Source organism: Durio zibethinus, chromosome 12 (assembly GCF_047325235.1).
Source record: "Durio zibethinus cultivar Kanyao isolate XHJ-2024 chromosome 12, ASM4732523v1, whole genome shotgun sequence".
NCBI lineage: Eukaryota > Viridiplantae > Streptophyta > Magnoliopsida > Malvales > Malvaceae > Durio > Durio zibethinus.
The window spans coordinates 25,564,049-25,679,622 of record NC_143173.1 but is presented as its reverse complement, the minus strand read 5'-3'; the positions used below and the strand labels follow the sequence as shown (position 1 = coordinate 25,679,622).

The following is a 115,574-nucleotide window of genomic DNA, read 5'->3' as shown; positions in this document are numbered from 1 at the left end:
AAATAAAATATGTGACAATATTTTTTTATAGTATACACCAATAAGGTTATGGATAGTTCTTAAAAAAATTTAAAAAAACCATAGATAAAAATATTCATATCATCAGCTAATTAATGCCATATCATAACGATTAATTTTACATTAATAGGTTAATATTTAAGTCAAAAAATATTAATAATGGAAAATAAAATTGGGTAACAATTAAATTGAAATTTGAAATCCCAACAAGTACTCAATTTTTTCAAATTATTATATAAGGATTAAATCAGAATTTTCACATAAGTAGAGGGACTAACAGAATAATTTAACCATCATTTTATTACAAATTTCGTCTCCTCCACGCGCTTAACATCATCCATAGTCAACTCCCATAAATTCCTAAAATAAATCAATTTGCAATTATTATAAAATGCTTCCTTTGGCTTCTTCAAACAAAGCTCTCTCTCAAAAGTCAACTCCTTCTTCCCTTCTTTTATTACAGTTCCATTCTTCTCCTTCTTACAACCTTAAAAGAACACAAAAACAAACCCAAAGAATTTAAATTATGGGAAACAGTGTCAGAAAGCTAAGCCATTGCTGTTCTTGCAATGGAGGAAGCCATGAAATGGTGATTCACATTATGCCCCACCCGTCCCAAGACTTCGTTGGACATTCTTTTTGTTACGTTCGACCCGACCCGGCTCGTCTCTCCTCCTCCAAAGTCCACTCCTTGAACGACTCTTCTTCCTCCACCAAAACGACAACCTTTCGTTCCATCTCCGGAGCTTCCGTTAGCGCCAACATAACAGCGGTTCCATTGGCGTCATCCCCTTTACCAGATCGTTCCTCCACGTTTGAAAGCTCTGAGTTATTTGCTTCCCTTTCTCTGCAACCTGTGTCACTTGGTAACTCCTATTGTTGGTCGGGTACAATGGAAGGCGGATTCTTATCAGGTCCGATTGATAAGTTCCAGAGAAGCTTGTCTCATGGTAGTTTTAACTCAAAGAAGAAAAGTTTGTCGTTGATGAAGAGTTTCAAGAGAGCAATATCAAATAAAATGCTTAAAGTATTTGTTTCGGATAAAGAATTATCACCAGATACAGAAAGAAGTAATGGGAATTTTCTTGCTAAAACTAATCCTAGCAGTAGAGGGAGTTTGAGTGTTGACGACCATGGTGATCAAAATGATGATGATGATGAGGATGATGATGATGGTGATCAGTTCTCAATGAAAAGTCAGAATCTGCAATGGGCACAAGGAAAAGCTGGTGAGGATCGAACTCATCTCGTTGTTTCAGAAGAAGATGGGTGGATTTTTGTTGGGATTTATGATGGTTTTAGTGGACCTGATGCACCTGATCACTTGCTTACTAATCTCTTCAATGCTGTATTTGAAGAGCTTAAAGGGCTGCTATGGGATAAAGATAAGACCGAATCAGGTGAAGCTGAGAGATTGGATTCTTTCGAAGGTAAAGAAAATTGTGGGAAAAGTTTGAAGAAGTGGAAGTGTGAATGGGACAGTGAAAAATTGGAGCTTTCGACGAATTCATCAATGGAAAGTTTTGAACATTCTGATGTTCTGAAGGCACTTTCAGAGGCTTTGAGTAAAACTGAGGAGACTTATTTAAAGGTGGCTGATTTAAAACCTGAGTTACATGTAATGGGTTCTTGTGTTTTGGTAATGTTGATGAATGGAGAAGATGTTTATTTGATGAATTTGGGGGATAGCAGAGCCATTCTGGCACAAAAAGCAGGGTCTAAAACTAAGCGTGAGATCCAACCGCCTTTTCATTTGATTCCTCTTCAGCTCACAATGGATCATAATGCAGATGTCGAAGAGGTTTTTTTCCCTCTTTTGATGTTATAGTATTTTTCTGCTTATTTCTTTACTTTCAGGATCAACTGACGTTGGTTTTTCAATACCAGGAAGTTCAGAGAATCAAGAAAGAACATCCAGATGATGATGAGGTAGTTGTTAATGAGAGAGTGAAAGGGTATTTGAAGGTCACTCGGGCTTTTGGTGCTGGCTTTCTCAAACAGGTAAAAGCAGTGAGAAAGTAAAGCTTATTTTTAGCAGAGGTCAAAAGATGGATATATCCCTTTAAATGGTTTTGAATTCTTACTTTTCATAGGCAGTTCAAGCCCGAGGGTTTGCTTTCATATGGAGCTAATATGGATGTTTGCTCTGTTGCTTTTTTGGCAGCCTAAATGGAATGATGCGCTCTATGAAATATTCAGAATCAATTATGTCGGGACATCCCCATACATCACCTCTTCTCCTTCACTCAGTCACTATAAACTAAGCACTGAGGACCGATTTTTGATACTGTCCTCTGATGGACTCTATCAATATTTCACTAATCAACAAGTTGTCTCTGAAGTGGAATGGTTCACTGCTTCATTTCCCGAAGGAGATCCCGCACAACACCTTGTTGAAGAAGTGCTAATTCGAGCAGCTAAGAAAGCTGGTAAATTTTCTATCTTAACTAGATCTTAATATCTAGGAAAATACACTAGCTTTATTTAATCTTTGTTTTTCCTTTTTCTCTGGCAGGTCTTGAGTTCCATGAGTTGGTTGAGATCCCACCGGGGCAACGCCGAATGTACCATGATGATGTTTCTGTGATCATTATTTCTTTAGAAGGAAGGATATGGCGTTCATCAGTAAATAGAAATATCAGGTAGTAATAAATTCACATTAGAAAATGTAGCCGGATCTCAATTCAGTTGATTTATGCAGTAACCTCTAAGAGCTGGCATTCAACGAGTTTGAAGTTCAAATCTCAGCACTCCATCCTAAGATTGGCTTCCTTTGTACCAAAAAAAAGTTAAGATTATAATTATTTCAACCAATTTTCTTCTATAGTTAAAGCTAGGCATTTGGGATATGCATGGTTTCTTGATTCTTCTTCCTGCAATCCACAATCCTCTTTGAATATGGCCCATTTTGAATGAAAAAATGTCCAAGGAATCAAAATTTTCTGTTCACAGATCATAACTTGGAATCTATACTGTTCTTTAAATTCAAATGGTTGATTCCATATTCAAAATTTTCTGTTGAAGCTAATGGCTTAACAATGGTTCATGTAAAAAAAAAAAAAAGGAATGAAGTCATCTTGCATCTACTTCCTACCAAATCCAACTTCTTTGAACACAAGTTCTTCAACTGCTTTCCTGTCATTTTTTGTCCTCTCCTTCACTGTGATCTTCTCATCTGAGAGAGAACCTAATTGTGATTACAATTTGCTGATGTAGTTTGTGTTCCTTAAAGTTGGGTTCCCACTAAGCAAATCTGACCGGTGTTAACTGCATCATTGCATACTTAAGCATAAAAAATTGAAAATCAGACACTCTCAATGGCTGAATAGTTAAAATTTCTTCTAGAAATAAATATAAAAGTTATTATCATCGTCTTACACAATATAAAATTCAGGTTTATAGTGTGTAGTTGGACATGATTGCAATAGTCAATCACCCCTCTCATTTGTCGTTAATCTCCAACAGGATGTAGATATTTGGAAACAAATATGTCAGACATCCTGGAAAATTGTAAAAGTCAGATAGCATGACTTAGGCCTGAGTTTCAAACTCCAAAACTATCTGTTAAAATAGTTTGTAGGAACAATAATTGAGTAATTTTTGACCAAACTAGAAGACAAAGCTGGCGCTGTCCAAGCTTCCAGTTAGATCTTTGGGTATGATAAAGAACAGTTGGTAGGTTCATTGTAATAAATGGAACATTGTTTGGACCATGATTCAGATTCATGCACAGAAAGTTAAGATACATGGACGTTGGTGGTTTTTTTTTTGTACAGTTGCTGGTTGGTTAAGGCGTTTAACATCTCGTGAAATGTCAATTAATGTTCAAAGGTGACTTTAGGATTGGAGTTTTAAGCTGTCACTGTCGAATACCTTCTGTTGGAAAACCTAAAAAAAAAAGCCTACTGTAATCTGGATGGATGGGTGAAATTTTGATTGACTCTTGAATCCAAATTCTAACAAGTTCAATCTGAAATGCAGTAGCTTGCTTCAGGTAAAATGGAGGGACCAATCCAATCCAGTTTTTAAAACATTTTAAAGTCAACTTTGTGTTTCCAGTTTCAAATCTACAAACATGGGTCAATCTCACGTTCCTTGACCCATGGCGACTCATTGCTATGTGTTGGCCAATTAGCATTAGCCAGATGGTAGTCACACTGGTTGATTCCAAATCATCCACTGAACTTGATTACCAAACGTTGACAAAAGATATGAAAGTTAATGCAATTTTATTAACATAAGCAAAGTTCTAAGACGGGTATAAAACGAACAAAAGCAATAAACTCGTCTAAAAAATAATTATTGAATCAAATGTTCGAATTTGCATTACATTAATCATTGAACTAAATGGTCCACCGCATTTGAGCTATCTTGTTCCATCTGATGCAGCACTTTACATGTCATTACTAAAATGTTAATGAAAATCGTGACTCCAAAGATGTTAAGATTTTGATTTTTCTTGCTTTTCACAAGCTACCTTCCCTTTCACACTCAAGAAGAGGGTTAGGGTCAGTCGTTTGTCATCAAATCTCATTTTCAATTTAATTGAATGTAAAAGCTACGTGACACAATATAGGGCAAATGTGATGGTTGTACATTTACAATTTACTGATATCGTTTCATACCATAAAGAACTAATCATTCATTCATCAAATTCGTGGTAGCTAACAAATAATGTAGCGATTAAAAGAAACAAATAATATGAATTAACATACTAGCAACAAGATTGTTTGGCAATTGTCCCTCACTAAAAAAGAAAATGATAACCGAAAATATTCCAACAATCTTTCATCCTTTCAAGGTTATTGTCCAAACAAGGGTGATGGGACAGGAAAAACAGATGATGAAACCAGAACATGAAAATGCAAGAAGCCTATACTTATGCTCAAAAACATTTCCTGTGCACAATTGAAGGGCCAGACTCATCATACTCAGCTTTGGCAATCCACATCTGCACTCAAGGGAAAAGTAGGGACATTAAAAATTTTCATATAGTGCTTTGATAAGAACACTTGATGATAAATGCATAACAAAATTACCTGTTGAAAAGTGCTGAGGGATGCTAATATGGAACCCCCAATCCACACACTATACTTCCTCTCAGGTGGAGCAACCACCTTAATCTTCATGCTACTAGGAGCCAAAGCTGTGATCTCTTTGCTCATTCTATCGGCAATACCGGGGAACATGGTGGTACCACCGCTAAGCACAATGTTGCCATACAAATCCTTTCTAATATCAACATCACACTTCATTATGGAGTTGTAAGTTGTTTCATGGATACCAGCAGCTTCCATCCCAATCATAGATGGCTGGAAAAGGACTTCGGGGCATCGGAATCGCTCAGCCCCGATGGTGATCACCTGACCATCTGGCAACTCATAGCTCTTTTCAACAGAAGAACTGGTCTTGGATGTTTCTAGTTCTTGTTCATAGTCAAGGGCAATGTAAGCCAACTTTTCTTTCATGTCCCTAACAATTTCCCGTTCAGCTGTGGTGGTGAATGAGTAACCACGCTCAGTTAAAATCTTCATCAGGGCATCGGTCAGGTCACGACCAGCAAGATTAAGACGCAAAATTGCATGTGGAAGAGCATATCCTTCATAAATAGGGACTGTGTGGCTGACACCATCTCCAGAATCAAGCACAATACCTGCAAGAAACACACAGAAAGAAGATCTCACAACTCTGCATTACCCTAGTAAGAACTACCTTCCTGCCTAGCATAACCATATAATTTGATTTGCAATAGGATATAAAGGAAAAATCCCCTTGTGTACGCTAAAAACAACCATTTCTTATAACCCATATCTATTCTTGAAATTTTATGTCTCTCAAATTGAATCTTTCTGTTCACTCAATGATCAACAAGTAGGTTAGGAAATTAAAACATGCAAAGAAACATTAAACCCAGAAAGAAAGCTTTCTAGTCAAAGACCTTTGAACACTGAAATCATTATTAGTTGGCTAAGTCGGGTGATCTTCCCTCCTTTAGATCCCAAAACAAGGTATTGACACAAAACATTTGGAAACAAATTGAAATAGATCACACTTTTGACTAAATGAATGGCTTACCAGTTGTTCGACCACTAGCATAAAGAGAAAGAACAGCCTGAATGGCAACATACATAGCAGGTGCATTGAAGGTTTCAAACATAATTTGGGTCATCTTCTCACGGTTGGCCTTTGGGTTGAGAGGGGCTTCAGTAAGGAGAACTGGATGCTCCTCTGGAGCAACACGAAGTTCATTGTAAAAGGTATGATGCCAAATCTTCTCCATGTCATCCCAATTGCTGACAATGCCATGTTCAATTGGGTACTTTAGAGTTAAAATACCACGCTTAGATTGAGCCTCATCCCCAACATATGCATCTTTCTGTCCCATGCCAACCATCACTCCCGTATGACGTGGGCGACCAACAATGCTAGGAAACACTGCCCTTGGAGCATCATCCCCAGCAAATCCAGCCTAAGAATCAATTTTTAAACTAGTTGTAAAAATATTATACACAAAAAGAGGGAGTTACAAAAACTTATTGGAATAGCATTTAAATGATATAGAATCCAGTCTACCACCTTAACCATTCCCGTTCCATTATCGCAGACAAGGGGCTGAATGTCCTCACCATCAGCCATCTTCTACAACCTGGAAGAGAAACAACAGCATTAACAACAGTAGTAGATACAGATTATTTCAAAATAGAAATCACATCTAACAACATCATAGATGGATCTGAAAGAAACTTCTTAAAAATTCAATCACTAATACCCCCACATCTTGCAATTCAACCAACATTTCAATTCAGAAACGAAAAATGGAGTAACATTTTAAAGCATCATCAATAGCTCATTATAGCAAATTAACATTGCATTTTGAATCTATATAATGTCCAAACCAACAGCCAAAAAATAGTAAGAAAACATGACAAGTAGCAGTAATTACATAATAAGAACATGATTTAACAGAAGAAAATGACAGATCAAGAAAACATTGTTAGAGATCGAAATGACAAGCTCCAAAAGGGGAAAAAAACAATAATCTAGAATGACAAAATCAACATCGAAAAAGAAGAACCTAGAATCGATCGACGATTATGAAAAAAAGGTTTCCGAGATTTCGCGTTCTTTGAGGTTGTCTTCTCAGCCACTACCCGCCTTTAGAGCCTCAAGTTGTTTCAAAAATGGAAAGAATAAACAAAAATAAAACAAGAAAAAAAAAAAGGGACAGTTTGTTCGTTTTTCGAAAAAAAAAAATTATTATTAAATGTGCAGTTTACTCGGTATCTCACGAATTTCAAACCATTTGTTTTATTTTCATTTCTTTTTCGGGATAATATCGCTATTGACTCTGAAGTCTGAACAATTATAATTTTTTTTTAATATGATATTTAAATAAAAATATTTTTTAATTAAATATCTAAATTTTATTTTTGAATATTAAGTTGTTTTAATTTTTAAATCTAATAATATTAATATAATATTTAAATATTGACATAAATAATATATAATTATTATGTGATATGAAATGTAATTATAATGAGTTATTTTTAAAAAATAAAAAAATTAATCAAAATCAAATTAAATATTATTATTTTTAATTAACTTTAAATTTTTAAATAAAATTTTCTCACCTAAAGTGTCAATAGTATTGATCCATCCTCTCACCCAACGATTTAATAACCATAAATCAGGCAGATCAGCCAGTCAGCTTTGAAGGAGGGTGGTTGCCTGTCAAGCTCTGTTTAAATATTTTTCACTTTGTTTTCCCAATTTCTACTATGCTTTTTACTTGGATATGTATAAATTTGGCAAATATTGGAAAATCAAAATGTTAAAGAATGATACTAAGCATTTGTTAAGATGATATTTATATAAAAAAATAAATTAATTATTTTTTTTTAATTTGATAAAAGTAATGCGTCAAATGAATTTTGGTACAAAAAGAAACCAAGGCCTTTGAAAAATTGGAAAATAAAGAAATTTCAATTGCTGAAGATAGAATTTTAACTGTGTGAGAATTCAATTTTTAAGAAAAATAGATAAATCCCCAAATTATCAACGGATCTTGTTACCAGGTTTTTACCCAAGATAGAGTTAGATTATGTAAGAGAATTAAAACTCTTTTAGAATCCAATGTTGAATTTATTTCCTGTCTTTGATTCGAAAAAGTCTGTTATTCCTGTTTCCCACGGCATGGCCGGTTTCAGCTCTATGATTCACCATGATCAAGTTATGAGTCAACCCAAAAGCTGCTTTTCAATGGTGACCCACATGGAAACTGAAATTTGGGGAATGCCCCCACCATTATCGGTTTCTGACTTTTAGATGAGGATGTGATTGATACACCCAAAAGAAATAATTTTTTTCAAAGAAAAAAAAAAGGGATCAAAATCTTCTTAGAAGTGTAATTCATGATGATAAAAGGTTGCCTAACAGGTTACATGGGTGCGTTGGAAATCCTGACATGCCGATGCCAATATCACTAACAAGAGAGACGAGACAGAACATAGTGGACAGCATCAAAGAAAAGGGTCCGAAACAAAAAAACCCAACTGGCAATTTGGCTAAGGCATCTTCCAAAAGTAAGGGAATCTATGCACCTGACAGCAGAGTATCTGGACCCAAATACGTACATACTAATCTCTACTTCATTTATACATACTTCTATGGTTTACACAGTGGAACAGTCGATCAAATTCAAAAGGGTTTGTTGTGATGTAAGCTGTGATATATACAAACTTGCTTGAAACCAAGCCAGAAGCTGCAAATCTTGTTTCTGTCAAAAAGTTGTTGTTTGGTTTGAAGTACTCTGGTAAAACTATACATAGTCTGTACGAAATTCTTTAACTTCAAAGTTCAAAACTTAACTTGTCCTTTCTGTGTAGATGGAGGAGGTGACAGCTTTCATACAATTTTCATCCAAAAACTTACTGTTTACAGCTAAGGTGTCACCCAATTCCAAGGACATATTTACTCTTCTGCAGTCATCACCCTGCAGAAGCCGAAAGAACTTTCTTTCAGCTCAGTAATTGAAATGTTACCAGGGTAATTGTTTGGTTAATTAACTCCCCTAAGCCATTCTTCCCATGTTCCTTGTCCAGGACCTATCATTTCCTGTATTGATTAAGCATTGTCATATGTGAGTAAAAGTGACCAGCGCTAGAAGTTTCATGTGAATGTACCATCCCACACATGATACACTGATGAAATTTGCTAGCAGTAATGGTTTTAGGTGTAGTGCCAGTAATAGCTAGCCCTTTCTTTCTTTTTCTTTTGACAGTACTTTTCAATTCAAATGCAAAGAATCTCAGCTGAATAAACTGAACAACCCAAGGTTTGGAATTCGAAATTTGGTTAATGATTCGACTGGTAGCAAAATTTGGTTTAAGGAACTCTCTTGGGGGCAATGAATGAATCCCTCTCTAGGTGTACTTGACAGCACTTTTCTTTGATCTAATCTCTCCACCACAAACGCCAACCTTCTGTCCAACCTTTTCCCCCGAAAACACACGCATAAAGAATCAATAAAATAAAGTAGTCACATGCAAAACCCCCAAAATTTTTAATGTTCTGATTTGCTAGGGGTGGTCCTAAAATACAGATAGTTGGGTCTTGGGTGTCAAATGACAGCCTTAATAGGAGAGGGGATGTTAAGAAAGTAAAACCAAACTTGAAATGGAGATTTGTGGGGTTGGATTGTTAAAGAAAAAGCAAGAGGGAGTTGAAATTGGAAGAGATGATTGTGGGCATTGGACATGCATGATGGTTGGCAATGGGGGCAAAATCATGATCCATGTGTTTTGACATGCAATTATTCCACACCAGGGAGTGCGTGTTTCAACAGTTTCTTCCCTTATTTTCCTGCTAAACAGGCATTATTATACTAGTTTTCAACATCTACCTAAATCCCTAAACCCCAAAAATGTTCCATCCTCCGCGAAATTCACCTCCCTTGTTAATAAACATTTTCACATCCTCCAATCACATAAGAAGCAATACTCATTTGCTGCAATGCTGGCAGAATTTGATTGGATAAGTATTATTACATCAACAAAGGAAGGGTGGGGTGGCAACAGGAAACAATCTGATGATGAAAACCATGCACCTCAAGGCTTGCACTCAAAGCATGAGATAAGCTTCAACTTTCTTCTCTTCAATTTATCATCTCAAGATAGTGCAAATTACAGGTTTCATAGAAAACTTACATTAAATTTACAAATTATTTAGCAACGAAACTCGAACAAAAACTTTACAAACGAAATATTTGAATTTTACCAACTCAATTAACCTCGTTTCCAGTGCAGGACTGTGTTGAGTATATAACAATGTATTAGCTCTTGCTTTTTTCTGGTCTGAATTAAACAACAAATCGATAATGAACAGATATGGAGCTGGTGATAGTCGTCAGTTGAGTATGGAAGGGTTACCAAATCTCAACTCCTTCCATTTTCAGGGGGGAAGGAATCCAAAGTTACTAATCGCCAAAGACTGCGTATCAGTTACTCCACCGCAATAAAATTATGGAAACCGACTCATTGCCAAAGCTGAGAGTATCCAATACAAACCACAAATCTATTTCTCTATGTGTCACTGCCAATGCCAAAAAGCAAGACAACCTCATTGGCAGTCATAAACAGCTGTTTTTCAAACTTTCTGTTTTTCAATTTTTATGAAGAAATCAACTGTGGGTATTGAAAGGAAGTGGTCCTATTTGTTAAAACTATGAACAAGTTTTAACATAATTGGGTAGCATTGATGGCTCTAATATTAAATGAATAGGCAAAATTTTCTTGACCTTTTAAGAAAAACAAGTGATAACTGCATACAGTCAATTAGCTGAATCAGTTGTTTACAAGATATACCATTTCTGTTACTGATTTTATTTGCTTTTAAAACCCTGAATCTGATCAGATGCTTGATTCAGAACAAAGTTCAAGTGGTCAGCATACAGTTATCTTTGCACAAAAAAGGGGAAAAAACCATGTTTGATCCAACTAATTTATACTTGTAAAATCATGTTTGATCGATATTATCAATCAAATTATGTGTATGTTACAAGAGAATGGTTAAGTTGTCTAACTAAAAACAAGTATTAAAATCAAATTTGCATAGAAATCCCTTGGGAGGGAGTTGGTAAAGAAAATCCCATGTATTACGTTATTGGTTTGACTGAAACCAACGTAGGATTTTATTCAACATATTTTCATACCACACGAGTGGCGTAGGGAGATATAAAGACAATTGATCAAACCTATATTTTTCATGATTGAAAAATTGAAATCCAAATCTAAAAAAATATAAAAATTTGACAATGATTTCATACAGGAAAATTGCATACATATAAAAAAATAAAACAAAGTCAAAGTTAGTTGGTCTCTTGCTTGCAGGATAAACAAAGCATCTAAGGTAAGTTTCCTATAATATCATACAATGAGATGATGAGGTTCGATGAATATCATCATATCAAAGACCCGTTGGTCCCCATTGTATAGCAAACCACGTGGATAGATACATCAAAATTCGTAGAAACCGTAGGACAAAAACAAAATTAAGAAGAAAACTCGAAAAGTATGTGCCAAAACAGAGATATTATTATTAATTTATAGTCCTGAAATTCTTATATTTGAGAGAGGGCAGTTGGTGAATGTGGAGCTTTCAAAGCCAACCTCTAGGAGGCGAAGGATCCGATGCACAAAAATCTAAGAACTCTTTCTCTTTATAACCTATTGCCTGCTGAAGACTGTTTCTTCCTCATTTTTCCCTGGCTCTCACCAAAAGTGTAGAAAAAAACAATGAAAGAAAATCTAAAATAATAGAGTTCATGGAAAAAAAGCTGTGATTTGACGATTATATTCCATTCTTTCTCTACCTCAATATTTCCTTCTCGTTTTCTTGTTGTTTGATCTTCATGTACGCAGAATTCAGCCAGATTTCCCTTCTCAGCATGTCGAATTCAGAGTTGTTCCTCGTTAAAGGTGATGAAGAAGGGATGGAATTTGATATTCTGAAACGACCCGCTTTGGAGTTTCAGGAGGAGTGTCAAGCTACAGCTACTTCTTCTTCACATGATAGGCCTGGTGATCATCAAGAACGAGATGCACTTGGAGATCATGAAGAGAAAAAAGGAGGAGAAAGAAACGTTACAGCTTCAAATGAGAGAGAAAAGAAGAAGAATATTTCTTTAGGAGAATTCAAGGCAACCGATGATGATGATTATGGGTTCAAAACTCCAACAACTTTGGATCAGAAAATCCCAGTGATGAAACAATGCCCACCTGCACCAAAAAAACCAAAGCCACTCCCATCGAATAAGAGAAAAGCGTCGACCCCAAGTAGTGGTGGTGCAGCGAATCTGCAACTCGATCTTTCGCAACAGGTCGAGTCCTTGTTTCCCAGGCCTCTTATAGCTGATTTACACCGCAAGGTCAAGAAAGCTCGAACAAAAGAGAAGCTATGATGGTTTCACCAACTTATATTAAATTGCTAGTAGTACTAATTAATCTAGCGTTGGTAACAAAAATTTTTTTGTATTCATATAAAAAACCACATATATCTGCTTCTTTATTTGTTTTTATTCTTCTTTCGATTGTTCCATTTTCTTATTCTATTGGTTAATTCCATTATTCCATCATGGTGGAATTGGTCTAAGGAAACTTATGATATAATGTTGCTGTAAAGTTAAAGTATGGAAAGATGACAATAAGAAAAGTACAGACCAAGAAAAAGAGATATTGGTTATGCATATATAGAAGAGTTCCAATATTTTATTTGCAGGAACCCCATCTTCTTTTGTATTCAATGATCAAGATGTTATGCTCCTTTAAAGAAGAGCTAGAATTTGTTCCTAGACTTGGAATAGAACAGAAGTTGCCATCTTTGGTTTCAAGTTTCTAATTTTAGTTTAATCTTCTTTCTCTTTTTCATTAATAGTTTATTCTAGATTTAGATTTCCTCTTGCATCCGAGAGAAAAGTAGAGAAAGTAAAGCAGCTGGGGGATCTGAAAGCCCAAAATATCAAATTACAAATCACACACCTTTCCAAACTCAAACCCAACTGAGAACATAACTAAAGGCTAAAGCCATCCATTTGGTTTCTTCAAGACAAGGCCCAATCGCACTGTGCTCCTTCGCAATTCAAAGCCATTACAAATCGCACTGTGCATTCCAACAGCTTTGGGGTCAATCAATAAAGCATTCAATTTTATTGGTTTGGTTTAGTTTTTCTATTTATAATGAACTATTTTGAAGAGTTGGAGTTGAGTGTTGAGTAGACCAAATTAAAGCTGAAATTGCCTTGTGCCAAACAATTATTATTATTCTCCAATTAGGAAACAAGTTAATGGGAATGTGCCCAGCATAATGGCCCCCCAACTTACTGACGTGAGGAGATATATATGAGATCAGGTTGTCAAACAAAATGACCGTATTTGACCGTTTCTCTTCCTTTCCCATACTCCTAAACGGTAACCTCCCCTTCTTTTCCTCTCTTCCATCATTCCTCTTTCTCTTTCCTTCCCCATCCTTCCCAAAGAACAAAGTGTGTTGGAATCAAACCTAAGTTTCAACGTCAAAGGGTTTTTTTTGTTTTGTTTTTGGTTTATCAAATGTGCCAAAATGGAGGCTTACAGAAAGGAGCGAAGAAAAACTATGACCATGAATTGGGATGGGCTACGCGACGATGACGACGAGTTCTTTGAATCCAACGATAGAATATCCTCCGTCGTGCCACTCGATTGTGTTTCGTCAGGTTCTGATGATGACGATGAAGATTTCGATGACAGCCGCATTTCTTTCGCTTCCGCGGTATCATCGGTTCACACACCACAGTTCCAAGCTTTTGCCACGACGGCAACCCCAATGACTCCTGACTACGATATCTGGATGGCGTCTCCAGGGTCCATTAAGGAGCGGAGACAGCGGCTTTTCCAAGGCATGGGCTTATCTCCCAACAGAGAACTTCTTAGTTTCAAACCTGGCGTCTCAAACAATGTCCCCAACGGTCAGGTTCAGACGACAGCCGAAGTTCCTGCGGCCGATACAAGTGTTTCCAAAGCGCAGCCTCAACAAAACAACAAAGATTCTCCGAAACAGGAATTGTCTCACTCTCCGCTTCCCTTCCTGTTCGTACGGTCCAGGTCTGATGGTGACATCGAGTCACTTTCAATTCAAAAGAAAAGAAAAGAGGAATTTCTTGGTTCCATATCTAAGCAAATTCTCACAAGAACATCTTCTTTAATATCAACCCAACATGAAAAATCATATCCGTACCAGGAAAACATTAGAGCTTCCCCTAAAGATTCAGGGAATAGTCCTACGATTAAGCAAAGCGGTGGTTTAACCTCAGTTGGTTCGAAAAATAGGTTCGGAGCTTTTTTCTTGATTAAGAATTTGGATACAGGAAAAGAGTTTATAGTTAATGAGTATGATCAAGATGGGATGTGGAACAAACTGAGTGATCTTCAAACAGGGAAGCAGTTGACAATGGAGGAATTTGAGAAATGTTTGGGGTATTCACCAATGGTAAAGGAGTTAATGCGTCGAGAAAATGTTAACAGGATGATGAATTATCCTGCCAATCAACGGAAGTTCAATTCATATCTTTCCAAGAGTTTAAGGATGAGCAAGAGAAGAGGTGCAGCCATGTTGAGAAGTATAAAAGAGGTGGCCAATTCTATGACATTGAGGGGGGAGAAAGATAGGGAGAACGTGTTAGCTATGGATCAAAGGAATGTCAAGAATCAGTGGGTGAAAGTTAGACAAACGGGGAAATCTTATAAGGAGTTGAGTGCTTTACATTTATGTCAAGAAATTCAAGCGCATGAGGGATCGATTTGGACCATCAGGTTTAGTACAGATACGAGGTTTTTAGCGAGTGCTGGTGAGGATAAGATAATTCATGTTTGGGAAGTTCAGGAATGTGAGATTATGTCCATGAATGAAGGGAGTTTAACACCAGGGTGTTTAACCCCACTTCATCCATCCCTGGCTAGTTCACCACTTCATCCTTCGCTCTCCTTGTCCCAGGATCAATCAGGACTTTTGGAAGCTGCAGGTAATCTGCATGAGAAAAAGAAGAAGGGAAAGGGCTCATCTAGTAAAAAAGGCAACCACATTCCTGAATACGTACATGTGCCAGAAACCGTGTTTTCGCTATCAGACAGACCATTTTGTTCTTTCAAGGGCCATTTGGATGATGTTTTGGACTTGTCCTGGTCTAGATCTCAGGTCTGATTCTCAGAATTCTTGCCAATGTAGTAGATCAAGAAAAAATCATGGAGTCATTTTTATTTTTCTAATCAAACAATTGGTCCACATGTCATTAATGTTTGTCACATATTATCCACAGATTTAATCTATATATAACCTGTAGGTTGACTTGATGGATTTGCAGCGACTGCTTTCATCTTCAATGGACAAAACTGTAAGGTTATGGGACCTGGAAACCAAAAGCTGTTTAAAGTTATTTGCCCACAATGACTATGGTAAGATACCATTCCATTTCACCTTCAACTAAAGTTCATGTTCAATCTGTTAAACTAAAATCCTACTAAATTATAGCTTTTTTTTTTTGGCAGTAACTTGCATACATTTCAATCCTATGGACGACGATTATTTCATTAGTGGGTCACTTGATGCAAAAGTTAGAATTTGGAACATACCAGATCGGCAAGTTGTTGATTGGACTGATCTTCATGAAATGGTTACAGCTGCCTGCTACACCCCTGATGGCCAGGTCTTGCTAAGTAACTTTAGCTGTTTAATGATTGCTTGAAACTGTTCATCCTGGTACAACATTCATAGTATAATTCTTTAATTAGAGGTGTTTTTGGTGCTTAATAATATTTGAAATATTAACCAAACGTATGTCATAGTCTTGTACATATTCTGTAACTCTCATTTCCTTGAAGTTAAGTGGAGTCACAGTGAAATTGCATCAATTGAGCAGAGTTCGTATCTGTAACATGATCAGTAACTGTGTTTGTTTTTACCTGATTAAATATTTTTTATGAAATGGATTTTTTTTTTCAAATACATCAAAGATAATCTGGTCCCCTTTCTAAATTGTGCATATGTTTTCATCATTGAAGGGTGCCTTAATTGGTTCACATAAGGGCAGTTGTCGAATGTACAGCACTGACGGTATAGTTTGCTCTTCTTGGTTCAAATGTGTATACGGTTATTCTCGTTTAAATTTACTATCTCAGCATGAAATCATTATAATTATTCTCGTTTTAATTGATGATCTAGGTTGCAAATTAACTCAGTTAGAACAGATTACCATTCGAAACAAGAAGAAGGCTCATATTAAAAAGATTACAGGTTTCCAGGTAACCTTCACAATTGCAGTCAAGTTCATAAATATACTCTGGCAATCCACATTGTTAAATTTTCATATTTACTTGTGAATAGTTTTGTCCAATTAATCCATCTGAAGTACTCGTTACTTCAGCTGATTCTCGAATACGAATTTTGGATGGTTCAGAAGTCATTCGTAAATTTAGAGGTACTCCCCTCAACAAACAACAATCAAGACTAATCTTCTGATCTCTTTTCATTCTTGTTTTAAACATGCTACTTTTTAATTCCAGTCAATGAAATGCATATATATGTTCTTGGCTATCAGGCTTTCGAAATACCAGCAGTCAAATTGCAGCTTCATTTACTTTAGATGGAAAATATGTCATAAGTGCAAGCGAAGATTCTCAGGTATTTGTTTGGAGGTGTGAGGAACCTCGAAATACAGGCACAGGAAAAAGAACTATGATCACTGCTCGAAGTCACGAACACTTCCTATGTAAAGATGTTTCGGTAGCAATCCCATGGCCTGGTACTATAAAAGGTGAACCTCCATCAATGGCAACAGCACATTCAAAAAGACACTCGAAACGATGCCCACCACAACAAAGTAACACCAAGTGTGAATCGCCAAGGAAAGAAGACAGCCCTGGATCAAACAACAACAAAAAATCCTTGCCACCACTTCCGAATAAGAAGAACAACAACAACAACAATATAGAAAGACCTATAACCCCTCCCGAAGAAGAGCTTGCTCAGGTTTCTCGTACAGATACTGGGATTGTCGAGTCATCATCCATCTTGAGGTCTTCCTCAACAAGGGAAGGTGATTCACCTTCCATTTCCCCTGCTACAAACCTAAACTCTTGTTCCTCAATAAGAGCAGGGGATTCACCTTCTATCTCTTTTGCTTCCAACCCAAGTTCGGCCTCAATAAGATACGATCATTCACCTTCAATCTCCTCTGCCACACCATCATCATCTTGGTCTGCGTCTCGGTCTTGGTTAGATGTCGTTGGCCATGGACACCATCCAACACAAGCAACGGCTTGGGGCCTAGTAATCGTTACAGCCACATTGGGTGGTGAAATCAGGATTTACCAAAATTTCGGATTACCACGAAGAATTGGCCGCCTATAAGATGATGCACCATCTTAAAGAAATTGTTATAGAAGTTTTGCATGACACGTCCCATGCAGTCAAATTAAACTGTAGGAGTTTTTTTTTTTTTTAAATTTTGTAAAGGTTAAGCTCTTTTTTAATGACTTTCTTATAGATTAATTACTAAGGCTAAAAGAATTTCACAATATTTACTTGATGGTTCATTTCAAGGATAATCTTGCACAAGAAGTTAAACTAATTGATCCTTAATTAAAAGACAAAACCAGGCTTGAGGCATGGGTTTGTATGGGCTGTTAATCTTTGGCCACAATTTTTTTGTAGTGAAAGTCTTGGGCCAATGGAAAATGACTTTTCATTTCATTTGGGCCGAGAAATAAAGAGTGACGGAGGGTGCCAAACACAAAGTTTAGGTGGCTATATCAAAGGTGCTGGAAAGTGGGTATCAACTATCAAGAACATTAGGTCGAAATGCAAAAGAAAATTGCAATACTTTTGTAATTCATTTGGCTTCCACAATCTTCAATTGATAACCAAATGAGAAATGGGTTGGAACTCTCATATTCACCCTAAAACGAAGTTGTTAATATCATATAAAATAATATTTTAATTTTTTACTAATTGAAAACTAATTTATAGTATTGAATAATTTTTATATTAGTCGAAACTGATGAAAATAATTAGTATTATTTAGTATTAGGTTTAGTATGAAAAATTATACTTAAACGTATCGTACTTTGGTATAATTAAAACATATTGATCAGTATGACTAATATTGAAACAAAATTAATAACTTTGATTCTATCACAAATTTAAAGATTCAATGGCAATCAAAGTTCTAAATCAATAGTCCAACTTCAAGGAATACTTAATTAAGCTATCTCTCTTAAGAAGAATTTTAAACATCCATGATGATCCTTGCATGTTATAATCATGAATTCTTGATCTGGTTCATTGGATAGAAAAAAATAATGATGATGCTTCCTTTAGAACAGAAATTTTCTGTTCAAATTTGAATCTTGATTTCTAAAACTAAATTTTTAATATTTTACTAATAAATTATACGACTTTCAACAAATTAGCAAATTTATCCATCTGTTATCGTCTTTTGAATGTTTCCTTAAAAATGGAGAGTAGGCATCAACTTTCCACCTTTTGGGATATTCAAAGGTAAATGCAAACAAATATCTGAAAACCCATTAGCCAACTTCGAGGCTTCTCTCATATTAGTGGCTAAAATAAAGAAAGATGCATCCCATGCTCCCATCAAACAACAGTCAGAGATAACTGAACAAAAAGCAATAAAAAAATAAAAAGTTGATGCAATTATATTTCCGTGTAGACTGTAGTGCTAATCAACATCAAATTGAAAGAGATATGTATATTTTGCCACTATAAACAGTCTGGAGAATCTGCAGCTGAAATAATACAGGAAAATTCCAACATGGTAATATGGTAAAAAATCAAATTGTTACAACTTTTTCTTTGCTTATATTCCTTAATGCTTACCAACTTTTGGAGGTTTAATTTACTTCACAGCAAAGGCAACCCTTCGGAAGAAAATTTCGAATTTGTCACCTTTTGCTGGGCCTGACTTGTTGGGTTTCACGTAGCCTTGCCCAGTTTTCTCCAGGCGGCCGCACAGCTTGGCCTTTGCCGGTACAGTCAGAAAGATGAATATTTTATGTTGAAAAAGGGGAAGAAAAGAAGAAATATCGTGATAATTTCTGTTGACGTGTTTTTGAATGTCTTACCTAGAAGGAAAGGAATACGGTGGAAGGAAAACACAATTATGATTTGCAGTTAAAAAATTACGGTCAAGGGTATTGAAATTATTATTTTGTGCGTGTTTTAACGCTCAAATCAGTATACTTGAGATAATATTAAAAAATAAAGAGGTAAAGTATGTGTGAAAAGCTTCAATAGAGAGAAAGTTAAAAGAGTTGGGTCTGATTTTGTGTTACTTTGCATATCTGATTTTTCACCTACCTTTTACTTGAGATTAGGTGTGACAACTTAATTGAGATAATTAACAATTGATGGGATATTTGTGTGAAATTCGAGAAAGATCATTGGATGATAATTTCATTTAATGATCCGAGTAGACATGAATTACATTGATGATCTTAGATAAACTAGATCTTGATAGGTCATTTCTGATATAGTTGCCTTGACAAGTAATTATTGGGACCTTGGGCGAGTCTTTCTTTAGTAGATGACAAGCCATCCCCTTAGAGCAGGTGACATGATTATTTAAGCATGTTTTCATTGTTTTACCCAGGTATCCAATTGTGTTAATCAAAATTTGACCATTGATCAGTTGATTTAGGCATAATAATTTCCTTTGTATATATATATATAAAGTGGTGATTATACACAAGATCAATGGAAATTGACCTTGTAACTTGTCTTGAGTTTTGACAATTTACCTTTGTGTCTTGTAGACAGGTAACAAAAAAGAATTTAAGGTTGTTGAATGGGCAGCTTCAAACTGAGCTGTAAGAGATTTCATGTGTTTGTCTAGCGTCTAATGCTAAAAGGACTAAAAGAGATATATATTGGTCTTCCATTTCAATAATCAGAGTTGACACATTCACCAAATGTATGCACTGTATGAAACGCTGAACATTATAACCCAAAAATAGGTCATTCTTAAAAATAAAAAATAAAAAAAAATTAAAAATATGCGCGCACATATATACATATATATAATTTTTTTCCGGATCCTTAATTTCTTAAACTTGTTAAAGTTGTCCAAGGAACCCAATAACGTTATTAATCACAAGATAAAAGGAAAAATGTAATTTAAGTGAAGAAAATTAAGAAACTAAGAGTAAGAAAGAGAAGCAATGTCATATAGATCTTAATTTCATGTTACTGTGACAGTGTGAAACTTGTGGTAGTTGGGGCAGCTGATAGCGTAATTTGCGCTGAACCTTCAAACAATTAATCAGATTTGGAGCTTATGGTCTAATTGCTTGACCATTAATTCTTCTTAATCTATCAATTATGGTTTAATTAAATCAATTAATTTTTTCCATTGACTCCTGATAATGATGGGTCAAACAAAACAAAAATCTGTGTTTCCCCCACCAATCTGGTATGTGGGCTCTATTTGTATAAGTAAAAAAAAAAAATCAGTGGGACATAAACAAACTGAACAATCATAATCAAATTGAGTGCTTCCTCACGCAAGCTTCCATTTTCATTTCCATGCAAATATTTAGAGCTAATTAGAAAAAAAAAAAAAAAAAAAAGGCAAAACTACAGTGTAAAGGCAAAACGAGAGAGAATTAATGTTTTAAGATATGTTTCATGAAACATTAAAATACAGTAATGCGATCAAGAAAAATCTGTTTTGCATTAAGAAAAAGACAAACCCACTTTGACATAAAAGATTAAAATCATATTGCTGTTGAAATTAATCAAAAATAATTTTTTTTTCTCAAATTCAAATAGAGAATGGTAATGGATAGTAAATAAACAGATATCTGTCATTATCGGATCCCTTTATATCGGATTCAAATAATTATAAATGGATAATTAACGGATTCGAATGAAAGATTTATTATACATGACAAATTTGGAATAAATATAAATAGTATCTCTTAGATATTTAATATTTGAATCCATTTAAGTTTTAGTAAATAATTATAAATATCCGAATCTATTTCCCGTTTACATATACAAAATATATAAAATTTTATACTTGTAAAAGGTTTTGAATCTTAAAAAATAATTTTTATTTATTATTAATTAAGATCGAACTTGAATTTTAAATTAAATCCATTTTTATTTTATATATTAACAAAAAATTTAAATAAACAAATATTTTAATGAATTTGTTTATTTAAACAAATAGTTTTTATTTAAACGGATTCAAATTTGAATAATGATATTAAACTTAAATGAATTCAAATATTATAAATATTGAACAAATTCGGATACGGATATCTAAAAAATGACTGATATTCGCTCCATTACTATTCCTATACTATATAGAATAATAAATAGTTTATATAGAATAATAAATAGTTTATATGAAACGTTGTTTCATGGAATGTGTTAAATTGATTGATTGATTATTTTAAAAACATAAGCTGATAGGAAATGACTCAAATATTATATTTAAGTTCTAATACATCTCCTCACATGCAAGCCAAATAAATGATTAATAGACTTACAGCAAATTCAAGTGTAGAATAAAAGTGCAAGCTGAAGAAAGGCTAAAGATTGCATAGCCTAATGGGCAAAAATACACTGTATGAAGAAATACTAAAAGAGTTGTGCTTTTCAGAATTCGAACTTGAAAGTTCTAATAAATTGTTAAATTAGGTGGTCGATTATCTTAAAATTTTAAGCTGATAAGAAATTGTCTAACTATTATATTTAAGTTCTAATAGAATGCTGCCTAAATATAGTGGCATGATTCAGAGATTTGAAAATCGAATATTAAGCTTGATTTTTGACATATGATTTAATGGTATTGTCTAATCATAGGAATCATGTAGCTAAGTTGGAATAAGACATTCCACATTTTTTTTTTAATTTTTAATCTACTTTTTAATCTTCCAATTCTTATATAACTTAAGGAAAACATTTTGTGATTAAATTCTCTTCAATTCACAATCTTTAAAAATTTACAACCTCTAAAAGTCAGTCCAATAGTATATAATTTGAATTAATGCTTAATTGGGCTACATTCCACATTCACTAATAAGTTTATAATCAATTTAAATAACCCGACAAGATAAATTTAATATTCATGCACGTGTATTCGTGAGTCATAAATTAGCAGACAAGAAAAAAAAAATCCATGATCATGTCATGTAGATGATGATGCCTTCATAACTAAACCTTAATAATTCATCTTAAAAAGAAATATTATCGTTGTCGACGACCTATAGTCCAATATAAAATTATATTCATGCACGGAATGCCACGTAGATTTGGCATCCATCAAAGGCTAAAAACAACTTAAGCTAATGATGCATGTCTGGTGATCAAATTTTTAGTGCCAACTCTTGGGGTATGAATTGGTCAAATCCATATTTTTCTTTGGACAGCTAAAAAGTGACATCTTAGGATGCTACTCACCTAAATTGAGGAAGATACCCAACCCAAGGTCCTTGTAGGCAAAGGCAAACCCCCATTTCCATGATGGAGACAGCAACAACTGGTTTCCTTAACGACATTGTTTTGAAATTGATGCTGTTGTTCTTTTGCCTTGTTAAATAAATATGGCTCATGCAAAAAGGAAATGACACAACCATATGATAACTACTCACTTTTTCTAGAGCAGGCAAAGTTTTGAAGGGTAAGAAGAGAGAGAGAGGGAAGTGATTGAGTAATAGGGCTGGCCGGGAATCTAAAATTCATGGACATGTGCATGTGGGAGAACGTGAAGGACTCAGGTTCAAAAGAGAAGAAGAATCTGGTTAGATCAGGCTCGGGGCATCTTGTTTGGAGATGATATATCGTTGTAGTAACAAAACAAAGACATTACAAAAGTGGAAGCTGCAGCTATTGCTCTATTGCACACAATTCCATGTGCACTCATCAAACATGGAACTCATTGAAATCAGAGTTTAGATTTGATTTGCCATGGATTTCCGAGCCTTTTGATTTCTTTACGTTAATTTCAATATCGACAATTTCGGCCGGGATCATTGTAAATTCTATATTCCTTTGATTACTAAGATAACGAGGATGACGACTGAACGACCGACCAAACTATAGCATTGTTATCCGTCTTTGAGTGAGAGAAAGCTTTTCCCTTTGACGGTCTTGAATGTGCTTTATTCGTCCTTGGTAAGCAGCCTTGGTTCTTGGAAAAGCAAACCCAAACACTCTCTCGGATTCCTTGCTTTCAAACATCACCCAATTCCAGTTGGAACATACAGTAATTATAGCCTGATTAAGTACTATTGGCATTGATATTTGTGGTTAGATGATCAAGGGAAGTTTCCGATTAAGAAACTGAGATGATTGTTAGAATTTTTTAAAAATAAATTGGACCAAATCGACCATTCCCATGATTTCTAATCATGAATTTGGTTTTTAAATTAATTTATTGTTGAATATTTTTTCCACCTTAAACATCAAGCCAAATTTATCGGGCAATTAGGAAATATTTGGAAAGCTAACAAACAGTGCAATATTAATGTCAATTGCAAATATTAATGCAATATATACACTTAATTATTAATGAATAAAAGATTAAACAAAAATTAACAAAAGGAGAATGAAAGAATTTCTTACTAGTAGCTAGTTTTGTTTTTTATATGCTGAGGGCTAATTCAAAGTCTACTCTCTCTCTCTCTCTCTCTCTCTCTCTCTCTCTCTCTCTATATATATATATATATATATATATATACTATTTAGTTTATTAGGTTAGGAATATCATCTTAAAAGACTTTCTATATAAAAATAATATTCCCACGAAGAAAATTTTGTATGAAATAGTTACGTTATATTAACATGTATCATTTTCATTCAAATTATATTACGTAATCATTTATTCAAAAAAAGTCAATCATTTATTATATATGACATGCGATAATTAAATGATAAATATTTATTTTAATAAATTAATCAATTATTTTATAATAAATAAATAATTTTTTAATAATATGATTATATGACATGATTTGAATAAAATAGATATATGCTAATTTAATGCAACTGTTTTATTCAATCTTTTCTCTATTCCCACATATATTCATCATAGTTGAAAACTTAATTTGTCAACAACTATATGAGTAAAGTTAAATCCATCTTAAAAATGCTCTAAACTTAGAGCATACTTTACGGGAGAATTTAATAGTTAGAATAAATTATAATAGTCATTCTTTTTATAAAAAAAATCATAATTTAATATAAAACTAAAGATTATAAATGTTGAAATTTAAATATTAGATCAGTTGAATATTAATTCTTAATAATGATTGTATAAAATATTTGAATTAAATTTAGTAATTGAATTTTATACCCAATAAAAGATTGTTATATGTCATTGATACTATGTCAAATAACTATTAAACTTGAAATTTTTCCAATTTTTAAGGATTTAAAAACATGAGTTAATTTTTTATATACGGTGATAAAATATATTAAGACCATTAGGAGGCTTAAATAGATTTTAATAAAGTTTGTCAAACAACCCAACAACCCTTTAAAGGAGTGTACCATGGGAAGTGAAATCCTCCTCGAGCGAGTGAGAGTGTTTGTTGTGTCAGTAACGTAAGCAAATGAAAAGAGTGAATATGAGGTTTTTTTTTTTTATAGAGGTTTGGTAATTTGTGTATTTGTTTGATATACAACAGTAATAATTTATGTATTTATATTATATTTTATATAAAAATTATGTATTATAATTTGTATAAATAAAAAATAAAAATATAATTTTTATTTTATTAAATATATTTATATTTTTTATTAAAATTTTAAATTATATTATTTTTATATATTTTATTCATATTAATTTTATATTATATTATTATATCATATTTTAAATTATTATATCTATTTATAGAGTAATAGAATATATAAAAAAAAAAAGTGCAGCCTTGAAGCGCGTGCGTGTAAGATGCAATCACGGAGACCAAGAATCAGCAGTCAGGTCCACACGCTGACAAACCAGTCTTTGCCTTTTAGTGACTGGTGCCAAAGACACGCGCGTCAAACTTAGAAAATGGGTCAGACATTCCATTCTCCTGTCCGAAAGCCAGTAGCCTTACCTTGGTAAATCTCTGTCTTTGACCCAATTGTCGTGGCTGTCTTTTGACGTTTCTCGTCCTTTTCCCCTTCTCCTCGCTGTCTTCACACTTAATTTATTCATATTTAAGAATACTATGATGATTTTTTTGTAATAGATTTGAGTGAAATGTTGATTTTTTAGTTCAAAAATTAATCACATATTTTTAAAAATAATATTCAATAATTTAAAATTTAAATTCTAATCTTAATAACTATTTTTTATTTTCAATTTACAGATTTTTTTTTATAAAAAATGTTGGTTTTCTTATGACTATGATCATTGCATTTCACACTCTCTTTCACATATCTCAATACAAACAAGTACGTTTTTAAATTATGACAAAATCATTCCCATGTTACAAATGGCTGCAGTGTCTCATGTCTCACCTAATTATCAGAAGAGAGCTTTTTGTTTCACATATTATCATTACCAAAGTAGATTTTTACGCAATTTTCTCTTTCTTTGTCTCACCATGCGATTGTGGCAGCAATCAGATATTTATGAACATGCATCGTGGATAATTCCTTGCTCAGACATACACCAAAGGCTCTTCTTGCATATTTGCTCAAACATGATAAGCTGTAAAACACTTTCTTCTGCTCTTTTGTTCCCTCTTCCCTCGCCCTTTTTCTCTTGGTTTTTGTGGGGGCAGCAAGCAAAATTTTCCGTTAAAGGTTTCAAGTGGAGTAAGCTATGGCTGCACAAAATAGACGAATGCACTCCTTTTGGAAATATATTTTGATGGCATCATGAACCACCAACTGTCTAACTCTATTTTTTTTTTTTTACAAATAATCCAAAGATAAATAAATTATTTAATAACTTAGATCAAAACAAAATGTATTTTTTTTTATAGAATAGTAACTGCAAGTTATACATTTAAGATTATTCTAATAAGAGATTACCAACTGATCTCGAACTCAATATCACTTACATTGAAAGTAACAATCCCACCAATTGAGTCAATCTATTGTTGGTACAATCCAATTAATTGTTTGATCAATATGACAAGCCTCAACATTTTCTCCAACTTGCGAATCTTTACGTACTTAAGCGAGACGGAAAGAGTGGAAAAAAAATTTGAAAAACTGATAACAATGATGCCGACCGTTTATACACTGAATCAATTATAGATTAATGTGTAGCTTGATCACAAGTAGAAACTAACATCAAACACAGTGTAATTAAACAAAGGCAAATTAGTGCTAAAGAGTGACATGGGAGTATTAAAATATTCTAATAAAGTAACTGAGAAAGAGGAAGCTTATTAATGTTTTTTCAACCTGATATATAGTAAAGTATGAATTGTGAAATTCTATCCAAATCAACTAAAAGAGCTTTGAATTCGAAATTCTGTTATTTTTCAAGAATTCAGTGTGAAGAGGACGAAATGACACTTTGCATATTGGTAGACTTATGGTTAACTAAAGTTATACTTTAATAAGCTTTTGCCTTGAAACTTGACTAAAATATGAAAGTTTTAAAAGGTATAAAAATCTTTATAAAAAGAAGAAGAAGAAGAAGAAAGAAGGCCAATAGACATGTAAAAGAAGTCATTAACTCCAAACAAATGAATCTTAGCATGATTCTAAGCCGTCCAGGTTTTGATTAAATTGTTGAATTCAAATGATTAATAATTCAATTATATAAACTAGTAATGTAACATAATTTGCAAATCCCTTGTAAGAAGATTATCAAGAGGCATTAATTGTCAAATTATAGGATTTAAACAGATATATTTTGCGCAATGCATATCATCAGTAGGTATATGCCTATTACAAGCTCTATAAACTGATACATGCACTTACTATGGAAAACATACTCATGAATTGAAATCTACCAATTCTACTAAAACAAAGGCTACCAATACTAGGGTTTTACTCGATTTTTATGGAACCAAGTACTCGAGGATCCTTCTTGGATAAGGTGTCTGGAGGTTTGATCATTGATGCCATATGGAGTTGGAAAGTAACTTTGTCTTCATAGTTAATTTTTCTTTAATTGAAGCTACTGTACTGACAAAAAAACCGAAGCTTCAGCACTTGAAACAAGAGAGACAGAGAGAGAGAGAGAGAACCAAATCTATAATGGATTGCTAGTGGATGAAGAGCTGAAACTGGAAATATCTGTCCATGCAGTTCCACCCCAGTACTGATCATTTCCTGGAACCCCCAAAAATTGCCTCGACAAATTCAGTTCCTGCTGATTATTATTATCTTCCATTTTCACTGAAGCCATCTGGGTTGCTATTAAGCTTGATATCTTAGGCCGAACCTGATGACCAGCTCCATAACCCGATGGCTCAACACCTACACTGCCAAATTGGTACAAGCCAGAAGAAGATTCCAAGCCTCCTAGGAAGGAAAACTGCTGCGCTTGATGTAGCCGCCATTGATCCAAACCGTTCATAGTCAAAAGAGAAGTACCAGGAGCAGCAGCACCACCCCCAACCCCGCCAGCTCCACTAGCTAAAGCACTTCCTATTTGAAAACCTAGGTCATTAGTTCCTCCAAGTGGAGCTGAAATTGTCCCATAATTCAACCCAATATCACTAGCACCAGATTCAGTAAGATGATGAAAAGGAGCCATGAACCTCAGTGGAGGAATCTGAGGTCCAAGGCCTAAAATATCAGTTCTTCCAGTACTGTTTGAAGAAATTGCACTTGAGGAACCAGAAGCTGTTTGTCGGTCACCGCTGACCGGAGATTTCGAGCTACTTCCTTTGCTTCGTTTGTTCCTACGGCAGCCACCTCCAACTGGAACATTTCTTAGGGCACCTCCTCTAGTCCAGTACCTTCTACAAGTTTTGCAAAAGTGACGAGGTTGTGTGAGACTGTAGTTGTTGAAGTAGCAAAACTTTGTGTTTGTTGATTCGCATCTAGGGCATTTTAATGCTGCTTCTGACATCGGTATGTTGGCCAAACGAGCTCGATCAGCCATTGAACCGGGCCGGATCGAGCCAGCTGCACCTCCTCCATGTGGTAGTTGAGGTGGTTGTGGTGGAGGAGGAAGCTGATGGTGGCTTGCACTGCTACTAGGACCAGCTTGATGATTTGGATGCTGGAAAAATCCAAGAAAGCAAGGAAAAAAAAAAGGAAATCAAACACCTGGTATATTCAACAAGATATTAACAAAAGTAATAAGAATATTTATCTTTTGGATTTTGCCTTTTTATCAATGAAACCATCAAAATAAACCCAATGAAAAAAATAAAAATAAAAACACTTACTTGTTGCCAGTTGGCTGGATCAAGATAAGCTGGGATGGAGGTAAAAGCCATGATTTCTTGATCTTTCTTTTCCTTTTGTAAAAGTTTGTTGCGTTTTTTGGGGGATAATTGTAGTGGAGAATCACATCAAACAAAGAGAGAGTGTTAGAGAAAGAAAGAAAAGGAAAAGAGAAAGAAAGAAAGAAAGAAGGGAGAGATATGGAATGAAGAGAGAAGGAAAAAAATTTTAAAGGAGGGTGCTTTATATATACTATATTTATTTATACTATATGGTAATATATAATTAATTACTTCTTGGTTGTTTTATTGCTTTTTAGGGTTTAGAGAAGGCCATGTTTCTTAGCCTATAAGCTTTTGTTTTTTTCTCACTTTTATTATACTTAGAAAAATGAGATTAGTGGCTCTCTTGCATGCAAAAGAGTTGGTCTCTAGAGTGCAAACCAGCTTACATTAATTAATTAATTAACAAGGTTTAATTATGATTAATGGTGAGATTTAATTGAGTTTAATTAATAATAATTTATAATATATAGAGTTCCTTCTTGGGGGGGTGCTTTGGTGGCGTAGTAATCCAAGGGTCCCGACCGAAGGAACCTTTTTTTCCCCGGTCCGGCATGTTTCTCATCCCCACTCGTTTCCTTTATTGGTGCATGGGAATATATATTTATTTCAGTGCTATTCCCACACTCCTTTCGAGGTGCTTGTGCTTGGATGGTCTAATTTTTCCATTCAAAGTTAATCTATTTTAATTAGGGATGATAATGATTATCAGATTTTGTTTGATTTTTTTAATAATATATAAAATTATAAATTTTTAAAATTTAATTTAAATTCAAATTAAATTTTTTTACAATTTAAATTAAATTGAACTAAATTCTACTTGTTCGATCTAATTCAATGATTTTTTAAATTTAAATTTTTATATATTATTTTAATATAATTTTTAATATATTTAAATAGATTTATGTATAAAATAATTATTTTTATTTTATAAAAATTTAAAAAATATATAAATTAATAAAAATATATAATTCAATTCATTCAAATTTTTTTTTATTTTTTATTTCTCAAAATCTATTTAAATTTATTTTATATATCTAATATCCAAATTAAATAAAAAAAATTGATCCAAACTAAACTAAACACTACGATTTAGAATAAATTTTTTACTTTTTAATTTTTTTATTTTTTCTCACCCCTAATCTTAATTTGCTTTTGGATGGTCCAATTTTGTTAAGTTTTCCTGCCCTTCTCATTCGCTTATGTTTCATCTCGAGACAAAAAAAAAAAAAAAAAAAAACCAGAACCACTTTTATTATGTTGAAAACCAGATGGTCATACAACATAAGATCTGCTTTTCCTGATAGGTTGGCTTTACCTTTTTGGGTTCAATAAAAGATGCCAAACCATAATTTTTGTAGGATAAATCAAACAAAATTGCCAAATTTGGCTGTAATATTTGCAAATATACACAGAGGGCGAAAAGAAAAAGAAATTTAAAAGCTAGCTATGGTCCAGAAACAGAAACCCCATGTTGACACTAGGCCAGCCATTGGGGTCCAAAATCTAATATTCTTAAATGGGCGAAACTTTTGGTCCAAATGGGCCGGGAAATGGAATCAGCTACTACCATAAATAATGGGGTGGCTATTGAGAGTTATCGTATCATATTTTGTGTCAAATATAATTTTTAACATGATATAAATAGTTTAAATATAAATATAATATATTTATTATATAAGTTACACGTGACATGACATGATTAATATATTTAAAATTAATTTATATCCATATAACATGATATGATTTAACACAATTAATACGATTATATACGAATAACACGATTAGATACGATAAATTATTCAAATAATACGATGCAATACGATACAATTAATATTATTATATACGAATAATACAATTTAACATGAATAATCTATTTATTTAAACAAAAAATTTAATTTAAATTAGTATTTAAATAAAAAATTATTTAAAACTTAAATATTTATATTCTATTTAAATACTAAAATAATATGATAAATACGATTACTAATTTAATTTTTAAAATAAATTAAAATAAATTTTAAATTTTTTTATGTTACAAATAATATCGCGTCTTGAACGTGTCATTACTGTTTAACACCAACATAACATAAATAATGTATTATCTTAATCGCATCGATACAATTAAAACACAAAACATTATTACACTAAATTCATACATAATTTTTTCATGTCATGTTTAAAATTGTCGTGTTTAGCTAACATTATTGTTGACAAAATTTGGGGGGGTGGAGGAGGGGCAGTATATACTTAGCATTACAAAAAACTATTTACACTGTTTTGATCTAAATCTTTCAGATTCAAGAAGTTGTACCAATAGTTTCTCTAGCCTCTTTGAACTTACAGTAGGTTTAACAGCATTTGGGTTCCCATAAATTACACAAGGATCTGTACCAGGAAAGGAACCTCCAACACACCAACCTCCTGGGGTAAACTGACCATTGGATCTCCTTAAGAGTTCCTTGTCAATTTTTTTCAGTACTGGATCATCCCTGGTAAACTTGCGAGCAAAAGGGGCTCCACTTTGAACCATGTCGTCAAAATGTTCCAATGTTAGAGTCATTGGGTGCTGCTTTGGAGGATTATCCCATCTTATATAATGCAAGTCATGGTTTACAGTTGTATTCTGGTAGTCTTTGTGATTGCAGATTACAGTGTGGAAGTAGCCTTCTGGAGATGACAGGAAATTTGTATAGTACATAAGGAGAGTTCTGGGGAGATTATCCCACCCCCAGACGCAGAATTCAAGAAATGACTTTGTCAGAACAACCCATGCAGACCCTGGAATTGTGCATCAAAATTTCAGGATATAAAGTACAATGAATCTATTGCATGTACCATACGATTTTGTAAAATTTATAAATAATCAAATATTCAGAACATATGTTAAAAGTTCACACAACCTACTCTGGATATGTTATTTGCAGATACTTTCAAGGAACAGCAATCTAGAAAGACTAGAATACAGGCAAATTTTCAACCAGACTTTAACAAATATCTAAGACATAACTTAAAACAGAGATTTACTTCCATCAGAAGCTTATCAATATGCAAGGTTGCACAAGGATCTCTAAACATTTCACAACAAAGACTACAAGTTACCTTGCAATAAACATTTTAGAGATCATGTCTAACTAGCAGTTCTAAAACTCTTCAACACTTTTTCCCATGTTATATTAAAACAGTATACTGAAAACCAGATACCAATCTTCAACAGCAAAACTATTTTTAGAATACGTAACACAGCATCCATTTACTTAAATCAAATGAAAACTATAAGCTGCCACCCACAGGCTGCTATCGACTTTAACTGATAAGTGACGACTTATTCAAGAATGTTGTAACACAAGTTTTACCAGACAAATAATTTGGAGTGGAGAGATCAATGACAAACAAAAAACAAAAATATAAAAGCATTACCCATGAATAACTTGAATGAAGCAGGCAATGATCTTCTCTCCTTTGCCCAAAAGACACCAGATTTCTTTGAATGATATAAGCCTGGATCTATAATGATGGGCCTTGCTCTTTGGTGTCTGCAAGCACACAATAAATTACATTCAAAGAACGCCATGTAAATGAGTACACTGCATAAAAAGCGGAATAACATGTATTGGATCCTCACTCTTTCCAACCAATGCTACTCGTGTGCTCCAGGAAGTTGAGATCCCTAGGCAAGTAAGAAAAGATGTGCACCATATCTGAAACCAAAACCAATACGCAATCAGCAAGATTACTGAAACATGCCTAGGCCTAGCCAGATTTTACATTTGTTAATTTTTCAAGAGAGTGCAATATGGAGAGCTGCTGCAAATGCAATTGCAGATGGAAATGAATATTGCTAATTCACAAAGGGGAAAACCAACAGGAATTATACAGGTAATTGCAGCCAGCGGATCAGCCAAGTTAAAGCAGACCAAATAATGGAGAAACCCCTGAAGAAACAAGCTTGCACTTAGTCACCCACGTACCATAAGCAGTTGCTTTTTGCCTTTCTGACGACCATTTCATGCAAAAATTATCACCAAACATATGCCACAAAAATTTTGGTACATCCCAACTGTTAAGTTACCACTATAATTATAAAAATAAATACATAAAACAGTACTCAGTCAGTGCATCTTAAATTCATGCTCTACCACCTTCAACCATTATTAAAATTCCAATAACAATATCTAAATCCTACTCATTATTATAGATTTTAAAAATGCTACTATCCTTGACTCCCATTTCATATCATCCAATCCCTCTCAGTGCCAACCCATTTGCACTCGCACAAGAAATATCCAAATTATCCATAATCCAATCATAAAAAATTAATCATAGACCATTCCATCCAATTCGTGGCCAAATCTCAACAACCCAACATTTTAAATTCAGATTATAATAAAAATTAAAAATGTTTATTACCATCTTGAGACATGAGGGGATAATCTGATGCACTAAGGTTCACAAACCAATCCCAATCTTTGGCTTCCTTCAACAATATCGCCACCGCATGAAGCGTGCTAGCAATCATAGTGGGCCCCTTAGAAGTCACCAAATCAGCCTTCCCGATCACCATCACGTTCCCAAACTCCCTAACCACGCCCTCCGATTTCATGTACTTAGCCAACTCCAGCCGTTCCGAATCCGGAGCTTCTAGATCAAGGTGGAGTATGTAGTAATTCCTCGGATGATAAACCGCCTGCAACAACCGCTTGACACTTGGCCCATCCCCTTTCGTCCCCGATATCAAATAAGCAAACCTCGGTAACTTCGGCAACCGGCCGTAAACCCCTTCAGAAAAAGTAAATTTCCGTTGGTGAAAAGAGAAGTCGGTGTTGGAAGACAACGATTTGCCGTGGGTAAAAGTTAATGCTAGAAGAAACGTGAGTGAAATGATTGAGATTACAAGTAATGGCAAAAGCCATGATCGATCTGGAGAATAAGGCAACTGAGCTCTTTTCATTAATTTACAATTTTGGGAAGATTTTCGGACGGGAGAGCTAAAATCTAAGAGGGGTTTGAGAGATTCGATTTGAATTTTGAGAAGGTTAAATGATAGTGTCGGACTCGGTGTTGGCGTAAGTGGTTTCTGTTGAAGTGGTGGCTTTGATTTGAAAAGAAAAGGGTAATTTGTAGTTTGTACTGTTGTCCGTGCTTGGAGAGGGAAATAATATCGGTCGGAATTTAATTTGAATTGTCGGTTACACTGTAGTGTTACGGGTTGTTTTTTTTTTTTTTTTAATGTTGTTGTTAATTTACCTGTAACCGTTGATTTGTTTGATCTAACGCTTAATTTTTATTGTTTTAGTAATTAAATTGTCAAATTATCATAATTGACAATCAAAATTTTAAAAAATGTAAGTTTTTAAATTTAGTAAATTACCGTTAACATGATTTTGTATTAGAAAATTATAACATGTCAACTCTTTAAATACTTTAAATTTTATTTTTTTATATAAAAAAAAACAATACAGTGAAATATAGAGAAAAAATTTATGTTAAAATTGTAACTTCATATTAATTGATTTTTTTTTAAATAACTGATTGAATTAATTTAATTAAGGTCAATGATAAGTATATTAGATTATCTAATTAATAAAAATTTACAAAAATAATTAACATTTAAAATTTTTTATTTTTATTATGTCATTTTCCCATTCTATCCAAATAAAAATCATGAAATTTTAGAGTTACATGAAATTCTCAAATTGCTTAAAAATGATTACATTGAAAAAGAGTGTTAATGTTTATCTAAATTAATATCATAAATAATCTTTAAATTATAATAAATATTAAATCTAATATTTAAATGATAAAAATTTTTAATGTGATATTTAAATTATGAATTTATTAATTAATATATTACTTAAGCTTTTATTTATCTAACATGTATCATTATTTAAAATTAACAATATTAAAATTAAATATCATATTAATTAATAAATTTATAATATAAATACTATACTAAAAAATTTTATTGTTTAAATATTATATTAAATATTTTACTATAATTTAAACATCGATCATGAGATTGACTCGTATTTGTATAATTGATAAGATTCATAATTGTGTTTGACATTTCATTACTCAAAACCAAATTTAATGTTTGCAAACAGATTAAAGTGAAAGTCAAGTAATATGTGTGCATTTGATTTTGAAGCACACGCCATTTATAATCCATTTTCTAAGGAACCCATAGTCACCAACCTACAAATAACAAAATTGTCCTCATCACTAGATATTAATATGCTAGCAAAATTTGGTGTAAATTATTTTTTCACATTTATGACAAATGGTACAATTGCTTTAAAAAAATGTAAGCGAAATTCATAATTTGGGAATGCAATATTTTTAGAAAGTGACATTCAATAATTATATAATTCAAACTTCAACACATACAATTTTTTTTATCAAACTTAACACCTAAAATTTTCATACTGTGATTTACTTTATATCTAAAAAAAAAAGAAGCAAGATGTTTGGTTCATGGGTCTATACTTTGCATGGGCTTAAGAGGCCATGGAAAAGAAGCTCTCATGGACTTGAGAATATATCAGCATTCACCATTTTTTGGGCCAGAACTGATGTGATCAAACCACCCCTTCATCAAAATGCATAGCAGCGTAAAGCAGGCAAATGAAAACCTGCCTTCCTTTTTTTTTTTTTTTTTTGGCCTTTCCACAAAATGTACTTTCAATTGACAAGATTATAGCTTAGGTGGCCAAAAAAAAAACCGAAGAGAGCTTTTGTAATTTACAATGGGTACAACCAAAATAAAAGTGACAGATAAGCTGTCAAGGCATTGAGATTGAGTTATATCCCCCACCTAGTAAAGCAGGAAAATTATTGACATTGTAACATCATTAACAAAGCAAAACATCAAGATTCAACATGCATTATGCAAAAAACACATTTTGTAATAATCATGAGTTTGAAACATATATATCTAAATATCCCCCACTTTCTTTTACTGCAATAACAGCAGCAACCAGCTTCCACTGAATAGAAATCTAGATCCTTTTTCTCTGTTAGATATACCTTTCCATCAAAGAGTAGCCGCCCCTTTGGCCCACCAAATGGGCCCTGGAAGCCGTGTAACCAGATCATGTATTCAATCATGAACAACTAGCAAAGGCACATATTCCAGTGTAATTCATTTTCTTATAATTTGTAAGGGAATTGATGGCAGAGCATTTTTATATATGTACACACCCTGTATTGCTCTCTTGAATCCCTTTGATTAAGAATTATCCTTTCGTAAAATATAACTTCTTTATCAATGTACATGGTGTCAAGGTGAAACGTAAAACGTGGATCATGCGTGTTGGATCCGACTGTTTCTGCTTTTGTAGATAAGGAAAAGAATTACAAGACTGATGAAGTAGATGATACAAACAATTGCTGAAGCTATTTACAATCATGAACAAAAAGCTGACCTAAAACGGAAAAAAGGACTGAAGAGAAAAAGTGGGGATCAGTTACTTCCATTTATGATCTCTCTTCAGTTCTTCTCAAAGCATAATCACAGAAAACAGAAGTAAATGTAACTCAATTTTGAACCTGTGAATCCGGATCCGAATCACTTCAGAGCGGATACCAATACGTACCCTGTTAAATCACCAATTCGATCTCTATCTAAAGCGTTCAAGCTATGACAAGAAGCATCCATGAGATAAAACTTTTGATCAAACTCTGGCTCTTAATTGCCTTGAATTCATTCCATTTCCTCACAGCAAAGTAACCCAAAAGAAAAAAAAAAAAAATGCAGGCTAATCTCTATGCTATCAGGATTCTAGAGTACTAACAATTCTTGGTGGAGTATTGAATACCAGATCTTCCATTTGCCATTCTCAATTTTATTATAGCCTCGGAATGCCAAAAGGGAAAAACAAAAATTCAGCAAGAAAAGGAACAAAAAATCAAGAAATTAAACTAGACATGTCAAACCAAACTGGCTGCATCTGGCAAACCTTGATGGAGATCACTATCTCTAGATGAAGCCGACGAGGCCGTACCATTATTATTTGGCCTGTTTACGGTAACAGAAGCCCGGCAAATTGGACAATTGTTTTGGTTGTTAAGCCACGAATCAATGCAAGTAGCATGAAACGAGTGCTTGCATCCACTCAACTGCCTTATTTCTTCCCCATCAGCTAAAACTAACAAACAAATAGAGCACTCACTTCCAATATCTTTAGAATGAGTCTCATTTTGGTACTTAACACCTGAAACAGGTTCCTTCCTCCTCTCAGTTAATTCAACAGTACTTCCACTGTTGTCCCTGGGAAGCTCCGTAGGGCTGTCCTGATGTTCCCTGGAAGACCAAGGAGGGCACTTGACAGCAAAAAATAAAGCGTAGACTATAGCGGGGATGGTTATAACTGCCATAAGGGCAAGAATGAATTCAAGTGGGGATAAATCGATGCTTCTTGGTGAAGCGGGGAAAGGTGGCGGTGGATTGATGGTCACTATAACAGCATTTCCGTTCTGATCTATAGGATATATTTGGGGTGATGAAGACAAAGGTAATGGCGGAGGTGACCTGATGATAACAGTACCGTTAGTGGTGTTATCAGGCTGGGAAAATGGAGGTGATGATGCAAGCAAGGGTGGCGGTGGTTGTGGTGGTGGTGGCCTGATAACGGTTGGTGAGTTCTCCATGATAAGGAGGAAAAAAAGAAGAAAATACAATGGTAAAAGACTAAACTTTGAGGCTTTTTTTTTTTATTCGAGCAGGTAAGGGGAGAAATGGTGCGGGAGCGGTGATGGTGATGAAAGCAATAATTGAAGGGAAAATGTGGGGCTGTTTGTGTAGACAAAATTCACGTAACCATCATGAAAGCAGCGCATGTTACCGATTCATGAATTTTGTTTCAATCAACAAGCATTACAGCAGTAATAGTTGATTTTTTTGACCCATTTAGTGTTTGTTTCTACTATCAAAAGGAGGCCCAAATTATTGTAATCAGACCACAAAAACTCTTGACCAGTGACCTTAATAACATGGGCTAAAGAGGCCCAATTTTAAGAGCTTCCGAAAATTTGAAACTTACTTAGGCCTATACTCATAGGATATATAGTTAGGGACGACAACGATTTGGAATTTGTTTAATTATTTTAATCCATATTCAAATTTTAATATTGGACTTTTGGGCAACAAAAACTGTTCGTAAGCTTCATCAATGAAAGGTTTGGCATTTGAAACATGATCATCCTAGAGAAGTGTAGAGAAAATAAAGGGTGGATTGAGGGTGATGACAGGGACCAAAAGTCATTAAAAAACGGTGCTATTTACGGCCTTTTGACGTTGACAAACATTATGCATCTAATTTTTCTATAATTCACTAGGCATTTTCTCGCTTTGAGTCACTTCCAAGCTAATAAACAATCATTAATGGAGAGTAGCTAAGCTACCTGGGTTCACAGTAAAGCCATCCGTTGATTCCCTTCCATCGTTTTGAAAATTACACCCCAAAATCTGGCAATCTATGAAGTTCCAGAGGTGGGTGTTCTGGTAGCATCCGGCAAAGACACGGCCACCTGCTCTGGAGGTGAAGAAGTATCAGCACGACACAGCGGGCAATTAGAGTGCAAATTTAGCCATGTATCAATGCATGCCACATGGAAAAAGTGCGAACAGTCTGGCAATAACCGAATTGGCTCACCTTCCTTGAAATCACTCAAGCAAACGGCACACATTTCTTCTTTGCAATCTTTGCCGTATCTAAATATTGGAATTAATCTCGGTGTTGAAGTGCTTCTGCTTCTGTCACTAGGCCTTTCCTGCTGATTGTGTTGAAGGTTTTGGCTAGTAATGGCGATGCCTAGCATCTGCCTGCGGTAGCAATTGCAAACAGAACAAACTAAATGATAAGTAGCGACCATGAAGGATCCGGCAATGACTCCAAGAAGGCCTATGAGAAACGGGTGAAATCGGAACCCATGGCGACCTTCTTCATCCATGGTACGATCGAGGAGTTGGGCACGGTTGCAGTCGGATTGGTAGGAAAGGTTGGTTTGGCGTTGATTGCTAGGTGAGACTTGAGGTTATGTCTTTTAAATTTGTATATATAAAAATGTATTCCAACAAATTACAGGCTTCACTTTCACTATCATCCATAACCATAGATGTGAGTGGCACGGACATCATTGGGAGGAAAACGACCAATTTTATGTTCAGATATTGGTAGAAACGCCGTGTGATCTTAGCCTTTGCAGGTCAAATCAATGAACTTCAAATGTCTTTGCCAAAAGATTCAACTATTTACTTATAATTTGAGTTGTATTTGCAAAATAAAGTCAGAACTAGTAAGAAAAAAGAAGAAACACGTCAGCCTGGTGGAAGGATTCCTACTGCATTATAACTGTGTTTTGGAATCAATCATAAAACGACAATATGATACGATGAAAATCTCTCCAGCATCATACTATCAAAAGGGAAGGCTTAATGATTGCTTCAGCTAGACATTCCAAATTAGTTCACATACGAGGAAAAAACAAAACCTTGAAAATGACAAAAACCAAATTTAGTTGAAGCAAGAGAAACAGCGGCAGCAGCCACTTGTTTTGAGAAACTTGTTCAAATAACTTGACTCCATTAAAGAGCACAAATTCAGTAATCATATTCAGAAGAGAATAGAAAAATGGGCACTTGGTAAATACAAAGGACAACTGATAATGGAGAGTCGGTGACTTGCTGATGTTGATAAGAAGAAATTGACAATAATAGCTCGGTTGCATTATTGCACATGCATGGACTAGAATATTATAAGCCATGGGCCATATCATTTCTTATTGGCAATTCCTTACGAATAACCCAAGTTAGCTTCTAACTTCTAGCAAAGTACATTGATTTTGATTACTTAAATGCCAACAAAAGCACATTGATATAATTGTCACAATATATTCAAATAAATTAATAAACATATTAGGCAATAGGCTAAAAAGAAACCAAGATGAAGAGAGATAGAAGACATATTATGGTCAAAAAGTCAAAAATAAAAATGTTCCACTACTCATTTTTAAATACCCAAAATTCTAATCTATTGCTGGCTGCCTAGATTATACATCAAATTGTAACATGGCAGATCACAATCTGCCCAAATAATCTTTTTCTTAAGGGCAAAAAGTAAAAAAAAAAAAGTAAAATTTCATCTGGGCGTGCTTTGAAGATTTGATTCCCATGAACATATTTGGCATGGACTATGATGTTGGCATGTTGATATTCTTATGTTAAAAAGAGTTAAAAAAAGTAAACACTTTTTTGCTTAGTGAGATGAGTAGGATCCCCAAATGCCACCAATCTCCTTCAAGAACCCTACATTAAGTTGTTTCAATTATTGAGTTTTAAATACCAAAAATTGTTCCTATCCCCCATCCTGTTTCTTTTAGATTCTTAATATTATCTCCCATATAAAATTTTCTTTCGCATTTTGCAGCATGGTTTCTTTCCTTATTTATTATGAATCTAAGTGACAATAGGGTATCCCCAGTTAGCCCTGTTTAACTCTCATAATTAATACTCAAGTACCCAGGCACTTAGGTTTTGCTTGATGCCCAAATATTGCTCATCTTTGCAGTAAAAGCAATGCATAACGCAAGCAACCGAACATTCGATTCAAAGTTAGGCATTGCATGCATTTTTTTTATTCAAAAAGCAGCTCAAATCCCCCTTTTTTCAAAAAAAAAAAAGAAGCAAAATTCTATGTATGTGTACATCTATACACCTTATATTGAGTTTTCTTCATCAAGCTAAAAGGATTTTAATTTGATTGGGACCCAAGATTTAATATAATGATAGATTATAAAAATTCCTTACAAAATCAATTAAGTTGGTTAAATGTGTGAGTATATATATATATATATACTCATTTATATTCTTAAAATAATGGAATGAACTGAGTCATCATCATAATATTATGCGATTTGATCAAGTCTTTTAATGCGCCCTTTCCCATTTTTATAATTTTTGGATTACGATTGAATTCGTTCAGCTTTTTCAAGCCACGAAGAAAGGCAAATAGGCAAAAGCTATGCCATATGGTATCCATATGCATTTTGAACCATTTTCAAATAGAAACCAGATCCCATCTATTTCAAAGGTTCATCATCATGTCCATATCCAAGGGAGGTTGTTGCATTCATATAAATAAACTAACCTCTTGTAGTTATTAAACTTTTGTTGTCTTTGAATAATAGACCACTATACATGTTCTAAAAAGAAGCTTAAAAAATGTAATAATTTTCAATCTTATATATAAGCAGTAGGTACATGAGAATATAAAACATATTACATAAATAATTTTGCCTATAATAATTATTTATTCAACCTATAGTTCTTAGCAAGCATGCCAGGTGAAAACAGCACTACCTTCTTCTTCTTCTTGTTGGATATATATATATATATATATATATATATATATATATATATATATATATAAACAGTATCAGACGGCCTTGGACTTTCCCTTCCCCATATATTGATGTTGCAGAAGTCAAATCATCAAACACCTTTCGGATAATATTTTTTATTTGTTTTTTTGGTTGAACGATAAAAAATTAAACGAATTAATGATGAATTACTTTCTTGTAACTTTTTAAGGTATTTGAACTAAAGATAACTAAGAGAGAAACATCACATGAACCATCCGTTTGGTTCAGATGATATTTTAGCGCATCACTTTAGCAGTGTTCAAATTTTCGTTTTAATTAATTAATTGATCGAATTAATTTAATTTTATTAATCGATTAATAATTAAATTAATTTTAATCGATTATTAAAAATAATTTTAAAAAATTTTTATTTTTGATTAATTTAATTTAAAAATCAAATTAATCACATTAATCGAAATTTTAATCGAAATATAATAAAATTTATATATATAATTATCTATTTCATTTAAAGTTATTAAAATTTTTAACTTAATATTTTTGTATTTGAATATTTTTGTTAGATAATTTTATTTAATTTATTTTACATATAAGAAATTAAGAATTTAAAGTATAATTTAACTTAATATATTTTATTATTTAATTAATTGAAAAAAGTAACTATATTAACAAAATTAATTTTGATTGATTAATTTTTAAAATTAAAATTTTTAATTTAATTAATAAAAATAATACAATATAATTCCATTCAAAATTAATTGAATTGATTGTCATAACATCTAGATCCGAGGACCTATCGTTAGCATTAATTTGAGGAGTCGCTACTAATCTTTTTTATTTAGGTGCGATTGGTTACCTAAGGAATTTATCATTTCAAGGAACACCTAAGCTTGACTAAGAGTCCCTAAAAGAATAAGTTCAGGTTTATTAATCAGAACAGGGTTCGAAAGTTTGGTTACAAGTGAGAAAGGTTATAGCACCCTCACAACGCACATCGAAAGATGATACCAACTTAATTTCATGCTATCCGATCAGCCTTAAAAGTTATTTTTAATTAACTCAAATACTTTTGACATAAAATTAAAAAAAAATTTCTCACCTCAAGAGTATATAAGAAAACCACTATTTCTCTTACAAAAACTCTATCGTCGGATTATTTAACATTAAATAAGATTTCTAATAAAAGAAAAAGGCAAAAAGAAAAAAAGGTGATGATTCGACTTTTGATATAGATCTCTCTTATGTTTTATAAAAAAAAAAAAACTCATACTTTTATACAAGAAAAATTGATACTTTTAATTTTTTTAAAAAAATATTTTTTGAAAATCTTTATTTTCAAGGGAAATTGATACTTTTAATTTTTTCTCAAAAATATTTTTTTCACATTTTTATTTTGAATAGATCATTAAAAATTAAAGGATGTTTAATTAAATAAATAACTTATTTTAATTTAGTCAATAAATAAATAAAGAAAAAAATAATAATCAATAATTAATGAATTAACTAAATAAAAAAAAAAAACCTTTGGCGCAACTCGGCTTAACAACTGAAATAGCTCAGCTTGAGACATATAAGGAGGCTGAAAAGCGCGGCTCGGGATGCATGGCTCGGCTCAGCAACAGCGTCTGGGAAGTGGGTTGAAACTCAAGTTAGCGTTAGGGTCGGGTCGTCCAAATAAAAACGTGCGGATCCTAAGAAATCACTTTAACTCTAAAACGACGTTGTTTTAGAGCCCTATAAAAGGCCAAATTCATTTTTTTTTGTTTCAGATCTCTTATTTCTCCTCTCTCTATCCCTTTCTTTTCTCTCATTCTTTCTCTAAACCCCAAGAACACCGGTTGAATTTCACTGGATTCTTGAAAATCTAACCGAAATCTAAGTTTTTCATCGAAAGTTCACTGAAAAGTTTAACGATTTCTAGAAATGTGATGTCGAAAACTGGGTAACTGACCAAAAAATTCAACAGGCATCGAAAAAGTCACCGAAAAATTCAACCGATGTCAAAAAATTTAACCAAAATCTGAAATTTCCAAAAAAATTCTTTTTTTTTAACACAAAAAAACTCTCAAATTTTTTTACTTTCTACTTTTCTTTCTTTGTTTTTTTATTTCTGTCCATTTCCCTGTGTGTTCTTTGGCCTTATTTATAGGGCTTTAATCTAAGAGCCCTAAATCAGATGGGATTTTCATCCTTTCTGACTTCTAACTCTAAACCCTAATTTAGTTTAAACTTTTCAACTCAGTCCTTCCCAAATTCAATCACTTTTCGCGTTTTTTCAGCTTTTTTATTTTTTAATTAATTTTTATATTTTTTTAACAAAAATCAAATGTAGACCCTCGGACAGATTGGGGTGTCTACAACTGCTCCTCTTTGTGCATTTTTTTGTGAAACATGAATTGTATAAAGACGTAAACAACCCAATCAACTTGACATTTTTTTTTCTATTTTTTTTACAAATAAATTAAGCTCCTCTAAACAGAGGCTTAATGATTTTGAAAAGTAAATTGCTCATCTAAATAGAGGTAACCACAACTTTAAAAAATAAAATCCTCTTTTAAATGAAGGTAACCACAACTTTGAAAAATAAAATGCTCCTTTAAATAGAGGCAATTGTGGAAAATAAAATGCTCCTCTAAATAGAGGTAACTATAACTTTGAAAAATAAAATGCTCATTTAAATAGAGGCAACCATAACTTTAGAAAAAATAAAATGCTCTTCTAAATAGAGGCAACCACAACTTTGAAAAATAAAATGCTCCTCTAAATAGAGGCAAACACAACTTTAAAAAAATAAAATGCTCCTCTAAATAGAGGCAACCATAACTTAAAAATAAAATAAAATGCTCATATAAATAGAGGCAACCACAACTTTGAAAAATAAATACTCTTTCAAATAAATGCAACCACAACTTTGAAAAATAAAATGCTCTTTGACAATAATATCCAAAAGAGTTATAGATCGTGTCTGATGGAAACTCAAATATTCACAATTTGAGTTTGTAATTCAAAGGTTTAGATTCTCAAGAACCTTTCAGCTTTGCCAGAATTAATTAAAATTTGATTCTCAAAATTTTAATTTTGTCAGATCTCAAAATTCGTATTTGCATGACTATTATTCAAATTTTGAAGATTCGTATCCAAAAATTCAAAACTTTTCATTCAAGTTTAAAGACTCACATCCAAAGATTCTCATTTGAAACTTAAAACTCAAAGATTTTTTTTTGAAATTCAAATATTCTTATTTGAAATTCAAAGACTCTCATAAAAAAAGGTTCATAATTTTTTTTCAGGTGACTCCAAATTTTGTATGAATGAATGTCATGATCAATAATGCAATACCTTTTTAATGATGCAAATGCAACAACCAAGATTCTCATAATGCCACATTCTAAGTCATAATTCAAATGCTTACTAGCTGATGCAAATACATATCCAAACCGAGGTTTTAAATAATCTCCAAACAATAATATAAACGTAATACATGTAATGTGGATGTTAGTGTCATGAAATTCTAATCAAAATGTGGTAATATGGTCTTCAAGACCCCATCATCTCACATTGTCTCCTTGTTTAGCTTTTCAACACTTTGGAATCAGCTTCATCAACTGATCATCATTATTTTTATCACTTGATCACCATTCGTAGGCTTCTCAGTACCAACAATGTCAAAACAAGTTTTGTTTATTACCTCACATGACAGGCTTATCAGCACTAACCATTCCAAAATAAATTTTATCCACTGATTCTCATCATTTGATCACCTCTCATAAATTATGTTAACCAATCCATTACCATATTCATCATTTGGTCATACCATGAACCTTTTCAAATCATCTTTTTTTTAGATTTTTACCATTTTTTTTCTATTATTATCTTAGATTTTTATTCAAAGAAATGCAAGAATCTTCATATTCATTCATCCGTCATCATTTCAAATCATAACAAATACAATGTAATAATACATTTTTTTTATTTATTTTAGGGATACAATTGTAAGAGAGCACAAGGTGAATTGAGAGAAAGATAATCAATGAGGAACGAGTTTGGCACAAAAATAAATGGGGAAAAAAATAAGTTGGAAGCATGTCATTGGGATGCCTAGTATATCCAAACAATGAATATTCAAAAAACTCTAAACATTAATCTAGGATTCTTTTTTAAAAACTCATTTCATTAACTATCGAAGTCATTTTGAGCTTGTTGAACTTTGCCCCAACTTTGAATGATCTTCAGACATTTTTTATCTTTCATCCATGTGAACCGTTTATCTAGCTCTCAGTTCAAAGATTTTTCTACTCAAATTACCTTTTCGAATTTTAATTTGAGTATTTATTTTCTCTCATTTCTATTTTTTTTTCTTTTTTTTTTCTTTTTTTTTCATTCATTTACCCATCTTTCACATCAATCTTTAGAGTAACCAAGCATGATTCTGTCATTTCATCATGAGCATTCCTTAGCCCAACATATGACCATTCAATTCGAGCATTCATATTTGATTCAAATAGACTTTTAAAGGTTATAATATAGGCCATGGTGAAGGGTTATGAAAGAAATAGATAAAATAAACTCAAAACATGTGTTTAAATGTTCAAAACTAAAAGATCATCACTTGATGCAGCTTGGCATTTTGCCCCACTCTACATCATTTCACTACTTTTTCCTTTGTCATCTCATTCTTTACAAAAGACTCACATTACTTTACCCTAAATCATGTGTGACATTATTTTTCTCTCTCTTTTTTTTTTTACTTTTTTTTAGACCTTTTATGATGTTTTACCTTTTTTTTCTTTAAAAATTACCTCTCAGTTTGAAAGGTGATCTTTGGTCAGGGTTCTTTAAAAAAAGAAATCATAGTTGGCCCAAAAGGGTAGTAATGAATGATTTTTTAAATAGTAAAGAAAGATGGCCATTTTTCATCCTAAATATGAATGTTTTCTTTGAAAATTATCTATTGAACAAAAATAAGCTCATGGATCTTTATAAAAGATTGCATGTCTTCAAAATATATCTATTCAACATCTGTTAGTAACTAGCTTCTTTTACCTAAATAGTCTCCTCAAATCAATGTGAATGAGTTCTCAAAATTAAATCTCAGAATTATTGTTATCATTATCTAAACATTCATCATCTGAAATTTGAGAATAGGAATGAAAAGTTATGAAATGTGATAAAGTATGGAACAATGGTTGAATGAAAGAAAAAATGTAATGAAATGAATTAATTTACCTTTTATTAAAATGATAACAAATGAAATCCTATTGCCTAAAAGAAATTCTAGCATTTCTCTAAAAAAAAATATTAAAATGACAAGAAACTTCCAACCAGCCTTATCATCATTCTCCAAAATTATGTCCATATGCAATCAGGTGAAAGATCTTTGTTGATATATTTCTCCGTAATTCATTCTAACTCTCCAGGCCTTTTTGGATTAATGTATTTTTTATTCTCACTCAGGGTATTGATATTGTGGTTAGGTAATAGATTGTCACTAACATTAAGTGTTATTGCTCCTCTTTGATCAAAACTTACCATTTTATCCTTGATTAATCATTGCACCTTATGCTTTAGAGTAGTGTAATTTTTAGTAGAATGGCCAGTAATTTTATAGTGGTAGTCACAGTGAGCTGTAGAATCATACCACTTAAGATAGGGTGGCTTGAACGACTCTACATAGCTGAGGGTAATCAAGTGGTTGTTATAAAACTCTCGGTATAACTTCGTATAAGTCATGAGGATTGGATCAAATACAAATTTTTTTCGAGTAATTTATTGCTCTCGTGAACCACTTGCCAGGCTAACAAGATGAATTTGAGATCTTGCAAAAGGTTGAATGTTAAAGCTATATGTGGGAGCTTAAAGGCTAAAAACAGGCTGGTATGTAGATGAGTAAGATGGTTGTGGTATGGGCTAGTATGATGTATTATTCACAGTAGGATGATACGAAGAGTAACCTTATGGTGGATAAGTTGATATCCCCTAAACTATTTATCAAAATTCACTGCTTAAGCTTCAGTCTCTTTTTTTTTTTATCTTTCATAATTTTTTTTCCTTTTAACTTGTCATTTTTAATTACATTCTCAATGATTTCACCTGAGATCATCATGTCAGTAAAATTTTTTATTACATTCCCTATCATCTTTTCATAATAGAAAGATTTTAAAATACTAATAAATAGTATTATGGTTTCTTTCTTAGCCAAAAGAGGTTGTACCTGAGTAGTCATATCCTTTCATCTCTGAGCGTATTCTTTGAATGATTCAGTCATCTTTTTTTTCATATTCTACAAAAAAAGATGATCAGGAGCTAAGTCTATGATATGTCAGTATTGACTGATGAAGTCATGAGCCATATCACTCTAAGAACAAATACGAGTCCTATCTAACTAGACATATCACCTAGCAACAGAGTCACTAAGGTTATCTTGAAACACATGCATCAATAGTTTCTCATTATTAGCATATGCTACCATTTTTTGACAGTACATAGTAATGTGGGTCCTTGGACACTTCGTGTCATCATACTTTTCAAACTCTAAAACCTTGAATTTTAAGAGAATAACCACATCCAGGACTAAATAGAGCCCCGCTGCATCCACTGAACTATTAAAACCAACTCTTTCTACTATTCATAACATTTTCTCTAGCATACTAATATTTAAGTCTTATTGAGATTCAACCACTTTCGTCTTCTCTTTTTTTTCTTTTAAATAATCCAAATCTGGAACTTGGATTAGTTTTACTACCTTCTCGATAAAGATAAGATTTACAAAACTCTGATACTGCTCTGAGTTTGAAGTTGATGATATTCTATGGTATATGTATCCTACAAGATTGGTGAATTGCTATGACGGTGGACCCTATGCTGGTTAGGCTTAATGTGACCCAAAACCATAAGGGTACAGTAAGTCATCATCTTCTTATGATTGATGGTCTTGTTAATTAGTACTTTTTTTTATACCCTTTCTCTTGTTTAACGTATTCAAAACCTTCAAAATCCTATTCAACTGGCTTTCTAGCTTCTCTTGGGCTTTTTCTATCCTCTCAAGACGATTAAAATTTTTTTATTTCATTTGTCTAACCTGAGCTATTGTGTTGTATTGGTGAGTCAGATTCTTACTTGATGGAGCTATTCTTGAACCTTTAATACCATAATTGTGATAAAAAATGTTATGCTTTATGCATAGTATGTTGGTACATGAATGAAATGTGCCTTTTCATGGATGTAGGTAAATGATGCAAATGCTAATGTTAAATTATGAGCATAAAAATGATGCATAAAATGAAATGATAATGATGCAGGTGCTCAAAAATCAAAGAAATAAAATGGTTAGATCACAAACTGTTTCTTCTTGTGTCCTAACATTAGGTTACATCTATCATTAGATAGGAAGGGCTCTATTTTAGGGCTGGCATTTTAAGAGTAAACTATATGCAGGGTTAAGTGATTTTAACCATTAAAGGTTCTCAAATTATTTCTTACATCATAGTCCATCACAAACTAATAAGGCAGTCTAATTCTCACCCATTACATGCTACAAGCAAAAAAGATTCAATTTGAATAGGAGTATTTCGTTAGTCATTGCGGAAGCACTAAAACCTAACAAAAATATAGGTACTTTACTCTCTCTTAGAGGGATGGAGCTCGGGTATAGATATCATATTATGTATATGTATATCAATCACATATTTAGCAACATAGATAAATAAAATGAAAGGATAAAAAAAATCCTTACAAAGAATTCAATTTTATTAGGCTTTTTGTATAACACGAATTTATTTGCTGACTTGACTCTCAATCTTTTAATAGTGGAGTCACCAAACTGTCATAACGTCTAGATCCGAGGACCTATCGCTAGATATTGACTTGAGGAGTCGTCACCAATATTTTTTATTTAGGTGCGATTGACTACCTAAGGAATCTATCCTTTCAAATAACACCTAAGCTTGACTAAGGGTCCCTAAAAGAATAGGTTTAGGTCATTAACTAAAACAAGATTCGAGAGTTTAGTTACAAGTGAGAAAGGTTATAGCACCCTCACAATACTCATAGAAAGATGGTACCAGCTCAATTTTATGCTATTTAATAAGCCTTAAAAATTTAACTAAGTAATTAATTATTAAAAATTATTCTTAATTAACTCCAATACTTTTGGTAAAAAATTTTAAAAAAAATTTTCACCTCAAGAGTATACAAAAAAATTATTGTTTCTCTTGTAGAGACTCCATCATCAGATTATTTAACATTAAACAAGATTTTCAAGAAAAGAAAAAGGCAAAAGAAAAAAGGGATGATGATTCGATTTTTGATATAGATCTCTTTTGTGTTTTATAAGAAAAAAAAAACTCATGCTTTTGTACAAGAAAAATTGATACTTTCAACTTTTTCTTAAAGCATTTTAAGGTTTTTATTGTTAAGAAAAATTGATACTTTCAACTTTTCCTTAAAAATATTTTTCTTTAAATTTTATTTTTAAGAAAAATTAGTACTTCCAAATTTTTCTTCAAGAAATGTTTTTTTTGAAAACTTTATTTTCAAGAAAAATTGATACTTTCAACTTTTCCTCCAAAATATTTTTTTTCACATTTTCATTTTAAAGAGATCATTGAAAATTAAATGATGTTTAATTAAATAAATAACTTATTTTAATTTAGTTAATAAATAAATAAAAGAAAAAATAATAATCAATAAATAAATAACAAAACTAAATGAAAAAAAAAAAACTTTGGCAAGGCTCGGCTCAATAGCTAAAATGGCTCAGCTTGAGACACAGGAGGAGGTTGAAAAGTGTAGCTTGGGGTGCACGGCTTGGCTCGGCTCAGTTCAGCAACAGCGTCTGGGAAATGGGTTGAAACGTGGGTCAACGTTCGGGTCGGGTCGTCCGAATGAAAACGCGAATCCTGGAAAATCACTTAACTCCAAAACAACGTCGTTTCAGGGCCGTATAAAAGGCCAAATTTCTTATTTTTGCTTCAGATATCTCCTTCCCCCTCTCTACCTTCTTCTTTTCTCTTTTTCTCTCTCTAAACCTCAAGAACACCGATTGAATTTCATTGAATTTTGAAAAATCTGATCAGAATCTGAGTTTTTCACCAAAAGTTCACCAAAAAGTTCAACGATTTCTAAAGATGTGATGCCAAAAACTGGGTAATTAGTCAAAAAATTCAACTGATGTCAAAAAAGTCATCGAAAAATTCAACCAACGTCAAAAAATTCAATTGAAATATGAAATTTTCAAAAAATTTTATAGAAAAATCCCTTTTTTTAACACAAAAAACTCTCAAATTTTTTTGTTTTCTGTTTTTTTCTCTCTATTTTTTTATTTCTATCCATTTTCCTGTTTGTTCTCTTGCCTTATTTATAGGGTTTCAATCCGAGAGCCTTAAACCAGATGGGATTTACATCCTTTCTGACTTTTAACTCCAAACCTTAATTCAGTTTAAACTCCTCAGCTCAATCCTTTCCAAATTCAACAATTTTTTCATTTTTTTAGCATTTTTATTTTTTAATTAATTTTTATATTTTTTAACAAAAATTAAATGTAAACCCTAGACAGATCGGAGTATTTACACTGATCAAATAAATACCTTCCATAATTCTATAAATATTAGTAAGATGAGTTCACTTTCCATTTTCCACGTACTTATGTGAAACGATAAACTACAAGTTAATTTTCAAAAAGACAGAAACGCATGAACAAAGCAAACCCCTTCTCCTAGGTGATATCTGAGGCAATGTTTGGGTCATTATTTTAAGGATGAAAAAAAAAAAAAGTGACCTTAACTCTGCACTTTGTGCATATAAACAAGGCCAACTATCATTTTTCTTTAGATTGGTGGAAAGATAAAATATTTGTCTAGCGTCAGTGTCATCCCCTGTACCACTCTTCAAGTGTTTGTCAAAACCATGATTTTTTTTTTCTCTTGTTGATGTTATTTTTATGTTTTCAGTATTTAAAAAAAAAATCACATTGTCTTAAAAGTGTTTTTCCCAATTTGAATGCACTTTATTTGTCTGATTCTTGTAACTTGTTAAGGGATTCAATGGTTAGGGAAAATCAAATTGTATCCATGTTTGTTATTGTTTCATTTTGGTCAATGAAAAAAAAAATTTATTAAGGAGAGAACATAACCTTTACAAAAAAAAAAAAAAAAAAAAAGAGGTCATGACCCAAAACAAGATCTCTATGTTTTTATAAAACCTATTTAACTATTAGACTAAGAGATTGAGGACAATAAAATTTTAATATCTTTCAAAAATATTTTGTTAACTATGCAATTCGAGCATATTAAGATCTTTGTCTTAAATTAGTTTGCATAAGTTAATAATGCATCACAAACTATAAATTTTCATACAAAAAATTTTTCAATTAATGATGAAATGTTTGCTAGAATTTTAATTTTTTTATCCAATGTGTGATCCAAAATTTAAATGAATTTAAAAATTATATTCAAACACATTTATCAAATTTTAATTTTTTATTTAAACTCTTTTAAAATTTGAACAAAACTTTAAATTTTGACTAAATTATCTTAAAATTTGAACAAAACTTTAAAATTTAACGAATAAAATAACCATTGAACAGATCGAATGCCCTAGTCATTAATATCAAAAATTAATTATATGAACTCATAAAAAGTAGAAGATCCAAGTCCTTTCTTTCATGAACCAAAACAAGAAGTTTCTCAAATGAAGTGCACTATAAAAAAGCAATCCTACTTTTCAATAGACCGAGAATTTTAGGGTTTAGGGGGAATGTTGGTGAGTTCCCTGTATGAAAGGACTGATAGCCACTCCCACCATTAAAGAGTGTTAGAGAGTGGGGACACTTTGCCCTCAAGGCTTTTAAGCATAAAAGGAGCTCCATTCACCATATGAAACCAGACAGCCAGTTGGCTTATCAACCAAACCCATGAAAATAGTCAAGATAATCAAGAATGAGTGAAGAAAACAAACAAAATAAAGGATTTATAAAGATATTCATTAATTAAATAATTGCTAAACCCAATGTGATGATTTTGCTAATTTTCTTACTATTCTTTTTTAAATTGACAAATTGTACTTGTTTGTTACCCCTTGGGGAAAAATCTAAAATTCCAAAACCAATAAAATCATTTCAATAAATTAGATTGGTGGCAAAAATTTGATCATTATTTGATACTAGAATGTAATAGAAATTAATTATGAAAAACCAAATTATTAAATTTCATCCCTAAAGGAAGCAACCCAAATGACTCATCCTTAATATTTGTCTACAAAATTAGACTTTTATCTCTTTGGCAATTATTTAAAAAAGAAAAAAGAAATTCAACCTTGCTTAATTTTTGCGGTATTATACAAAAATTTAAAGTACTAAATTTTAATTTCAGATTTATTATATACTACTCTTAATAATGATTATACAAATGGATTGAGATAAACCCTAAATTCAACCTTGCATATTCTTTATTTTTCATTCAACATTCAATTTTTTTTTTTGGATTATGTAAATTTGATAATTTATATATTTATATTATTTAAAATATTGATAACTTGTGTATTTATAATATATTTTATATAAAAATTATAAAATATAATTTATGTCGATATAAAAATATTCTTTTAAAGTTTTTTATATATAATTTTTACTAAAATTTTAATTTTTTTTTAATAAATTTTTTTTATCATATTATTATATTATATTTTAAATTACCATATCTAAAATTATCTTACCATCCCAGCTACTATCTACTAAATTAGATTTTTCATTAATTTATTAGCTATAGCTACTTGTTCAAATTAAAAGTGGAAAAAAAAAATGAAAAGATTAGTAAAATTTGGTTGCATAAAACTGTTCACTGTGGAGTATTGACCTCTAAAATATGGTGCGATAATAAGTGCACCGTTACCGTCAGGTAACGGCAAGTTAAGTCGGTGCTATCTAGTGTAGTCTCTTACTAACATAACCTCTCTATAATGAGACGGTGTCTTACGTTTCTGTGTCGATTTTCTCTTCCACTTCCTCTTGCTTTTTGGTTCTTCTGTTGTTTCCCTGTTTCCTCCTTGCCCTGTTTTCTCTTCTATGCTCTGTTTCTTGTTTGATGGAAGAACAAAGGATGAAAAAGAAAGAAGAAAACGAATAAGTGTAAGCGTATAAGAGAGAGAAGACAAGAAATAGACTGAGAAAAAGAGAGAGAAAGAAAGAGTGTGAGTGAAAGAGAGAAAGGAAAAAAATGGTGGGTAAGGTTGTGCATGATGATGAGTTGGTGAAGATGAACATCATAATCGTTCATGGAGGTCCCTCTTCATCTCGATTCCTCGATGCTTATCCCAAAAGGTACTCTTTTAAGATTCCTTCATTTCTCTTCTAGAAAAATTTTCCTTTTTTTTTTGGAAGTTGGATCTTTTCTTTTCTTTTTTTTTTTAACTCTTAGATATCATTTTTATTTTTTCTTTCATAAAAAGGAAAAATAAGAATTGGGTTTTTCTTTTTTTATGGATTTGATGTTTTTGATTCAGTGTCTCCCACCTGTGTTTGGAGGATTTCGGGAAATTCTGGAGTTAGGTTTAGATATTGTCTTTCTTTAGCAGCTTTGGTTTACAATCTCTCTCTTTAGGTAGAGATTGAAGAGATTTTTTTAGTTTTTGTTTTCATTATTGTATTATTTACATTTCTTTGGGGAAAAAGTTAGTATTTTTTTTTCAAATATTCGTTTTTGTCGTTGTTATTAATAAGTTTGGTATTGAATTGATAAAATTTTTTTAATTGATGTGTGTTTTGGGAATTATTATTTGTTTTCTGATTGATAAATTCTAGGATTTTGATGGAGGGGACATCGTATGGTGATTGATAAGCTGAAATGGGAGAGTCTCTCCTTACTGCCTTCTCAATGGAGAATCATCATCCTTCCACTGTTTTGTCAATGGATTCAAGCGCTTCCTCCCATGATGAATTGGATTTGGAAATGAATAGGCAAACTGTTCTTTCTCGTCCTCCTGATATCAATTTGCCTCTCTCTGCTGAGCGGAGCCCTCCCCCGCAGCCATGGAACTGTAACCAGTGCGATATTTTGGATGTTGGGCTCAGTTCACAAGCTCATGAGACTGAGAGCTACCTCACTGTTCCCAAGCCAGGACGAAAATATGCCAAGCGGGTAGATAGTATATGGGGTGCTTGGTTTTTCTTTAGTTTTTACTTTAAACCTGCTTTAAATGACAAATCGAAGGCCAAGGTTGTTCGTGATAGCAATGGTGTTTCTTGTTTTGATAAATCAGATCTCAAGTTGGATGTTTTTATGGTTCAGCACGACATGGAGAACATGTACATGTGGGTTTTCAAGGACAGACCCGAGAATGCATTAGGTAAGATGCAGCTTAGAAGTTACATGAATGGGCATTCTCGCCAAGGGGAGCGTCCGTATCCGTTTAGTGCGGATAAGGGATTTGTCCGTTCACACAGGATGCAAAGGAAGCATTACAGAGGACTGTCAAACCCCCAGTGCGTGCATGGGATCGAGGTTGTTCCATCACCAAATCTCATGGCTCTTAATGAGGAAGAACTGAAAAAGTGGATGGAACTTACTGGAAGGGATTTAAATTTTACAATTCCACCTGAAGCTAGTGATTTTAGTTCATGGAGAAACCTTCCAAACACTGATTTTGAGCTAGAAAGGCCTCCTCCTCCAATGAAGAGCGTATCAAATTCTCACTATAAGAAGCTGCTTAATGGGTCTGGTCTCAATTTGTCTACTCAAGCATCTGGGCATGGCTATGGTGATGGGATAGACTTATCACTTGTCAGCAGCAAAAGGAGGAAAGAAAATGATGATGATTGCTATTTGCCTGTCATTCCTCCATCTGACCGAGTTCCAGACATTGAAATTCATCCCAGTGAGCCACACTGGTTAAATGACCTCAGTGGAGTAATGAAAAATGTCTATGGGCCTGTTTCTGCTGCAAAAGCTATCTATGAGGATGAAGCGGGTTACTTGATCATTATCAGCTTGCCTTTCGTTGATCTTCAGAGAGTCAAAGTCTCATGGAGGAATACTCTCACGCATGGTATCATAAAGATATCCTGTGTGAGCACATCTGGCATGCCTTTCATCAAGAGACATGATAGGACTTTCAAACTGACAGATCCTGCTTCTGAGCATTGCCCTCCTGGGGAGTTTGTTAGAGAAATCCCACTGTCAACTCGAATTCCTGAAGACGCTAACATAGAAGCATATCACGATGGGCCAGGTTCTGTGCTTGAGATTATGGTGCCGAAACTGCGGGTGGTGCCTGAAGAACACGAAATCCGTGTTTGCCTCCGCCCAAAGCTTGTAGGGAATGATCTCATGTTGACATAAATTAGCTTTTATGGAGAATTATAAAGTCTGTTGCTATGGTTGGTGCTTCATTGTTTTACTGACTTTGTACCATACAGTGTAATCTATGATATGAAACAAAATGTGCGTCTTACATTTTGTCTTTTGCAATTTTTACTCGCTAATTTCTATGGTTTTTAACCCATGATTCTGGTTATCACTTGACTGTAACTATAATTGATTTTGAAACCTGCATTTGATTATAGTCATTAACGTAAAGATACTTTATACCCTTTTGTTTGATTGATTCAAGGAACAAGTTTTAGCCACGGAACCCAAAGTAGAATACGACATTGACGAGACTTTGTCATCTGATTCCAAAACACACAATGAATCTGCAAGGAATGCTACCTAACGTGGAAAGGAACACTTGGTGGAGAGTTGGGACCAAAGAAAGCCAATAAAGTGGTGAAACCTAACTACATCCTTTTATCAATAAAGAAAAATGTAAATGATAATTTAAGTGAAAAGAGGTGTAATAATAAGCGATCGTGGGGACCAAAAGTCAAGCGAAGTGGATCCTGTATTTTGTATCCTGGGAGTATAGGTGAACTTAGTGAGAGGGTCCCCAGCGTTGGTTTTAAAACCAAGGTCAAGTTTGGCTGGCGTCTGCTTGGAATTTTAGAAAGGAAGACTTCTACTAAGTTTGCGTCCCGACATGGTGATAAGAAAGTTAGAAGATGTAATAGTCCAAACTCCAAAAGCCAATCCCATCCCATCTTTCAATTTAAATTGAGATTTTGTGGTGAGAACAGCTCATGGTTTTCTTAGTTAAGCACGGTTGAGGACCGTGGGTTGTGGCTCACCTCCTTTTCTTTTTTTTTTTTTTAATAATAATAATATTGAAATGGGAACCACTCTCTCTCATCTTTAAAAGTAAATTTAGTTTTATGTTAAGACTTAAGAGCAGCCACGAGGCCATTTGGGTCAAATTCTTGGCAGAAGCCATGCCGACCTAAAGTTCAAACCCATTGCAGTCCCTTTCCCACCAACCCGTTTCACTTCCACAACTATCCCACTTATTGGAGAATGAAAATGGAGAAATTATATATGCAACCAAAGGGACCACAACCGTCCCCTACTCCTATGAATCAAGTTGAAGCTGATCAGGCTCATACACTATCAATCACGTAGAAATATATTGTTGATACAATTTTATATTTGTTATAAAGCCAACTAATTAATCTCAACAAAACTTCATCTAACCGCAAATTACCAAAAGTCAATGATCTTACAAGTTACCGTGAAATCGCGCCTCGTCATTGCATGTAATTTTGCTTCAGAATATTTAACCTTATCGTGGAAAAAAAAGGATCCCCAAGAAAACAAACTTCAAAACTAAAACCACCAAATAGTTGGGCAATAAAAACCTTTATAGAAGTTCAGGCGACCTGGCAATAGCACCTGTTTCCAAAACAAGAATAACAGGATGCTTAAAATTTTTAAAACTGGCTTTGGACAAAATACTCAAAGGGGTCGGAAGCCAGAAAATGATCGTTTAAATCCGATTCATTGAAAAAAAAAAAGGAAAAAAACAACACCTAAGAGATAGAAATAATTGAGAAGCATATAAAAGACATAGGTTAAATTTCTTAGTCCACTTCCTCAATCTTTGGGCCAGCACCGCTTCCACCAGCTGGGACATCCTCATCCATGCCGCCACCCATGTCACCACCAGCGCCCTGGTACATCTTTGCAATGATGGGGTTGCAGATACTCTCCAATTCCTTCATCTTGTCTTCAAATTCATCTGCCTCGGCAAGTTGGTTGCTGTCTAGCCATTGGATGGCCTGCTCGATTGCATCTTCGATCTTCTTCTTATCTGCTGGAGGAAGTTTGGCACCAATCTTCTCATCCCTCACTGTGTTCCTCATGTTGTAAGCATAGTTTTCCAATGCGTTCTTGGACTCGACCTTCTTCTTGTGCTCTTCATCCTCAGACTTGTATTTCTCTGACTCCTGAACCATCTTCTCAATTTCCTCCTTGGAAAGCCTTCCCTTGTCATTTGTAATGGTGATTTTGTTCTTTTGCCCAGTGGTTTTGTCCTCAGCAGACACGTTCAAGATACCGTTAGCATCAATGTCAAAGCACACTGTGATCTGTGGAACACCCCTAGGAGCTGGTGGTATACCAGAGAGCTCGAATTTACCAAGCAAGTTGTTATCTCTAGTCCTTGTTCTCTCACCTTCATAGACCTGGATCAACACACCAGGCTGGTTGTCGGAGTAGGTAGAGAAGACCTGTTCTTTCTTGGTGGGAATTGTGGTGTTTCTTGGAATCAAAACCGTCATGACACCACCGGCAGTTTCCAAACCAAGGGACAAGGGGGTGACATCCAAGAGCAAGAGATCCTGCACCTTCTCATTACCCTCACCACTCAAGATAGCAGCTTGGACTGCAGCACCGTAGGCAACAGCCTCATCGGGATTGATGCTCTTGCAGAGCTCCTTTCCATTGAAGAAATCCTGCAAAAGCTGCTGAACCTTCGGAATTCTAGTAGAACCACCAACAAGCACAACATCATGGACAGTGCTCTTGTCCATCTTGGCATCCCTCAAACACTTCTCAACGGGTTCCATACACTTTCTGAACAGATCCATGTTAAGTTCCTCAAATCTGGCACGGGTGATTGTTGAGTAAAAGTCAATACCCTCGTACAAGGAGTCAATCTCAATGGTGGTTTGGGCAGTGGATGACAGAGTTCTCTTTGCCCTCTCACAAGCTGTCCTCAATCTCCTAAGAGCTCTGGGGTTACCACTAATGTCCTTCTTGTTCTTTCTCTTGAACTCCTGCACAAAGTGGTTCACCATTCTGTTATCAAAATCTTCACCTCCAAGGTGAGTGTCTCCAGCAGTGGCCTTCACCTCAAAGATACCCTCTTCAATGGTAAGAAGAGAGACATCAAAAGTACCACCACCAAGATCAAAGATCAAGACATTCTTTTCGCCAACACTGGTAGCCTTCTTGTCAAGACCATAAGCAATGGCTGCAGCCGTGGGTTCATTAATAATACGCATGACATTAAGACCAGCAATGACACCAGCATCCTTTGTTGCCTGACGCTGAGAGTCATTGAAGTATGCAGGGACAGTAACCACGGCATTCTTAACAGTAGAGCCAAGGTAAGCCTCAGCAATTTCACGCATCTTCATGAGTACCATAGAAGAGATCTCCTCCGCAGCAAATTGCTTCTCCTCACCCTTGTAATTAACAATGATCATGGGTTTGTCACCAGGTCCAGCGATGACCTTGAATGGCCACAATTTAGTATCACTCTGAACAGATGCATCACTGAATCTACGTCCAATCAACCTCTTTGCATCTTTAAAGATAAAAACACATTAGTTCACCCAAAACGAGCTTTAAAATAGATAACAGTAACAATTACAATAATCTACGTTATAATTCTATGTTTAAGAATGACAGACAAAGGTCAAACAAAACTATGATTAAAATGAAAACTACATAACAACAGATCTAATAAAAAGTCAAAGTCCCATTAAACAATAGTCAACAGTATTAAATAGATTCAAAAAGACAGATTTTCAGATCTGGAGTAGAATCTAACCTCAAGTTACAGCAGTTCTTAGTAAATCTTAGCAATCTTAGCTAGTAAAGTTCAGATCTGTATCTTATTACTTAACAAACAACTAACCTTAACATAGATCTAAGCTAAATAAATCCAGATCGAATCAGAATACAAGGTCTAAACAATGCAAACGAAACGAAACGAAACTAAAGTCTTGATAAGAAAAGAAAACAGAGTCAAAGCTTACCGAAGACGGTGTTCACGGGGTTCATGGCGACCTGGTTCTTTGCTGCATCGCCGATCAAACGCTCGGTGTCGGTAAAGCCCACATAAGACGGCGTCGTTCTGTTACCTTGATCGTTGGCGATGATCTCAACACGATCATGTTGCCAAACGCCAACGCAAGAATAAGTGGTTCCGAGATCGATTCCGATCGCTGGACCTTCTCCTTTACCAGCCATAACTTTTCTTTTGTTGTGTCGACGAAAAAAAATATAGAGAGAACAAAGAATAAAAAGAAAAACGAGTTAACAGGAGAAACAGCTAGGGTTTCAAGTGGCCGAACAAGCGGAAATGAGTTGGCTTATAAAGAGGTTTTTGAAGTTTGGTTTCGAGAATGTTCCAATCCGTGGACTCTATGAGCCGTCCGATCATGAAATTATCCAGTAAAATCCTGCCACGTCATTAAAGTAATTATGTACAGTATTTTATGGGATCTAGACCGTCCGTTCAGATCGAACGCTCAGTGGCTGAAAAGAATGCATGAAGGAATGGGGCATTTGGTTACGGTTGTTCCCATTGGACCGTCACCGTCCAGGAAGATTCCGTGGAGAAAAAGAAAACATAAAATCAAAGACAAAGACTTGGATTTTTAGCCTGCTTTTACTTTTGTGCAACACGCAAGAGAAAAACAAGTCGAACAAGCCACATATTCCATGCCTTCTGATGCAGAAACAGCTCCAGAGACGACGTGAGAATCCATGAAGCCATTTCAACAATCCATGAAGATCTGTCACCCTTCTTCTTGTACTGGATATAACTCCTTCAAGATGGTCCTGAGTGCATCGTAAAGAATGGAAGAATCAAATCAGCCAAAGAAGCAAGGAAAAAAGTAGAGTGGAACAAATCTGATGCAATCTGCTGAGTTTCAGCCAGCAGCTAGGCACTGAAATTTTGGTTTTTGCAATCAAGTGCTCACCTTCTCTAGGTCTAACCGTTACAATAACTTTTTGTAACAGGGCCACAAGCAACATTCACAATGGCTAATGCCTGAGTACTGGGGGGCATCAGTATATGAAATAGAATACTATGTTGCTTTATTTTTCAAATGCTTACGGATTTAAGGTTCTTACTGTACTTCCTTGAATCATTTTCATTAGGCATGGTCGCATGTCTGGCCAAAACCGGTGGCGATGGGATTGCAGCAGTTATAGGTGGCATTACTGATCTTGGGAAGGAAAAATTATGGCACTCCAAGCGAATTTGCAATTACTAGAACCACAGAGGGTACAATTGGGTTAATATGTTTCATCACAGTGGAGATTCTCTAGCATCCAACAAGATCTGCCACCCATCCTAGCAAAATTAGAACTTTCAGGGACCTTAGAAGCGCTTCAAGATTGCTTTCAAGTAATAGATTCATGTCGGTGAATTGGATAATTTCATTGCAGAGGCTGAGTTAGTGCCTAATTTATGGTTCCTGCCTTTCATTGTGGTTGCTACAATAAGCTTCTAAGCTCTATTTACAAAATGGCAGATTTATTACCCCTGACGTTCCATCAAATTGAATCTCTCACAAGCATCCCAAAGGCTGGGAATTACTTGGGAGGAGATCCTGGAACAGATAAACAATGATCTCGAACAGACAAAACTGGCTCTTTTCTGAAATGCCTGGATGAGGTGTTACTGATCAAGTCCCTAGCAGAGCTTGAAAAAGAGCTGCAAATGAAAAACATATCCCATGACCACGAGTTGGAAAAATCACCAAATGCAGAAGTTTCTACAATGTTTGGCGCCTAAAGAAAACAACATTGCGGAGACTAGAAAGTCTTTTCTTCAACATACGATGAGAGTTGCCAATAAAACCGAGGGTAATTAAGTTGAAGAGAAGCTTAAGAGCCAAATGGTTCTCTGCCAAAGCAGCCTAGGGTTCAGCATTCATAATTTAAAGATAGAAGCCATAGAAATAAGTAGAGAAATAGCAAACCTACTGAAATGGGAGAATCCAGCAAGGCATGTAAATTTCCATGAACTGCTATCTAAGCTCAATGCCACATGAAAAATATATAGCCCGCAACACTAGTCCAACACTTGCTAGCTACACAAAGGGAGAGGCTTTGCAGCCAACTAGCTACCCACAACCTCATGTACACAAAGAATACCTGATCTCAATTGCTATATCAATAATGCAGAACCAATTCGTTCTTCTTTTTCCTCTGGAAGTAGATAAAGAGCCAACAAAATTGAATATGTGAACTAGGCTTCTCCAAATCTATGTGAGTACAGGAGGATTCAGTGCAATTTACAGAATTCTTCAGGAATCTAAGACTGTACTTGAAACAGCATGGACCACACGATCGACCACCCTCCTTTACAATGCCACCTCCCACTTTCAGCTCCAAGACATTAGCTATGTCCAGCAGAATGCTGCCTCAAGTGCTGAAGCTGAACTATATCTTTAAAGAAGTTGCTTGGGGAACTCAGTGTCCATCAATTGCTGCTAAAGCAATAGAGAACTTGTCCATGTAAAGCAAAAACAATATAAACATATATAAAAAAACCTCAAGCAAAACATAAACAATAAGATGACATTTATAGCAATAATTTGTCGAAGGTTTCCATTTCTGAAACAAATCAGTCCACAAAAACAATCATCTAAATGTCCATTGGAGACACTTTAAAAAATTTTGTTCAAAACAACCCTCAATTGCCTTCATATTTTGGGTCAGCCATCACGTAATGATACGCTACAACCAGAACGAAAATGAAGATTCCAAGGAAAGACGCAAAGAAGCCAAGGTCCTGATCGTCAATCATCTGAAACATTACAAGCAAAAATAACAGAAAAAATCAGTTTCAAAACATAATTTTCTTCTTATTTCAAAGGCCATATCATGCTCCCAAATTGAAGTCCATGAATGCCATTTGAGGCAATGTGAACTCTAATTAACACTGTACTCTTCTCTGTATTCGTATTCCTTAACCTAATGTTGATTTCATTTAAAAAGCAGCCATACAGACATATCAGAACACAGCAGACAGTCTATCAGAACATCAAGCCCTCATTTTTTCAATCAACAAAACTAATCGAACAAGAAATTACTATCAATGATTGGTTTAAAATCCAAATGGTGAGTTCTTTAACTCCTACACAATCGAATTCAACACATTGTCATAATATAGTGAGGCCATCGCATTCATTATTCAGATCAAAGCTTGAAATAAGAAACTCAAAAAGTAAACAACGAACTAAAATCTGTTAAGAAGCGATTATGGATCAGACATAGACAATTGGGGGAAAAAGGATTGAATCTTTCTTGAATTACAGGATTGTGGAACCGAAAATCCAAACGTAACTAAAAAATTGAAAAGATCTAAAATTGGGAAATGGAAATCGTATTGTAATTCTGAGAAAATAGCTGAAAAAAAGACATTTAATGCTAAAATTTAAAACTCTTACGATGACAGCTTGTGCGTAATGATACTAATGAAGAAGACGATCCCGAAGAATTCCGAATTGGTCAGAAGTACTCAGATCTCAGGAGCCAGAAAAACTAGTCACAGCGTTTGACCAAGACTGTTCGAAAGTTCGTTCCTAAACGAGGTCGTTTGGAAAGTTGTTCTGTAGTAATAATTAAAATTGAATATGGAAAAACAAAGGAAAAAGCATTTTGTTGTGGCTGCTGGGATTCGAGCCCAGGTCTCCACGGCCACAACGTGGAATTCTTACCACTAAACTACAGCCACAGGTTTTGTAAGGAGTTTTTATCATTTCATATTCTTAGATCTAAATAGTTCTATATGCAAAGATAAATAAATTCTTACTCGACTAGACCTAACTCAAATATATACATATAATATCTGATTTATTTTTTTAATTTTTTATATCCAAAATTGATCCGATCTGATATTATATAAAATTATATCTGATCTGACCCAATTCAATCTAAAATTAATAAAATATTATTATATATATTATTTATTTATTTATATATATATCAGGTCGAATTTACTTAAAATTCAATCCTGACCTAACTTCGATTTTTTTTTTCTATCACCCGATCCGATATTCAATTTTAAAAAAAATTTGAATTTAAAAATCGAATCAGATCAAAATTCTTCGGATACAAGTCAAATTGTCTTCCTTATCCATATGTCAATATTCAAATAGGGGATAAGATTAAATCTCTCTTTGTTTTATAATTTTGATTCAATATATTCCCATATACCAAAAAATAAGCAAATATTTTGTTAATTTTCTATGCATATATCAGTATTATGCATTAAATTAAAAACTTAATTTAATTAATTAAAAAATAACATCCAACATATTTAAATTTCATTTTTTATTTTTAATTTATGATCATCTTTATAAAAAATAATATGCGATGATTGATTCTTATTACGTGATGGATAAAATAGTGAAAATTGTGTTTTTATGCATATTCTAAATCCTCAAATATGCCTTATGAAATATGGTGATGGAGTGAAAAATAAATGATACAAATTAAACTAGGTAAGTAACAAAAAATTAAGAAGATTATCATGGTTAAAGGTATATGATCCAAATTGTATAGAGTTTTGAGTAGTGATTACATGCTTCCACATCTCATTTATAGCTTGAGATTCAATCCATTTTAAAAGCTCAATTGTCAATGTTTTAGTTACTTCTTTTCCTATCTTTACTTCGCAAACTATTTATTGTATTTTTTAAATTGTTACAATAATAATAAAGTTATAATTATCAAATAATCAATTAATAAATTATAATATAATTAAATAATTATTTTTACACGTAATTAAATTTCAATTTAAAAACTCAAAATTCTAAGCTTTCATTTTTGCTATATTTGATAATTTAAAATACGATATGATACAATACTAAGACATAAAAGTGATATAACTTAAAATTATAATAATAATTATTTATGAATTTAACGAAATAAAAAATTATATTTTATATTTTTGTATTGATACAAATTATAACACATAATTTTTATATAAAATATGATACGAATATATAAATTTTAATATTTTATATGATACAAATACACGAATTATTATATCTACTATTATTACCATTAAGCTAAAATATCATTAAAACCAATTATTTTAATTTTTTTTCTCTTGTTGGATAAGGTATCTTAAACTTTTCTTTCAGGCTAAGTTCATTTTGACCATTTATTTTTTGGTTTTAATTTGAAAGACAAGATCTCTTCGCATGTCAAAACTATATGTTTCTCATGCTCAATTGCTCTACAAATATGGACACAGTTAGGTAGATAACAAAATTCAAAAAAATCAATTCAAATTATAATGTTTTGATTCGATTTTGATTTGAGTTTTATTATACAAAGATTTATTTGATTTGATTTTTTATTTTTAATGTGAAAATGTGAAGTAAAAATAATGTTAAAAAATTAAAATTTTCAAATTTTAAAAGATGATAATTTAAAGTAATTTAAATAAATGAAATTTAATTTGAATTGATTCAAATTTTATATTTATTTGGTTCAAGTTAAAAAATCAAAATATTATTCATTAACTGAAAAATTTTATTCAAAATCGTATTAAATGGAATCATTATTAATCTTATTTATAATATAGAATGACTCGTGTTTTCTAATTAATTTATTTCTACTTAATAAAATTTAACCATTGATCACTATATACTATTCGGTATTTTCAAAGGCGAACATAAAAAACGAAATGAGATATTAATATTGTGTTCGAAGTTTTATCATGAACCTCTCTATCTTTAACAAAATATTTAATAAATTGATATAAATAACATATATAATATGATAATATTTTAATTTAAAAGTTTGAACCGTATAAAATAATAGTGGCTCAATCACTAAGGGTAATAATGGTTTAAATTAAATTAAATTTGATTTAATTTTTTTCATAATATATAATTTTAAAAAATTTTAAAAATTAATATGAATTTGAAATTGATTTTTTCTTCAAATCAATCCGAATATTATTGGTTCGGTTTAATTTATTAAATTTTAAAATTTTATATATTATTTTAATAAAAATTTTAATATATTTAGATAAATTTATATATAAAATAATTATGCTTATTTTATAAAAATTTTAAAAATATATAATTTGATTCAAAAATTTTAAATTATTTACATTTTTATTTAAAATTTAATATAAAATTAATATACATATTTTATATCTAAATTCAATTTATATTAAATAAAAAATTTAATTCAAATCAAATGGAATATTTCCACTAGAATTTTAATTTTTTTGAAGCTTTTTTTTAACTCTACTGATCGCTGCCGGGGATAATGATATGCTCCTGCCGTTTACACCAAAGCCATTTCCCTTTCCTACGTCACATTCTCTTTTCCTTGCATCAAAAAGAATTTCCGACAAGACATCAGGACCGTCCATCAGCATACCTAACATCATCATCAGATTCAACACCGGTACTCCGAGATACACTGGATCAAACCCAAAGCAACTCAACTCAACTCAACTCCCTCTGTCTCCTGGTACGTTCGAATCTCTGAACCAATCGTCGGATGCTGGGTCTAGACCCGAGGACCCGGTTTCAACTCTGTTTCAGATGTTCCCTGCTTTGGATCCTGAGGTTCATATCTGTTTAAGTGTTTTTCTTTTTCGTTTCTTTTATTCTTTTTTCTAATCTTTTTCTTATTGTACTAAAAACTCAATGCTACTGTTAGTACTTGTCTGATATACTATGTTTTGTTTGGCTTTGTTTTCATATACTTATGGAATTTTGATTATTCGGTAGAAATGGCTTTAAACTCATTGTTAATGCTTGAACTTGGATTTTGTTTCTTACAAGGAGTTTGCTTTGTTGGCGCTTGGCATGATATCTCCTTTACTTAAAACCTTAATCATGTGCTAATCTTGTTTTATGATTCTTTGTTTAGTTAATGACATTCAGTCTCAGAAATCACAACAATAAGATTGAAGATCCTAGGGAGAGTTGGACTGCACTTTCCTCCGATCTTGAAGAAAGAAATAAACCACATAGCTTTGATTCTGAGAGAATTGGAAATTGTTCTGATCTTCCTATGGAGGGTACTTCTACATGTGAGTTCTTTGTTCTTGTTTTGTTGGTTTCGGTTTATTAATTACTTTACATCGAGTTTGTATGTCGTGTTTCCTTCGAACTTATGGTGGATTTGGTGCTTTCTTTATAAACTAGGTAGTCAAATCTCAGAGCACAACATTGAAGATGTAAATAATATCAAACAGAAGTTTGGTAATGGAACTGCGATTGATAGTCCCAAGTGGGTAGATTTGTTTGTGCAGGAGATGATGAGTGCAAAAAATATTGATGATGTAAGGGGGCGTGCTGCTAGGATTTTAGAAGCCTTTGAGGGAAGTATAACTAATAATAAAAGGGCTGCTGAAGAGGTAATCTAAAACTTTTAAGTTTTCATCGAGCTTTCTTCCAAGATGAGCACCAACTTTTTTGTAGCCTCACTTCCATGATTCACATGCCGATCGGTTTCTGTGGAGCATGATCATGAAGCAGATTGAGTATACTTCCTTGAAGGAAAATTTGCAGAGCTTGTTGGATAACAATCAAATTTTGAGGAGAGCTGTTGCGAGTCAGCATGAACGCAACTTAGAGCAAGAGGGAAAGGAGAGAGAAGCATAACACTTGCAGCTCATGCTCGGCCGGTACCTAGAACAAATTCGAACTTTAGAGGTATTCACATTTTTACATTCTCAATTTAGCAACTGTTTCTGCCCATACATGGTCCATATCTTTTTTGTGGTTTTTGTAGATTTGGCTAGACTGCTAGAGTGACAATTTTATGGTATTTGTTATGATGTTCGATTCATCCCGCCGTTTTGCTACACAAGTCACCATTAGCTCAATTCTTATCAAAGTCTTGTTCCTCTCTATATTTCGAACCTTCTCTGCCCATGGTTTTAGCTGTAAGCTTTTTATTTTTTGATGCAGATGAACAACTACACATTAAGGCTCCATCTTCAGCGGGCAGAAGAAAGTAGTTCTATTCAGGGGCAATTTCCTCCTGACATATACTTAAGGCCTTTGTTGTGCTATTGTCCCATTAATTTGGTGTTCTCTAAATAGCTAACTTTCTACTATTTAATGGCTTATTTGAATCAACAAGCAACATGAAAATTTATACACAGTTGTACTAATGTGTGTAGTTTGTATAATTCAAGCCAAATATCAGTTTATGCACCACTGCCGGTTTGAGTTACTTGCTAGTCTTGAAACGAAAGGAGTGACTTAGCTGTGCTCGATCATGTTTCCTTTAAACAAATGAGTTGTGTAGTGTCATGCGTTGATTGTCCAAGACAATTCATTTGGCAATGGCAATGGCTGAAGTTAGTTTGGTGATTGTTGGTGCCTGCTCTGATGTGAGGGTCCAAATCTTGAAATCACAAAAAAAGAAGAGATCGATTAAAAGTAAAGGGAAAGAGTGTTTTTTGTGTTTGTATTACAACGCCAGAAATCGATATAAGAAAAGTCAGAATGAAAAAAAAAAAAAATACAAGTAGAATGAGAATAAAATTATAGTATTAGTTGAAGAGTTTAGGGAATAGAATGATGACGTAACTGAATTAACGTAAGGTTAAATATGTCATATTAATTCAAAAATCTAAAATGTTAAATGACTTTTGTTGACAATTTTAACGGTTCATTGGCTTATTTTCCGTTCATTTTTACTTTGCTTGTCGGAGGTGCTTGTTCAGCAACACGAGATGCGGCAGAAGCAAAGGCAGTGGCAGTGTGGACTGGTCAAATAATGTCGAATTTGTTGAAAAAAAAAAGGCCCCAAAATTCCAATTATAGCCATTTCCTCCTCCCTAAAAGGCCCCGATCAAAAGGATTGGTGCTTCGATGTCCAAAAGAGAAATAATTTGAAAAAATCATAAAACACTCGAAAGGTATTAAAGGGGAAATTGGCTGCAAGAACAAAACGGCATCGTTCAATAGACAATGGGTAATGGCGATTCCCTTCTTACAGCGCAGTAAAAGTCGGAAACTAGGCGGGAATCTCCAAAACCAGAAGTTTATAATTACTTCAGTCTTCAATCAGATAAGCGTTAGTCCTTTTTTTTTTTTTTTTTTAAATTCATATTGGCCCCTGGCTCTAGTGCCCATGGCTCCCAAAACTCGCAGCAGAAAAGACAACAAATGCACCCAAAACGACAACAATGACGGCCATTCATCATACTTTCAAAAAACAGTAAACTTTTATCTTTTTTTGGTTCCCTGAAACCAAAACTCTATCTCAATGGCATGCCTTTTTTTTTTTTTAGGTTTGTTTGCACGATTGGTGGTTGGTTAAAGCCGACAAAGATTTTGAAGGGAAGAGATTAGCTATTGCAGGGTCCACATCAAGAGAGTAAGCAAGCTTCCCTTTGTGCTTCGGGGTTTTCTTTTTTTTTTTCTGAATTTATTTTTGTTTTATCTTTGAATTTGGGTGAAACAGGTTTAAAGCGGTTCGGTTGTTTACCTCTGCACCGATTGTAAAACGATACGATGTTTTTACTCTTGAGACAGCTGATAGAATTTGTGTCTGTATCAAAGGTTTCATTAACAGACAACGTACCCATGAAAATGGGTTTTCTTCTGAGGTATCAAGGATTTTCTTTTCTTTCTCTGTTTCAATAAAATTGAGAGAATTTGGAATCTTTAATGTTATTTTTCATAGTCTTTGATGAAAGAAAATGATGTTATTTGCTAGTAATTGCTATTGCCACAAGATTAATTTCACAGTAATTTCACAGGTCTTTACTCACTTCTACTTTGGCTTTCCTCCTTACTGGGAAGAATATGCTAAGAAGTGTTTGGGGGAAAATTTAACCTCTGACATTGAATTAGAAGTTGTCCCCAACTCTAGCGAGTCAGCGAGCGATCCAGGTTTTCATACATGCATTTTTTATCTGGTTACATCATATGACTTCCTTTTTGCTTACCCAACATTTTCAACAGAATTTCATTAACATTTGCATATGTCTCTTTGTATTCTGTCTGTTGACATGATAGATCCTAGCTTAATTTCGACTCCAAGTAAGCATAAGGAGGTTTTTAGTCAAGATAAGCGTGTTCAAATGAGCTGTGTTGAGAATGCATCAAGGGGTTCGGATGTGCTCAACCAAGCTGCTAACTTGTCCAGTATGGTTGAAGAGAGATCAAACCTTGACATTGGAGTTGAGATGGATTATTCGGAGCTGGCTACTGCTGATGTTCGTGTTTTGAATGCCTCCAACACACACAACCATGCAGCTAACATGCCAAGATCTATTGAGAAGAGAATAACTCATGCTCCGGCAAACATAGAAACCAAAATAGTAAATGTCAACCCATATACTTCTGGAAATAGAACAACCAAAGGTCGGGTTCAGATTACAAACAGCAGTCAGAAAAAGAATGTTGAGGTTGGTTGTTCTACAATGCAAAAGGACAGAGCTTCGACAAGGAAGGTTCAAGATGAAAAACAACTGAATAGCAGCATACCACGCAGCACACAAAGAGGCTCACCCAGGAAGGAGACTCAGAGAAAACTTGATTTTGAAAAAGTTGTAGCCTTCTTCTGCTCTAGTTCTAATTTAAATGTTCCCTTTGACTTACAGACAGTAATTTCATATTTCATACTTGCCTGGCTGTACTTAAGATGTAATTGTTTCACTCTTTTAATTGGATATGGCATATGAAAATCAGTTAATGACTTATAAAAAACAGTCTGAGACATACTGCTTGCTTGATATTACGTGTTGGTGTGAAATTTGCTCTCTGGATAAATGATTTTTTCCCCAATTTTACTTTGTTATTCTGTTGTTATTTACGTATATTTTCTCTAGTTTATGCGTGTATGAGTGTCTGCAGTACTATTTCTACTTAAGTCTTTTTCCATCCTTGAATCTTTTACTGTTTATGTTTCTACTTAGGCAAGCTCTGTATCCCCGGAAAGAAAACAGAAGCAATCTGTTATCTCTCCCAAGTCCCTGAATCTCAAATATTCAAGAGCAGGTGAGTTTACAATCTTTTTTTAAGAAACTATCTTCTCCATTGGTCCAAAGCAGTCTTGTGTTGCTTTTCTACCACCCTTTATTTTTGTGTACAAGTTATCTTTCTGCATAGCTAAGTAATGGTGCTGTTCCTTTGTATTTGGTAGTAAAATATCCCTTCGAATTTAGATTTATGTGTTATCACTTCTCAACTAAAATACTTTTCAGCTAAAGAATCGATTTTCAGTGAATTTTGCTTCATTTTTAAAATGCAATTGATCAAATCTATTTTAATCAAATTTAAGAGCTAAGCAAATGACACCTGTAACAAATTTTCCTTTCTGCTTCTCGGTGGAATTATTATTTTTTAATATAATTTACCGGATACATTATTCTTAAAGTGTAAGGTTCCTCTGATGGGGAAAATGTAACTGAAATTATTATAGGGGGTTTGAATATCCTTGCATAAATTAATTATCGTTTTCGTTAGATATGTGCTCAATCAACTGTTTAACTTATTTCTATATGTTGCAGGCAGAGTCCTTTTACCTCCATTGGAATTTTGGCGCAACCAAATTCCAGTTTATGATCAGGTTTGTTGTTTCGTTTTGGCTTACATGTTGCTTTCCCCGTCTAGAATTTTAGTTCCCCACACCCAGTTTGAAAAATTGCTCTCTCCTTTGCACACCAGTCTTTCTCTTTGCTTATATTTCAAGTAAGACTAACTTTTGTGTCTCTACCTCAAATCAATTAGAATCGTACAATCACAGGAATTAAGGAAGAGGTGAATGCCGTGAAACCATCAGGTTTGTCTCTTTTAAAACATGATTAATTTCCGTTGGCTTCTGGAAGAAAATAACTTATCTTTGCAAGTTTTTTCAAGTTTGGTTGCCTATATCCAATCCCTATTACCTACCATTCGGAAACGACAGCATTGATCAATGCAGGTCATACGTTCATTTTGTCCTACATGTTCCATCCTTCGATTTGCAGTTAGCAGTGCTGAGCTTTCTCTAACATTTAGCTCAGAAAATGGTTTTTCAATGAAGAATACGTGTTTCTTGTCATTCATAGCAGTACACTTACAGTATATTGCATCTTATTTGGTACATTCAAGTAGATATACAAAGTTATTTGAATGAATATGCATGCTGCTGATCGTTCTGGTTTCTACTTTGTCATTAGGGAGTAGATCGCAGCCTCAGAAAAGGCGAAAGCGTAAGTCATGAGTTTCATAAAGAGATTTGTCCTTTACAGTCGGAGTACAAAGCTTAAGAAGGTAGGCAATCTGCCATGGTTATCTGCTGGAGCATTCAGAAAAAGCTCTGCATATCTCTCATTTCTTGTTAAGCTGTTCTATGGTAGCCACCGTGTCATATTCTCTGGTTTCAGAAATGGGATCATCAAGCAAACCGGCTAGATATCTCTTGTTTCTTCTATGATGTTTTCTCACCTAGCTATTACATGTATCTAACTGTTAAATTTTTATCTTGTTCTTATGCTGTCTCTCCAATTCGACCAGTGATTGTATATGAACCACCCCCCCTGAGTTTAATACGAAGCATTGGAACAAAATTCTTGTTTGGTCCCTTCACTACAGCGTACAGATGTCTTGTTTTATCCAACTTAAGCAAATTGAATCTTTTCATAAATTTAGGCATAGTAAAGTATATATTTTCTCATAAACTGTTAAAATTGCAAAGCTGAACTAAATTGGCTGTGAACTGTGACACGACAATCCAAATTAAAAAAATATATTTAATTATTTATTTAATAGAAGAAATTAATCAAATCAATTGAATTAATTTTCGTTATTGAATTTTTAAAATTAAAAAATTTAATTTGATTAATAAAAATAAAATAAAATAATTTAATTTTGAATAATTTGATTCAAAATTAATTGCATTGATTGAATGAATATTTCGAAATTTATTTATTTTTGTATACTTTAAAAAGTATATATTAATTACAAAATATAAAAAAGCATGGTTAGAAAAAGCAAAAAAATGAAAAATCTGGGCGGGAATTTGGATATTATGGAAACAATCCACGTAAGAGATCCGAGCACACCCCAGTTCACCAATCAAGTCTCTAGGGAAATCAAGAGCCGTAGATGAGAACTTAATCGACAGTACAGAACTACACAAATACACCTGACACGGATCTCTGTATTGACCGTTGGATAATATCTTAATCTAACGGCGACCTTCCCCTTGCATCCGCTTCAATTTCCATATCCAACCAATAACATCAAAAGCCACGGATCGCTAATTCATACCGTCGAAAATCTTCCATCCAACGGTAAATATTCTCCTCTCCCATTGGTAACCCCGAAAAACACTCCAAGCACCTGCCTATTTAAATCCCATCCACGTCGCACCGCTTACCAACAGCCAAAGCTCGAGAGAGAAAGAAAAGAATCCGTTTCGGACTTCGCGTTCAAATTTTCGCTCAAGTAACTAAAAATGTCGGGCCGTGGAAAGGGAGGCAAGGGATTGGGAAAGGGAGGAGCCAAGAGGCATAGGAAGGTGCTCCGGGATAACATTCAGGGCATCACTAAGCCGGCGATTCGAAGGTTGGCTCGTAGAGGTGGCGTGAAGAGAATCAGTGGCTTGATCTACGAGGAAACACGTGGTGTCCTCAAGATCTTTCTGGAAAATGTGATCCGTGACGCCGTTACCTATACGGAACACGCCAGGCGCAAGACTGTTACCGCCATGGATGTTGTCTACGCTCTCAAGAGGCAGGGTAGGACTCTTTACGGTTTCGGTGGTTAAGTCGATTTGAGGGGTCGATTGGTTGAGTTTGTAAATCTTTTTCACAACAGTTTGTTGTGTAGTTTGATGGTTTAGGTTTTGTTTTCTTAGCTTCCTTTGTTAGAATGTGTCATGATTTCAATCTGCAATGAAAGTTGTTTCTGAGTTTCATAGCAAAATCCAATAGAGTTCTTAATATTAGCTTTCAAATATTCGATTTGCACATTTAACTTTCTAGGGTTCCTTCTCAATTAGATTACTCGTTTGTTGTTTTGGTTTTTATTGCTGTTGTGCCGTCGGATTCTGGCTTTGGATAATCGATCAAGAAAACCGGCATTCATGAAGAGCAATTAAGACCTTTGAAGAAATGAACTCTAAACCCAGTCGGTACGTTTTTATTGATTTTTTCTTTTAGGAATAGTTAATGGGTCAATCGGGTTTCGAGCCGACATAATGGACCTGGTCTTGCTTTACAATTCGGTGGTTTTGATTCAAAAAGATTGGTTAACACTTCTCACAGCCGTAAATTCAGAGGGCTATAGCAACAAGGCATCACAGCTGATGGTTCAATGCCTAGACAAGACAAATCACCTCTTACTTTTGGCCATTGCGATCTTGTCTACACAATACTTCTTTTGATGACCTCGTTGTCGGCAGAGTCTAATCAATCACGTTCTAGTTAATTTTGAGTTCAAATTTGAAATTCAAAGAATGACTGACGACCTCGTTGTCGGCAGAGTCTAATCAATCACGTTCTCGTCTAAGTTTGAGTTTAAATTTGAAATTCAAAAAATGATTGAGTTTATTCGAATTTTATCGAATTTAAGTTTAATTTATAATAAAAATTAAATTATTTAAATTTATTCGAATAATATATAAAAATATATTTAATTTTTATATTTTATAAAAAAATTAATTATTTATATTTGAGTTTAAATTTAAATTTGATATATTTTATTAATTAAAATTATAAAAATATATTAAAATATAAAATTATGATTAATCTCGAAATTTATTTAAATAAAATATAAAAATATTTAAATTTAATTCAATCGATAAATTTAATTATTTAAATTCGATTTAATAATAATAAAATTAAATTTAAATAATTTATAAGTATTATTATATAATTTACATGTGAATTTACTACTACATGTCAAAATGCATGGTGGAGATAAATCAATTTAACCACGATGAATATTTTGATAAAAATTTTATTTGGATAGAGATAAAATTAAGTGTGACGATATTGAAAATGAAAATAAATTTTATTATAATTAAGATTTTAAAAATATTATTATAATTACGATCGAAAAAAATTTATATTAATTAAATTTTATTTAAATTAATATTTAAATTTAATTAAAAATACAATGAACTTAATCATATCTCATCGAAAAAGCAGTGGAATCGAAACGGCTACAAAGACAACGGCTTCAACGAATGGTGACTTATCACAACTAATACCTCCTTGTGATGCAGATCACGGGCATACCAGGCTAAGGACTATGGAACAAACATCTTACTGATTCGAGCTTAATGCTTGACACTTATCTATTAGCTTAACGAAAAGCCAATCTACTTTTGAAGCAATTGGCTTAAATATCTGAAATTGCTGACCTTATGAACCATGCAATCGCTGTCAAAGTCATTTTTAACTTAGGCAGCTGAACAATAATGTGTCGTGGTGTAGTTGGTAATCTAGTCACTCTCACACACTAAAGGTCTCCGGTTCCGTCCGTGCAACGACATTTTGTATTTTCGGCTATCTTCGAGTGGGCTTTTTTTGGGTCACGATATAAGTGGGCCTCCGTTATTCTCGTACAATTTCGGATGTGGCCATCATCCATTGGAATAACCAAACCTGTCCATGAACTGGCTGGCAATTCCCATTTCGGCCTTAAATTCTACAAATGTGGGAATGAGGTCCAATTCATAGCAACCTGGCTCAAAGGAAAATGTTATAAGGTTTTATTTGTACGGATGATAAAATTAATTATTTTAAAATTAAAAGTAATAATAATTATTATTGTAATTATAATTAAAAAAAACTTATTTTGTTGTGATTAAAAAAATTTTTAATAAAAATTTTATATTAAATAATTTTTATTAAAATTAATATTTAAATTTAATCCAAACGAGCACTAACTCAATTTGCTTTTTTTTGGCTTCCAAAGTACGTGACACATACACTCCATATTAGTTTTACAAGCTAGCGACAAGCAAGAACACTGCACCCTGAAAGTTATAAATTCCTGGTCGACTGTTCATGTTCCATTGATTATTCCAGTGGATCGTCCCATTACTACTTCGTTTGTGTCCAGAAACACGCACGCACAATACTGACATATACAAATAATAAAATATAAAATAAAAATAAATATATAAATATATAAATATATTTATTTCGTTTTAACTTAAAATAAATTATTTTAAATCAAATATATTAACAAATAAAATATTTATAATTATACGAATTTTAAAACGAAAAAAATTATCAAAAACTTTTTACATAAAACTTAATTCAAAATATAATTATATTTTTTTAATAATTTACTCAATTATTTTTTTAGTATCTAATTATATAAAATTATTAAATTAAAATTAAAGTATTTTATTTATAAATTTTCTTTTTTTTTTTACTTTTACTAAATTTTTTATGTAAAATACAAGATAAACTCTCTGACTCTTATAATTTTACTAACTTTCAATGTGATTAGGAAATTCAAGGCTAACCCTTCGATGAACAAAATAGACCCAATTTAGCAGAAGTTTATCAGAAAAGAAAAAAAAAGGAGAAGGAATGCCCTTTAACATTACCTCCATTAAAACCTCATCAAATGGAGCTTGGCAAGGTAATAATCCTATCAGTTTTGCCTTCCCATTTTTAATAGTTCAAACCACTGCAATCCTTATTCTGAGCCGCTTCCTTGCTTTCCTGCTCAAACCCCTTCGCCAACCCAAAGTCATTGCTGAAACAGTTGTACATATCTGATGAGCTCTTCAATTCCATCTCTTTGATCAACTCACTTACGTATATACGTCTATTTGTATTGAAATATTTGATGACGATGATGATCATCATTAATGAAATTCTATGATTTCAGGGGCGGAATTCTTCTTGGACCGTCAGCTCTTGGTCGAAACGAAGACCATTTACATCGGATGAGTTTGCCGGTGCGCGAAACCGTGGCTAGCATTGGTCTTGTTTTCTTCCTTTTCCTTGTAGGTCTCGAACTCGATTTAACCTCAATTCGTCGATGAGGAAGGAGAGCCTTTGGAATAGCATTTTCCGGGATATCTCTCCCATTCATCTGTGGCATAGGCGTTTCCTTTGTCCTTAGAAAAGCCATTGAAGGAGCTGACAAAGTCGGGTATTGCCAGTTCCTAGTCTTCATGGTAGTAGCACTCTCCATCACTGCTTTCCCTGTTCTCGGCCAAATTTTAGCAGACCTCAAATCGTTAACAACACAAGTGGGAGAAATCGCCATGGCGACAGCTACATTCAACGACATTGCTGCATGGTTTTTATTAGCCCTAGTCGTTGCTCTTGCTGGAAACGGCTGTGGTGAACACAAAAGCCCCTTAATATCCATCTGGGTCCTTCTCTCAGGTGTTGCTTTTGTTGTTTTTATGTTGCCAGTGATCCGACCCACCATGATATGGGTCGCTTGCCAGTGCTCCCCGGAGCGAGAGGTCGTCGACGAGGCCGATATTTGTTTAACCTTAGCTGGTGCAATGGTATCCGGGTTCATGATTGACCTGATTGGAATTCATGCAATCTTTGGTGCCTTCATTTTTGGGCTAATGATTCCTAAAGGAGAATTTACAACCCCAACCGTCATGGCCATCTGCAAACAGACCCGAAGTTCCTCCGCCCTGGCTCACCGGAAATTACGTGACTTGACCAACACTGACGAGTTGAAAGGTGAGCTTAGGGTCTTGGCTTTCTTCCATGGCCTTAACCACACACCCTCAATCATTATTCATTAGCCTTATTGAGTCGGCTAGAAGTAGAGTTGGCGACGGAGTGGAGTGGGTCGGATTTTTGTTTTCCTCGCCTCCGACCCGAAGCCTTAATACTTTTACCCGATACCCAACTCGTCCCCGCTCGGAGGTTCTAATGGTAAAACCCGATCCCAACCCGTTAAAAAATTATTTACCCGAATTCAACCCGACCCAACCCGAATTTCAAACCATTCATCAAGTAGATTCAAAAATCAGACTGGCCTTAGAGCATGTTCAGAATGTCTACTTATAGTGAATCGTATAATAAAAGAGCAGCATCTCTTTGTGATCCGGGGATGTTATGAATCGATCTAGATCGGACAAAAGAAAGGCGAGATTAAAGAAAGAACAGGGGCAATTGCAAAAAACGTGACTGACTGAAGAAAGATTCTTATTAACGGCCAAAGCAAATGCTAAACTCCGCTCGCCCGGACAGGAATTCAGACAGCTGGAGAAGACAAAACCACAGCTTCTATTGCTGAAGAATGGGAGCGACTGGTTGTCAGTGAAATCCCCGTGAAATATTCTCTCACTTGTACACCCAAACCCAAGTCAGATCAAGTAGTTCTACTTCTATCCCCACTAGATAAAAATACTACAAGGATACCACAGAGGTTGGAGGTGCCAAGACAGTTAAAATCAAAAGCAGCACTCTCTCCCAGCTTTATCAGTAGCAAAATCCCAGATGCAGGAGAGTTAGACAAGGAAGCCGAAAAAAAAGAGATCGGGCGAGTTAGACAAGGAGGCTGAAAAAAAGAGAGAAACCCCCAAAAACGAAAATTACATATATATATATATATATCAAAGCTATTTTGATAAATATCTCTAAGTTGGGTTTATTTAAAACTCCACTCTAACCCCGAATACGACATTTAAAAAAATAAATTCTGACTCGAAATCTAACCCAAAATTCATTTTTTCAAAGAAATTTAATTTTAGATGATCGAATGGATCAAAATCCGATAATTTCGGGTCAATTTACCGTCCCTAGCTAGAAGCACCAGGATATCCCAACTCAAGCTTTTCATTACGCACCTTGTTGAACTTACCGAACGTTCTTCTTCAATCATCATTGGTCAAAAGGCCCGAAAGAATGGGTTTCTTTTCATTAACAGGCTTCTCAGGGGAGAGTGGCAGGACTGAGTTGCCGGGGCTTTCCAAGCCTACGGTCAATTGGGTCTCGGTTCGGCCCACGATAGCTATCTCTGCATTGCCCACCATTCATGGGATATTTGCCACGTGGCAGAGATCAAGAAGTTGACCATGATCATCATGCCTTCAACAAACAATGGAAGAGAGAGGGGGACCATCCGACGGTAGTAAATGTGGGTCATGGACGGAGACTGGTTCATCAAAGGGTGCTAAAGAACGTACCATATTCAGTGGCAGTGCTCGTGGATCGTTGATTGGGTAATGGGACCCAGACTCCTGGACCAACTGCCACAGTGGCCTAAAGGGTTTGCTTCCTGTGCTTCGGTCGGGCCGATGATCGCCAGGCTTTGGAGTTTGGTGGTAAAATGGCTCAGCAGCCAACAACTAAAATCGCCGTTGTAAGGTTTGTTGAAAAAGAAGGATCAGAAAACGCCGGCGTAACGTTGAGGCCTTCACCAAGCAAGTCCAATGAAAAGAATTACAGCTTCTCCACCGCCAAAATAAACCGTGAAAAAGAAAAGGCAAATCCTATATTCCTTAATTATAAATTTTCTTCGAGTAATTCATATTACTACACAGATTTAAAATAAAACGGAACGATATGAATCATAGTTTTGATTAATCAACAATTGGATGAGGCCGCAGTGGCAGAATTCAGAAGCAAACGGGATGGAATTGTATGGCGGCGAAAATGGCGGACCGCCAAGCTGAGCACGCGGAGTTAGGTCCTGTAGGGGACCTGTTGGCCTCATCAGCTCGGGTTGTTTTGTCATCGGTGCTGATAATACAACAGAAGATATGGCTCATGTGGAGGAGACACCGGTTGCAAAGGTAGCTGTTCATTAAAAAGATTATGACAAGCTTAAAGGAGATGGATCTTCGTCAGGAGTTGGAGAGATTTCAAAGGTTGGGTAATTTACAATTAATAACTGGTATATACAAAATGTAAATGTCTGTCGCCGCAGTTCTTTTGACAATTTTCAGGTTTCAGCATGCAATTATAGATATAGAGATGAATATATTCTCTCTCTAAATTTATACCATTTGCTACTTATTTAAACAGTAGCTGGTGCTGGAGTAAGAAATTTTTATCAAAAGAATTTGCTAAGAATTTCAATATGACAAAATTCATTACCGATTTGTTTCATTTAGCATGTGAAAATTTGAAATAATTGTGTTTTGCATTAAATCTTACACGCATGCATACATATATATATATATATATATAAACACACATAACACGAATGCTATTGGTATTTTGCAATATCATTACCAATTTCAGCTGAAAAACTATTCACGTGGCATAAAACTTTTTTCCATCAAGATTCAATACTAGGAGAAAATAAATTATTGAATGCATAACGTGTATATAGAAAATTAGCTCTTTCTATCCACAGTTTTACAAATGTAGGCTAGTCTCAAACACGAAACTTACCCAAGCTATTACATAGTAAACTCTTTTAAAGATAAATATAGAAAAATGAAACCATCAAAAGAATTGCTAAAGATACACTCACTTCACTTGGAGATCTAATTCATGAACAATTTTCTTAGCATCTCTGATAAGGAAGAAAAAGTTCAATCTATCCCATGTGTGCATTGGCCCAGCAGGAATCAATTGAGTACTAGTTAACTTTTACGGGTAACTAAGGTTCTGAAAATGTAACATCAATTCAAGTTCAACCTGGCCAAATATCAGACAATCTCGTTTATGTTTTGGAACTCATACAAACGTGATCACAAAATAGGGACTAATACAATAAGAAAATAAGGGAATATACAAGAAATTAACCTTAAAGAAAGCCTCCACCCGTCCATGCGGCATCTGATTTTCCATTGTGACCGAAAGCTTTATTATCAGGTGCACCGTTATAGAAATTATCGTATCCATCATCTTTTGCATCGTCCCAGCCAGCCCAATCGTCATTGCTGTGAGAAGTAATCACTTTTGAAGTATCTTCCTTCCTATTGTCTTTGGTGTCCCAGTCATCCCAAGAACTTGAGCTATGAGAATTATAATTCCCACCAGAAAAGGATTGTCCTCCAGAAGTAGAATTCCATCCTTTATTCTCCTGTTTAAACTCCTGATAATATCCATTCTTCTCACTATCATTTTGATGCCAGTTATCATTTTTCCAGTTCACGCCATCCTTAGTGTACTCCTCAACCTTTTGTGAAGCCATTGCCATGACCCCTTTCATGATCCCCCACGTCCTCTGGCCAATCTCACTTGTCTTTGCAGTGACAACATTGACAGTTTCGTTAACCTTAGTATCAAAGCCGCCCTCCTTAACCTGCAAAAAGAGGTGCATCATGCCCTTGTGTTGTAACTCCAAATCCTCATATCCTTATAAATACCAATACAAGGAAAGCAAACCCATCAAGTTAAACTGTAACATCAACAGTTTGGCCAAAACAAAGTGCCAAAGGTAAAGCAGTATGTTTTTCCCAAGGTATCAATTTCCAGGTACAAGAGTTTGACTTGAATCTAATAGTAGATGCTCAGGGCCACAGCAGCAATCCTCAAGTCAAAAACCAATTTTCTTTGCAGAATAAGAATTAAACAGATATATATCCATAGGATTTAGAACAAACAGATAGCAAATTGATTAATGATTGAAAAAATTCAAATTTATCTGCATTATTTATGAAACAGAATTATCCCAAAGGTTCTAATTAGTACTTCATACATCTACCATGGAACTGTTTTATAACCCACATATTGCAAATTGATTAATGATTGAAAATTTCAAATTTATCTGCATTAGTTATGAAATAGAATTATCCCAAAGGTTATCATTAGTACTTCATACATCTTCCATGGAATTGTTATACAACCCAGCAGTCTTGCGGTTAAAAATGAATAAAGAATATTAAGACTCCATCAAGTTAAAGGGCCGTCTTGACCCTAACAATGCCTTTAAAGAGCACAGAAAAGTAGAGAATCAGTAAGAAATGAAAAGTAGGTGAAATTGAGTGATGGTTAATTTCTCTTTAGTTTGGACATTAGCAAAGCAATTAGGAGAGAAATGAAGTGAAATTGCAACTATAGGCTGATCAACTTTAACCAGTTGATTGAGAGACATATTTTTAAAGCTGAAGAATATACCTTAGGAGAGAAATTTGCACCTACAATTTCCTCCTTTTTCTCTCCTCTCGACAAAACAAATATGCTGACCTTAATGGTTTTATTATTTTGTACTTATATTTTATTCAGTATAATATAAAATTGTAAATTTTATAAACTTTAAATATTTTTACGTATCGTATTTATATTATACATATAGACAATAGGGGTTTAATGACAGAATAACAAAGTGTCGAATTTGACTGTTCATCATGCATTCTGAACAAAATCATACAAGAATAAACAATTTATAAAACAATATAAATATGATTAGCAGAAAGAAAGACTTTATCTAGTGGCTGTTCAGTCTACAATGCATCTCATACATAAAATCATATAAAAATAAACATTTTCTGACGCGTCGAAAACAAGATTAGAATGCGGACATGGAACCCAATGTAAGACATCAACTTACAAAACAATCACAAAAGAAACCCAAATCAAAATTCCAAAAAAATACCTTCGAGGTGAACTCCTTCGTTCCTGCTTGGACAACATTTGCGGCAGATTGAGCTGCGGATGCAGCTACCATAGATAACCTTCCAAACCCCTGCACCAAAGACAATTTCAGCCAATAACTAATAATTATCACCATAAAAAAATTCAATTGAGAGAAAATAAAAGAAATGAAACGAAATAATGTCTTAACCTGAGACACAACAGAGAGCACATCCCCCTGAGCATTATTATTCCTCTGAGTAGGCATAGGACTCGATCCAAACCCAACATATTTCCCTCCTTGCGAAGGTGGTAGCCCTTCAGGCCTCGATTCATTCTCCACCATCTTCCTCGCAAAAAAGCTGTCCTTATTCGCCGCCGAAGCCTCCAATTGGGATCTCGTGTAAATATCCTCCGTGGATCTCGACCTCACCGGAGCAGCACCCATTCCACCACCATGATTATTCCCTTCTCTAAAATCACTCGCCGATTGATTCCTCCTCAAATCGCTCGAAGATCTAAATGAATCGTCATTATCCCAACTATCCCACCCTTCATTATTCCCATAATTACTGCCCCTGCCACTGGCACGGCCAGCGCCACCGCTCAATGGCGGCTTTTTATTACCACCACTTCCGTTGAGAGTCTCTTTCACAACGGGTGGATCCCGCCAGGGGCGGCCATCCGCTAGGGCTTGGATACGATCGCGATAAACACTCGCGGCATTGGTGTTATATTTGGTAACGATATCGGTTTCTTTAGGGATACCGTATTGAGCAAAAAAGGCGTTGAGCCTGTCGTTACCGCCCGATTCCATTTTCTTGATCTGGATCTCGGACCATGAATCCATGGTAACGGATCGAACGAATGAGATGTGGACACCTAAGCCACGGTGTTTCCCGGAGCATTCTAAGCACATGAAAACGCCGTAGGAAACCGAAGCCCATTGGGGATTCTTTTGGTTGCAATCGACGCAAGTTTTGTTACCTGGCTGTGATTGGAGGTCGCGTAGCCGTCTCGTTGCCGCCATTTTTGAATCCGATCTGAATCGGATTTGGTGAAAAAAAAAATTAGATCGAAAAAAAATATAGGTGAAACAATCAGAGAAAAATGTATCTATAAAAACGATCTAAAAAAGAGAAGAAAAAAAGGAAAAATAAATAAAAATTAATGGGAGGCTAAAATTTTTGGGGGGTTAGATCACCGACATCGTCAACACATTTAGGGGAAGGAGTGTGGTGTGGCTGTTGAAATAAGAGGTTTTTTTTTTTTTTTTAAAGAAAATAACAGAAAATTAAATTGAAATTGAAATTTCTTTATTTTAACAGAAAACGTGTCGTTCGTGTGAAAAAAATTCAACTCGGTTGTGAGTTGGGACTCGTTTTTTGCACTTCGCAAAGCTCTAGTCGTCCCTACGTGGCTGGTGGTGCTGTGGGCTAAAAATGCACGGTGATTTAAAAATTAATAAATAAATAAATTGCAATTTAATCTAATATATATCAAACTAGAAAAGAAGAAAAGGGTACATGTTTGGTTCAACATATAATGCTTGCCTTTTTATGTTTGAATGGTAAAAAATAAAAGGATTATTATGTAAATTACCTCATGTATTATATTCTTTTTAATGTTTGACTCGTAAAAAAACAAAAAGAGTAATAGTAAAATATCTCTTATATTATATATCTTTTTTGTTAATTTGATACTTTAAAAAAATTAAAATTTTATTTTGATATTTTAATTTTCATTTCATCAAGTACATTGATGTTTTATATTATTATCATTAGTTAAGTGATTAACGTGATATTAATATTCAATAAAATTATATAATGTGTAATAAATATTCAATTATCGTCATATTAATTATTGTTATTTTTACAAAAACTTTAAATAATTTTCTTTTATTTTGGTTTTTTAAAAAAATATTAAAATATTAAAAATAAAAAGAAAAGATCAGATAAAGAAATGAAGGGGGAGAGAGAGAGAGAGTAAAGATTAAACAAGCAAGGCAGTGTCGATTTAGCCTTAGGCTGACCAACGACACACTAATATAGGAGGCACATAACTCGTATGATTTGATAAAATATCTATATTTATCAATAAAGGTTAAAAGAATCTACAAAAATAAATTGTGAAAATTAATAAATATTAATATTACATATTTAAATTTTCAAAAAATGGATATCACATTAGCATTTTATTACTCATTTTCATCATATAATAATCCATTTATACATATTTTGTCTTATTTTTGGGTTTTTGTAATCAATTTTTAAGTAATATATATTTCATTTTTTTAAAATAATAAATTATAATTTTATCTACTAATATTTAAATATTTTATAAGCAAATTTATTGATACAATTTAATTTTTATATATTATTAATATAAAATATCAAAAAAATAAATGATCGTCTATCATATGATAATAATAGTATAAAATACAACTAAAGACTAACTAATAAAATACACTTATAACATTTATGAATCGACATGATATGATACATTAGTACTTATATGTCACGTTGTGTTAGTTTATATATCACATGTTGACACTAATTTTTAATGGATTATGTCATATCAGTCCAATAAAGTCAAATTTCTAACCCAACAAAGGACAAATACGAGTCGCACTTGGCATGGCCTATGATTATAGTAATGGGTTATGCCAGGCACAACACATTATTAAGCCCAATAGACAATTGTGTCATGTTATAAGCTGCCCATCGTATTTGATATCTCAACGTCTTCCTTTTGTGTTTTTGTTTTTTTTTTTCTCCCTAATTCTTTCCCTTTTTTATTATTTTTTAAAACTGGAATAAAAAATATATATTTTAAATGTTTTATTTAAATGCTAACTTAGAAAATTGATGATGTGGCAATGATTTGATATTTATACAATGTATCATGATTTTATTGGATATTAATGATATATAAGTAAGTTGACCAATGATGTTGGACTATAAAACCAAAATACTTGATGACATAAAAGTTTAGTTACCAAATTGAAAATTTTATTTTTTAAATATCCAATTGACAAAAAATATATAGTATATGAACCATTTTTATATTTAACCCAAAACAAAATGTTTGTAACATAAAGCAAATATTTGTTTTAAAAACACTTGAAAATTAAGAATTTGACAATTAAGTCCAAAGCATTTTTCATGTATAAAATGTAATGTTTCACTTAATATTCTTATATTGTATTACGTGTTCATGTTCAATATTCAAATTCATAAATTTCTAGTATTTACTTTTACTTTATACTATAAAACTATCTCAAATTTTTTTATGGATATACAACCAAATTTTTAAAACATACAGATAACACACACACACAAAAAAAAAAAAAAAAAAAATTTTAATTTTAATAATTTTAATCTCTCATAATTTTAATAATAAAAAACAACAGCAAAAACCAAACAGAAATAGGATTAGTATTTTAAAAAAAAAAAAACAGCTTATTAATTATGTCTTCATTTATGGGCCAATAAATTTAAGTTGCTGGACCTGGACCATTCTGTTTCATAATCATAAGGCCGGTAACAACGTTGGACGGTTTTGATTGTGAGTTGGTGTGACCAGTTTCTTAATCTTATGTGGGTTGTCTGATCGGATGGCTCACAATGTTTGTTAAAGATGAAAAAAAAATTATAATTTTAAGGGCCCAACCGGGTTCGAACCGGTGACCTCTTGATCTGCAGTCAAATGCTCTACCACTGAGCTATGGACCCTTGTTATTCAAGGGGTGCATTAGTTTTTCCTAATGTTCTTAACTTGCCTCTGGATTGTATCGCTTCGTCTAGCTTTGCAATGCAAACAATTTGACCGTATGGCGCGATTTCACCAATTATTTTGCTGCAGCATTGAGTTCCTGTCCCTAATCACCCCTTCTTTATTTTTTTTCCAAGTTAATCACTTAATTTTTTTATTTTGATTTTTTATTTAAAAGTTATAAAGTAAGTTACTTAATTTAATATAAAAATTTAATTATTATATAGTAAATGAATGATAAATTTTAGTATTTATTAATAAAAATATTTGATACAAAATAATTTAAAATTTTTTAAATAATATATTAATATTATAAACATTAAATAATATAAAACTTTTATTTTATGTAATTTTTAGTTTAATATTTTTAATGATTATATTTTTTATTATAATTTCTCTCACTGGTATTGTTATTTTTATATCTAAATACATACTTTACATTTTAATTTTATGACTACAACATCAAATCTTATTTCCATCATTATTTTTAATTTTATCATCCGTTTAAAATTGATGCTTAGATGCATGATCTGAGGACATTTATAATTTCAGTCAAATATTTGTCATGTTTTTGCAACCAGCCTGCCTTCGTTAAAGGATTATAAGGTTGGTCAAACCATGCAATCTTGAGTGGCCTGGCTTCAATGTAGGATTCCCCTGGGAAGTAAGACGACTTGGAAGAGATAGGACACGAGTGAAACTAAACTCTAAAACTGCATTTCAAATTATTGATTTTTAAATCAGTTATATTATTAGAATTAATGATTGAAAGTTATAAATTCGAAAAAATTTACACGCATTCAGCTAGATAAATATTAAGAGAAAAATTCAAACAAAATAAACAATACTCTATGGGGTTGTTTTGGCCAACTCCAATATGCCTGTTTATGCAAAAAAATAAAATAGAGAACAAGGGACCATTAGCCTTGTTTCCCAGTTTCCATGGGCCAAGACTATAAAACAGTTTAAACGCCATTTCCCATTTTCCATGGCCGAAGCCCCATCTTTTCTTTTTCTTTAATCTCTGAAAAACACTCTCAAAAAAATTATTTTTAAGTTCAAAATCAAGGTTCATGTTTTGTACTTTAATTAGAGGTGAGAGCAAAAGAGATTGTTTTCTCATTATACATATACAAGCTAGCCGCTAAAAACTTCAAAATCTGGGTGTGCTTGCCACTGTTTAATTCTGCTGTCACCTCAACTTCCCCATATCCTTCTCTTTCTCCCACTGAGTATGTTGGTTGACAAGAACATGTTTTTGGGATCCCTCTCCATCCAACGTTAATAGCTGCCTATAGCTTTGACTGTGGCATTTGATCATCTGCATGCATGGGTAATTAATAAGCTGACCGAGTAACTGACCTACGTCTTCCTTGACTAAAATAAGAGCAGCCCTCAACATGATGGGCAATTGGAACTTGGAACCTGACTGCTTTGGTGCAAAAGTTAACAGACAGCCAACTGACAGCAGAGTACTAGATTTTTAGTGTCAGTGATAATATTAAACCTTGATTATATATATATATATATAAGAAATAACAGCTCATACATGGGCAACTGCCTGCTGGGAAAGGAAAACGCTTTCCAGGTTCTGATCAACTGGTGGTGAATTTATTGCATTTGATCAATCATACAGCCACCGCCCTCAAATATACCATTGCATTTGATCAATCGTACAGCCACCGCCCTCAAATATACCATTTTGGTACAGCTAAGGTTGTCGCTTTCAGGCTATTCCTTGGATATATTATTCGACCCAATAGGTTCTTCATTCCCAACTTTTCTTTCATATGTAACAGAAAGTTGGTAGATAAAGATGCCATGCATGGTTTTGGTTTTGGTTTTGGTTTTGATTTATCGGTTAGCAGCTTCATTCCAGTCCAGTTTTTTCTGTTAGGTTAAAAAACTCAATCCAATTAAACATCAATGGAAACAAATTAAATAATTAATAAATCATATAAAAGATAATAATTTAATATGATTCGATTTGATCGACTTATATTTACGAATAAAAAATAAGATTTGCTAGTTATAAAAAATTACAAACATACATCAAATTATATCAACCACTCAACAATCAATACTCATATCCTCTCTCAATTTTTTTTAGTCCTATGAAATATTTTCAACCCAAATAAATACATAATCATATACATTCACAAACCATACTTATATAGATTCTTTCATTCTCTTCTAATTTACTCACAAATATAACATTTATACACACCTATAAGACGTACATCTCTAATAATTTTATAAAATATCTATCTCATAATTAAATTATTTTCTTATAACTAATCATATAGATATTTCACTTATTTATAAGAATCATTTTTCTCTTAAATTTTTTTTTGTAAGTATTTTTATCTATTAAATAATATCTAATTAATATCAAACAAATCTCTTATAAGATTTAAGTTACTATTATCGATATTTTTCAAGTTCATTCATCTCACTTGTACCTGTCTTCTTCATTTTTTGATCATCTTTTTTAGATGAAATTTCTGCGTTGGGGACCAAATGGGATCAAGATTGATAGGTTTTGTACCTAAATATTGGTGTTAATGGTTTTGCAGGATATTAATTGAATCAAGACCCTCCATATTTGTGATTTTTTTTTTATATACTAAACTACTTGAGATTAAATTTCCTTTCCCTTTGAATTTTTTTTTAAAAGGCAAAATGGTAGTATTATTAGATTAAATTACAAATCATATGTAAGCTAATTCAATGATATTAATGGTGTTACAAAGGATAGAAGGCAAATACATTCATTTTGTTCTTCTCTTTTAACATAGTAGTTGCTTGTTGCTCGTCACTTGTCATTGTTTAACCCATGTAGCTCGGATTTAACGTGCTCTTCATTTTTTTGGGCTTTACTTTCAAACATTCTTTAGAAAATAATTCTGAATTTCGGTGGATTATTATTCATTATTGAAACAATTTTGCATTTATGAGACAAGAAAAAAAAAAAAAGGTAGGTGGCGTACCTTTATATGAAAAAGCTGAAGCTTGCAATAAATGACCACCATTCCTGGTAAGCCTTGAATTAGTGGTTAAAATGTCTTTTTCTTGGAAAGGACAATGGGAAACATTAGCACAAGCGAAAGCAAAATTAAAGAAAAGGTTAAAATAATTTAAAAAAAACTTAAATTTTATTATTTTATTTAAATAAATTATATTTTTATTGTATTTAAATAAATTTTTAATTTTTCATATAAATTCAAATAAACTATTAAATTTTAATTTATACTTAAATAATTTTTAATGTAAATCAAATTTTTATTAAAAATAAAGATTTATTTAAGTATAAAAAATAGTATAAATATTTATTTAAAGACAATAAAAATATAAAATTTATATGAAAAATTAAAATAATTGAGAATTTTTTTAATATTTTTGTCAAATAAAAATGAGTGATAATTGTTGATGAAACAATTGTTGGGCGGTGACTGATGGACAAAGTATTTATTTTTTAAGGTTTTTTAAATAGTATTTGTTGCAGATATTTTCTGTTGGAATAAATATGAGACAGTTACCCATAAGTTATAATTATGCTCTTATAGTTATAAAATACTTCTAACAATAATCTTTACATCAAGTGAAAAAAATCAGAAAAAAGCCAAGGGTGAGTAAAGCCAAAAAAAAAATGCCTAAGAACAATTTAATTCTCAATAGTTTAAAAAGCAAGAAATCGTACCTCAACAATGTCGAGCAGCTGAAAAATTGAATGATTGGACAACAAAGCAACTAAATCCTCCGACGAAATTATTAATGGACCTCAACTTTACATGCAATTCTAGTACCATATTTCTCTTACCACAATAAAATACAGCATTAGTAAGTACATTTTAAAATAATATACTACATTCCACGTCACTTTATTTTTATAAAAATATTAATATGGTTCTAAAATTATAATAAAATATTTAAAATGATATTTAAATTTTAAAAAAAATTTAATACATATTTAAATTATAAATATAATAATTAATATGATAATCATTTTTATTATAGATAATTTTAAATAAAATATATGACGGATAAAAAATTATCTAAATATTATATTAATTAATAAATTTATAATTTAAGTATTATATTAAAAATATTTAAAACTCATATATAAAATTAAACATTTTATTATAATTTAACAATCATTTATGACATTAACCTTTAACAATAATTTGTGATATTAATTTTTTTTAATAATTAAGAAAGTGAAATCTTCCCCTCCCAAAATTATTAATCTTAGTTTTTATGATTCTCAAATTATTTCTTTTAAATTACAATTTTTAATAGATCACATGATATTATTTTCATCGGATAACACAATTTAAAATTTTATGATTTCAACTTAAAGCTTGAAGTTAACCTTCCATTTTCTATCTTGTGGCATCATTGACATTATCACTTGGTTTTTTTTTTTTATCCAAAAAATTTAGAAGTAGTGGAGGTTACTCCATTTTTAAGGTTAGAGTAAATGGTTAACTTATAAAAAATTTTACATTTTTTTAATAAATTTTTTTTAAATTTATATATCATCTACCAATAAAAAATCATAAATTTTGAGTTTAGATGCTTTGCATTCATGCCCTAAATGGAAAAGGAAAATCTATCGAAATTGTTGGTAAGTATGCTATTGAAAAGTAGCGTGAACTAGAGAAGTTCCAACCTGCAACCTTACTGATATAGTTTGATGGTCGTTGGGAGTATTAACTCCCATTCACCTCCAACATTATACATCTTCGTAAATGCTCAAATGTGCCTACCTACATATCGCCAAACCATAAATACATATCCATTCCTTCCCCTTATTAGTCAATCCTCGTTTGCTCTTCTTTCTCCAGCTTTCATCTACTTCATCTTTCCTTCTTTGTCTGTTGCCACGGTTTCAGAGCTTGTTATTTACTTTTTCTGAGTGATTTGAAGTTGAAGAAGAAATGGTTGGGATCTTTTCGTTGGTGACAGGACGGCCTGGACCAAGTGGGTTTGGTTCTGCATCCACTGCTGAAGAGGTTACGGAAGGAATTGATGGAAGCAACCTGACTGCTATAATAACTGGTGATCAGCTCTGCCCTTTTCTCTTAAATTCCATGGAATTTTTGGATTCACTATAACACAAAGCATATTTAGATTGTTTTTAATCTTGTATGAACTGGGTTTTTCACCTTATCAGCATTTATGTTTTGCCTGTTGTTTGTACTATGATCATTTACATTTTTGCTCGACTTTTTCGTATGTGACATGTCGCATCGTGGCTTCACCTTGTTTTCAAACGTCGCTTTACATGCTACTTCTAAGATATGACATTCAAATCTTCTGTCTCTTAGCTTTCCTTTGTTTACCATTTGGTTTCCCTGCTCTTTTTTTTTTAGTCTTTTGCAGTTAAAAATCGTCTTCTACTAGATGTTCTTTGAAGCTATATCTCATTTGGGTATCGATATTTTTTGTGTTTGTGTGTAAATGCAGGAGGAGCAAGTGGAATTGGGTTGGAGACTTCAAGAGTATTGGCTCTTCACAAAGTCCATGTCATCATTGCTGCAAGGAACTTGAAAGCTGCCAATGAAGCACAAAAAGTTATTCTTGCAGAGGATGAAACCGCCCGTGTAGATGTTTTGGAGCTTGATCTGTGCTCTATTAAGTCCATTACAGCATTTGCTGACAAATTCATTGCTCTTAATCTTCCTCTCAATATCTTAATGTAATCTCTCTCTCTCTCTCTCCCTCTCTCAAGGCCATGCAGGCAGGCCCATGGGTTTCATTTATTTGTTGATTTTAAGGAATTAATCAATAACAAGATTTACCATATGTCTTAGAAACAATGCTGGAATCATGTTCTGCCCCTTTCAGCTTTCCCAAGATGGAATAGAGGTGCAGTTTGCAACTAATCATATTGGTATGTAACTACGTATCAGTATAAATTAATTACACTACATCCCATTAGATTAATCCTTATTGCTTTTTCCTATTCCAATTTACTTTTTCAGGGCATTTCCTCTTGACAAACGGTCTGTTAGACACGATGAAGAACACAGCTAAAGCCACTGGTATACAGGGAAGGATTGTTAACTTATCATCAATTGCCCATAGCCACTGTTATAAAAATGGGATCCGATTTGATCGGATCAGCGACAAAGCTGGGTATGCCAACATCTTGAATCATAATGTTTCATGTTTCCATTATCAGCTAATGGTTTTTCTGCTTTTTTTCTTTCAGTTACAATGACAAAAGAGCGTATGGGCAGTCCAAATTAGCAAATATATTACATGCCAATGAACTCTCTCGTCGATTGCAGGTAAATCTCAGCTCAAATTTCTGTTGTTTTCTCGTCAAAGAGTTATTGTTGCATTGCTAATTTCTTCTCATACCATGATTTTTTTTCTCAACCAAACAGCAAAAAGTTGATAATAAATGGCATTAAATTTTGTGTACAAAGTTGTTGAGCATTTTGGCTTTAATGGTGTGTGCAGGAGGAGGGTGTGAACATCGCAGTCAATTCTGTCCACCCTGGATTGATTATGACGCCTCTGTTTAGGCACTCTTGGTTCCTAATGAGTATGTTCATCACAAATTTCCTTAATGTACCTTTTTTTTTCACCACTTACTCTAATTTATCACCTGCTGCTTCTGCAGATTTTCTGAAGTTCTTCAGCTTCTTCCTGTGGAAGAATGTTCCTCAGGTAACATCTCCATTCAAGCTTCAGAAACTGCATTCTGGGGAATGGATTTCAAGTTCAAAATGAAACGATATTCAACTGATTTCTTTCTCTTTGGTTTCTGTAATCTGTAGGGGGCAGCTACAACCTGCTACGTCGCACTCCACCCACGCCTGAAGGGAGTCACCGGGAAATACTTTGCGGACTGCAATGAGACGACAGCAAGTTCATATGCTAGAAATGAGGATTTGGCAAGGAAACTATGGGATTTCAGCAACAAACTGATTAACTCAGTTTCAAAGCCTTAAATCGAATCAACGGCTCTCCATCCAAATGAAAACTACATTATTATATTATATGAAGACAGAAGCCTAGCTTGTGCTATTCCCTATAAGTTGAAACAGTTGGACTGTACCAGAGTAATTATAACTATAAAAATCTTAAAAAGTGGTATGACTAGAGATGATTTTCACCGTTATCTAATAAATGTTACGAGGTAGTGTCATGCTAGTGTGCATTTTTTCAATGTTTCCAAGGAATAAAATCCTTTCAAAACTCTTATTGATATTCTTTCTCATACTTTTTTTTTTCTTTATTTAAATTTTAAAAAACTTTAATCGTATTTATATTAAAATATCAATATTATTTATACCAATAAAAATTTTAACATTTTACTCGAATAAAAATAAAAAATAAAAAAAAGACTTTTTGAAAAATGATGGTCAAATGAGAGAGGAATTTAATTTCATCTACTTTTTAGTTATGATTGATAAGTTTGATTGAATCAACGATTCATTTATTTATATTTTATAAAATATTAAAATTTTTGTATTTATATTATATTTTATATTAAAATTATCTTAATTTATATCGACATAAAAATATAAAAAATATATTTTTATATAATTATTATTAAAATTTAAAATCGTATTACTGTCATATTATTTTTTTCATATCTCATTCATGCCACTATGTCGTATTTTAAATCACCCGTAGCTCTTGCTGAAACATGTCAAGAACGTGAAAGAGACTAACTCCATGAATGTTTTGACTTCTGAGATAGAGCATTTTGCTTTTGAGCCTTTTTTTTTTTTTTTATCTGTTTTTGGTTTTTTATTTAGTTAGAGACAGGAGAACAACTCCATGACCAAGGAAGAAAACACAAATCGCAACAAGCATAATCACTACCATTGTCAGCAACATGACTGCCGGGCTCATAAAGAATAAGATTTGCAGTCTGTCACTGCATTTTTGGCCAAACAGGTGGCTCGAAACCTGAGAAAAGTTCAGACCAAACATGGACATGTCTCATATAAACAGGGATAACTTAGTATCCTGTCATGCTTAAAATGTAGAGCAATCAAAGCACTGAGCTGTGTATTCAACTCCCCATCACCAATGCCCAGTAAAGCTGCCATGAGAAGTGAGTGTACTACGCATAAGACTGCATTGCCCTAACCTGTATTTTAGCAAAAGCCAGAGGAATATCATTGCCTGACAAGAAGCTCACCCGTAAACTATCAAAGTTATTGACGTTAGGACAGAGGTGAGTCGGGCAGCCGCCGGTGAACGCAAACAGAAGGTTTTACCAACAAGATGAGATTAGATAATATATCATCCAATTGAGCAACACGGTTAATACCAAAATGTTTTCTACAGGAATCTACAATAATTCTGTGCTTAATGAGTGAATGGATATCTCTTATTACGAAGATAGATGGCAGCTTTTTTTTTTTTTCTTTTAAAGAAGACAAAGCTTGAAACAAATTGTTGCAGCAATGGCCTCAACAAGCAATACCAATATACCATACAAAAGGATGCTGTCATCCTGAATAAGCAATAAGAGGAATGATCAAGAGCATCCGTATGTCAAGCAAAGGAGTGATAACTGACATCAACCGAGATACCACAGGAGAACAAACACTGACAGAAGAATCTGCTGATAAACAGATAAGAATAGTACCTAATGTCATACTACAAAGAAACATAATGAACAGCAATTTTATCTTGCTGGTACTTCCTTCCTACGGGGTAAGAATAGCTTATCAGTAGCTGTTGAACATTTTAAAAAGGAAAGGACACTATACTCCTAGCCAAAATATCCATGCCGTCAACTATTAGAACTACTGAATCAAATCCCATGTTGCGTGATTTTTTTTTTTTTGGGGACATTGGAAATGGTGGTGTGCGTATAATTATGTAAAGAAGGAATCGGTTCTTGAAAGAGAACCTCAGAGGTAAGTATTAAAATCAAGCATATCCGGAAGCAAGCATCCAATGCCGGAATGCATTTTCCAACCCCTATATTACACAGAACACCATCTTCCAGACCACAAAAGGTATTTATAACATCTTTTGGTAAACAGGAGGCAACACATACCACTCCATGTTGCAACACCGCTAGTCTGAAAAGATTTCCAACAAACTGCAAATTTTAGGAAAATCAAATTGGGGTAAAAGATTAGTATTTACAATCTTCAACCTTGTCATGGCAAGTTAACATATTCAAAGAAAAGAGTTATTCAGACTAAAAGAATAAGAAAACGACTAGATTGTCACAGCAGAGATCAATGGTTACCTGGTGAAGAGCCAAACATTGCCCAAAATTCTCCATTGAAGTTACCAATCACAGTTCCTTCATGCAAGTTGGTATCTCTAGCATGACAGGGTGCAGTAGAAGTAAGATATGTGCCCTGATAAACCAAAATGGTTAATGACGAAAATCTATCAGTAAACATCATTAAATAAGAAAGATAAATGAACATAACAAGTCTAAAACATACACATACCTCCCCAAGTCATATTATTGAAGCTGCAAAATCAAGGTAAACAGAAACTGGTACCATAGTAGACCTATAACAATAAGATTAAAAGATGTTCAATTTGAAATTTCCATCACAACATGATTGATCATGTTATGGAAGCATTAGAATACAAACAATGCATAAAAGATGAATTAAAACCGAAAATTGCACAAAAAACAGTTGTTCATTTCTATTACCGTTCAAAAACTGAAAAAGAACTTTCAGTTTCAGTTTACTTTTAAAAGTCACTAAGTGAGTAACAAAGAAACCTTATTTACAATATAGACTTCAATTTTACAGCTATGTACAGCCAATAACGAGGAGTTTGGTTGAAGTGAAATTGTGGGAGAGAGGAAGTTGGGTTTGGTTTTGTTGAGAGGATGAGAAGGAGATGGAGAAATGTGAAGTGGGTTTTTGGAAGAAAGCGAGAGTAGAGTAAGGCCAAGGGTAGCATTTGAAACATGTTAGAGGAAGGTTCAAGGAAGGCTTTTGAGTTGTGGTTTGTTTAAAGGAAGGCAAAGCCTCAGCTCTGCATTCAGCTAAGCAACGAGCGAGATTGACGAGACAGATTTGGTGTCACTTCTAGAGCTGTAAACGACTTGAAATGAACGAATCAACGCACTTATGTGATTTGATCCTTCAGGTTTGGTTCATAGTAGGTTAGAAAATTATTTTATTCGTTTGAGTTTGATTTGTTTAAATGATAAAATGTTTACGTTTTTTTTTTTTAATGATAAAATGTTTATAGTTTATATTTAATTAAATTAAATTAAATAAATATGTTCATAAACATTTACATAAAAATATATTTATAAATAATAAATAAATTATAATCAAATAAATTTAAACAAATAAATCTTAGACAAATATAAATAAATTCAAATATCGTAAAAAACATTAAAAATATGATTAAAATAAAAAATAAAAAATAATTTTATTAATATTATTATAAATAAATAATAAATGAATAATAAACAATAAACTTTCAACACATTTTAAATAAATTTATTTACAAATATAATCAAATCAAACAATCATCTATTCATATTTAATTTATTTAATAAATAAATATATAAATACTATTTAAAATTATAAATATATTCACAAATAATTCATTAAAAACTCTATTCATTCATATCCCTAATCATTTAATTGCTAGGGTGACATTGGTTTTTTTTATGGTCTCCAACGTCTGGCCCAAGTATCTATAAACAAAACAAGGATTGCGTTTCTTCACGATCCAGTAAAAGTTTGATCTAGTAAAATGTGAAACTTGAAAAAAAGTTTGCAAGAACCATAATTGATTCTCTGAACACATCAATCTAGAATCACACATAATGGCAAAAAATCAGTGACTCGGAAGCCATGAAAGCATGCCTTTTTAACACTCCAAAACAAGTTGACGAGGGTCAATATTCCAAAAAAAAAAACTGAAAAGAACTAAAGGTGTTGTCTAACCCCTCACAAACAGTTACATACTAGCTTGAAGAGATAACGACTACACAAAGGCACTCAACACATAGGTTCTAGGATAACATACACCCGAAACCACAGGTTTATATCTTCAAGACTAATAAAAACCTATGGCAAAACTTGGAAATTGGCATCCTAATTATCCAAGTTCACCATTCCACAGCCTATAAACATTTCACTTAAGTAAAGACAACTAGATGAAGCCCCCATAGCAATTTGCAAGGCCTAAAAGGTCCATACTCAGCTAGCACGGCTTTTGATGACGTCAAGACCCATCTCTGTCGGATCTGTTGCTTGCAATTCCACCTGGATTCCATCCAGTTCTCTCTTGAATCTGTCTTTGGAGCTAGCATATATCATCTTGCTCCTGACCCTCGATGTATCGGGAGACCTTTACAGGACAACAATGTAATAAGTACAAAAGGCAACAACAAAATACCAGGAGTAAAGATAATTCAGAAGATCAAGAAAACTAGCAGTACCATGCAATGAAAAAGATCCTGCTCTTTTGGACATTCTCTGCTGTTAGAAAATCAAAATCATACACGGCATATCGACATTCATCAGCAGGAAGACTTTTAGCAAAATCCTCGTAGCTCTCGGTTGGCTCACCAACCTTCTCCACAATAACTTGCTTCTGCTTCTCCTCAATTTTGAAGACAATGAAACGGTAAGTTCTTTTTGCCTTAAGCTCCAAAAACTTCAACTTGCACTCATCGTGCACAGCCATTCCTGATGCTGCATTCGCCTGAGGATCACATGACAAAACTTCGAATATATGAGGCAACCCCAATGTTTGATTATATCAATAAGATGCATTTGCAACATCAACATTAATACTAAAAAGGGATAAAAGAAGAAAAACCCAAATGAAGTGATCATCGGTTAAGTTTCTTACTCTCTAGCACCTTGATTTGGCCCAAACAAAGTCAAAGATAAGACAGAAGCAAGACCGCACTTAGATATAGATACCCTCTACACTAGGTTCCAACTCGATCTATTTCAGCTGCCACCTATGTTGGCAAAATATGGTGGGGCAACAACATCGCTTTAAGAATTAAGATACAGCCACATATTGGGCACAATTCTTACATTGCTTTGAGAACACCCTCGTTTATTGTTTATGATCATACTTTTATGTTTGGATAAATAAAATTTCAATAATCGTATTAAAACGACTAATATTTCCTAGATTTTTTTTTTTGCTACTTTAATGTGAAACAAATAAAAGAATGCAAACAAAAATAACAACAAACAATAAAATACAATGATCCAAATTAAAATTGCAGACAGATTGGATCAACATGTTAATATATTAAACAAGTCAAACAATCAGTAATCAAGAAAATTAGTTGAAAATCGACTAAACAGCAAATCCATTAGAATCAATCGGCTAAAGACACTAGAATCTAGATCAGTGACAGTTCCATTTCAGCAAAAATTAAGTACATCTAATTCCATGGACATAAAATCAAATCATAAAATTCTACATCATCAAAGCACAAACAACAGATTTAAAACCCTAAGATCTAGAACCTAAAAAAAGAGAGATAAAATCAGTCAATGCAGGAAATTTTCCATAAGGAATTCAAGAATCGCAGTTTCACTAAAGAGATCAATCAACCGATTAAACACCATATTTAGCAAAGAAAAATCAACAAAAAAGTGACGATCCACGAGGATTGCTAAGAAATTACAAAATAAAATCAGGGAATTATTTAAAACCAAAAAAAAAAAAGAAGCTGAAACATTACCATCTTTTTTCAGGTTCGTTTGGAAACGAGGATAGGTACCGCGATCGACGGAGGAGGGAGAGGAGGAGAAAATGTAGAAAGAAAGAAAGCTCCTCCGACAACGAGGGTGGAAAAGGGGAAGGATATTAAAGCTCCTTTTATTTCGCTAGCCCTGACCACTGGAGAATTAATATCCTGGTTATATTCTATGCTAAGTTATCGTACGAAACATTCCTTTGTCTAATCGAGTGCTGCCACGTCGTGTTCAGCTTTTGCAGTGCACGTTTGTTATTGGTTTTGTGTCGTGATCATGATTAAGAGCTGTATATGAGTAGCTGCAATAAAGCTTTACAAATTGGCGACTTCAGCTTGACTCGGCTGAGTTTTGCAATTTTTGCAGCTTCTTTTAAATTCACTTTTTTTTTTTAATCTGAAATGTAGACGACATAATAGAATAAAATTAAAATTTTAATTTATAATAATTATTTAAAAAATAAAAATAAAAATTTTGACATTTAAAATTTTATCGTTAAATAAGTTGATTATTTATATCAAAGATATAAACAAATTACATTTTTAACATTTGATTCAGTGTGCATAATTCATTTTTTTTAAATCAAATAAAAAATTAAATAATTAAAATAACAAGAAAAATTAAAGTATTAGTAATAAAATTGAAAATTTATAATAAACCACTATTATTTGTTACTAACTAACATGGAAATGGATTGAAAAGTTTATAATTGAATAATCTCTATTCATTCTAGTTTAATATTAATTCATTTGGATAAGTTGTAACATTCATAAAAGGCTTGTTTTCAATTTTATCATATGGATTTAAAAAAAGGAGGTTCAATTATTGTCAAATAGAAGCACTAAGTTCTAACCTTAATGTACCAAAGAAAGTTTAATCTTTTCTCTCAAATAAAATAAAATTCATACTCTTATTGTCCTAAATCCTATATAGCATCATACAACAAATTTTATGTTTGAATACTTACATTCTAGCTTCTATTAATAAAAAAGAATTATAGTATGCATTAAAATTATATTATCCATATTATTTTTCTTTGTGATTAAATTGTTTATAATTTAAAATTTAAAATTAAATTTAATTAATTTATATAATTATTTTTAAATAAATTTAAAATTTAACATATATAATTTTTTTTTTATTATCAAATTGCAATATTTTTATAAAAAATTTGTCTATAATTTATATTAAGTTACTTGTAGTCGTTAAGTTTGGGTTATGTTAGCCTAGCTAGCTGTAGCCGGTAAGAGAATAGCTTAATAATGGCAAATTTGTAAAGCAACCCATTTCTCATTCTCACCAAAGCTTACGTCGAAATCGCGACGAACACCCGGGTTGGGTGGGGTCCACTGCTCCACCGCCATTTAAAGATTCTCCCCCCCTTTCTCTGCGTCAATCTAACGCTACCCCTCTCTCACCATTTTCTTATTTCATTTTTTCACAATTGCCAACCACATTCGTCGTTTTGTCGCGCGCCTTTATTTCCTTTTTGTCATTTTAAAATACAAAAATTAGTAAATAACTTTTTTACAAAAAATTGCCGTAAAAAATAAAAGAAAATTTATTAATTTTAGGATTTAAATTGTAAATTTAATAAATGTTATTTTTTACTGATAATTTTACAAATAAGTTAAGCTAAATCTTGAATTTAATTCTCATAATTTTTAATACATTGTAATATATATAAAAGTTTTATTATACATAAAAGGAAAGAAATGGAAGGAAAATTAGGTATAAACTTTATTTAGCATTTTATATTAGATTTGAATTTATGGATTGTGACAAATGAGAGAATTGAATATTTAAACTTCATTTAGATAGACGATAAAATTAATTATATTAAGATTAAAAATAATAATTATTATAATTTAAAAAATTAGATAGACGATAAAATTAATTACATTAAGATTAAAAATAATAATAATTATAATTATAATTTAAAAAATTAGATAGACAGTAAAATTAATTACATTAAGATTAAAAGTAATAATAATTATTATTATAATTGTAATTTTAAAAAATATTATAATTATAATTAAAAAAAATTAATAAAAAATTTATAATGAATGAATTTTATTAAAATTAATATTTGAATTTAATCATATTATATAAAAATACTATAAAATCTAAATGAACACTTAAAAAATAATTTATAAAAGAATAAATGTTTTAATTTCCTTAACATTCTTCCTTCTTTACTCACGAAAATGGTTAAGCATGTAATTTGAAAATCATTTCATGAAAAGCACAAAAATAAAATTGGGGCTCATCTCCAACCCATTTAAGCAGAAAAAGCCCAAAAAAATGGATTAATTTTGAGTTCGTGTAGGTCCAGAAATCATCAGGATTAAACGTGAAACAAACAAACGGTCTATATTTCAAACACTTTAACCAATAACAATTGCTTGCTTGTTGGTTTAAGGATCAAATCTCAGCACACACGTGTCTGGAACTGAAACTTCAGCCGTCGTTGTCTCACGTATCTACGGCGGTTTCAGCAGTCATTCCACGTGGTGAATTCTAATAGGTTACTTTATCCCCAGTTCCCACCAGACATCCACTTGTCTTCTAGTCACTTCCAAATTTCGTCAGCAACATTTTCATTTGTTTTAAAAGGGAAAAATAGACAATTTGACCCCTTAACTATTGCATTTTTTAACGTCGCCCCTAAATTAAAATATTTTTCTAATTAAGTATCTAATTTTATTTTCGGATATTAAATCATATCTATATTTGTAAACAAATCAAATATAAATAAATGTATATCTATGATTTATTCATTTAATTTTAAAAGTGTTCAAATTCAATTCGTATTTGATAAAAAAATTATTCTATTTGTTTAAGTTTGATTTATTTAAATGATAAAATATTCATATTCGATTAATTTCAATTTAATTAAGTCAAATAAATTTGATCATGAATATTAAACGAATATATTTATAAATAATAAATAAATAATAATCAAACAAATTTAAATAAATAAAATTTAAATAAATATAAACAAACCTTAAAATATGATTAGAGTAAATGATAAAAATATAATTTTATTAATATTATTATAAATAAACAATAAATACATAATAAATGAATAATATATAAATAAAATTTAATCGAATTTATATATGAATATAAAAAAATCAAACAAACCTTTATTTTTATTAATTAATTTAACAAATAAATATAAAAACATTGTATAAGATCATTCATTAGGTTTAATGAACGAAAATAAATAAATAAAAATCAAATATATTCAAAAATAATTTATTAAAAATTTTATTGATTTATATTCTTAATCATCTCAACCTTTAGCATTGCTAGAATAAAATTAATATGAATTTAAATATTTATATAAATAACACGTGATTATCATATTATAATAATATAACTGTTTAATATTACCTAACGTTATTAAGTGATTGAAGTAACTTAATATAAGAAAATAAAATTTAGATATTTGATTTTTTTAAAGTTACATTGAAAGGTTTCATAATTTGAGGGGTCAAATAGGATATTATTCCTTTTTAAAATAAAAAATATTATCTGTTGAGTTAGATTTATTTTCTCTCTCATCCTTCCTCCCACTCCCTCGCTCTCCGTGTTCTTTCTTTCATGAAAAATTAAATCTCGACCGCGAACTAAGCTTTTTATCCTTCTGCTTTGTTGCCGCCCTCTTCGTTCCCTTTTCAATTACTTTCTCTTTTTTGCACATAAAAAATCAAAAACCCTAACCCAAATCTTTCGCGCTTATTTGTAACCCAAATCTGAATGATTCTTCTTTCTTTTTTCAACTTTCCACAAATCTCAGATCCGCGAGATTTGAAATCTGGTTTTCGAACACTCGTGCGTGCTTTATTCTTCGATTTGCTACAGTTCTATGTTATTTGAATTCGATTTCTTTAGATCTTCTTTGATTCTTGGCTCTTTGTAGGTAGTTTTTTTTCGGTTAAATTTCTTATATTTCAAATTTAAAAAACGGTTATGCGGTTGTTGGATTTTTCTTTTTTGAATGGTTTGTTTGTTTGTTGAATTGAATTTTTCTTTTTGTTTGTTTTGCGGTTAGTCTTTTCTTTTGCTCCTCAAATTTGTGAAGAATATCGGTTTAGCTTTGCTTTTGAGGCAGACATTCAAGATTTCAATACGAAATTGGATTCAAGTTTCAGTATAAAGAGAGTGAAATTTTAGGGTTCATATCTTTCTTTGGATTTCCACTTTTGAATGCTTTCATTATCAGAGATTTGGAAAGAAATTGCTATTGAATGGAGGAAGAAGCAGTTCGTTTGGAAACCTTAGCAGAGGAGATTATGGAGAATGTAAAGAGTGCAATGCCTGAATTGAAACGAGACCGTGAATGTCTTCAACCGGAGACATCTCCTAACAAGAAACAAGCGAAAGAAGTTTCCAGTGAAGATATTGGGTCAGAGGTTTCAAATCCAATTGTTTCTCCCAAAGAAAACACGTCAAATTTCCATGACATAAGCAGTAGAAACCAAGCTGTATGCGGTGACGTTACCTCTGTTTGTTCCGGGAATTCAAGCTCCGAAGAGACTCTTAGTGATAGTTCTCAAATGGGTTATACCTCCGGTGTCGTGTCCAGTTCCCATGTTACATTGGAAATTCCCAAGCATTTGAGTTCGTCAGGTATTAGGAAGATTACGTTTAAGTTTAACAAAAGGAAGGAGGATTATGATAATCAAACGTCGTATTCAGTTGGCGGCGAATGTATGAATCTGGAAAATACTTATGGGAATGGTCCAGTTGAATGGAGTAGTCGATATTCTCGTGTTCCCAATATGGAATTGAAAATGTCTAAGAAGGTTGTTCCTAGTAACTATCCTACAAATGTCAAGAAGTTGTTAGGAACTGGCATTCTTGATGGTGCCCGAGTGAAGTATATTTCTATCTCGATGGAGGTAAATTGTTTTCATATGTAAGGTTAATAAGGTTAATTTGATTTTGTTAAATGTTCATTTGTTTATGAAAGTTATTACCAAATTTTTTTATGGTTGTTAGAGAGTGCTGGATGGAATTGTTCATGCTGGTGGATATTTGTGTGGATGCTCATTTTGTAATTTCTCAAAAGTAAGTCACTCAGCTGTTCTAATTATTACTATTATTTTTTCTTTTAGTGTTTGTAATGTATTATATTAGCTGAACAATGGTTGTCTGGTGTGAGAGTAGGTGCTGAGTGCCTATGAGTTTGAGCAGCATGCTGGTGCCAAAACTAGGCATCCAAATAATCACATATACTTGGAGAATGGGAAGCCAATATATAATATTATTCAAGAGCTAAAGACTGCTCCACTCAGCATTCTAGATGAAGTGATAAAAGATGTTGCTGGTTCATCTATAAATGAGGAGTCCTTTCAGGATTGGAAAGGTAAGAAATTCTGTTTTAATGCTTTGATTAGGTTTATCTTGGTAGGGTGTAGTCCTATCTCATCCAGTATATCGGGTCTTTTTGAGTTTGTGAATAGATTTGTAAATACTGCTTATTTGACACGGAAAATTCTTCTGAAAGTAAAAGAAACAGAAAATGAGGATTCAACTAGAGGACAGCCATTTTACTTGAGGTTGCTTCCCTTGTTATGGCGTGTATTTAGGGTCTCAAGCTTCCAAGCCTAGATATGCAAATAGATGACAAAACCACAGAGAGGAGAAACATTTAGGATAAGGTTGCTTAGGTGTATGTAGTAGCTAATCTGATACATCCAATGCTTGTGAATATTAATGTGGAAATTTACCACACTACAATGATAAAAAATTAATCTAAATTGGAAAACAAGAATAGATATATACTCAATCTGAGGAAAGCAATTGCATCAAGGTTGCTGCCGTCAAATCGGGTTGGCATGTGTATAGATTAAGCAAAGGTCCAGCGCTGAGTCTTCTGCCCTCTCATGTGTGGTTGTGCAATAAGAAAACCTGATTTATTTTTCCCCTTTTTGCAATCTCATTGTGTTGGAAATCAGGATGAATTTCAAGAGTTAGATTTCAAATCAACTCTTCCAGGTATATTACTAGAGATATTGTCAACCTGCTTAGAGAAAAGGAAAACTTGACTTTATACATTGCCAGTACAGAACAGCATTTAATTTTTGCTATTGTTCAGGTTTTGACATGCTTTTATGTTCTGCAGCTAGTCTGCAGCGAGGTAACGGAAAGGCTCAAGCTGAGAAGAAATATAACATGAAACGTCCTAGTTTGCCTGATTCTCTAAGGTAAAGTGATATCAAGTTTTAGTGATTTCTATTTCTATAATCATTTGTGTTTGAACTTTTTAAAATTTTTTCTTCTGTCCTTATCTGATGGATAGGTTTTATTGAATGCATTTTCTTGGTTTTCAACCTGGATAAGGATTGTACCCATTGGTTTTGTCTGGGTGCTAAGTGGAATTGAATCTAGCATTTGAATGTCATGTTTTCCTTTCAATTTAGTTCTCATAGGAGTTGTTGGAGGGAAAAAAATATTGACCAATTTACAAGATTGCATGATTACGGCTAATTCTTTAAGAGTACTGTTCTCTATAACCAAAAAAGCTTTATTTTCTATGCTTTTCCCAAGAATACTTTTGCGAATTGTTAATTTTTGTTATTTTCCACTCTTCACTGACATTCTATCCTTTTTGTAGGCCGAATTTGTGTGTTTCTAACTCAGTCATGCAACGAAAGAGAACTGCTGATGGTGGTATGAAGAAAAGGTATGCTATGGCTTATATTGTGCTTCCTCTCTATGTAAATTTTAGATATGCCTGCATTAAGCTGGAATTTCTTTCAATTGTTGGTAGGGATAATGATTTACACCGGTTACTCTTTATGCCAAAAGGACTTCCAGACGGGGCTGAACTGGCTTACATTATCAAAGGACAGGTGCAATGTTTTATAGGAAATAATATGGTTAATTGGCAATAATTTATGCCTATTACTGACTGTAAGTGTTTTTTTTTTCCAGAAGTTACTTGAGGGCTACAAGCAGGGAAATGGCATAGTGTGCAGCTGTTGTGAGAGAGAGGTGAGCTTCTAATTTATTATCAATTTGATGCTAGATCATCTCTCTCATCTATATTTTTCTTTAATTTTATTTGTTTTGGTGTGAGCAGCTTAGCCCTTCACAGTTTGAAGCACATGCTGGAATGGCTGCCAGAAGACAACCGTGAGTGGTCTTTACAGAATTTGATCTTTTTCTAGTATGTTATAAGTCATTCTTTGTTAAGTTTCTTTCTTTACGCAGGTATCGTCACATCTATACATCTAATGGATTGACACTTCATGATATAGCCTTGTCATTGGCAAATGGGCAATGTGTTACAACTGGTCACAGTGATGATATGTGTGCAATATGTGGAGATGCTGGAGATCTGCTTCTTTGTGGTGAATGCCCTCAGGCTTTTCACCCAGGTGTGTAATTTCTTTTATTTTAAGCTGTTTTTTTTTTGGTTTAGATAGGTACTTGATTTATGCTTCATGTTGTAAACATTTGACATTGAGATGCCAATGTCAAATGAATACTTCATGTGACTAGTTCATTTACTGCACATTGCATGTGGCTCAGGATTTAAGCTCTAGTGGGTTTATGCATTCATGCCAACTGATTATCTTTGCTGTCTTTCTAAGAATTTTTTTTTTCAAATAATAAAATGGTGGATGCACATGTCTACTTAACTTTTTTTTCATTTTACATTGTAGTTGTAAAAATAGATTCAATACTGTTATCTTTCTGTTGTGCCTGATTTTTCTTTTTTTTTTTTTGGTATAAGGTTCATTCATCATTAATTGCATTGAATGTCTTTGTTGCAGCTTGTTTGAATTTAGAGCAACTTCCTGAAGGTGAGTGGCGATGTGCAAATTGTGCAGATGAACATGGTCTTTCTAGAAAAGCTGTTTCGGGAGAAGCTTCAAGTATGATGAGACCAATTGTGATACGCTTGACAAGAGTTGTTAAAGCACCAGAATTTGAAATTGGTGGTTGTGTTGTTTGCGGGTTGGTACCTCTGTATTTCTTTTTTTTTTTTTTCTTTGTTCCAGTTTATTCTGTCTCTGAGCATGCCTACAACTTAGAATATGAGCTTGAATGTGTGACTAAATCCCTCCATGGCTCTATCTATATGTTTGTAATTATTTATCCACACGGAGGCATGCTGGAATTGAAACTAGTGGAATTGTTGATAGAGAGGCTTTTTATGAGCTCACTGATTTTTGTGTTATGAGATTATTTTTTTTCAGGTTCCATGACTTTAGTGGCTCTATGTTTGATGATCGAACAGTTATTCTCTGTGACCAAGTATGTGCAGTTTACTTATCCTATTTCCGTCCAAACAAGCATCTGCTTTGCTATAACATTATCTTTCTCTTTTGTCCTTTCTTAGTGTGAGAAGGAGTTTCATGTTGGTTGTCTGCGGGATAGTGGACTATGTGACTTGAAAGTAAGTCTGAAATGTTCTAGTAGATTAATTGTTAACATATGCATGCTAGTTGAAGTTTTTACCAATTTTGTTTCTCCTCCACACAACAGGAAATTCCCAAGGATAAATGGTTCTGTTGTGATGACTGCAACAGGATTCATGGGGCTCTTCAGAGTTCTGTTTCCAGTGGGGTGCAGATAATTCCTACTTCATTCTCAGATATAATCAGAATAAAGCATTTAGAAAAAGGATTATTTATTGATGGAGCCACAGATTGTGTTCAATGGCGAATACTGAGTGGAAAAAGCCGTTTTCCCGAACACCTTCCATTACTTTCAAGTGCAGCTGCAATATTCCGAGTAAGTTTTTCCTGATATGAAACACATCTGATTTCAGTGTGTTAAGCTAGTTGCTCAAGTGACTTTTGTAATTTTTATGTGCTGTTTCGTCATCTGACCTTTTTGTTAGAACATATGTTACTTTTTACCAAACTTCTTAGTCATGTACTGGGAGTTTTCTGGGCACGGTGCATGTTGACCAAACTTTTTCAAATTGAAATTTTGAGATAAGATCAGTGCCATGAGTGGTTATGACTTTTGAACAATATATAAAAGGAACTTATTCTTGGAGTGAATGCAGATGAGATCACAGACATTTTCAGAAAGACTGCTATTTGTATATATGGAACCATCTACATTTCAGCTTATAGTTTTAATTAAAGTAGTTGAAAGTCTTAAAGCATACAATCATGACAAGGTTGAGGTACAAAGGAAATTGTTAATCTTAGAGAATATGATCACTCATACCTTTGAATTTTGTGCACATATTATGGACGGCTGATGGATGGTATTAAGATCCTGCTTAACAAAAGAAAAATTGTACTTAGATCAAATTGATGAAAACCCATCCATGCAAAATTGAGAATAGAACTTGAGGTGAAGCCAGGATTTAAAAAATAAACTATGTTGGAAATGAATTTGATTACATGCTCAGAAGTATTTGGTTTTTCTATGGGATTTTTGTGAATATACCCGATTATCTACTAGCTGCCTGTAGATAGTTGATTACCCTGCAGATTATTTCAGTCGTATTTAGCAATGGCCTGTCTGCTCAAGTTATTTGCATTTCCTTTTTGACAGGAATGTTTTGATCCCATTGTTGCAAAATCTGGTCGTGATTTGATTCCTGTCATGGTCTATGGGTATGTACTCATTCTTCCCTCCTTCTGCCGTTTAGATGGTTCTAGTGTTTAACTTTCTTTTTTGCCTCTAAAGAAAAAAAAGAATCACTATATGGTTAGAAAAGGTGTTCTCTAGAAAATGTGTTTATCTTTTTGTTGTTAATAGGACATCTTGCTTGATTTGTCAAAAAATTTGCACCTTAATGATATTACTAACGTTGTTAAGACATGCTTTACAAGTGGTCAGCTTTTCTCTGATCAGATCTGATGATTACTTTTTGAACTTTTCTTAGGAGAAATATATCTGGACAAGAGTTTGGTGGCATGTACTGTGTGGTTTTGATTGTGAGGTAAGTTGGTTTCTCTCTCTCTCTCTCATGAGATGGGATGGGAGGTGTTCTTGTCTTGTTTTCGGTCGATTACTTTTTTGCTGTATGAATTTATACATGGTCCATATGCACAGGTCTGTTGTTGTATCAGCTGGTCTTCTTAGGATATTTGGTCGGGAGGTTGCCGAGCTCCCTATAGTGGCTACAAGTAGGAAACACCAAGGAAAAGTAAGTGCATTGATAGATTGGACCAAGAATATGCTATGTTCTTGCTATCTACTTTAATGCTCCTCTTTTATTCTGTTTGAAGTTCAATGCAGTTCAATGTTGAACTTTACAAACTTATCACCTTAAAATGCTTTAAGATGGACCATGAACACTGTTATCCTCTTGTGCAGTTTGTTGGTTTTGTTCTTAGTCTTCCAATCTGTTTGAAACACAATGGCTTTACCAATGTTGGACCGAGCTAACTTATAACTTTGATTTTGTTATAGGGATATTTCCAGGCATTATTTGCTTGTATTGAGAGGTTGCTAAGTTCCCTGAATGTGGAAAACCTGGTGCTCCCAGCAGCTGAGGAAGCTTTGTCAATTTGGACAAAGAAATTTGGCTTTGCAAAGATGAGTGAACAGCAAGTAAGTGCATTCTAAATCTTTTACTTGACAATAAGTTATTATTTTCATTCAGTTTCTACCAAATACTAGTAAACAAGAGAATTAAGCCATTGTGAATTTTATTTTATGTTCAGTTGCTCAAATACCAAAAGGAGCTCCAATTGACGATTTTTAAAGGAACATCGATGCTGGAGAAAAAGGTGCAGCAGATATCAGAATAACTCCAATCATCTTTCCGGTAACTTTTCATCAGAATAGCCGGACTTGGCATTAGCTTTAGTTTGTGTTGGTGGTCTTTTCCCCCTTTGTAAAAATTGGTGAGAAAAGTTTCCCTTGGTTTCAAGTTTTTTCTTCCCCTCCCCCTCCCTCTCCCTCAGCGTCCACCATAATTTGTTCTGTTACTTGTACAAAACTGGAGGTAGCATTTGGTTGGTAGGAAGAATGATTGAATCAAACGAGCATTGCATGCTGAACTTTTTATCATGCATGCATGCAGCAAGAAAATTTGGTTTCTTTTTTTTGGGCTGTTCTTCTTTTTTGAATATGTAAAATGAAAAAAAAAACAGAGATCCTTCCAAGTAGGAGAACATGTTTCAATCTTTTCACTAATGTTAGGAGCCTGGGGTGTATAAACTCATGAAGTTTGCAGCTGTGCGCAGTTTTCAACTATTTCTTATGAATTCTTGGAAGATTTTTTGCCATCTATTTTCATTGTTCAATTATTTGACGGCACGAAAAACCCATTGTTTTAACTCTTTGACAGCATAAAAAAAAACCAAAAGCACTGCCCTCCCTCTCTATCCATGGAATGGAAGGGTGGAGGCCTTCGGTGTCCCCTCCAGTCAAGAATTGTGGCCTTATAATTGTTAAGCAAACAAGTATCCAATCAATCAAGTTAGTAGAAACATAGTTAAAAAATTAATCAATTATATAAAAAATAATAATTTAACATTATTTGATTTAATTAATTTATGTTTATAGATAAAAAATAAGATTTATTAGTTACAAAAAATTACATTAAAATATCAAAATAATTATTCATAATTAATATTTATAAATTTTTTTAATTTTTTTAATTTTATGAAATATTTTTAATTTAAATAAATATATGTTTGTGTATTCATGTATCATATGTGAATTTTTTAAATATTTTTTAGTTCACTTACATGTATCATATTTACGTAATTTTTTGTAATCTCTTTTAATTTACTCATAAACATTCAAACATCATGTATATATAATACATAAATCTTCGATAATTTTATGAGTGTTTATTTTATAAAATTTTATATTTTTTTTACATTTTTTATACTTAATTTTATAAATATTTTATCTATTTATAAGCATATAATTTGTTTATAAATTTTTTTATCAAAAATTCTTTTTATAAATTTTTTTATTTATAAAAAAATATTTAATTAATTTCAAATAAATTTATTATAAGATTTAAATAATTATTTCCAAAAACAATCATTAGCCATTATATCCTTTTTTTCATTTTTTGCACGCTTCTCTTCGTTTATGGTTCGATATTTAGGTGCAGTAAGTGTAGAGGAACAATAGGTGATTAAACTTTGCTGCAGTGACGATATTTGTAGGCAAGCCTGTGCGAAAAAATAACTCAGGTGAGAAGGATAAAAAGTTTAACGCCTTTTATTATTATTACTTTTTCAATCTGAAAATAAAATAAAATAAAAAGGTCGTTTTATTATACTAGTTTCTTATTCTTCCAAAATGCTAAGGATTCTAAGTTTTATTTCCCTAAACCACAAAAAGAAAAAAAAAATTTATTTAATACTAAGGATTAAATACATTTCAATTTGACTCAAGTTAATTTGTTCTCCTTTTTTGTTGAATAATTGATAAATTTTTTTAAATTTGGTAATTTTAAATATTTTATAATAATACCACATAAAAATTATATTAAAATAATATAATTTAAAGTTTTAATAAAAATTAAAAAATATATTTCATATTTTATATATTTATATAATGATGATATGATAATTTTTATATTTTATATATATTTAATATATAATAAATACAAATATAGACAGACGAATTATCTTGTCTAAATTTTTACTCAATTTTTATTAAAAATGTGTGGGGATTTCTCCAATAATTTATAAATAAACAAATAGGAAAGTATTTTACATACTCTCAAATTCTTTTTTCTTCTAATAATAATAATTATTAATCACATGCAATATGTAATTATTACTTTGCTGGAAACTTGGAAACCCTAAATAGGGTTTTACCCAGCCGTTTATTTCAGCGTTTAAAACCCAAAAACCCCAAACTAGATTTCCATTTCCATTTTTCCCAACAACCGCCGGCTCTATCTTTATTGACTCCGTTCCGATGGCATTCGTTTCCAGATTCCGTCGCGTTTTCACCGGACCTTCCCGTCTTTGTTCTCAGTTCGCTTTGATTCGCTTAAATTTGACTCTCACTTCCCCGAAGCTCTTCATTAGCGGTATTTTCTCATTTCTTTCGTTTATCTTTTTGTTTTTCCTTGGTTCTCATTAAATTTTAAATTGCCAATTTAATATTTTGATTGGGTCAATGAAAAAATAAAATGGAAGAAATCTTATAAAATTAGGAAAAACTGAGGACCAAAATTTAGAAATTTTCTACCTTTTTTTTTATTGAATTAAACATAAACCCTAAATTCAGGGTTAATCAAGCTTTAAAGGAATAACTTCAATTATTGTTATGTTGTACGATTTCTAATCAGAAGATGAGTTAGTAAGAGAGAAATCTGAAGAAAAAAGTTTAATCTTTTAGTATAAACCTGGTTGCCTTTCTTACCTATTTAGTTATTCTGCAAAGAATTAAGTATTTCTCCTGTCCTTTTTTTTTTTTTTAATTTTGCACTCTGTAATCACATTATTACTTCAGAGGTAGGTAAACTAAGGATTGAGGTAGTGCCTATGGTGTTGTGGTGTTTTGCCATTGTCCCTATAGACCATTGCAACCATGGTTCCAATTTCGTGGCATTCTATGAGTTTTAGTGAACCTGATCCTTGCAATCGAATAGCTGGTTCAGGGTCTTTTGATAACATGGGAAGCTAGCATTTGTTGGAATATCAGTTAGGATTAGTTGGATTCAGGTGGTGTTTAGTGAAACCTAGTATGAAATCTGTGGTGTCATTCAGTTTACTGCATTATACCTTAGAATTAATTGGCATTGGATTAGTTGATTAAGGTGGCATCATACGGATCCTGATCAATACTATGTGGTACCATGAAGTTCAATGCTATTATCCATTATGATTGAATGGTGTTAAAATGACAATTTTTTGGGCAAAAGGAAAGGATTTTGTGGACTGTTGATTTCTTTGTCTGCTTAATAGTTGATGTTGTTGTCGAAGTGCCTACTTGGAAGTACGTAATTCTCATGGCTTTGAGTGGTAGCAAAATCTATGTTAACAGTTGTAGGGTAGCATGCGATGAACTATGCTTTCTTTTTGTTTGGTTGTTTTACGGTTACAATAGGGGTTCGATTGAAAAAATTCAAGTAGATCTTGTTGAATGTAGTTGCAATTGTGGGTTAGATGAAGAATGAATATCATTCACAAAAGAGTGGTAGGAAAGCTTTGAGATGTATTTGTGTCCAGATATGCATGTGGTTCGGATGCATATTCTCTCGTAAATTGTTGAAAATGATAGGTTGCAATGTGTATAGAGCAAAAAGGTAAAACTCCTTGTGTCCTCTCATTTTCAGCTTTTCATTTAACCCAAGATCATGTCTAGGTTCAACCTATATCATTCTCTGAAACCCTGAGGTGCCCCTTTGTTTCCTAAAGTAGAAGTGGAGAACCTAGTATAAATAACTAGAGCTGGCATTTGCTTAACCAAGCAACAAGAACTAAGAGAAACAGTATGCCAGGTGCCCACCAGAGTTCCCTTAGGCACTTCAGTTAATTTCCTTAGAGTCAAAACCTCTTTGCCGTTTACTGAAGTGTTTGGGGGAACTCCAGTTGCCATCTGAGACGATTAAAATTAGGATGGCGAGCATATTATCAGTCTGCTATAGGGATTTGTACTTTCAGGGATGAAGCACTGGTTTTATGGTTAAACGGAATTTTGACTCAAGGATGAATTCTATTCTATTACAATTGGTGCATGCTGAAATTTTAGTTAAGAGTCACCCTTTTTTGCGGTGGTGTTCCTATGGAACTAAAGAAATTATGAGACCTTTACATCAGTTTTTTTTTCCTTTTATCATTGTCTTCTGACACATTTTGAATCGTAACTGCCCCTTATCCTGGTGTATTGAACAGGTCTTTCAAGAGAAACAACAGATGAACAGTTTAAAGAGGCATTTAACCCGTTTGGCCGGATTGTTGAAGGTTTAATTTAACACCCCATTTTCCATTCTCCACATTCTCTTTCTTCTTTGGTCTTTAGAATTCTTTAGATTTATAATAATTCGCCGGAATGCTTCTTCGTATTGCTTTCATCCTGATATATTGCTTTAAATGATCTTGCAGCCAAAGTCATAAGAGATAGAGCCACTGGAAGGTCGAAGGGGTTTGGTTTTGTTACATATACATCCATCGAAGAAGCTGAGAAGGCTAGAGAAGAAATGAATGCCAAGTTCTTGCAAGGATGGGTTATTTTTGTAGACCCTGCCAAACCAAGGGAACCCAGACCTTCACCCAGATCAGAATCGGAGTTTTCTGTAACTGGTTTTAGAACAAACAAAACTGTTGGATGGTCTGGGTAGTTCACTTTAACAAGGATGGAGCCATGGAGGAATTATTTGAAGGCTTCAAGTTTCATATATCACCTCAAACTTTAGCAGAAGATAAAAGTTGAATCAATGATTTATTTATTCGGGACGAATGTAACCGGTTAACCTCTTTATATTAAACTCATTTTGTGTGCCTTATTGTACCTGTCAATTTTATTGTGCTCAAGTTCTGTTGATGCTATGAACCATCAACCTTACCATTGGTTTCTAATTATGAAATCCCTTTGATCACTACCACAAACTTTATAAGGATAGTTACTAAACTACCATGTTTGCTAGTTCACAAACTAATAATAACATGCATAAACTCCATTGCATTTCACCGGTCTTCTCATCAAAGTGGAACTAATAATATTCTATTTACAAGCAATCGACAGTTCAGGTGCTGTCTTTCATACAGCAGCATAAACAGCACATTAAGCAAACCGTCAAACCCACACCATCGTCAAAAACCATTGCATCACGCTCTATAAAGTAATTGTTCAAATATCACCAACGGAGAAAGCAGGAAAGAGCTTATTTATCTACAACTATTGATAAAAAACAAGGGCTTTTATCGATGATGTGAAGAGAGATTTACTCATAGAGCCTCCGCCACAGAGTAGTGCATCCTAGTGGGCGACATTTTTAGAAAACTACTGCCACAATGGGGGTCTGGACTGCCAACGTTAAAATCATCAAGATCACCTGAGGTGTTGACTATTCTATCTTCAACCTCCAGTAGTTTATAACACCTATCAGAATTCCCACGGCCTCTGCAAAACTGTTTGCTGTCTTTACGACCAACACTACCACGTGTGGAGTAGCTGCCCTTCTGCCCTTTCTTTCCATTTTTCTTCTTGTCATTGTTCTTCTTCGACTTCTGCTGCTTCTTGCCTCTAACCGTGTGCAATACTGACGTTGGTGGAGGATCATACACATCAGGGGCCCATGTCACAGTCAGCTTCTTTGGTGACAATCCCTGTTTCTCACGGCTACCTTTAAGGGCAGACACTAGTTTCAAAGGAGTCTGTTAAGGGTAAATGCGAGTAACAATCAAAAGGAGCAATGGACATTGGTAAACTTAACCAACCAAAGGCTTAACTAAAGACTCTACGCAGAAGAAATTAAGTGTAACAAAAACCACTTACAGGCACAGAATCCTCAGAGGATATTCTCTGCAATGCAGTTTCAATTTCATCGTCAGGAGAAACACACTTGCCTAAACAATTTTGAGGAAGTTTGCTTTGATGTCCTTGCTTAAGTAACTCTTCCACATCATTTGTATCATCCCCATCATATTCATTCAAACAAGTACCAAGTATAGCCTGCTTTATGTCACTGAGATCATAAACCTCTCGAGAACCCAATATGTCCATTTCCAATACCAATGACTACAAGGACAAACCATCATTGTCACAATTGCAAACTTCCAATTATATATATAAATATCAACAAATAGAGCAGAAGGAAGAAAAACCTCAATCAAATCCCATTAGATTGACAAATAAAAAGTGGAAAGCCTAATCCATCATTAGTGTTTGAAAAGAAAAATACTACTAATAAGCAAATTTCTAAGCAGATATCAGCTGGATACCTTGTTAAGACAGCTGCAATCAATTCAAACCCTTAAAACCTCCGAGAAAAAGCAAAACCCAGTTCACGATCTGACCAAACCTCCGATTTTCTGCACAAAGTTGATTCCTTTGTATCGTACAGTAATAACCTCAGAAAACAGAAGAATCTAGGAAAATGGATAGGAAATGGAGAGAAAATAAAATAAAATCACTAAAAGAAAAACAATTGACGGGAAACGTTAACTAAGATTACCACGCCGATCACTCTTTTCAAGATGTTTCAAACGATGGGAGCAAGAACCGGCGTGAAAAGGAGTCATAGAAGGGATCAAAGGAAGCAAAATCGCTTCGAAGGGTAACGAAGGCATATTATCTATTTATGCTCTTCGAACCCCTAATTTCTACAAGAACAAAAACCCTATTTTTCCTTTTTGGATCGATCGAGATTTAGAAGAGAAACCCTAATACAAAAGATTGCAGGAGGAGATTGGATCAGCGGCGTAATAGAAAGAAAGGCTGGGGAAGAGGGAAGAGATATAGGGAAGAAAGAATCTTGTGAGAGTCGATGGATGTTTGAGGAGTTTAAGATCAAATCAGGAACGTACACGTTTCAATCACGGAATCGTCCTCTGACGCGGATATTTTTGTTTGGGTTGGCTTCAACCCAACTCGATTCGGGATTATTAACTAATAATAATTGTTTAATATTAAAATTATAATTAATTTATTACCAATATTTATATAAAAATTCAGGATAAATAAATTACAAAATTTTAATTCAAGATAAAATATATCATATTTAATAATTTAAAACATATTATTATAAATCATGTTTTTGAGA

General features: G+C 33.2%; 18 protein-coding genes, 2 non-coding genes and 5 pseudogenes across 33 annotated transcripts; 12 read left to right on the top strand and 13 right to left on the bottom strand.

The window, feature by feature from the left end:
• The first annotated feature begins 471 nt into the window (after nt 1-471).
• LOC111296808 (putative protein phosphatase 2C 23) lies at nt 472-3,371 on the top strand. Its single transcript, XM_089741703.1, has 4 exons — nt 472-1,819; nt 1,906-2,019; nt 2,183-2,447; nt 2,534-3,371. Exons 1-4 carry the CDS (start codon nt 545-547, stop codon nt 2,662-2,664), a joined length of 1,785 nt encoding a protein of 594 aa, XP_089597829.1. The 5' UTR covers nt 472-544; the 3' UTR covers nt 2,665-3,371.
• A 1,270-nt stretch (nt 3,372-4,641) lies between these two features.
• LOC111297994 (actin-like) lies at nt 4,642-7,323 on the bottom strand. Its single transcript, XM_022892642.2, has 5 exons — nt 7,094-7,323; nt 6,595-6,664; nt 6,094-6,487; nt 5,058-5,671; nt 4,642-4,969 (listed from the first exon to the last, which is right to left on the bottom strand). Exons 2-5 carry the CDS (start codon nt 6,652-6,654, stop codon nt 4,904-4,906), a joined length of 1,134 nt encoding a protein of 377 aa, XP_022748377.1. The 5' UTR covers nt 6,655-6,664; nt 7,094-7,323; the 3' UTR covers nt 4,642-4,903.
• Nucleotides 7,324-11,649: 4,326 nt separating this feature from the next.
• LOC111296882 (uncharacterized) lies at nt 11,650-12,592 on the top strand. Its single transcript, XM_022891356.2, has one exon. The coding sequence runs from the start codon at nt 11,927-11,929 to the stop codon at nt 12,473-12,475; it is 549 nt and encodes a 182-aa protein (XP_022747091.1). The 5' UTR covers nt 11,650-11,926; the 3' UTR covers nt 12,476-12,592.
• Nucleotides 12,593-13,437: 845 nt separating this feature from the next.
• Nucleotides 13,438-17,595, top strand: LOC111296411 (uncharacterized). Of its 2 annotated transcripts, none has more exons than XM_089741476.1 (7): nt 13,438-15,243; nt 15,410-15,500; nt 15,594-15,751; nt 16,107-16,158; nt 16,267-16,346; nt 16,429-16,522; nt 16,643-17,595. In XM_089741476.1, exons 1-7 carry the CDS (start codon nt 13,633-13,635, stop codon nt 17,452-17,454), a joined length of 2,898 nt encoding a protein of 965 aa, XP_089597602.1. In that variant the 5' UTR covers nt 13,438-13,632; the 3' UTR covers nt 17,455-17,595. The 2 variants fall into 2 exon arrangements, with proteins under 2 accessions (XP_089597602.1, XP_022746433.1); XM_022890698.2 differs by having other exon boundaries at nt 15,389-15,500.
• A 9,262-nt stretch (nt 17,596-26,857) lies between these two features.
• On the bottom strand, nt 26,858-28,643 carry LOC111297249 (dof zinc finger protein DOF5.1). The gene is made up of 2 exons (XM_022891906.2): nt 28,422-28,643; nt 26,858-28,252 (listed from the first exon to the last, which is right to left on the bottom strand). Exons 1-2 carry the CDS (start codon nt 28,470-28,472, stop codon nt 27,275-27,277), a joined length of 1,029 nt encoding a protein of 342 aa, XP_022747641.2. The 5' UTR covers nt 28,473-28,643; the 3' UTR covers nt 26,858-27,274.
• Nucleotides 28,644-30,553: 1,910 nt separating this feature from the next.
• On the bottom strand, nt 30,554-33,679 carry LOC111297248 (beta-glucuronosyltransferase GlcAT14C-like). Its single transcript, XM_022891905.2, has 4 exons — nt 32,892-33,679; nt 32,107-32,182; nt 31,902-32,017; nt 30,554-31,262 (listed from the first exon to the last, which is right to left on the bottom strand). Exons 1-4 carry the CDS (start codon nt 33,430-33,432, stop codon nt 30,748-30,750), a joined length of 1,248 nt encoding a protein of 415 aa, XP_022747640.1. The 5' UTR covers nt 33,433-33,679; the 3' UTR covers nt 30,554-30,747.
• A 2,087-nt stretch (nt 33,680-35,766) lies between these two features.
• On the bottom strand, nt 35,767-37,270 carry LOC111296367 (RING-H2 finger protein ATL33-like). Its single transcript, XM_022890639.2, has one exon. It carries the CDS (start codon nt 37,128-37,130, stop codon nt 36,411-36,413), a length of 720 nt encoding a protein of 239 aa, XP_022746374.2. The 5' UTR covers nt 37,131-37,270; the 3' UTR covers nt 35,767-36,410.
• Nucleotides 37,271-37,532: 262 nt separating this feature from the next.
• Nucleotides 37,533-38,806, bottom strand: LOC111296368 (RING-H2 finger protein ATL16-like; annotated as a pseudogene).
• A 14,001-nt stretch (nt 38,807-52,807) lies between these two features.
• Nucleotides 52,808-55,318, top strand: LOC111297912 (uncharacterized). The gene is made up of 2 exons (XM_022892510.2): nt 52,808-53,172; nt 53,653-55,318. Exon 2 carries the CDS (start codon nt 53,696-53,698, stop codon nt 55,187-55,189), a length of 1,494 nt encoding a protein of 497 aa, XP_022748245.1. The 5' UTR covers nt 52,808-53,172; nt 53,653-53,695; the 3' UTR covers nt 55,190-55,318.
• Nucleotides 55,319-56,562: 1,244 nt separating this feature from the next.
• On the bottom strand, nt 56,563-59,293 carry LOC111297911 (heat shock cognate 70 kDa protein 2). The gene is made up of 2 exons (XM_022892509.2): nt 58,984-59,293; nt 56,563-58,529 (listed from the first exon to the last, which is right to left on the bottom strand). Exons 1-2 carry the CDS (start codon nt 59,195-59,197, stop codon nt 56,800-56,802), a joined length of 1,944 nt encoding a protein of 647 aa, XP_022748244.1. The 5' UTR covers nt 59,198-59,293; the 3' UTR covers nt 56,563-56,799.
• Nucleotides 59,294-59,506: 213 nt separating this feature from the next.
• On the top strand, nt 59,507-61,177 carry LOC149515925 (uncharacterized; annotated as a pseudogene).
• A 352-nt stretch (nt 61,178-61,529) lies between these two features.
• On the bottom strand, nt 61,530-61,781 carry LOC111297919 (dolichyl-diphosphooligosaccharide--protein glycosyltransferase subunit 4A pseudogene; annotated as a pseudogene).
• An 849-nt stretch (nt 61,782-62,630) lies between these two features.
• On the bottom strand, nt 62,631-62,702 carry TRNAH-GUG (transfer RNA histidin (anticodon GUG)). The gene has a single exon. It is a non-coding gene; the product is annotated as a tRNA-His (tRNA).
• A 2,509-nt stretch (nt 62,703-65,211) lies between these two features.
• On the top strand, nt 65,212-67,107 carry LOC111297840 (uncharacterized). 2 transcript variants are annotated; one of them, XM_089741475.1, is made up of 5 exons: nt 65,212-65,562; nt 65,870-66,032; nt 66,148-66,359; nt 66,481-66,657; nt 66,916-67,107. In XM_089741475.1, exons 1-4 carry the CDS (start codon nt 65,263-65,265, stop codon nt 66,604-66,606), a joined length of 801 nt encoding a protein of 266 aa, XP_089597601.1. In that variant the 5' UTR covers nt 65,212-65,262; the 3' UTR covers nt 66,607-66,657; nt 66,916-67,107. The 2 variants fall into 2 exon arrangements, with proteins under 2 accessions (XP_089597601.1, XP_022748172.2); XM_022892437.2 differs by having other exon boundaries at nt 65,217-65,562; nt 66,424-66,657.
• A 547-nt stretch (nt 67,108-67,654) lies between these two features.
• Nucleotides 67,655-71,535, top strand: LOC111297914 (dentin sialophosphoprotein-like protein). Of its 4 annotated transcripts, none has more exons than XM_022892515.2 (9): nt 67,655-68,032; nt 68,250-68,335; nt 68,423-68,567; nt 68,721-68,853; nt 68,980-69,515; nt 69,882-69,963; nt 70,476-70,534; nt 70,696-70,747; nt 71,127-71,535. In XM_022892515.2, exons 1-9 carry the CDS (start codon nt 67,934-67,936, stop codon nt 71,168-71,170), a joined length of 1,236 nt encoding a protein of 411 aa, XP_022748250.2. In that variant the 5' UTR covers nt 67,655-67,933; the 3' UTR covers nt 71,171-71,535. The 4 variants fall into 4 exon arrangements, with proteins under 4 accessions (XP_022748250.2, XP_089597599.1, XP_089597600.1 ...); XM_089741473.1 differs by having other exon boundaries at nt 67,656-68,032; nt 68,980-69,512; XM_089741474.1 differs by lacking the exon at nt 67,655-68,032 and adding an exon at nt 68,049-68,176 and having other exon boundaries at nt 68,980-69,512.
• A 782-nt stretch (nt 71,536-72,317) lies between these two features.
• Nucleotides 72,318-72,907, top strand: LOC111297917 (histone H4). The gene has a single exon (XM_022892519.2). The coding sequence runs from the start codon at nt 72,407-72,409 to the stop codon at nt 72,716-72,718; it is 312 nt and encodes a 103-aa protein (XP_022748254.1). The 5' UTR covers nt 72,318-72,406; the 3' UTR covers nt 72,719-72,907.
• A 2,877-nt stretch (nt 72,908-75,784) lies between these two features.
• LOC111297838 (cation/H(+) antiporter 20 pseudogene) lies at nt 75,785-78,703 on the top strand (annotated as a pseudogene).
• Nucleotides 78,704-79,190: 487 nt separating this feature from the next.
• Nucleotides 79,191-82,705, bottom strand: LOC111297913 (putative ADP-ribosylation factor GTPase-activating protein AGD6). Its single transcript, XM_022892514.2, has 4 exons — nt 81,634-82,705; nt 81,445-81,534; nt 79,650-80,151; nt 79,191-79,541 (listed from the first exon to the last, which is right to left on the bottom strand). Exons 1-3 carry the CDS (start codon nt 82,450-82,452, stop codon nt 79,651-79,653), a joined length of 1,410 nt encoding a protein of 469 aa, XP_022748249.2. The 5' UTR covers nt 82,453-82,705; the 3' UTR covers nt 79,191-79,541; nt 79,650.
• Nucleotides 82,706-85,084: 2,379 nt separating this feature from the next.
• On the bottom strand, nt 85,085-85,156 carry TRNAC-GCA (transfer RNA cysteine (anticodon GCA)). The gene has a single exon. It is a non-coding gene; the product is annotated as a tRNA-Cys (tRNA).
• Nucleotides 85,157-89,981: 4,825 nt separating this feature from the next.
• LOC111297915 (short-chain dehydrogenase TIC 32 B, chloroplastic) lies at nt 89,982-92,418 on the top strand. 2 transcript variants are annotated; one of them, XM_022892517.2, is made up of 8 exons: nt 89,988-90,257; nt 90,666-90,897; nt 91,013-91,092; nt 91,184-91,337; nt 91,414-91,492; nt 91,668-91,752; nt 91,831-91,877; nt 91,988-92,418. In XM_022892517.2, the coding sequence occupies exons 1-8, from the start codon at nt 90,137-90,139 to the stop codon at nt 92,159-92,161; spliced, it is 972 nt and encodes a 323-aa protein (XP_022748252.2). In that variant the 5' UTR covers nt 89,988-90,136; the 3' UTR covers nt 92,162-92,418. The 2 variants fall into 2 exon arrangements, with proteins under 2 accessions (XP_089597828.1, XP_022748252.2); XM_089741702.1 differs by having other exon boundaries at nt 89,982-90,257; nt 91,668-91,877.
• Nucleotides 92,419-92,935: 517 nt separating this feature from the next.
• LOC111297916 (uncharacterized) lies at nt 92,936-95,288 on the bottom strand (annotated as a pseudogene). The gene is made up of 3 exons (XR_016326306.1): nt 94,643-95,288; nt 94,432-94,546; nt 92,936-94,278 (listed from the first exon to the last, which is right to left on the bottom strand). The product of XR_016326306.1 is annotated as an uncharacterized LOC111297916 (transcript).
• A 653-nt stretch (nt 95,289-95,941) lies between these two features.
• Nucleotides 95,942-97,992, bottom strand: LOC111296796 (actin-depolymerizing factor 2-like). Its single transcript, XM_022891252.2, has 3 exons — nt 97,885-97,992; nt 96,613-96,878; nt 95,942-96,521 (listed from the first exon to the last, which is right to left on the bottom strand). Exons 1-3 carry the CDS (start codon nt 97,885-97,887, stop codon nt 96,371-96,373), a joined length of 420 nt encoding a protein of 139 aa, XP_022746987.1. The 5' UTR covers nt 97,888-97,992; the 3' UTR covers nt 95,942-96,370.
• A 3,493-nt stretch (nt 97,993-101,485) lies between these two features.
• Nucleotides 101,486-109,084, top strand: LOC111297304 (uncharacterized). Of its 6 annotated transcripts, none has more exons than XM_089741468.1 (19): nt 101,486-101,825; nt 101,958-102,807; nt 102,908-102,976; nt 103,076-103,274; nt 104,034-104,115; nt 104,526-104,594; nt 104,682-104,763; nt 104,846-104,905; nt 104,994-105,046; nt 105,125-105,291; nt 105,691-105,874; nt 106,117-106,174; nt 106,260-106,316; nt 106,406-106,654; nt 107,435-107,496; nt 107,769-107,825; nt 107,939-108,032; nt 108,299-108,439; nt 108,553-109,084. In XM_089741468.1, exons 2-19 carry the CDS (start codon nt 102,154-102,156, stop codon nt 108,637-108,639), a joined length of 2,424 nt encoding a protein of 807 aa, XP_089597594.1. In that variant the 5' UTR covers nt 101,486-101,825; nt 101,958-102,153; the 3' UTR covers nt 108,640-109,084. The 6 variants fall into 6 exon arrangements, with proteins under 6 accessions (XP_089597594.1, XP_089597592.1, XP_089597595.1 ...); XM_089741466.1 differs by having other exon boundaries at nt 104,007-104,115; XM_089741469.1 differs by having other exon boundaries at nt 101,486-102,807; nt 104,849-104,905.
• A 1,584-nt stretch (nt 109,085-110,668) lies between these two features.
• On the top strand, nt 110,669-113,315 carry LOC111297306 (organelle RRM domain-containing protein 2, mitochondrial-like). The gene is made up of 3 exons (XM_022892000.2): nt 110,669-110,894; nt 112,705-112,773; nt 112,915-113,315. Exons 1-3 carry the CDS (start codon nt 110,780-110,782, stop codon nt 113,148-113,150), a joined length of 420 nt encoding a protein of 139 aa, XP_022747735.2. The 5' UTR covers nt 110,669-110,779; the 3' UTR covers nt 113,151-113,315.
• A 150-nt stretch (nt 113,316-113,465) lies between these two features.
• LOC111297307 (uncharacterized) lies at nt 113,466-115,238 on the bottom strand. 2 transcript variants are annotated; one of them, XM_089741471.1, is made up of 4 exons: nt 114,987-115,127; nt 114,754-114,843; nt 114,308-114,550; nt 113,466-114,186 (listed from the first exon to the last, which is right to left on the bottom strand). In XM_089741471.1, exons 3-4 carry the CDS (start codon nt 114,533-114,535, stop codon nt 113,758-113,760), a joined length of 657 nt encoding a protein of 218 aa, XP_089597597.1. In that variant the 5' UTR covers nt 114,536-114,550; nt 114,754-114,843; nt 114,987-115,127; the 3' UTR covers nt 113,466-113,757. The 2 variants fall into 2 exon arrangements, with proteins under 2 accessions (XP_089597597.1, XP_022747736.2); XM_022892001.2 differs by having other exon boundaries at nt 114,754-115,238.
• Between the last annotated feature and the right edge of the window lie 336 nt (nt 115,239-115,574).

Coding starts and splice junctions, on each gene's coding strand:
- LOC111296808 (XM_089741703.1), top strand. CDS start 545: ATGGGAAACAGTGTCAGAAAGCTAAGCCATTGCTGTTCTTGCAATGGA. Junction 2,020..2,182: donor GTGCTGGCTTTCTCAAACAG/GTAAAAGCAGTG, acceptor CTTTTTTGGCAG/CCTAAATGGAATGATGCGCT. Junction 2,448..2,533: donor TCGAGCAGCTAAGAAAGCTG/GTAAATTTTCTA, acceptor TTTCTCTGGCAG/GTCTTGAGTTCCATGAGTTG.
- LOC111297994 (XM_022892642.2), bottom strand. CDS start 6,654: ATGGCTGATGGTGAGGACATTCAGCCCCTTGTCTGCGATAATGGAACG. Junction 6,488..6,594: donor ATGGAACGGGAATGGTTAAG/GTGGTAGACTGG, acceptor ATTGATTCTTAG/GCTGGATTTGCTGGGGATGA. Junction 5,672..6,093: donor TGCTAGTGGTCGAACAACTG/GTAAGCCATTCA, acceptor TGTTTCTTGCAG/GTATTGTGCTTGATTCTGGA.
- LOC111296882 (XM_022891356.2), top strand. CDS start 11,927: ATGTACGCAGAATTCAGCCAGATTTCCCTTCTCAGCATGTCGAATTCA.
- LOC111296411 (XM_022890698.2), top strand. CDS start 13,633: ATGGAGGCTTACAGAAAGGAGCGAAGAAAAACTATGACCATGAATTGG. Junction 15,501..15,593: donor ATTTGCCCACAATGACTATG/GTAAGATACCAT, acceptor TTTTTTTGGCAG/TAACTTGCATACATTTCAAT. Junction 16,347..16,428: donor AAAAGATTACAGGTTTCCAG/GTAACCTTCACA, acceptor ACTTGTGAATAG/TTTTGTCCAATTAATCCATC.
- LOC111297249 (XM_022891906.2), bottom strand. CDS start 28,472: ATGGCTTTTACCTCCATCCCAGCTTATCTTGATCCAGCCAACTGGCAA. Junction 28,253..28,421: donor ATCCAGCCAACTGGCAACAA/GTAAGTGTTTTT, acceptor GGATTTTTCCAG/CATCCAAATCATCAAGCTGG.
- LOC111297248 (XM_022891905.2), bottom strand. CDS start 33,432: ATGAAAAGAGCTCAGTTGCCTTATTCTCCAGATCGATCATGGCTTTTG. Junction 32,183..32,891: donor TCCCCTCATGTCTCAAGATG/GTAATAAACATT, acceptor TTTTGGTTTCAG/ATATGGTGCACATCTTTTCT. Junction 32,018..32,106: donor AGTAGCATTGGTTGGAAAGA/GTGAGGATCCAA, acceptor GTGTGCTTGCAG/ACACCAAAGAGCAAGGCCCA.
- LOC111296367 (XM_022890639.2), bottom strand. CDS start 37,130: ATGGAGAACTCACCAACCGTTATCAGGCCACCACCACCACAACCACCG.
- LOC111297912 (XM_022892510.2), top strand. CDS start 53,696: ATGGGAGAGTCTCTCCTTACTGCCTTCTCAATGGAGAATCATCATCCT.
- LOC111297911 (XM_022892509.2), bottom strand. CDS start 59,197: ATGGCTGGTAAAGGAGAAGGTCCAGCGATCGGAATCGATCTCGGAACC. Junction 58,530..58,983: donor CCCCGTGAACACCGTCTTCG/GTAAGCTTTGAC, acceptor TTATCTTTAAAG/ATGCAAAGAGGTTGATTGGA.
- LOC111297840 (XM_022892437.2), top strand. CDS start 65,263: ATGCTCCTGCCGTTTACACCAAAGCCATTTCCCTTTCCTACGTCACAT. Junction 65,563..65,869: donor TCCCTGCTTTGGATCCTGAG/GTTCATATCTGT, acceptor TTCTTTGTTTAG/TTAATGACATTCAGTCTCAG. Junction 66,033..66,147: donor TATGGAGGGTACTTCTACAT/GTGAGTTCTTTG, acceptor TTTATAAACTAG/GTAGTCAAATCTCAGAGCAC.
- LOC111297914 (XM_022892515.2), top strand. CDS start 67,934: ATGGCGATTCCCTTCTTACAGCGCAGTAAAAGTCGGAAACTAGGCGGG. Junction 68,033..68,249: donor CAGTCTTCAATCAGATAAGC/GTTAGTCCTTTT, acceptor TTTTTTTTTTAG/GTTTGTTTGCACGATTGGTG. Junction 69,964..70,475: donor TCTCAAATATTCAAGAGCAG/GTGAGTTTACAA, acceptor TATATGTTGCAG/GCAGAGTCCTTTTACCTCCA.
- LOC111297917 (XM_022892519.2), top strand. CDS start 72,407: ATGTCGGGCCGTGGAAAGGGAGGCAAGGGATTGGGAAAGGGAGGAGCC.
- LOC111297913 (XM_022892514.2), bottom strand. CDS start 82,452: ATGGCGGCAACGAGACGGCTACGCGACCTCCAATCACAGCCAGGTAAC. Junction 81,535..81,633: donor TGCTCTCTGTTGTGTCTCAG/GTTAAGACATTA, acceptor TCTTTGGTGCAG/GGGTTTGGAAGGTTATCTAT. Junction 80,152..81,444: donor CGAAGGAGTTCACCTCGAAG/GTATTTTTTTGG, acceptor CTCTTTTTGCAG/GTTAAGGAGGGCGGCTTTGA.
- LOC111297915 (XM_089741702.1), top strand. CDS start 90,137: ATGGTTGGGATCTTTTCGTTGGTGACAGGACGGCCTGGACCAAGTGGG. Junction 90,898..91,012: donor CTTCCTCTCAATATCTTAAT/GTAATCTCTCTC, acceptor CATATGTCTTAG/AAACAATGCTGGAATCATGT. Junction 91,878..91,987: donor TGTGGAAGAATGTTCCTCAG/GTAACATCTCCA, acceptor TGTAATCTGTAG/GGGGCAGCTACAACCTGCTA.
- LOC111296796 (XM_022891252.2), bottom strand. Junction 96,522..96,612: donor AGGATCTTTTTCATTGCATG/GTACTGCTAGTT, acceptor TGTCCTGTAAAG/GTCTCCCGATACATCGAGGG.
- LOC111297304 (XM_089741466.1), top strand. CDS start 102,154: ATGGAGGAAGAAGCAGTTCGTTTGGAAACCTTAGCAGAGGAGATTATG. Junction 104,595..104,681: donor GATGGTGGTATGAAGAAAAG/GTATGCTATGGC, acceptor AATTGTTGGTAG/GGATAATGATTTACACCGGT. Junction 104,906..104,993: donor GCAGCTGTTGTGAGAGAGAG/GTGAGCTTCTAA, acceptor TGGTGTGAGCAG/CTTAGCCCTTCACAGTTTGA.
- LOC111297306 (XM_022892000.2), top strand. CDS start 110,780: ATGGCATTCGTTTCCAGATTCCGTCGCGTTTTCACCGGACCTTCCCGT. Junction 110,895..112,704: donor CCCGAAGCTCTTCATTAGCG/GTATTTTCTCAT, acceptor TGTATTGAACAG/GTCTTTCAAGAGAAACAACA. Junction 112,774..112,914: donor GTTTGGCCGGATTGTTGAAG/GTTTAATTTAAC, acceptor ATGATCTTGCAG/CCAAAGTCATAAGAGATAGA.
- LOC111297307 (XM_022892001.2), bottom strand. CDS start 114,535: ATGGACATATTGGGTTCTCGAGAGGTTTATGATCTCAGTGACATAAAG. Junction 114,187..114,307: donor CCTCTGAGGATTCTGTGCCT/GTAAGTGGTTTT, acceptor TACCCTTAACAG/ACTCCTTTGAAACTAGTGTC.